General features: G+C 38.4%; 1 protein-coding gene across 2 annotated transcripts; it reads right to left on the minus strand.

The window, feature by feature from the left end:
- Positions 1-18,669: 18,669 nt before the first annotated feature.
- KCNG3 (potassium voltage-gated channel modifier subfamily G member 3) lies at positions 18,670-60,352 on the minus strand. 2 transcript variants are annotated; one of them, XM_069071786.1, is made up of 2 exons: positions 59,493-60,352; positions 18,670-19,936 (listed from the first exon to the last, which is right to left on the minus strand). In XM_069071786.1, the coding sequence occupies exons 1-2, from the start codon at positions 60,128-60,130 to the stop codon at positions 19,291-19,293; spliced, it is 1,284 nt and encodes a 427-aa protein (XP_068927887.1). In that variant the 5' UTR covers positions 60,131-60,352; the 3' UTR covers positions 18,670-19,290. The 2 variants fall into 2 exon arrangements, with proteins under 2 accessions (XP_068927887.1, XP_068927886.1); XM_069071785.1 differs by having other exon boundaries at positions 59,460-60,352.
- Positions 60,353-144,179: the final 83,827 nt, after the last annotated feature.

A 144,179-nucleotide genomic window follows, 5' to 3' on the forward strand; every position in this document is an offset into this window, starting at 1 on the left:
TGCTACATGAGTCATAAGAGGACAAAGATGAGACAGCGAGGTTGAATAAATGCACCACTTGGGGCGGCTAGGTGGCACAGTGAATAGAGCATCGGCCCTGGATTCAGGAGGACCTGAGTTCAAATACAGCCTCAGACACCTGACACACTTACTAGCTGTGTGACTTTGGGCAAGTCACTTAACCCCAATAACTCCAAAAAAACAAAACAAAACAAAAGAATAAACGTACCACATGCTACTGTAAAAATGAAACAAAGACAACATTCTAGTGGTGGTAGGGGATAGTTACTTTCATATAAAAAGGATAACTTTTTTCACCTCAAAGCTAGCAATGATTTGGTGTCAGCTGTGTCAGAACTAGTGGGGGAAACAAAAAACAGAGAATACTCCACTCTTCCCTCAAGCGGCTTACAATCTAGTTGGGAAGACAAGACTTAAAAATAAGAAGTAACTAAAGAACAATTTGATATGTATGAGGTCATATGATTTCCAGAGTATGCCCCGATAAATTCAGAAAAGGGCAAAATTAATAAAAGCTAATGTTGTCAGGGAAGGCTTCATGAAAAAAAGGAGAAAAGAAAAACACAAAAACAAAAAAAAGTGTCAAATTATTTTTAAAATAATGAGTCAAATAAAAAGGAGATGGATACTTGAAATGAATCCTAAAAAACTGATTAGGCAGATAGAAGGGAAGTGGGTGTTCTTGGGAGAGAAACTACACAAGAACTATAGAGTCTGAAAGCAGATTGAAGCAAACTACTTGTTCTCCCTCTGTTTTGTTTTATTTCGTTCTTTCTTTCTCATTGTTCGCTCCATTGGTTATAACTCTTCTTTGCAAATTGACTAATGTTTAATGTGAAGGTATTTGTAGAACCTATATCAGATTGCATGCCACCATGGGGGCAGGGGAGGAGAGGGAAGGGGAGAAAATTTGGAACTCAAGGGATTGTGGAATTGAATGTTGTAAACTAAAAGTAAATAAATTAATTAAAAAAAAAGAAACTACATGAACAAAAAAGTCACGTCTTGTCTCTGTTCCTATTTTTTATTGTTATGGTTTTCACCCAAATGTTTCTGTTCTGTTAGTTCAGAATATGTAGCAGAGTAAAATATTTCACAACTGCTTCGTTTCATTTGTAATTTTGTCAAATTTGTGTTGAAAAATTGTTGTGCTGGAAGCTAGGGTATTATCACTGGCAGCCAGCCAGCAGTGGCCAGGGCTGGACAGTCAGAAGACCTGATTTCCAATTCCGCTTTACATTCTCAGTAACTGCATAAGCCTGGACTGCCAGTCTCTGTTTCTTCATATGTAAAATGGGGATAATAGTATCTACCTCCTATAATTTTGAGAATAAAGTGAGATAATCATGTAAAGTGCTTTACGAACCTTGAAGTGCTACATGAATGTTAGCTATTGTTGTGATCATTATTATTATAGTTCAGTTTTAGACATCTTTTTTTCTTTAAAGGAGATAACCTGTGGTCAAAAATTCAATTTTGAGAAGCAAAACTTGCCACTGATAACTCATTGTTTTGATTAACAACATGCAAACATTATCTGACTCAATGCTTATTTTATTTATAATTGTCTCATATTCTTATGATTCCTCAGTGTTTTGATCTCAAATGCTGGAATTAGGTTTGAAATGCTAATCATGAAACTGAAACTTACATCTTTATTACTACTGTTTTCTGGACCCATTACTAAGAAAATGGCAATAAGGTAAGAAGAATTATGTATCAGGAGCAGAATGTCAGTTTGGTACTCCAGTAAAGCCTATGCCTTGGATGAGCACAGCTCTTTGTGCTGAAATACTTGGGCAAAGGCCCCAAAACCCAGGGACAGCTGGGTGATGCAGTAGATAGAGTCCCAGAGTGCAAATCTGAATTCAGACATTTACTAGCTGTGTGACCCTGGGCAAGTCACTTCAGTTTCCTCATCTGTAAAGTGGGCTGGAGAAGGAAATGGCAAACCACTCCAACATCTTTGCCAAGAAAACCCTAAATAGGGTGGTGAAGAGCCAGAACTAAACAACAAATCCAAAAACTACTTCCTGTTAGGGCCTCTGGCCCAGTAATCCCATTAAGAGAGGGAGGTGGGGTGGGCATTGTTGGCTCAACTAATACAATCTCAATCATTGGTTCTTTCAGATAAGATAAGTCCCATATTGATGCCGTGGAGCAATTCAATTCAATGAAACCATGCATGTATTAAGTGCCTACTAAGTTCTAGAGTCTAGACTCTGGGAATACAAACCAGTCTCTGCCCTTCAGGAGCTTATGTCCCAAATATGCATGTAAATATAAAGTGTTTAAGGATAGCTAAATACCACAGAGGATAGATCGACTAGCCTACAGTCAGCAAGACTCATCTTTAGGAGTTCAAATCTGGCCTCAGACACTTACTGTATGTCACTTAACCCTGCTTGCCTCAGTTTCCTCTTCTGAAAAATGAGCTGGAGAGGAAATGGCAAACCACTCCAGTCTCTTTGCCAAAACCCCAAATGGGGTCATGAAGAATCTGATTGAACAACAACAAAGTATTTACAAAGTGAATACAGAGCAATTTGGGGTAAGAGTCTCCCTAAGAACTGGAGAAATCGGGATAGGTCTCGTGAGTTGGGGGCAGGTGGGGGCAGGGGGTGACGCTTGAGAGAGTTAGGGATTCCAAGAGGTAGAGGTGAGGAGGGAGTTGAGGACAGAGTACACAAAAGCATGGAGGTTGAAGGTGGCATGTATAAACAAGCCAGTTTGACTAGAATATGGTGTCTGTATTGGGAAGTAAAGTGAAATTAACTTAGAAAGATAGGTCAGAACCACTGTGAAGGACTTGAAGTGCCAAACACAGGACTTGATATTTTATCCCAGGGATAACAGGGAGCTACAAAAGTTTCTTAAACAAAGAGTAGTATTGTCAGACCTAATCTTTAGGATTATAAATTTAGCGACTGTGTTGAACGGATTAGGCAAGATCAATTAGGGGGCTATTACAATAGTTCATATGAGAGGTTAAGGGAGTTAAGGTTAGGAAATTTCAACAACACTTTTTCACACCTCCTAAAGGAGTAGAGACAAAAAGTTTTCTTTATACTTTCTTTTCACTAGACCCATCAAAACCTAAAAGGATTTACCTTTACAGGGTACAATGGAGTATCTCTCATTTTCACAGGCTTTATAATTTGGGAACAGATCACTCAGAAAGTGAGCACTCAAAGTTTCACAATCTTTACAAGCTGAGAATGCAATCACTCCAAGTGTGAAAGGAGGTAAAACATTAACATCTCAGGGTCTCTGTTAACTAGAGAGTTCAATTGATCAAGGATTCAATGATCAATTCCATGCTACAAATAAAACTAAATTCATTTTAATGGTCACTCTTCTTTTTTTTTAATTCGATTTTACTTTATGTTCAGGTCAGAATTCTCTCTCTGCCACTTCCTCTCCTACCAGTCACCCCAAGAAAAACAAAATCTCTTAACAATCATGTATAGTCAAGCAAAACAATTCCCATATCAGCCATACCCCCAAATAAATGAACAAATGAATAAAAATAAATTAAATAAGAATTAATAGATTTGGGGCAGCTAGGTGGCACAATGAATAGAGCACCAGCCTTGGAGTCAGAAGGACCTGCATTCAAATCTGGACTGTGACACTTAACACTTACTAGCCATGTGACCTTAGGCAAGTCACTTAACCCCAATTGCCCTGCATTTCCCCCTCCAAAAAGAAAAAAAAAAGAATAGATTTGACAGAGAGACAGATGTCTCAATCTGCACTCTAAATCTATAACCTCTATACTTCATCATGAAACCTCCGAAATTGTGGGTGGTCACTGTATTTAGCTATAATTCATGAACTTAGCAAATAAAATGAATATCCACCGGGTGGGAATCCATCCTGATTTCACTAGAACACTTACTTAAAATATACTACCCAGAACATTTTCTTACTCCCTCCACAGATCTATGTATGCGTGTGGTTAAAAGAATTATACATCCATATGTCTATACGTGTATATAGCTATTTAAAAGAAGGGGAAATAAATCATGTGAAAAGTGAAGCAGAGACGGGCTGAATAGCTGATTCAAGGGTATCCAAACAATCAGCTGCATGCCCTCACAACTAGAATGCAAGTTTTGTGCTTTTGCCAGAATTCAGCTCATTTAGTCTTAGGTTTCCTATCACAGAAACAGGAAGAGAGAGAGAAACCATGAATAAGTTATGAACTAAGTCAACATAAAAGATAACATACAAAATACCAACAAAATAGTTTGTTCTAGAAGCCAAAATTTATTATTTACATATTCAGTTCCCAAAGCTACACAGAATATTTTATGTCTGCAAACAATATATAAAATCAACATTCTATAAAAAACTATAAACTATTTAGTAAAGAACTAAAAATTTTGAAAAGCTGCAACCACCACCATTATTGTTTTTTTAGAGCTGATTAAATATTGAATGCACATTTATGTACTTATGGAAATCTAACAAATGCACAGAAGTCACGAGGAATGAAGAAAATGGAGATCTTCAGCACCATCATGCACCTTAGTGATTGTGCCCTGAACTGATTAGCAAAATCTTAATAAAATGAGCTGGTTTTAAGAAGATAAAATCGGAGCCCATTTTAACAGTCCTACATATTTATGAAACAATAAAATGTTCCTCCTGAAGTCTAAGCTACACTACAATCATTACAACTCAGGTTTTTTCTTTTCAATTTGTTCCTGTTATATTTGGTCCTTGGAAAATGATCTGTGTATATCTGTAATGTACACTGTGACCATTAAGATAATTAGCAGAGGCTTTATGTACATTGGAGAAAAAAAATCAAACTTACAACACATGCATTTTTAAGAAATGAAGATACTCTCATTGATTATGTAACCAATGGAAATAATGGATAAAACCTTCACATTCAATTTGTTTGAATCTAATTCTCTTTAACAACCAAAGCTAAAGAAAAATATACATCCCTCCTCCAGCAAACCTGAGAACATTAAAAATAATCTTCAGTGACTCTTCAGAACATTAACAAGGAACAAGCTTTTATTCTTTTTTTCTCACCTCTGCACATCTCATCAGCTTTGTCTCCAAGTCACCTCCAATTAGGGTACAGCAAGATTGGCATGTTTATAGGGCAGACATTTTCTCATTTAAGGCAAATATCTGTGTTGCATGTACACAAAAAGCTTAAACTACTGAGAAACTACCAGCAAGAACCTGTATAAAACTGAAAACCAAACTAAAGTATAACTTTAATAAAATATTTCATCAGAACTGTGATGTTAGCTAGATATTATCAATATGTTTTATGCATAAATGAATATTTATAGAACTTTTCTCAAAATATCTATATCAGAAATATTCTAGATTTTGTAATTTAGAAAATAATGTTAGAAAATTAAACATCCTAAAATTACAATAAGGCTCTCTGTTGTAAGGCTCCCCTTGATATAAGGCTACTTCTACTTGGTTTCTGAAAATAGCAAACATATGTGCTAAACATAAAACGGATGCACTCACATAAATTAAAGAAAAAAGGAGATGAGTTTAATTATCAAAATTAAATTTATGTTCAAAGCAAATTAAGACTATGTCACATATGAGTTTCTCAATGTTATATTTTATGATAACAAAATAAAATGATAGCAATGTAAAAATTTTTGGATATGCAAGGGAGAAGTAACCCTCATTGTACCATAAATGTACCTTTACATAACCTGGCATCCATTTGCTTTTTTTCTAAATCTACATTCTTAAATCTTTATAAAACTAAATACTTTTTTAGTGGGGTCAAAAGCATTCTAAATTCTTCTTTGGAGAGAGTCAATATATAGCTAGACTGACAAAATTAAAGATCAATAACCACCCAAACCCTCAGGAAATCTGATGTATTTGTTATTAAACTTCAGTTTGGGACACAATTCCTAAATATAGCTTGCTCAAATTATTTTCCTGATTTCAACTTCTACTCCTTTTCATGTTTTTTAAGCAAATAAACAATATAAATGTTGACACAATTACAAATTCCAATTCTGCAGAAAACTCTGAGGACAATAAATCCTACTCATTTTCACAAAATCTTTCCCTTAAAATGAAAATAAATTACACCAATTACATTTAAATACAACCTGCAGACTAAAGGCATGGTATTCCTTTAAAATGTTTGACAGTGAACTCACTTGTTTTTGCTAACACAATATCAAAATAATCATCAAGGGAGATGCAGCTAGTTATTTTCATCTACTAATTCAATTCTTTAAAAATTGGGATAGGGATTATGATTAGTTCTATAATTTCAGCAGTAGAGGAACTCCCAAGAGAGGGAAATCCCTTTAGCAATACAGATACTTTCTCAGCAACTTACAGTCTTAGGAAGTTGCATGAGCACTGAGGCTTGCCCAGAATCCCACAACAGGCAGGATGTGAACCAGTTTTGCCTGGCTTCAAGACTGACTCTCTATCCTCTACATTATTCTGCTTTTCAGTCAACTTGGAAAAGTTAAATAAATGGAAAACGACAAGAGATTTTCTTTTAAAACTACTACATAAAATAAAAACTAAAAGATACTGAATTATAAAGTATTATTAGGGTGATTGTGGTGGGGGTGGGGGATGGGGGGGAGCCAAGGGGTCAGGGAGTCCAGGAACACCAATAACTAGAGCCTGGGAAGCAGTCTGGAGTGAATTCACAGACTCAAGCATTCTCTAAGTCAAGGTGGCAAAGATTTATTGTTCTACTATACAGCAGACAAGAGTTCTTAGGGAATCTGCAATCTTAGAGGGGGTATATTATAGTTTATATAGGGTAACTATAGTAAAACCTGTGCTAAATATGCTAACTAGGTGAATCAGGGCAGGATTAGGGAGTGGTTAAGGAGTGGTCAGTTCTTAAAGGAACATGCACTTTTAATATCTACTACACAGGAGTATTGCCCAGAATTCACCAGGAAATAGTCCAAGGCTTCGCTGCATGGAGGTGTGCTGTTAGGCTTGAAATGTCACTAAGTCAGCTAGCAGTGAGGGCTAACCAAGCTGCCATCCATCAATGCTGTGTTTGACAAGACCGATGCTAGGACTATATGTATATCCCAAACTAATGAGGGATTCAGGCTGTATCTAATGAGCTAGGGAGTATACATATGACTGAATCTAGGATATATATATGATGGGCAGGACCCAGCACACAGCTGCTTCAGCCAGTACACAGCTGGGTCAAACTACTAAATTCTGTAGGTGCAGCTGGCCACTGTAAGAGGAAGAGAGATAAGTGTTTTGCTATGGCATGCTGCCCTTGAGCTAGAGAAAAAGTGCCTGAGACAGTATTTTGAGGCTAAGGAGAAATGTGATTTTGGAAATGGATGTGATTTTACAAACTGGGGTTCAAGCACAGGCACCCAAGCACCCATCAATTGAATATAAAGATTTCAGATCTGATCAGTTATAAAAATCCCCAATTCAATAAACTTAGCGACAATGCTTATATACAACATAAATAGTAAAAAACATAGACAAATCCTTTCTTAATGTTGCTGCAGGAAAACTTAAGAAGATGTAGGTTCCCTCTATATATGTGGCGCTTGCCAAAGAGATATTTGGGCTGCCAATCTATAAAGTGAAAAATCAGAAATTAGATCACTCCCCCACTTAGGGTACTCTTGGGAGCCTTGAAAACCATAGGCAAAGCTACTCCCCAAGCAGATCCCTCCAGATGTAACAGCCAAGAAAACCACCCCTTAGATCACAGTATAAGTGGGATACGGTGTCAACAAGAGTTATATGGAAAGTGCTACAAGAAATCTCTAAGGCTGAATTCACTTCAAATGGGTATAAGTCTACATTTGCCCATTAGTCACCCAGCTGGTAAAGGGAGGTCTGCTTTTGCCTTCTCTCTGGGTCCAAATGTCACTTAAGCAGTCATTTCACATGAATGATGTAGGGATCTCCTTACTACAGCCACAAGCTAATATCTCCTAGGCGTACAATGACTTGCTCTGACTGTCTGACTAACTGAAGTAGCAACTTAGCTTTTAGTATCAACAATTTAACATGACCAAGAAAAACACTCCTTGGAGGTACTAAATTGCACCAACACCACCAAGCCAGTCATTTCTTTTTCCAAAGAATTCTTATGTTCTCCCCAGAAAGACTATGATTTCCACATCTGGAATGCTTTTTCAAAAAATTCTTATAAAAGACCTAAACAAATGTTATAATACTGGGAAAACATATTTCTATATTACTTATTAAATTTAAATGCTGGAGTAATTTTTGGTCAAATATCCAAAGTACTAATAATTCATTTATTCATTCACTCACCTCATTAAGTGACCATTGTTCAATACCTAATAATTTGGGACCCATGTATTCACAAAAACATCAATCATTGTCATTAGTTGGCATAACATACTGCTTACATTGAGTTCACAGTCCCAATACTGCACAACTCCCCGTGGAAACTTTTTTCTCATTCTATTTAGTAAATGGGTGACATTATGAATGTGGTGTCAGAACCTGCAGAGCATAACCCCATTAATTTTGATCTCACATTTGCATTGTTGAAGATTATTCACATTTAGCTGGCACATTCATTTATTGGATTTATTTTAAATGTACCCATTAAACAAAGGCCTCTAGGGCACATGTGCAAAAATACAAGAATTCAGTCAAATACCACACTAATGATATTGCTCATTAAAAAATGCCACAGGAAGGCTCTCTCCATTAGAATTTATCAGGTTTGAAAAACACGTCTCATAGGTATTCTTCTAAACTCTAGATTCAGTTTAGTTTCTATTTCCTAGAGAAATTTTGATAAGATTGTGTTCACTGGAGTTCACTAAATTTAAAATTGCAGTGGTAGTAAAACGAAAACAAAAGCAAACTTGTGTTTTGAGGTGTCCATGCTCTGGGAACAAATTGGATTTTGAATTATTTAAGAACTTTTGAGGAGATAGAAATAAGAACTGAGATACAGTCTGAGATAGTTTCATTGATGGAGAGAACTTGGTGATGACGGTCCCTCTACCAAAGGTAAACCAAATCAGTTTGCTTTCTTAAGACTGATCTGTTTTGGAAACATTTGTCTCATTGGTGTCTTTTTCTCCCTTCCTCCAACCCAATTCTTATGTTGTATTTTGATATTATATAAGGATAAAGTACTTATTCACTGCTACAAAACTAAATCTTCCTGAAAAAGGAATGAGTCACTGAACTTATTCATTGTTGTGCAGATGAGACTGCCAAATAATAATGGAAAAAACACCTTGAGGGAGCTCAGCCAATCCATCCCCTCACCTTTGGACCCATAAACCAAAATTAAAGTTATCTCAGGGTGATTTTTAAAAAGAAAATCATAGTAAAAATATACCTTGAAAACATCAGAGATCACATCAATTGTGGAACTACCATTAAGCCTCAGTGATTTTTTCTTTTTTGGTTATCTCCCCGATACTCTATATATTCAATTTAACAAAATTCCCACTCTGGGCAGGTGAAGAGAACATACATCATTCAATATACCAACAATCTTCCCCTCATTCCTTCCCTCCCTTCTCTACATGGATAGACAAAGAACTAGCCTTGTTTTTCTCTGCCTAAGTCTGATCGTGTCTGTGGTATTGTGTCTAGTTCAAGTTATAGAGGACTTTAGAATTCAGCTAGCTAGCAGTGCCTCTGTGAAGAGTGGGCTCTAGCTTCTCCAAGAGCAAGTCTGGAGAAGAGAAGGCTGGGCAATTGGGAAGGTGGGGGAAGAACGAAGGGAAAGATGATAACTTATCTTCAAACAGTGGCAGGCTTATTTTACCTGGCCCCAGGGAGAACCTAGAGTTAGCATCAGTGGGTCAAGGCTACCCATGGGAAGATTTCACCTTCACATAAGAAAAAACTTCCTCAATAAGTGAAATGGGCAGAAGTAAGAGGCAACAATCATGGTTATGAGTTTTTCAAATGAAGGTTGGATGACTAGCAGTCATCAGGCATATTGAACAGAGAGATTCTTAATCACAAACTGAACAGGATGACCTCTGCTAAGGTCCCTTCCAACACAAAAATATTGACCAAGAGGCAGCTAGGTGGCTCAGTGGATAGAACACTTGTCCTGGAGTCAGGATTCAAATCTGACCTGACACTTAGAAACTGTGTGACTCTGAGCAAGTCACTTAACCTTCATTGCCTCCCCTCCTCAAAAAAGTAATTATTTGTCTTTCAGAAAAAGAAACAAACTGTAGGACTACTTGAAATAATGAGGCCCTGGTGCATTTGATGCATTATTCAATATGAAATCTAAATTTATATAAAATTTTTATGACTACATCTATTGCATATAAAATTCCTTTCTCCTAAAGATAATACAGTTAGTTATATAGTGTGGCACACATAGGCACAGAATGTTCTATCTAGGTATTTACTATTAAAGGGAATTACTTTTAAAAGGGAGACAAATGCAAATTATTCTTTTTATTTCAATAACAGAAACCTTAAAATGTGAGGAAATTTGTTCTATTATTTTGAAAATGTACTTTATAAAAGCCTGTAAATTTTAGGAATTTCTATATAAATTACAAAAAGTCATATAGTATCTTTCAAAATGCTATGGAAAAGTACCACATTTTCTACTTTTCTTGGTAATGTTAGGATGAATAAGATATATCTTATTCAACTGAGCCTCCTTTATGACCACATTATGTGGAAGTGCTTCTTCATCAGTGGAGAAATATTCTGGCAGGGTGTTTGGTTCCTCTTTCCCAGAGAAACTCCTATTTCAGCAAGTACCAAGTCTGGCCATGCAAGAGAGAAGTTGTAAACCCTATTCCAGAAGCCTTCAGGGTTCTCCAGCTACAAGCAACCTACAGGTTAGCAAGAAAAGTAGCTTTTATGGGGGGAATGGGTTGGCTGAAAAACACTAGATGGCCATTCATTAATCCTACAGGGAAGTCCCTGGCTCTTCCCTTAACACAGCAGAACTTGTCAACTATGCTTGCCAAGATTCTGGCTTGCCCGTCCTGATGCAATCCAGGAGGAAGTCATTGGAACCTACAGGGCCTAGCGACAGCAACAATTCAGACACAATGCTGTGAAGAACTCACTGGCTGGCAGAATCAAAGTAGCAAAGCCATCAGCCAAAGGAGGGAATGCCAGCTTGAACAGTGACCAGCAACTCAAATATCTACCCCACAACAAGACAGAGAGAGAAGTCCCAGCCCTCTTGACAAAGACCAATAGCCTTCAAGTAGCATAGGAATTCTAAGTCTTTGTCACCTAGCCACAGACTTAGATCCAGAGCCTTAACAGAGATAGGTGAGCAGCCTTTCAAGAAGGACAGGAGGTCTAGCTCCCTGCAGGGCCGTCGTGGAGGACCCCAAAGACTTAGCTAGGTCTAGGTTCTTTAAGAGGAAGGCTACAACACTTTGGGTATACTCTGTAGTAAATTGACCAAAAGTATTTCTGGACTGGGCACCCAGATCCTCAAGGAGTTAATCCACTAAGCTTTGGAGCTCCTTCCCTGGGCCATTGGTGAATCGCTATGTGAGCACAGTTCTGTTGAGAAAAGTGATTATGCCATTCAGAGTTGTCATTTCCTGGGTATCAAGGCTCAGGTTCACCCTGAATGATGTGCTCAATAGACACGTGCCTCACCCTGAGATGTATCATTGTTTTAATCCTTGGAAGACTACTGAGTAAATGATGAATCAAATTTAACTTTTTTTGAATGAATCTATTCAAAAATCTTCATTTTCTTTGGAGAAAAGAAGAACAGGGTTTGCTGAAGTCCCTTCCTCAGAGGCAACTAGGTGGCCCAATAGGTAAAGCTGGACTTGTCAGGAAGACCTGAGTTCAAAACCATCCTCAGACTATTTGACTTACTGACTTATTTGGCCCTTGGCAAGTCATTTAAGCTCTGTCTGCCTTGGTTTCCTAAACTGTAAAATGGGGATCAGAAGTGCACTATCTTCCACTAAGATTGTTGTGAGAATCAAGTACTTAGCACAGTGCCTGGCATGTGTTGCTGTTGTTGTCCACTCTTGTCAGTAGTGTCTGACTCTTTGTGATGTCACTTGGGGTTTTCTTGACAAAGATGCTGGAGTGCTTTGCCATTTCCCTCCCCAGCTCATTTTATAGATGAGGAAACCAAGACAAAGAGGGTTAAGTGACTTGCTCAGGGTCACATGGTTAGTAAGTATCTAAGGTCAGATTTGAACTCACGAAGATGAATCATCCACACTCCATGTGGAGTGTGTCTATCTATTGTGTCGCCTAGCTTCCTGTCTGGCACATAATAGTTGCTTAATAAATGTTTGTTTCCTTCTTTTCTTTCAACTCTGAGACTCTGTGAGCACATACTTTGAGTTTCTAGATCTAGGTAAATAACTCAGGCTTTTTATAGAGTAATGGAATAAAACATTTAGTATTCATACAACAGAAGCATCTTTCTCTCCCTCCTGCTCTGCTCTGCTCCCGAGGGTCACTTTTCCTCATACAGGAAGCACTGATTCATGGTCACATTTCTCTCTCTCTCTCTCTCTCTCTCTCTCTCTCTCTCTCTCTCTCTCTTTCATACTCTGTGAGAGAGAAAATCAAACTGACTCTCAAACTTCCTTCCATACTCCCAATGCTGGTCTCTACAACCATGTCTGTTTGATTACCATTGTCATAAAGAATGAAAAATTATGGATAGCTTTACCCTGGCACAACCACTTAGAGTTCAACTAGTTCAACCGAGGCACCAATCACTACAACCTAATACCATTGGAGTACCAAATGATGTATGAAAAGCCCATCTAACAGGATGGGTGTTTGACCTCGCTTGAGTGGCTAACAGACACTTCTCTGTGTCAGCTAATAGTGAATTAATGAGATTTCTCACCTCTGATATGACTTAGGTGACTATGTTTTAAATATGGTCTAGTGTAAACTGGGGGAAGTGGGGGTGAGGCTAGAATAAAGGTGGGAGGGATCCTGGAAATGATGAATGACAATGAAGATGATTGGGGGAAAATAAAAGTTTAGAAGGGGGAAGATAAACAAGTTGAAAAAAGATAAAAGACAATTGAGAAGATCAAAGGGAACAAGATAAAAGGAAAAAAGGAGTGAAAGATGGAAGGATAAATGAATCTGTTCTATTTGGCTTTGCAAATATTTTGTAAATTTGGCTTCTGTTTAATTGCAATTCAATTGCTGGCAAAGAATTAGAGCTGACTGACAGATGTGGCTGAATATCCTACAAATGCTCCCTAAAACTTCCAACTGTTACAAGGCATTTATTACATGTAGCTAAAAGCCCATATGCACTTCTGAATTGGAAAACTTCTTAACAGGGAGAAAAATGGAAGAAGAAAATATTGCTGCATAGGTTAAAATCAAATGTCCTTAAAATGAACATGATTGTAGAAGGTTAAATTCTGAGGCCTTAAACTAGGGGTGGGGAACCTGTGACCTTAAGGTCACATGTGGCCTTAAGGCCACAGGCTCCCCAACCCTGCTTAAACTCTAAAGAAAATACTTCACAAAAGGTCCCCTTTCCATTCTGTTTTTAGAAAATTAAAAATTAGGGCTACTTCAAGGATTCTTGGGCAAAATCCAAAGTCCATAGTAAATGTAAAGTTTGTGGAGTCTAAGAAGTTCTCCAATAACTTACACATGATTAGGATTAATTGACCATATGTGCTTGTATGACTCTGCTATAAGATTTGGACATCTAAACTTTCCTCAGAATGGACCTCTGCTTACCTCAGAATGTAAATGGCAACATGTCAATTAAAGATCTGAATCCTAAAGCTGAATAAGTGTCTTCCCCAACCCCTCAATCCTAAAGCCTTCCCTCTGTTAGTTATTTACTCTTTATCCTGTATATAAATCAGCTTTGTATATATTTCTTTTTATGTTGTCTTCTCCATTAGATTGTAAGCTCCTTGAGGGCAGGAACTGTCTTTTACCTCTCTTTGTATCACTAGGGCTTAGCACATACTAGGCACTTAAATGTTTATTGATTGGTTCATAGGGAACTCTTTCTCTCTTGCTGTGTTTAATGAAAGCAGACCTGGTCTTCTTTGATTCTCTTCCTGCTGAGTCACTCTGTCTCTGAAGCTTATTTATTCCATAGTGTGCAGTGTTCCATGAGATCCTTCATTTCTCCCTTTTATTATCTCCTTCCCTCCTTCAGCACCTTGGGGGATGGAAGTGCACAAAGATGTCCCTGATGTTTCCATTTGTTTTACCTTTCTCAACATCATGGAAATAGTGCCCTAGTTTTGTTTGTTTGAGGGGTTTTCTTTTATCTCTTTTCTATTTTTGGCTCCTGGGCTCCAGCAGACCAGTGGCAGGCAATCTTGGCAGGATACCTGTGTAACAAGCTTAGAATGCTATTCTTGCTACTAAGAAAAGTAAAATATTTCTACCTTTGTCAAAGCAGAGGAGTTTTATGGATGTAGACAAGAAGCCGTTAGAGCTTTTAGCAGAGTATAGTATGGTTATAGTAGCATAATCAGGATCCTTTCAATTGAGGTTTTATAAAATTTTCACATCTACTTTTAAAATATTTCCTGGTACTGGCTAAGAAACAGAGTAGCAGATGAGTGGAATAGATTAGGTACACAATACACCGTAGTAAATGGCCATAGTAATCTAGTTTTTGATAAACCCAAAGATCCAAGCTTTTAGTTGACAAAAAAAAAATGCTGAGAAAACTGGAAAACAGTTTAGTAGAAATGAGGAACAGACCAGCATCTCATACCATATACCAAAATAAGGTCAAAATGGGTACATGATTTAGACATAAAGGATGATATCATAAGCAAATTATGGGAGCATGGAATAGTTTACTTGTCAGATTTATGGATAAGGGAAGAATTTATGACCAAACAAGGGACAGAGGGCATTACTGGATATAAAATGTGTAATTTTGATTACATTAAATTTAAAAGTTTTTGCACAAACAAAACCAGTGCAGCTAAGATTACAAGGAAAACAGAAAACTGGGAGGGAAATTTTTATAGCGAGTTTCTCTGGTAAAGGCCTCCTTTCTCAAAAATATTGAAAAATGAGTCAAATTTATAAGAATATGTCATTCCCTAATTGATAAATGGTTAAAGAATATAAACAGGCAGTTTTCAGATGAAGAAATTAAAACTACGTATAATCATATGAAAAATGTTCTAAATCACTATTGATTAGAGAAAGAAAATTAAAACATTTCTGGGGTACCATTTTACACCTATCAGATTGACTAATATGATAGAAAAGAAAAATGACAAATGTTGTAAGGGATGTGGAAAAATTGGGATACTAATCCACTGTTATTTGTGGAATTGTGAATTGATCCAACCATTCTGAAGAGCAATTTGGAATTATTTCCAAAAGGCTATAAAATAATGAATATCCTTTGACCCAGCATTAGCCTTACTAGGTTTGTATCCCAAAGACAAAAAAAAAAATGGAAAAGGACCTATATGTACAAAAATATTTTTGGCACCTTTTTGTGGTGGCAAAGAATTAGAAATGGAGGGGATGTTCATCAATCGTGGAGTGACTGAATAAGTTATGGTATATGATTATGATGAAATACTATTGCACTATAAGAAATAATTAGGGGGATGGTTTCAGAAAAACTGGAAAGACTTATATGAACTGATGCAAAGTGAAGTGAACAGAATCAGGAGAACATTGTACATAGTAACAGCAATATCGTACAATGATCAACTGAAAATCTATTCTCAGCAATACAATGATCTAAGACAATTTTGAAGGACTCATGATGAAAAATTCTATCCATCTCCAGAGAAAGAACTGAAAGAATCTGAATGGAGATTGAAGTATATCTTTTCTTAAACTTTCTTTATTTTTCTTGTTTTTTTTTAGTCTGTGTTTTCTTTTATAACATGACTAAGATAGAAATATGTTTTGCATGACTGCACATGTATAACATATCAAATTGCATGCTGTCTCAGGGAGGAAGCAGGGGAGGGAGAGAACTTGTAACTCAACATTTAAAAAAATTAATACTAAATTGTTTGTACATGTAATTAGAAAAAAAATATTGGAAAAGACATTTCCTAGAAATTTATTCCTATTTTTGCAGATGGGTAAACAGTGACCCAAGTCTGTGAATGGTCGAAGATAATTAGATCCCAGGTTCCCTGATGCACAGACACAACACAAGAACCCTTCCACTGGACCATACTGCCTTAATTTAGGATAGCACCTGACTCATCAGTATCTCTACAGATGCTACAAAGACATTTCCATCATTAAAAAAAGAGTGAGTAGATCAACTAAGAAATATGCCGTTAAACCTTAATTAGCTGAATGGAAGAGAACTTCATTTAGTAAAAGTATCTCTTTGTGAGAAGGTAACTAATCAGCATCTGTACTGAAAGAATGCAGCGTTCATGTGAGCAGACTTTTGGGCACCCGAACGTTCTGAAAGCACATGAACAAATTCACATCTTGGTTCTCATTAACTGCCACATGAATTTTCCAGTGCACTTTAATCTAAACTGGTATCTTGACAGATGTTAAGTTTGTCTTCACCAAAGGGATGAAAGAGAGATTTGTTTGTTATTTAAGGACAGCATTTGCTGTTCTGACTATGCACTTATATGTTAGTGTGTTAGTCTGCTTACACAGCTCTTTTGATCAGTCAATTGTGCATAATTATGTGTAAGATAATAAAGGAAAAGCAGTGGAAACATGGAAAGAACACTGTCTCCAGAGTCACAAAACCAAGGCTCAAATCCTATCCCAGCTACTACCTGGACAACCTTGGCCATGTAACTTAACCTTCCTAGTCCTCAGTTTTCTCACCAGTAAAAGGGAGGGACTAGCTGACTTTTAAGGTTACTTCTATCTTTAGATCTTTGATCCTGTGAGCCAAGATGTGGAAGATATTGTGTCCTTGCCCCCAAGAAGCTTACAATCCACCTAGGGAGATAACATACATACATGAAAAGCTTCTAGCGCCAATTAAATTTAGCATGATCAGATTTTTTCCCCATTTGATGTGAGTTTGCTCTAATTAGTTTAGTTCCCATCAATCTACATGTAAATTCCTAAAGTCTTCATTCCAAGTAGAGAAGACAAAATTGATTCTTGCACCTTACCCCAAGTATCGTCAAATTAAAAGTAGCCGAAACAAATCAGAATATTTAATTGGAGGTAGAAGTGTGACATACCAGTGAAAATTCTAGGAAGATTGGATTGATAACTACAGGGTTAAAAAAAAAACATCACATTGGCCCCTGTAGGGCTATTCTCAGGACTTTTCTCTAGATTCAAAGATAGCTTTAGGGATAAGCTACAATTATGGGCAGTGAGAGCAAATCAGGAACCATCCCTTGACCCTGCACAGTACTAGTAACCTTTCATTACTGTGCCCTTCTACCAAACCCTCATCAACAAGTCATTACTCTGAATCAGATATTTTGCCCACTTTAAAAAATATTTGATATTGGGGCGGCTAGGTGGCTCAGTGAATAGAGAGCACCAGCCCTAGAGTCAGGAGGACCTGAGTTCAAATTCGGCCTCATACACTTAACACAGAAAACTAGCCTTGTGACCTTGGGCAAGTCACTTAACCCCAATTGCCCTCCAAAAAGCAAAAAAAAAAATTAATATTACTTATCACACATTTAAATTAATGGTGTCTTCATGAGTTTAACTATTAGTGATTTGTAGTCCAAGTTTCTTGATGGGAGTGATGATTATGAAAACAAACTAGTGATTTAGAGCTGTATTATTATATTTAGGCACAGAAACTTATCACTAACTTAGCAATGTTCAGTTTTACTTTCTTAGGTCTAAAAACGAGTGAAGCCAATGAGTATATTTATCAGTATCTTCCACCAGACAGAAGTCACCTTGTTTATGCCTATCTATACAATTTAATATACCATATAAAAAGAACAGAATCATATTTTTCAGCTGCCTAATTGAATCAGTCTTATTTCATAAGCAGTTCAATTGATTACACAGAAATCAATCAGTAAGACAACTGAATAAAAAGTTCTGATTAGAAAACTGTTAAATTTTGGCAGCACGGAAACATCATCTTAGTTAACTAGCCTGCAGGGCTACTTACTAATGTTACTTCTTCTGAAATGACATTCAGTATAGAGTTTGAAAAGTTATTTTCTAAAACAGCACAATAGGGGTGTGGGTGTGTGCGCTTGTGCCCGTGTGTATTTAGCTAGAGCTGAATACCCACTAATAATACCCCACTGCTCTTTCACTACTGATCAAACTCTCTATTAAATTTGCGATATTGGAACCAAAGCCTTATTCAGACATCTAAAACCTTAGCATGATGCTTGAAGATTTCCAAAGTGCTCTCCTCACAACAACTCGGTAAGATAGACAGTACATGTATAATTCTCTCCATTTTAATGATTTGGAAACTGAAGCTTTGAGAGGCCAGGTGATCCAGCTATGGTCATCCAACTAATAAGTGCCTAAGGCAGGACAAGAACCCAGGTCTCCTGACTCCAGCTTAGCACTCTTTTCACTGGGCTATAATATCTACTGGGGCAAAAACCCTTTGATACCATCAACTTGGGAGGATGCGATCAAATGAAAGTGGACAGATATATCAGAAAACAATTAAAAGAAAAATCCATCTGGATGATAAAGGAATATAATGTTCAAAATTCAATAAAGCTATAATATACAGTGAGCATTATAATAATAAGAACAAAATGTAGCTAGTAAATTGAGACAGATGCTGAAGAGTCAAAAATGATCTGTTTGCTTATAGCCTCATTCAACAGCTTAAAATTTTTAGCCAGATCTCTTTAGTATGCATTGAGCCATTCTTGCATGCGGTATATATTTCTGGGATACTCCTGACAATGATGTAAAAAAAACTGTACACCATCAGGAAATAGAAATGCTTTTTTCCACTAACCAGAATACTATAAATTCCAAACTTTTTTTTCTGAGTACAAGCATTGAAATACATTTGGAAAATAGGACCTTTAAATATTTAAATAATATGTGCTTTTTGAAATCTGTAGTTATTCAAGGCAAAGAGGATAAAGTCTAAATAATGTCCTGAAATCTTCCTCTCATCATTCTAAAAGTCACTATGACTTTTCTTCCTTAAGTTCCATCCTATTTCTTTCTTAATAAATGAAATATTCTCCTCCTCAGCTGGGCAGGATTACAATTACCCGACAAAGCTGATGACAGTCTTCGAGAGATCACCCAGCAAGAGGCTCTTGTCGAGGCCTTGATGGTTTCTTCGATCAGCGGCCGTGTAGCAAGCAGCGGCAGAAGGAGAGCAGCAACATGTCAATTCAGGAATTCGGTGGAGAGGCTCCTACTATATCTAGCAGATCTAAACTTGAGCTCATGGTAGCATTGCACAAAGCTATGGTAGATAAAAGTTATGGGTAATGCCAATAGAACAATTCCACTCACTACACAAACTCCTCCAAGGATTCTTCCAGGCACTGTGATAGGATACATATCGCCATAGCCAACCGTAGTCATAGAGATAATCACCCACCAGCAGGCAGCGGGGATGCTGGCATAATCTTTGTTGGATGTTTCCAGGTCCAGCCCATGTTCAAGAAGCTGAGAAAGTGCACTAAAGATTGCCATGGCAACACAAATAAAGACAAGTAACATAACCATTTCTCTATAACAACGTTTGAGAGTCAAACCAAGTGTTTGAAGGCCAATGAAATGACGGGCAAGCTTAATTACCCAAAAAATCCTCATCATTCTAAGTACCCTCAAGGTGACTCCGGCTCTCTGAAGTTGAGAGTTCTCTCCTGTAAAGACTGTCATTAACACTGAGATGTAATAGGGAGTGATTGCCAGTAAATCAATGATGTTCAGGGGTCTCTTGACAAACTCACACTTGTTTTTGGAGACGATGAACCTTACAATGCACTCTGCAGTGAACCACCCTATACAGATGGCTTCAATTATCCTGTCAAGAGAACAAAAAAAAAAAGAATTGATCATTTTATTTTTAAGTATTTTAACAGCACTCAGATTTTTTTCAGATAGTATGACATTGACATTAATTTCATCTACTTTTCCAGAAAACACGAAGAACAGAGACAACCCTAACCTTATCAGATCCACCATGATTTAATAACTGACAAAACAAAGAGTACAAATGTGAATTCATTAAATGTGACTAAGGCCTTATTTATTTACAAATTTTAATGTTTCCACTAAGGTTAATTAGATGCTAGTACATAATTTCTGAAAAGCAAGATTTTATTTAACAATATGTAATTAACTTGGAGTTATCAACAATATATAGACAATATAATACATAAGGCTCTATTTTTGCATGCAGCTAGAGTCTAAGTTTTTATAAAGCTATATTTTAACTAAACTACAACTTATTATAAAACAAATTAAATTTTTTTCAAATTGAAATCACTGATTTTTTCTATTCTTTATTCCTCATCCAATGACATATGGGGTTATATTTAGAGAGGCACAAATCCCAGTAATAAAGAATTGATAGTCCCTCTGTGTTCTGACCTGGTCAGACCACATTTGTGCTTAGGTCTGAGTGCTACAGAATAACAATGAAATTGAACGTTGGAGAGGGTCCAGAGGGCAGCAAAAAGGAGAGTGAAGGGGGTGGCTAAGTGGCGCAGTGAATAGAGTACCAGCCCTGAAGTCAGCGGGACCTGGGCTCGGATCCGGCCTCAGACACTTAACACAAAAAATAGCCATGTGACCTTGGGCAAGTCACTTAACCCCAACTGCCCTCCAAAAGCACACACAAAAAAAAAGAGTGAAGAGCTTCACATCATATGATGATTAGTTGAAGGAACTAAGAATGTTTAGTCTATAGAAGAGAAAACTAAGGAGGACATCATAGCTGAGGACATCAAGTATCTGAAGGGCTATCATTCTTTTTTTTTTTTTTTGCCCCAGAGGACAGAAGCAGACATAATGGGTAGAAGCTGCAAAGGGACAAATTTAGTCTTGGTAGCAGGAAAAACTCCCCCAAATTAGACCTATCCAAATGTGGTACAGGCTGCCTTTAGGAGGCAGAGGCTCTGCCTCATTGGAGGTCTTTATGCAGAAGCTGGATGACCAATTTGTCAGGAATGTTATACTGAGGATTCCTTTTTGGGTACAACATGGCCACTGATATCCCTTCTGCTTCTAAAAACTCTAGGATTCTCTGATCTACTAATCCCCATTGACTAAGATTCCTTCTATCAGAAATACAATGATAAAGAGATTTAAAACCAAAGAAAAGTGAAATGATAAAAGTCACCAGAAATCTCAACCAAAAAATAGTATTAAAAATCATTATCTTATGGCTGTTTTTTGGTTTGGTTTGGTTTTTTTAAGTCTGGGTTGGTAAACCCAGCTAGTTAAAGCATACATTTTTGTTGTTCAGTTGTTTTCAGTCATGTCCAACTCTTCATGACCCCATTCTGGGGTTTTCTTGGCAAAGATATTGGAGTGGTTTGCAATTTCCTTCTCCAGTTTACTTTACAGATAAGAAAGCTGAGGCAAACAGAGTTAAGTGACCTGCCCAGGGTCACAGAGCTAATAAGTATCTGAGAGCAGATTTGAACTCACAAAGATAAGTCTTCCTGATTCTAGATCCGGCACTCTATCTACTGTGCCACTTATTTGCCTAAAAGCATGGGTTAAACCATGCATAATAAGCTAGTTACCTCTTAACAATGGATTCCTCACACTAGCCAATCATCCCACAAACACATGCCATTTGTCATAAGCATAACACATCCTTCTGACTTGGAAAAAAAAGCCCTTGTATCCCATGTCTTTACAATGGTGGCTTCATGGTATGGTCTCTGCCTGTGGAAGCAGCCATTAAAGAGCTCTGTTTTGGGGTGACCCTGAAAGATAACCTAAGTGGTATATATGATCTAGTTTCAATTTTCAAGCCATGCATCCAAACCAGGTGGGCTCCTCTGATAAGCCCCTTGCCCATCCCATAATGCTATCTCTGCCCCCTGAAAGGGTGAAGGAATCCTTCTGTCACAACTAAGCCCTTCAGATTCATCAGATCCTCTTCTCTCCAACTCCAAGGACCTTCCCAAGGAGAAACTTGCAACACTGGAAAGCTACTATAAAAATATTCAAGGATGTGAGAAAGCAAGATGGCTCCTCCTTCACATCCTGACCAATGAGGGCCAGGGAGTCAGAATCAGTATCTGAGGCCCTCACCTACTTTCGCAGGCCACTGACTGTGGAGAAGACACCTCTTACTACCAAAGAATTTAAAGCCTAGGCAACCTCAGCCAGAAGAAAAACTGTCCTGCCACTCACAACTTCTCCACTGTATAGCCTGCATCACCCCATCACCTTGCAGATTAGTAGCAAAGAAAATCTAAAGGGGGCAGCAGCAGTGGAGAAATTGGGGAAGGCACCAACTATGCTTGTTCACCTGCCAGATTCCACCCTCACTACAGAGACTATGAATAAAAATGTGACCATTTGGGGCTCTGTGCCCTGTAAGGCTCCTATAATGAGAAATTCATGAAACCTGAAGAATAGCAAGCTGTCTTCTTCCTAACATAAGGTTCTAACAAAAATAACACTGAGTCATTGTTTCTCCATGGTGAATGTAATGGGGCGGGGGGTGGGGGGTGTTAGGGGAAGGAGGTGCCACTAAGTCAGGAATCACTGAATTCCACATCAAGTGCTTCTAAATACACAGTTTTGGGCCAGTTCTTTCTCCCCATTCCTGTGTACCTAGTACAGGGCTGGGCACGTGTGGTGGTGTTCAACAACATGGTTTGGTTGGATTTGCATATCTCACAACATAAAATACCATACTGCTTCAACAGCTAAAAAATAGTGTGGCGGATAGGGCACTGAACCTGGGGGGCAGAAGCCTGGGTTCTAGTGCTCATTCTCACTGACTCTGTAAACTTGGGCACATTATTTCCTCTCTAAGGAAGTAAAAGGAGGGACGTTGAACAGATGATCACTAAAGTCTCTTTCAGCTCAAAGATTCTATGAAATGAATTAATTCAACAGGGATGTTTATGAAAGAACAAGTGCCAGGACATTTTTTGCTTAATTATTTCTACCAGCAGCCAAAATGGTGATCAGAGTAGAAAGACTGTGAAAGAGGGAAATGCAGACGACGCAAAATTGCTAAATGAGGGGATCACACAGGGGGAGATAATGTTAAGAAGAAGTCCTTTAGGTGCTTGTGATAATAATGTCCAAGGCAGTGATAACCTTATCTAGAATTGCATGCTATAGGAGATCCTATTAGAGTAAAATAGTAGAGTATTACTTTTACCTAGAAATGTGCTAAGTCGAATAAGATTAACTCTGAATTAAGCATCTTATTAAACCTCCAAGCATTATACAGGGTGTCCCAAAATTTTACTACAGTTTTAAGATATTAAAGCTTAAAATTATAGGAAAGGGGTGGCTAGGTGGCACAGTGAGTAGAGCACCAGCCCTGGAGTCAGGAGGACCAAAGTTCAAATCCAGCCTCAGACACTTAACACAAAAACTAGCCGTGTGACCTTGGACAAGTCACTTAACCCCAACTGCCCTCCAAAAAAAGCAAAAAAAAAAACACCCTATAGTAAGACTTTTAGGACACTATGTGTAATATAGAATCCATCACAAAGCTTTGCCAGTAAGTTTCAAACATCATTAAACCTGCAAGAATTACATCTGACTAGAATATCTGGTACTGGACCCACCCACAGTATTCAACAACACTCAACCTTTCTTGATAGCCCATGACTTTTAGTATTCTTCCCTCTACCTAAAAGATCCAAATACTTTATCCACCTGCGTAAAATATACCCATGATTGGTCCTTAAATAAAATAGAAAAAGAAATTTAAAAAGAGATGTTGGACAAATATATTTTGTTTTTGTTGGTTTGGGGTTTTGTTTTTTCATATTTTTCTTAACAACCTGAGGCACATTGAGAACTTATTACTTTCATGGCTTACAGAAAATTTCAATTATACTCGCTTCAAAAACAGAAAATTAAAAAAGTATAGCTATTGATTCTTTTTGCTTCAATTTCCTAGAGAAGAGTCAGCAATGTAAAACAATTTGTCACAACAAGGATGTCTAAAGATCTACCCAGAAATTAATTGATGATCTTACCAAACAGAGACGTGGAGTTCAAGGTTAGCGACCTTCTTACAAGAGTACGTGTGAAAGGAAAGGGTGTTAAGTAAGACGTGTCCCGTAGCAAGAGCAAGGGAGAACAGATGGGCAGCTAAAGCATTACACTGGAATTCATGAAATATTAAAAGACCCAGAGGAAACTCTCCAATGTGTTGAGTAGATCTGTGAAGGGCTTATAGAAGGAGATGAACAAGAATCGCTTGTGACAAGAAGGCATGGAAGATGCACAGGTAGAGGCAGAACTTAAGTCTGATGAGGTGATGAATTCATCAAAGTATTTAATATTTGAAAATATTAATGTTTTATTTAATAGCAATATTAACTGTGATAATATTCACTGCACATCTTGTAATCTCCCAGTCCCAAAAGTGCCTAATAGTAAGCACTTAATAAATGCTTGTTGACATGACATATAATCAGGCACTTCCATATTTGCTTCATCATTATAAAGGCCCCACCTATTATACACAACTCTTCATTTCCTCTCCTCAAGTGAAAGGTCAAGGAAGCTTCATAGCATGGGGAAGAAGAGCAGATGGAGTTTCCCTCTGCCCTCTAGGACTGGCCCAGGCCTTCATCAGGGTGGTTACTCCCTGTCCTCACTCCCCGCTCAGAGGGCTGCAGAGACTCTGAAACCAGCAGAGAATCTAAGATGGGGTGAGAGGGCATGATGGAAGAAAGATGTGCAGCACCAAAAAAATGGTTGAAAATCATGCCACCTGGCAATGTAGAACCTTTAAAATTGGCAGGAACCTGAAAACAATTTTGCTGTAACTACATGTCACATCACTGAGAACTTGATTAAAATCCAAAATTATCATGAAGGACCAAGATTTGAAATCCCAGCTCTTCTACTTACAACCTATGTAAAGTTTAGGAAGTTGCACCTGTCTCAGCCCCAGTTTCTTCATCTGTAGAATGAAGGTGCTGGATAGAAATATCTTTTCTTCCAGCTCTAAATCCTGTGACAAGTTGAAAAATGGAAAGATTTAAACAGGATAAGGTTTAATATAATGCAACTGAGAAGAGGGAAAATTAAACTGAATAAATATAAAATGACACAGGACTGAAGGGTATCTTGTGGTCAGAGTGGACCACAAAGTAAATGGAAGAACTGGATTCTGCTTCATGCTCTACTGTTTATTACCTTTGTGACATTTAGTAAACCATTTAAACTCCCTGATCCTCTGTTTCTTCATCTGTAAAATGAAATGTATAAATCCTATGGTCCTACATGTATCATATTTACTGCTATAATTAAAAAACAAGTGTAATATTATCTGTGATAAGAAGAGGCAGAATGACATAATGTATAGGGAACCAACCTTGGAGTCAGGTAGATGGTGGTTTAGGTCCCACCTCTGGCACCTACTGACTGGATGACCCTGTGCTAATCATTGAACTTCTCAGAGTTAACAATAATTTAGATGAAATCTGTTTGATTTGGTCTGAGTCTGTGTAAGGAGGATTTCATTTTTCCAGTCCTGTTTGAAGAGAGAATATGAAAGGGCCACAGTTGTAGGCTTTGCTCATCTGTACTTACAAGTGTAAGGGCAACTCTCCAAGCACATAAGTTAGAGAGAAAGTGCAGACCTGCATTAGCATGGGGAGTTTTCTCACCCACAAGTTCCCTATGCCAATGAAATCACAGGTCTGGTCCCCATCCTGTCTCATATCATAGTATGTAAGTAAGGGTGTAGAATGTGGAAACCACAGAATGCCGTTCTCAACATCTGTCAGACTAGTTTGGAAATGCTAAAATAACCTTCAAATATCGATATAACCATTCTTTAAAAACACAAATGAACACTGAGACACTGACAATTTTTAATCTTTGGATGAGTGGACCATATATAAAATAGAATGGAAGGTGCTTAAAGTGAAACAAAAGCACTTTAGACTATATGTTAGAAGGATTATAAGACTTGTGAATCCACTATATCACACTTGATGACAAAAGGGGACAGAATTCCCTCCCATGGTTATTTTATTTTATTTTTTTTAACATTTATGTTGCATTGAATTTTTTGTTGTTGTTGCATTGAATTTTAAAATTTATTTTATTAAGCATTTCCCCACTACATTTTTTTTTTTTAGATTTTCCTTGTTTTCTTTTTGGAGGGGAGGAAAGGTCGGGCAATTGGGGTTAAGTGACTTGCCCAAGGTCACACAGCTAGTTTTTTGTTAAGTATCTGAGGCAGGATTTGAACTCAGGTCCTCCTGACTCCAGGGCTGATGCTCTATTCACTGCACCTAGCCGCCCCTCCCATGGTTATTTTAAATAAACAAACAGATCTGCCTTTCCAGCGGGTAGTTTAAATACTGTTTTTCTTAGAGGCAGGGAAATGGATTGAATGGACAATTAAGGTCATTTTTGGTCCTATGAGTCTATGAATCCATGAAATATAAATCATTTAGTCTATCACTTAGATTATCTTTAAAATGCAGTACACATTTAAGATTCAAATTTACAGCATTTGGCAGAGGCCCTCAGAGTTTTGTGTTCCTTTGAAACACGCAGAAATGTACAAATGATATGCAGTTATAAATAATCAAGATATTTAGCAAGATATTTACATTTCCTTTCCAAAACAAAAGTCACATTTTCTTCATTTTGGATTATCTCACATCAGTTGAGCTCCCACTCGTCTCAACACAAAAGGACACTAGCTAGGCACACATCTGAGTGCAGGGGGGTAAAGGAGGACCCTATCACTCCAATTTTTTTTTCCTCTCCTCTCAAGCAATGTTTAGCTAGAAGAGTACAGTCAGTAGCCAGCATGAACTGGACAGGACAGTGAGCACTGTAAAAGCAGGGAAAGCGAAATCCTCCTTACTCCCAACTTTCAGCCTCTAACTACACAGGCATTCGCAAACAGATTTCTATCTCATCCTGACCATAAAGTAATGACCTGGTTTCTATAAACCACACAAAGTAATTAGTCTTCTCTTGGAAGGCCTATGCCCCTACAGGATTCTATTTCCCTATCTAGGGAAAGAATCTATCAGACGACTCTTTAATACATATGATAAAACGGTTTCTTCTAAAAAAAAAAGCTGTATGTTTACTTTTCAATTCTCTTATCTTTCACAAAATAAATTTAGGAAAATGACTGAGATAGCTTCCTTTATCAGAACAAAGTAAAATTATATTTACTTATTTGTCAAGAGAAACAGAAAAACAGCATTTATTAAGTTCTTACCAAGTGCCAGGTTCTGTGCCAAGTTCTAGAAATAATAAATTCAAGCAAACAAGACTCACTACCCTCAAGGAGATGGTGATTCATAGTGTCAAATTGCAGAATGGGGAGACAATGAAATACCCTAAATCCTGGGACTGAGAGCAATTTGTAGGTACCTAGCCTAGTTTCTCAACTGAGAGCAAGGGGGTTGATTTCCAGTCAATACCAGGTCCTAATTCCCTTAGGGCAAGGTCCCACATGTCTGGGAAGCTCTGAAGTGATCATCAGCTTCTTTCATTCTAAATGAGAAAGTCTATTTTCTTTACTCCCTGACTGCCTCTCCCCCCAACCCCCCATTCAACACCAAGTCAGGCACTTGCTGAAAACTAAGCAAACTGTCATCTTTGGTAAACTTTGTAACATGTTCCCTATTTTTTGAATCTGCACAACTTTGTATTTCAGTATGGTTGTGATTTTCACCTTGTGAGACTGCACAAGATCCTCACACACACACACACACACACACACACACACATTTTGAGACCTTTTCCTGTATGGCACTGGGGAAGCAAGTGACAAGGACAATGGTTATGTCTCCTGAGAAATCTTGGGGGCTGATTGTTCTGGACTGGGGACATTGACAACGCATTCAAAATGTACCACTATTTGCCAATGACAGCAATTTTTGCCTAAGTGTTTGGAGGGGGTGAGTGTAATGCCCAGCTTACTCAGCTGATGCAACCTCTCCATTTGGAAGCTAGTAAGAAGCTTGTCAAAAAGAGGCGAAAATAGCCGTCCTTAAAGAGCCTATCCTAGCATAGGAGACATGTAACTAAATAGATACAAATAAGATACATATGGAGTAGCTAGAAAGTAACCTTTCCAGAAGAAGGCTTCCAAATCTAGTAAGAGAGTGTGCACCCAAAGTGGCCTCTAGAAAGTAAATGGATGAATGAAGCAATTATTAAAAGCTTACAGTCTGCACAGCACTATGATAAGCCCTGGGGATATTAATAGAAAAGATAGACAGTCTCACATTCTAATGGGGAAGACAACACATGGAAGGCTTCATTTTCAAGTCAGATGGAAAGGATCTCATAATTCTTAGGGCACAGTAACAATGCAGATGGTAATGTCCCTCCTTTATTGTTATTTTCACTGAAAAATCCTTCGGTTTCTGATGTTGAACCATTTCATAATTCCAAAAGCTTTGGTGGTAAGAATTTTCTTGGTGGCATTTGAGCTGAGTCTCAAAGGAAATAAGAAATTCTAAGAAATGAAGAACAGGGAGAACCTTCCAAGCACAGGGGCCAGCCAGCACAAAGGCATCTCTACATTTTCTTAGCACTCTGCATCCAGAGCTATCTCCTGATAGCTGTCCTGATCTATATCTGGTCACCGGATCCAGATGGCTCTGAAGGAGAAAGTGAGGCTGGTTACTTTGCACAGCCCTCCCTCCCTTAAATCCAATTCACTTGCAAGTCATGGTATCATCTTCCTGATGTCATGGTCCTCTTTGAGAGCGAAGGACAACAGCAGCAATTTATTGCACTGCTCTCTGCTGCCTATCTATCTAAGCACTTTTTCTCAGTGTCCTTTGTGGATCCTTCCCCCATGACATGCCCTCTAATGCAGGTGCTCTCCTGTCCTGGGCCCCTCTTCCTTTTTGCCTCTGACTTGGTGATCTCTTCAGTTCCTATGAGTTGAATTACCATTTCCATGCAGATAATCCCCAAATCAATCTATCCAGGCCTAATCTCTTCAGTAATGCATCTCCAACTGCTTCTTTGACATCTCAAATTGACTTTATCATATCAAACTCAAATGTCTAAAACAGAACCCAATATCCTTACTCCTAAATCCTAACTCATCCCAAACTTTCCTATTACTGTTGAGAGGACCACCATCTTTTCAGTCATCCGGGCTCAGAATCTGAGTGCCATCACTCCCATTCAAGTTAATCAGGTGTCTACCATGAGCCAGGCACTCTCCCATCATTATCAACAAATCCTGTCATTTCTACTTTCTCATCTCTCACATTTGTTCCCTTCTCTTGAATCATAAATTCCCCTTTTTTTAGGCCCTCATCATCTCTTACCTGCATTGATGAAATAGCCTTTTAAAAAATTATTGATGCATTTTATTTTCACTTCACATAAATTCCCCCACTCCCCTTCATAAAAAACCACCTCAAATAATAAAGACTTTTTTGAAAGAAAGAAGAGAGAAGAGGAAGAAAAAAATCAACAAAACTCATCAATACAATGAAAAACTGTCAACATACACAATACTCTACACTGGATGGATCTCCACCAATGCAAAGGAGTGAGGGGGAGGTGTCTTCCCATATTTTTTCTTTGGGGATAAGCTTGTTCTTTGCAATTTTGAGGCATTCATTTTCTGTTGATCTCTTACTCTTCCTTGCATTTATATGGTTGCAGTTATTGTGTATATAGTTTTTTTGGTACTGCTTCCCTAACTTTGTATCAGTTCATGTAAGTCTTTCCATGATTCTACGGCTTCATCATTTTTGTTGTTTCTTACAGTGTGGTAATATTTCCATCACCTTCATAAACCACAACTGTTTTAGCCATTCTCTAATCAATGGGCATCTCCTGTGTTACTTGTTCTTTGTACTGCTGCTATGCATATGTTGGTGCATTTGTAGGCTTTCTCTTTATCAGTGACCTCCTTGGGTTACATTCCTAGCAGTGGAATCTCTAAGTCAAAGGGCATGGGTACTTTTATTTGTATAATTTCAAAATGCTTTCTAGAACAGTTATATTAATTCACAACTCCACTAACAATGCATTAGTGTGCTCATCTTTCTACAACCCCTCCAACAGTGACAACTCTGGTCTTTTGTCATCTTTGTAAATTTACTGGGTGTTAGGTCAAACTTCAGGATTATTTTGATTTTGTTTCTCTTATTTTTAGTGACTTCAAACACTCTTTCACATGGTCCTACTTTAGTTCATCCTCCACTCAACTAACAAGAACAAGTCTGACCATGTCACATTCTCCCCCAATCCCCAGCTCCAGTGGCTCCCTATCACTTCCAGGATCAAATATAAAATCCTATGAATTTCTTCATGATGTAATCCCTTCCTGTCTTTCCAGCCTTCTTACACTTTGTTTCCTTTCCTTTGTTCTATGATCCAATCACACAAGCCTACTTGTAGTTAATTCCTCAAACTGGACAATTCATCTATCTCTGTGCCTTTGCCCTGGCTGTTCCCCATGTCTGGGAAGCCCTGTCCCTTAACCTTCACTTTTTAGTTTCCCTGGATTCATTCAGATGTGACTCAAACCCCAATTTCTAGAAGGTGGAACATGAAACTCCTCCCAAAACTTTACTTTATTGAGGGCAGGATTTGGACTTCCAGCTCACTCCACCTTCCATCTGCGGTTCTGCTTGATTTCAACTCCAACTCCCCCTGTCCAGCCCGCCCCCCCAAACCTACCATTAGACTGTAAGCTCCTTGAGGGCAAGGACTGTGTCTATTATTTGTGTCTCTAGTTCTTGGTACAGTGACTGGCACAAAGTAAGTGCTTAATAAATGCTTACTGTTTAGGATTTAAGCCTTTTCCAGTCCTGCGCCCCACCCCACCCCCAGGCTGATAACACCTGTCCCTTTCAGATGGCCTACATTTTTTCTATAGGCTTCTTTTATGTACCTAGTTACTTACAACTTATCTTCTCCATTAGGATAGAAGCTCCTTGAGAGGAGGGACTGCTTTTATGCTTTTCTTTATAGTATTCTTTGCACCATATTTGGCACATGGTACCTGATGCTTTTTTATTAACCACAATAATTTAAATAAAAATAACACAAAATGCCTAATAATAATAGCTAACATTTATACAGCACTGTATAATTTTAAATGCATTAAATGCATTAAAGTTATTACCTCATTTGATCTTCACAATGACCCTGGGAAGTAGGTGCAAAAAAAATTCAAATGTCAACCAGTCATTGTCATGGCCAATCTTGGCCCCACAGAAGCACGAAAGCAACTGCTCTATGAAGGGAGGATGGCTGTCATATGGCACATACACTGTTGAGCATAACCAAGTGATACAGGGGCTAAAGTCATTTGGCAGAAGGCAGTATACCCAGAAATGACTTTGATATAACAACAGAAAGCATTAATAAAACTTGTAAAAAAAATAGCAGAGAATGTATGTAAGCATTGGGATCCTGCTCAAATAAGATATTTCTCAGAAATATTATTATTTATTACTATATAATATATAAACCATGGCAAAGTCACACAACAAGGATGCTTAACTATTCAATTGCTGTGATTTGAAAGAAAAATGTTGAGACCCTAATAATAACACCACAGGCTCTGAAGTTGTAAAGTTAGAGCTGTGAGGAACCTTAAACATCATCTAATGCAATGAACTCTTTTTAAAGATGATTAGATGGAAGTTCAAAGGCTCTGAGGAATTATTTGATAAATACAAACCATGGTTTTTTTAAGTGTCCTTTCTTTTCTTTCTCTGCCTATCCTCTCTGATGATTAGAGAAAATGGAAAATTTCAAAATCTTTACTCTGAGATTTCAATTACAGCCTAGCTCGACTCTGCTTGATAAATGTTTAGAAAAAAGAAACATCTCTGTATAAAGAACAGTAACCAATGGTGTACGATACCTTGAAGAACACATTAATGCCTAGGAATAAAGTCCTTCATTAGTTCCATAGGCCAAACAGTGAGGGAGTCAAATTCATCACCCAAATAAATATCAGTCCCATGAATTTTCCTGCATTTTCAGCAGCCACAAGGAGTTATGCATGAAGCACACCAAGGTGATCACTATATAGGCATAATGGAGAACAAAGTAATTACTCAGTGAATTTGATCAATATAGACAATTAATATGTATTATTCCCTTTATTTCTTCAATAACAAATTTATGGGCCTGAATTATTTAAAGAATTGCATTAACTCTCCTCTTGATTTTATATATATAGATATAATAAGAGACCAAGGCTATACACAATAACTCACTACATAATAAATGCAATTTATTTAGTCCTAACCTCTCCAGATTACTATAGATCAAATTCCCTATAAAACTGTGTTTCCTACTTTCCTTCGGCTATTGTGAAAAATCAATTAGGAGCCCAAGATTTTCTATCCTGCACATCAAGAATAGTGTCTAACCAGCTAACCAGAAAATATGAGGGAATTTTTGTTATTTAGAGACCAAGAAGTATACATTCTGAAAGAAAGCTCTGAGAATGACTAGGCTTACACCTGGACAGAACCAAGCCAACGAAGCCCTTTGGTGCCTATGGTTCATCAAAGCAAATCTCTCCAGTGTCAAAAACACCAAGGAAACAGAAATAAGGCCGTCTTAGCTCATTACTGAAATAGGAACCACTTTTAAGTCAGAAAATCCTTGGCCCCATGTCTATATGTCAACTTCAATTATTAGAATACTTCCAAAAACCCGACTGTTTGACCCTAAGAAAAAAACAATCATAACTTAAGTCCATTTTTCATGACAACAAGGTAAATATCTGCAGAACTAAAAATCTAAGTCTAGATTATTGTAAATAAATCTCTAAGAATTACTGTACATTTTCTCTCATAAAGAAAAATTTAACTATTTCTAATAGCTAGTATTTACATGGTACTTTGAGGCTTCAAGGAATAATCTCATTTGATTCTCACAATAACCCTGGGAGGTAGGTGTTATTCTCATTCCCATTTTGCAAATGAAGAAACTGAGAGACAGCGTTTAAGTGACTTACCCAGCGTTACACAGATAGCAAGTGTCTGAGTCCAGATACGAACTTAGATTTAAACAACCACTACCTGTTAGTAAGGAGAAGTCCCAAGTTTTAGAAATTTCAGTTGTAATTGAATTATAACTGTAATTGTAAATAACATAAATAATATTTATGCAGATGGTTTCAACATTTTAAAACAGGAAATAAATCACCCCACAATAGAAAATTTCCTTAGATTGTGTTATTATCCTGCTAAAATGTGAATATAGAAGAAAAGTTTAAAAGTGAAATTATAATATTTCTTAAATTATCAAAGACATGCTTAATCTTCTTTAAAGAGAGTCTTATTAGGTTTTTCAACACAGAGGAGCAAAGTATTGCTTTTAGCTTCTTTGTCAAAAGGCTTATCAGGTACTTAGATATTGAAGAAATTTGGAGCTAAAAAAATACCTTAAAACAGTATAATGGAAAGATTATGAATTTAGAATAAGGAAGATCTGGATTCCAATACTGCTTCATCCACTTATCAGCTATATGATTTTGGGGAAATTACTCAATATTTCTGAGTGTCAGTTTCTTCATCTGTAAAATGGAGATGATAATATTTGTATTACCTACCCTGAGGGTAGCTATTAGAATAACATGAGATAATGTAGGTAAAGCACTTGGAAAAAGAGGATACAGGATTGACCCATGGACTTTTGTTGTTGTTGTTTTTGCTTTTGGGAGGGCAGTTGGGGGTTAAGTGACTTGCCCAAGGTCACACAGCTAGTTTTTGTGTTAAGTGTCTGAGGCCACATTTGAACTTGGGTCCTCCTGACTCCACGGCCGGTGCTCTATTCACTGTGCCACCTAGCCGCCCTTGGACTAACCCATTGTCACAAAGCTAACTGGTGGCAGAAGAGAGACAAAAACACATTACTTAATTTCTACTCCAGTATTCTTTCCATCACATTTTGTGCATTAAAACATTTCTCCAAAAGGTATGTTTTTATTCAAAACACACTACCATATGCATAATTCTCTGTAATTACATTAATGACCTCAGATATATACCAATGCAAAGAGTACATTAATAAAGGGTACACAGAGACATAAATACCCTGTCACCAGTACCAGTGAGATGGAACTCATTACTTTACTATAGTAATAGAAGGTTAAACCTTGTCCAAAAGAGGAGCTTGTATTCTAACGACATCACATAAAAGGAAGCTGAAAAGGGGAGGGAGAAGGATCCCTGAGTGGGGACAAAGTTGTAGTGGAAGAGGTGGAAGAGTTGGAGAAGTGAGCTTTGGTGGCCTGAGCACTTCATGAAATGGTGGTCCCAAGCTCCTTGAGAGATGTCTACATTCAGAGAAAGAACTGGAAAGGAATCTGAAAAGTTTGAATGCAGACTGAAGCAAATTACCTGCTCTCTCTCTTTTTCTTGTTTGCTTTTGTTTCCTCTTTCCCATTATTCATTCTATCTGTTACAATCCTTCTTTATAACCTGACTAATGTCTAATGTGGAAGTGTTTGCAGATCCTGTACTTGATTGCATGGTAGGGGGGAGGGAAAGGAGTAGGAGAAAATTTGGAACTCAAGGGACTGTGGAACTGAATCTTGTAAACTAATAATAAACAAATTAATAAAGACAAAAAAAGGGCAACAGAACACACACACACACGCAAATAAATAGAATACAAGCTCCCTGAGGGTAAGGACTATATTTTTTTAATTTGTATTCAGTTTTTAGCACAGCGTTCTGCATAGAACTCTACCTATCCATCTTGGCTCCCGAAGCAAACACTTCAGCCAGTTGATCTAAGTACATTGCTAGGATGGGAATGGGAATATAGGAAATCCTCTAAAATTTACAAAGTCCTCCTTCAGTTAAGGCAAAGGAAGAAACTGAGACTGAGAATGAAGCCTAGAACTCTGTCTGTTTCTCCACTTCTTTCCCCCTTGATTGATTTTGATACCTTACTCACAATAGTTTTATTTCCTCACTGCCCCCTTCACATTCAAGGTATGTCCACATGTCTGATAAATGCAAAAAAAAAAAAGTTTGAGTAAATTCTGACATCTTTGTTTGTATAATTAATGCTAATATATACAGTGATGTAGGAATTTGTTTTGAGCCTTTAAAATTACAGGAGATATTTACTTTCTTTCAGTGAGAGCTAAAGTTCCTAGAATAGGGTAGACATGGATTCTATTTGGATTTCCCATAAGCAAGAGCATTTTATCCATATACCCTGACCAAATGCAAGTTTTCCATAAATAAGAAAATATAAAAGTGTAAGGGTCAGGTATTGATGGAGTAAATTAATCAAGTTGACTCACTCAATTTAAAGTAAGTAATAAGATGTCTATTCCTTAACGAGGTAGCAATAAGTCTCAGCTAACCAATCAATCAAAGACTTGAAAGTCTGTATGAAAACTTTATTGTGTGAAAAGATTTTTCTACGTGACAAGTCCTGAAAAAATGAACTAGAATTAAATTGACAGGAAGACCATTCAGATGGGCTGAGGAAACTTCGGCATGCCCTGCTGGTCTTCCATAAAATAGGAAACCAGTACAAAATGAGGTGATAGGGATTTGAAGTCCAGAGATTGTGAGGGTCTGGTAGTGAGAGGGGAGGAGTGAGGACATTCAGAACTTGGCCAGAAAGAACCAGTAGTAGCCCAAGGGCAACCATCAAAAGCAGAAAGAAAAAAACAGGACTAATCTGTGGCAGAAAAGGGAGACAGTGAGGACTATCCACCCTTACGGGCATCTCAGAGGGGAAAACTCAGACTGACACCACCAGTTGTATTATCCTCCTTAGGGTCTGAGGCAAATTCTCTGAAATGTCTGCTCATTCCCCAACTTCCCCTCCCAATGCCTCTCTATAAACAAACATGGCAATACTGTATCTCTACCCAAGCATTTCCATTAACCTGAATTTTGCCTCAACCATGGAGAAGACAGGATTAAACAGAGACAGAAACTGATTCCAGCTTTGTTGATATGGTCTGGAAGATGCTGTGTTTCACTCATTCTCTCATGTCTCAGGTGCTTAATTTAAATATCTTTGTGCCAATTCACTAATTTCCTCCCCCTGCCCATACTGGCAAAAAAAATCTTATTTTAATTTTTTGTCTCTTTCATATTTTGTTTTGTCTCCAATGGGATTTTCCCCAGAGACACTACAGACCTAAACTGAGGATCTTTTGGTACAGGAACCATTCTCTGCCACTCAATCCCCCACCCTCAAGAAAATAATCATGGGAAGCTTGAATTTGCCCAATGTCAGATACATGAGTGAGTAACAGAATCAGGAAAGGGAAGCAGACTCATAAACAGTCTTGGAGGAATAGCTCTCAGATTTGTGCAAGGTCCATAGGCCACACAGGCTCAAGTTACAAGGCAAGCATGGGTAAGATAACTCAACGTATCAGTACGGTGGGGATGAGATTCCAAGGGAAGCATGTATCACACTTTTTCAATTCCACTATTCAGCACAGAGGTGAAAAGCTTTATAACTTTGTGGTATGAGAAGATTCTTTGTTATAGAGAAGAGGAGAAGAAGAAGAGAAAGCCACCCGAGGAAGCCAACATGGTCTGAATGCAGCAGATACGTAGGAGTATGGATGATACATAAGGCTGTGCTGCACTTAGCCCTCACTGGCCTTGAGGCACATCTGCCTGGTGACAGCCACCCAAGTAGAGACAACCACTAACTGATGGAGATAAGGAGTGCCTTGGCAAAGGATTTAACTTTCCCTGGCCTAGTATCATCTTCTCATATGTGGGCCACCGACACAAAGAGATTGAGCCACGCTGCAAATATGGAATCAAAGGCAGAAGTCTACAGAGGTTCAGATGAGATATGGAAGAGTAGATAAAATTAGTCTCCTAGGAAAAGTCAGGAGAAAGAGAGTAGAAAGCATAATGGCCTGATACAAGAACACTATCATTGAGACACAGTTAGGGAAACAGACCTATTTTTTTGCTATTATTGTGGCCTAGAAGGGAATACAATTGATGCCTTAACCCAAGAGAAAAATCCAGATCTGGTCGGGGAAGGACTGACTTCTAAGTACTGGAAAAAGAAGGCAGGACCAGCGGAGGAAGTCACCTCATACCCCAAGAGTAGTAAAAATCACCCCATCACCAATTTCTTATGAGGCTATTCCATTTGAACTCTTAGGACCCTTTACAGAAATCAAAATGAAAACTGAGGATATGGACTGCACTTCTTTTCTGGACAGTGGACCCCAAGGGTCTACTAAATGCCAACTATAATATAAGAAAAATTTGAGGAAAGTACCTTTATAGTCTATTAAAGGACCTAGATTTGGAGGACTGTGAGAAAGACTACCCATATTTGGGACATATCAAGATTAGCTTTAAATTTCCCAAGAGGGGCAGCTAAGTGGCGCAGTGAATAGAGCTCTAGCCCCGGAGTCAGGAGGACCTGAGTTCAAATCCAACCTTAGACACTTGACACTTACTAGCTGTGTGACCCTGGGCAAGTCACTTAACCTCAACTGCCTCACACACACACACAAAGTTTCCCAAGAAAGGCAGCTTTCTAGTCTTTCTTGAGGCAGCTAGGTGGCACACTGGGACCAGAGGCAAGAAGACCTGAGTTCAAATCCAGTCCAAAGCTTACTAGCTGCATGACCCTGGACAAATCATTCAATCTCCATCTGCCTCAGTTTACTCAACTATAAAATGTGAATAATAGCAGCACCTATCTCACAGGATTGTTGTGAGGATCAAATGAGATAATATTTGGAAAAGCTTGGCACAGTGCCTGGCACATAGTAGGTGTTATGTAAATACTTATTCCCTTCTCTTCCCATGAAAGTTATTAGTGTTAACAGGAAGGGAAACTCCATGATTTTCGTATATTTAGATCTATCACTTTTTACTCAAGTATCAGTACTCAACGGAACCAATTCTAGACTATTCTGAATACTAGCAAGGGGTTGCAACCAATAAACTACACCAAATATATACATATTTAACAATAAACTCAGTCTATACAGAAGCCTACAGGGAACTAGAAACAAGTAGTAACAATGGACATCATGTGAACAATGAGTCTTCAAATTTAGAAGTGGATCCTAAGCTATTTGACTTTGATGACTCCCAAGTCCCAGAAGACAGAAAGGAGCAGATAAGGCAGAAGCTCAGCAGAAGGATAAGCATGTTCTCCCTTCATTAGTGGGATATGAGAGGTGCCCGAGAGCAACCTACAAAGTCAAACTTATTGTCTCCTGATTGTTGTGAGAGCAATCTAGAAAGATTCTTTTCTCTATAATGTCAAACTTCAGAAAGCATCTGATGAAAATGTTGGTCAATGAGTCTAGCATCTTCATAGAGTTTAATAGCCCTTATATATCACCTACAGTAAGGGTTCAAAAGAAGAATGGAAAGAAAGGAATAGGTGTAGACTACTGACCTTCAAACACAAGAACTTAGGCGGGTTGGTAAACTGTACCAATGAGTTGATATCCCTGAATGTCTGCTAGGCAGCCAGTGGTTCTCATTCTTGGATTTACACAAAGGATACCACCATATTCCTATTGCCAAGGAGGACAAAGAGAAGATTACTTTCACTTGCTTGACAGGATCTTGCCAATTTGAGCATATGCCTCAAGGCATCTCATAAGCACTTTCCAACAACTGGTAGAGAAAACCATTGAAGAAGACATGTATTATCTGGAAAGGCTGGTGTAGCTAGATGACCTCACTATCCTTGGAAAAACAATGGAAGAGCACTAACAGAGACCAATTAAAGCATTGGATCAGATAGGGAAAGTTCTTCTGAAGCTGTCAATTAACATGTGAGAGTTTTGTAGAGCTTCTTTTAAGTTTATGGGTCACATAGGACCTCAACAAAGTGCTTGAGCACTAATCCAGAAAAGATATAGGTACTCTCGAATTGGCCAAATCCACAGAATCTTCAAGATAAAAGGACCTTTCTAGGATGTGGTGGTTATTATCACAAATTTGCTAAGAACTCTGCTGCTATTGCCATACCATTGAATTATCTCATTTATTCATACATGTTTAAAGAAACCCAAAAACAAAAGAACAAGAAATATCATATTTCTCTGAAATTCACAAAGCCATCAGGAGATCAAAGACAGCAGTATTTCTTACATCACAATAGTATTCCATTACATTCATAGAACATAATTTGTGCACAAGACCTTTATCTCTTGGCTGAAAGATACTTACTGAGTTCAGCTTAGAAGAGCCCTAACAAATCAAAGAAAAAGGTGAAGGTGCTGTATGTCCAAACATATATTTGTAGCATCTCTTTTTGGGATGGCAAGGAACTGGAAATCAAGGGGATGTCTACAAGTTCAGGAATGGCTGAACACATTATGGTATATGAATGGAATAGAATACTATTGTGCAGTTCAAAGGACAGTTTCAAAGAAACGTAGGAAGGTTTGTATGAAACTGAGTGAAATGAGCAAAATCAGGAGAACAATTTATGCAATAGCAACATGATAAAAATGAACAATTCTGAAAATCTAAAGTACTCTGATCAACATGACAGTCAACTATGACTTCAAAGGACCAAAGATGAAGAGTATTGCCCACCTTGTGACAGAGAGGATGTGAGCCAAATGTGCAGAATGAGACACATTTTTGGACGTGGCCAGTGCAAGAAGCTGGTTTGCTTGTAACCTTCGTTACAAGGGTTTGACTTTTTTTTTATTCATAGGATGGGGGAAGAAGGGACAGACAGAAAATAGATACTTAGAATTTATCTATTGGAAAATATCTATCAATAAATCAACCTAAAAAAAGAGTGCTTGTAGAAAGAAATGATGACATGATGTCGTGACGCAGGTGTCCTTTCCCTTTTTTGTCACAGGCTCCTTTGGCATTTCATCAATCCTTCTCAGAATAATGTTTTTAAATGTACAAAATAAAATTGTTTTGAAATACAATTACCTATCAATATTTTAAAGTTCATGCCACCCCCACCCAAGGTCAAGAACACTATGTTGTTATGAATATGTCATCAAGACTTCCAGGCAAGTAAATGAGTTCTAAGAGAAACTGGTGTTCAAGGTATACATGTTACCAGAGTAATAGTAGCTGTCCAAGACAAAGTTGTTGAGATACCAAACAACTTACCTGCTTGGAGAACAGCCTTAGAAAGCAGGAGGGTGCCCATAAAGACAATTCATTACAACCACTTATTGTTCATTGCAGAGTTAGATGGACTTTCTGATGAGCAAGCAGAGAGAGAAGTAGTGGATACAACCTCAGTGAACTCTGAGAAAAAGAGACCTTCCACCAATTAAACTGTCTGAATCAGATACTGGCTTTGAAGGACATTGTGGAGGAAATGTTGCATTCCATTAACAATAACTGCCCAGATCTGAGGGGAATCCAATTCATACAGAGGGAGAAGACTGAACCCAGAAGCAATTTCTTTCTTGCTTAGAACTCTAGCTATTAAGACTCGTGAGGTGTAATAGAACCTACAGGGCATAGAAATATTGGCCCTTCAAACAAGTTCAAATTGAGGAAAGCAGCCTATAGTTAGGGGCAGCGAGGTGGCACATCAGAGTACCAGGCTTAGAGTCAGGAAGACCTGAGTTCAAATCTAGCCTCAGACATTAGCTGTGTGACCCTTGGAAAGTCACTTAACTGTTTTTGCCTCAATTTCCTCATCAGTAATATGAGCTGGAGAAGGAAATGGCAAACTACTTCAGTATTTTTTGCCAAGAACTGCCCCCCCAAAAAGGGGGTCACAAAGAGTTGGACATGACTCAAAGAAACTAAACAACAGCAAAGCCTAGAGTTAAGATAATGATAATGACAACCCATGCCATCAACCAGTTCAAGTATAGGACCAAGTTGATTTTCAGATTACAAAAGAGTTCAGGGATGGGAAACCTGTTACCTTGAGGCCACATGAGGCCTTCTAGGTCCTCAACTATGGCCCTTTGACTGAATCCAAACATGATGTTCCATTTATGAGTTGAACCAAAAGAAGTAGTTTCTTGTCCCTTATAGGCAAGGGACAACTATAGGGCTCGTCCATGTAAAGTCTGCCTTGCATGTAATTGCAGGATTATTGATATACATAAGAATTATTGTGTGCTTATGTTTATGTTTTCTTATTTTATGATTGTTTATTTGCTCATACACTTCTGTTATGTTTGTAGTATAGCAACATCTGTCTCAGCTCTTCATGATTTTGCTCATTGTTTATTTGCATATATGCTAATGATTATACTCATATTTGCTTTTTAAAAGCCTATTAATTTTTATAGTTATCTAGCTTTGTTTTTTCTTGTATATTGTCAGTTGCTTGTGTACTATGGATATACATGTAGTCTTAGGACATGCCTATTCTGTCATGAAGGAAATTTATACCTTTTAGCACTGAAGCACCCTCCCAACTAATGCCCTATAAGAGCTATTTCATGCATGGTTAAGGTAATTTGCTTTAAATACTATGGGGATGATTACCTGATAATATCTGGGATAATCCCCTTGTTATTTCAAAATGTTCTTCCTACCACTTGTGCTGCACAATCACAAATGGTAAATATACCCTAGCTGATTTTTGCAAGGGACTTTAAAATTTCTAGACCTAGGGAAGAAGGAAAACCTTTGGTTCTTGGGTTGCTAGAAGCATTGACATAGAAACTTTAGACTGGCCAAATAGGCCAATTCACCAACTTGGTGACTTTTTTTAAAATTAGCTTTAGGAATTTAGGGAAAGAAAATTGGGAAGATCTTCCATCTTACATGCCATGCAAAAGAGAATGTGGGGCAGGGCTGAGCATACACATCTGATCTCTGTATGCCAGCTTGCTTCCTCTTCTTCCTCTGGAACTTTGGTGGGTTTCTCTTGTAACATGGTATTAGCTGAAACTGATGGGACGATCACTTCCCACTCTACTTTCTGCTCAGTTAGGGGGAGAAGACAGAAGGAGAAACAGATCGAGGTTTGTCCTTCTTGGCTGCTAGTCAAAAGCAAATATGCTTACTAAAAATGCTTACTTCTTGACTGTACCTCTTTTTGCACTCTATATATGTCTACTTGTCTGTCAAATACAAAAAAAAATCAGATTGAAACCTATATCCTTGTTTATGTGATTAATGTCAATGTGTATATTACTCTGGGAAGAGGTTTTGATTCTTTAAGGCAGAAATTCTTAACCCAGGGGACATGGAGTATGTGGATACATATTTGGGCGAGGGGCTATGATCTTGGATGAGAAACAGTTACATCTTTATTTTCACTAATTCTAACTGAAACTTATCACTTCCTTATATTAGGAATTTTTCAAAAATAAAAGTCTTATTTTTTCTATTAAACCGATTTTTTTCAACATTCACTTTTATAAGATTTTGAGTTTCAAATTTTTTTTCTTCCTCTGTCCTTCCACCCCCTCCCCTAAGATGGCAAGCAATCTGATACACCCTATATGTGTACAATCATATTCAACGTATTTCCACAGTAGTCATGTTGTGAAGAAGAATCAGAACAAAAAGGAAAAACTATAAGAAAGAATAAAGAGAGGAAATAGCATGCATTGATCAACATTTAGATTCCATAGTTCTTTCTCTGAATGTGGATAGCATTTTCATCATGAGTGTTTTTAAATTGGCTTAAGATTATTGTTTTGCTGAGAAGCGCTAAGTTTGTCAAAATTGTTCATTGCACAATGTTTCTGTTACTATGAACAATGTTCTCCTGGTTCTGCTCACTTCACTAAGTATCAGTTCATGTAAGTCTTTCCAGGTTTTTCTGAAATCTGCCAACTCATCATTTCTTATAGCACAATAGTATTCCTTTACATTCATATATTACAACTTATTCAACCATTCCCCAATTGAGGGGTATTTCCTCAATTTCTAATTATTTGCTACTACAAAAAGAACTACTATAAATATTTGTGTACAGTGGGAATAACTAAATACATTATGTTACATTAATTTAATAGAATGTTAGAATGCTGTAAGAATCAACAGCATAGGATGAATACTGACAATCATTAAATATCATATTTTGGCCAAAGTCTGAATTAATCAAACAAACTGCTTTCCCTTGCTTTGAAAATGCTTTTTCCTGTGTCAGCAACCTCAGGGACCAGATAAGGCTGGAGGAAATTAACCTTATCTTGGGACATATGGGAGGAAAACAGACATCCTGAGATGCAAATAGACTCTGTTCCATTTGTTGTCAATTTGCATTTACAACCAAGAAACTTCTTTTTCACATATAGATGGTGACAAATGGAGATCATAAATTTGTGTGACATGGTCATCCTGAATTGGGATGGTTCTAAAATGTATGTAAGTCTTCTGATTCATCTATTCATCAGTCAGGACTCAGCTCTTGACTTCTTATGCAAGTCTGCTAGCTTTGGGAAATAAAAAATGCTGTAACTATATTACTATTTGTTTGTCTCCTTTAACCAAACTTTTTAAAAGGTCGACAATATATAGAATCATGGAAAGACTTATATGATCTGATGCAAAAGGAAGCAAGCTGTGCAAAGAAAAGAACATCCATGATGCTACAATGAAAATTGAGGGAAAAATCCTATAAAACAATTAAAAACAGAATGTTGCAAAATTACAAAGAGCAAGCTTGATCCCAAAGAAGAGAGATGAGAAGACTCCTTCCCTATTCCTTTGTAGAGTTGAAGCAGGAGGTCTACCACTGTGGAAAATTGACATATTGCCATACTTTTTCACAGTATTAATCAGTTAGGTTGATTTTTCTCTTCTTACTTTTTAAAAAAATTCTTCGTTATAAAGGATGGCTTTCTGTGAAGGTATAGGAAAAAAGATGACAGGAAATTTAGATGAAGTAAAACCAAAAGAGATCATTAAAAAAAATTTTTTTTTGGAGGGGGGAAGGCAGGGCAATTGGGCTTAAGTGACTAAAGGCCACATGGCTAGTAAATGTTAAGTGTCTGAGGCCAGATTTACACTGGTTCTCCTGACTCCAGGGCAGGTGCTTGTAATGGGAACGTAAATTTTAAAGATCTTCCCTGCCCCTAGGCTAAAGTGCACCTGGAGCCTGGGGTGGGAGGCTTGTTTTTCAGTAGATACTTCTTGATTGACCAGTAAGTCAATAAGGTTGGTACATTCTCTGAGCCAGGAGAAGGCTATATAAGCCCTGATGTGTAGCTTTGTTTTGGGGGCTCACTTTGAGAAGTGTTCTATGATTTGATCTGGATTCTGGAAAGGCGTTGTTGAGAGCCCCACCTCGGCTTTGAAAAACCCAGATGTTTAAACCCAGATGTTGATTTGGTATGGATGTAATGGTTGGACAGTTTGGAAATCTGTCTACTTGATCTGTTTCTGTCTTAATAATTCTGTCTGTATACTTTGAAGTTCGGGGTGCTGACCTTTTTCCCCTGAACTAGGTAAATGATACATATTTGACTGATTAAAGTAAGCTTGTTAACCCATTTTGAGTTGCTTTCCTTTATCAAAGCAGATCCAAGAACCTGCGTTGGCAGCGACCCTGGGGATGCTGGGGTGCTTGCCGCTACAGTGCTCTATTCACTGCATCACCTAGCCACCTAAAATTTTCTTAAAAGAGTATAAAAAATGGATCACAGAAATGTCATTGACACCAACCAAAATAATATTTTCCAGAAAAATAACTGCTACAACAAGGAAAACAAAAGAGCCCAGAGAGCCAGCAAGTATTTGACTTACTAGCAAAAAGAAAAGAGATGCCTACCTTACACAACACTAAGTTAGAATATAAAATTGTGAAATCTTACACAGAAGGATGATGAAAGGTTATGACCAGTATCAACTCATGAAGCAGACAGAAACTATAAAGGGTAAAACCAGTCCAAAGAAAGTTTGGCAATGTATTCAACGAAACAAAGTCATCCCAAATACATTTAAAAATGAAAACAGAAAGCTCGCCACAAATAGAAGTAAAATAGAAAAGATTTTAAAAACTCATTACAACAAAATATTTTAGCCTTCAGTGATTATAGAACCACCAGACTTGGTCCCCTAACATTACAGTCCCTGAAATGTGTACAGAAGAAGTAGAAAAGGCATTATAAAAAACAGAAATAGCAAAAAACTGGATTAGATATTAGGTTGAAAAAAAACTGTGCTGAGGTAATACAATTTTTAGGGTATGAAGGGCCATTTTTCAAGGTATTTCAAGGAGAGGAAGGTAGCAACAATGCATAAAAAAAATTGGGACCTTAATGTAATCAAAGTAAGGTGGTTGGAAACACATTAACAACTAACTATATGCTTAAATTCTAATCTATACAAAATCATTAGAATGATTATTTTTACATCAATGAGGGTATTAAGAGGGGACAAAGGCAAAGAATTTGAAATTGAGGGAAAGCCTATTAATTAGGGAATGACTGAACAAGTAGTGGTATATGAATGTAAAGGAATACTATTGTTCTATAAGAAATGATGAGCAAGTGAACTTCAGAAAAACCTGGAAAGATTTAAATGAGCTGATGCAGAATGAGGTGAACAGAACCAAGAGAACATCGTACACAGTAATAGCAACATTGTGCGATGACCAGCTGTGATTGATTTAGTTCTTCTCAGCAATACAATGATCTAAGACAATTCCAAAGGACTCATGAAAAAAAATACTATCCACATTCTGGGGAAAAAACTATGGAATCTGATCAAAGCATACTATTTCCACTTCTTTTTGTTTTTCATGAATTTTCCTTTTTGTTCTGTTTCTTCTTTCACAACATGACTAATGTGAAAATATGTTCAACATGATTGTAAATGTATAACATATATAAGATTGCTTGCTATCTTGGGCAATGGGGTTGGTAAGGAGAAAAATTTGGAACTCAAAATCTTGTAAAAAATGAATGTTGAAAACTATCTTTACGTGTAATTTGAAAAGAAATTATTTACAAAAAAAAGAATGAACAAAAATACTTTCACAAATGATATTAAGTAACATCTTTACCATCTTGAAATTTACTTTAAGATGTGGAGAACAAAAGATACTATTATGCTTCTTTCTTTTAAAAAAAACATTTAACTCAGTAGAACAAAACACTCCTCATAGGCTCTTTTACAATAAGGCTCATCTGTCCACATATCAAGATCATTTAAGATTTCTTGGAGGATGTAAGAGAAATAACCCACTCATTGACCTAATAACAAACATCATGTTTATAAACAAAAAACAAGGAGATATATACTTTTTTTTCTTTTTGGAGGGGGGAAGGCAGGGCAGTTGGGGTTAAGTGACTTGCCCAAGGTCACACGGCTAGTACATGTTAAGTGTCTGAAGCTGGGTTTGAACTCAGGTCCTCCTGCCTCCAGGACTGGGGCTCACTGTGACCCCTAGCCACCCCTAGAAGATACATACTAGTTAACATCATCTGCCAATGTGATGGAGGAAATCCAGTGAAGAGTTCCAAATAGAAGGAATTCTTAGTGGAGAGTGAAGTTCTCCAGATCTTTATTTTGCAGATGACATTGTGTTGATTGTATTGAGTCCCAGGACACTGCAGAGACACTTCTGGAAAAGATCTATTATCACTCAGAGTTTGGCATGTTTGTCTGTGCAGGAAAGAACAAATAGGTGAATGTCTATTGCCCAAGTTTCAATGGATGTCCTGAATGGATACCCTATAGACTTGGTCTAACAGTATGTATATCTGGAACAGACAGTACAGATGAACAGTATGCTAGGGGTGGGTAATTGAAAAGAAGGAGAGCAAACTAAATGACTTCCAGGAAATAGCAAAGCATGTTTTAAAATGAGCTAAGGTTCATCTTTTCAATACAAACATTTTACTAGTATTGCCATAGGGAACCAAGACCAGGAACACCACTGCCCCAAAAGACTAAAGATGAGGGTGATGAAAAGGCAGATGGTGGGTGGGAACAGGTTACAACAAGAGAGACAAAGACCTCTGAAGAACAGGAGTAAAGAATGTCATCAAAGAGCTACATGACAAAGGCTGGGATAGTAACATATTGAGAACTAAAGATGAAGTGGGGGGAGATGGCCAGAGGGTTCCACTGGCAGTCAATCAATAAACATTTATTAAGTGCCTGAGTTCCAGGCATTGTGCTAAGTAAGTACTGGAGTCACAAGTATGAAAAAGAAAAAGTCTTTGCACTCAAGGAGTTTACAATCTTAGCAGAGAAAACAACATTAACAAAAAAAGATGCAAAGTCAGGAAAGGAAATGTAGCTGGTGGAGGAAGGAGGAGGATAAATGTGGGAACAGGATGGAGCATTCTCAAGTAATACAGCCAGGTGGGAAATGAAGAGGGATTTGGCCTGGAGGCTCTGTTTAAATGGAGGTTTAGGGAGGAGCGCTTTGATCCGCCCTCCATTCAGAGGTGCCAGGGCCTGAAGGGACTGGTTGGTTAGGTGTGAGTACCAAGCTTGATTTGATCTTGAAGAATAATTAGGGGGCAGCTAGGTGGGCAGTGAATGGAGCACCAGCCCTGGAGTCAGGAGGTCCTAAGTTCAAATCCGACCTCAGACACTTAATACAAAAACTAGCCGTGTGACCTTGGGCAAGTCACTTAACCCCAATTGCCTTCCAAAAAGCAAAAAAAAAAAAGAATGATTAGGTTCCTGCATAAGTCCAGAGTAGAGCAGCCAGATAAGAAAATCTTCATGACGTCAGAAGAAAATAAGCAAGGATTCCAGGATGTTGGGTGAACTACCTGTGGCAAGCTATTGGGAGGACATGTATAAGGGCTGAATAGGACAGGCAGATATGGATGGGGTCTTGATTGACATCACTGGAGTGAATGAGATTTGAATATTGTAAAGTATGGCATATTCTGGATAGTACAGCAGGTCTGAGTACTACAATGGCTGATGAACTTTGGTAACAGCCTTTTTGTACATTGGAATCTGCTCTACATGGTATACAATCCTAGAGAAGTGAGGGAAATCTAGATTCAAATCTTGTCTCTGACACATAAACTATTGTGGCTACAAGCATCTCTTAACCTCCTAAGCCTCCGTGTCCTTATCTGTAAAATGGGCATGATAATACTTCTGATCGTACTTCTGGTTATAATAATAATTTCTACAATTCTTGGGAGCCTAAAATGTAACAATACATGCAAAATACTTTCTGAACTTTAAAGCCCTATATGAATGTTATTATTATTCAATTCTAAAGCTATACTGAAAAACCCAAATAAGAGGAAACCTAAGTTATCAGTTGACTTACATTGTCGTATATAAAATACCAGAAGGCAATAAGCTTAGCAAACTAAGCAATTCATGGATAAAGTTAAGTAAATTTTTTCTCCTCCAACATATTTTTGGGTCTAAAATATTCAGATAATTGTCTCAATTCCATATTTGCTTTGCCTGTACATTTCAAATGTTAATAAGTTCTGACTGTTCATGAGCTAAGAAATTATTCACATATGCATAACTGCTTCAACCCCTATATTTAGTAAAAAAAAAAAAAGTCAAACCCTCAGATGGAAAAATGAAATAATTTTTTTAATTTTAGGAGTTCAAAATGTATCTTAGAAGGTATAACCAGCCAAGTTATTATCAGCCAAGAGAGAGGCAAAGCTGCAATTTGGAGAAGCAAAAAGGAAAAAAAAAACACTATATGTTTCTAAAGGGCCAACTTGGGTTGTTTTCATAATCAACTATGACTTTTAGCAGTGTAAAAAAAAAAACAACTCTATAGAATACCACCAAAACATCATATCTTACTTAGAAGTGATTTGGAATTTCCATATGTTATAAAAATTATCATTTACATAATATTAAAATATTTAAGAATAGCACTAAAAATGTTTTGCTTTCAGAAAAGAAATGAGCACTTTGGGGTAAGGGAATCGACAAATGAGCAATGTTTACATTAAGTTCTAAAACTGGCAGAAAAAAAATCTTGCCTATTTGTCATTGAGTACCATACTATTGTAGAATTTCACACTGGTTTATATTCTATCACAATCATGGATCAAGCATATGGTTAAATTCTCAAATAATCTGATTTATTTGAATATTTTAAATATGGTCAGTGTACTGGGGGCTGCAGATATTTCTGAATGACCTTAAAAAGTTAGCCCCTGAAACATATTATTAAGAATTAGTATATGGAGAGGATTCTGGGAAGATGGCTGAGTGGGTCAGAAAATTCCAAGCTCTCAAGGTTTCCTCCAGCAAAAGAAATGAAATAACACAAATATAGAGCAGTAAAAAGAAATATGAGCAGGGGCAGACAGGGGTACTCCTGGGACAACAGAGATCTGAAGAAAAGTCCTAGGAAGAAGTTTGGTGCCTGTGAAGAGTAAATACCTCCAGGCTAGGTCTTAGGTCCCCTTAAAACAACAAGCAAATCCTGGTATTACCGTGTTTCCCCGATAATAAGACCTATCCCAAAAATAAGCCCTCCCCTTACTGTGTAAGATTCCTCTAAAATAAGCCCTTCCCCGAAAATAAGCCCTATTGAGATAGTACATTACAGTACCTTCTGTATGCACTGTCCCCCATCTCCCCCCCCCCCCCGTGAAACGCACGCCACGCTCCGAGCTGCATCCAATCAGAGCTGCAGCAGTGAGCGCGTCATCCTGTTCTTCTCCAGTGATTTGCTTGCTGGCGCCATTGAGAGCAGTGCCGCGGAGGAGAGCTGAGGCAGGACAACATAAGCCCTCCCCTGAAAATAAGCCCTCTGGTGTTTTTCTTTCCAAAAAAATTAATAAGACAGTGTCTTATTATCAGGGAAACACGGTAGCAGGGTTGGGAGACTGCTTTGGCCCCAGCAGCAGAAAGTTTTATCCCCTAGACAGGGAGAGTTGTTGGGTATCTGAGTAGGGAAGGTCAAGGGAACCTCTGCTGACAAGGAATGCCAGACCCAGCTGTGCTGCTGAGGTGCAGCAGGGACAAGAAGGAAACAGTACATGCCCGGTGAGTGCAGAAGCAGTACAGAGGGAACACTGCTGGTTGTAAGTATTTACAGGAGGCTGGAGGTCTTGGTTCCAGTTCCAAGCCAGAGGGGAGAAATGGAGGATCTGAGGACAGAGGCACCATCCCCCAGGACTAGAAGTGATTATTAAAATTAAGCTACTACCAAAAAAAAAAAAAATGCACAGACAAAGGAGAAAGAATACACCCAGAGAGAGTTACAATGGGAATAGAGAAGACTGGGTTCTTTAGTGGAGGATATTGAAGCAAAGAGATCTTCTTCTACCCTAAAGAGTAATGTCAAATGGTCACCTTCTCAAAAAGAATTAGTAGAAAAACTTAAAAAAGACTAAAAATCAGAAGAGAGAGACTAAGGAAAAAACTAAAAAAACAAAACAAAACCCACCAATCCAAGAAAAAGAAGATTATGAAAAGAAAGTCAACCAATTAGAAAAGGATATCCAGAATCTTAAGAAGGAAAATGACTCTCTGAAAATAAGAATTAGGCAAGGGGAAGCCAGCAAAGTTATAAGAGATCAAGAAATAATAAAACAAAACATAAAGAATGAAAAAATAGAAGAGAATGTGAAACATTTCATAAGAAAAACGACTGGTCTGGAGAACAGATCAAGAAAAGAAAACATAAGAATATTCAGACTACCTGAAAGCTATGATCAAAAAAAGAATCTTGATACAATAATAAAATAAAAAATTAAAGAAAATTGTCCTGAAGAGTTAGAACAAGAGGGGAAAGGAAAAATAGAAAACAGTAACCTTCACCACCTGAAAGCAATCCTATGAGGAAAACCTATAGGAATATTATAGTTAAATTCTGAAACCCACAGCTCAGGGAGAAAATATTACAAGAAACAAGAAAAAAACAATTTAAATATGGCAGTGCCACAATTAGAATCACATAAGACCTAGAAGCAGCAACACTAAAAGACCACAGGTCTTGGCATGCTATATATCAGAGAGAAAAAGAACTGGGATTCCAGCTGAAAATATCACACCCAGAAAAACTAAGCATAATCCTGAATGAAAAGAAGAATGGACATTTAATGAACTGTCAGACTTTCAGGACTTTAAAAAAACAATGCCTGAACTTAATAGAAGATTTGACATACAAGAGCCAAGAGAAATATAAGGTATATACCAAAGACTAATTACAAGGTAGTCAATGAGGACACACTGTTTACTTTTTGCATATGTAAAATGTAAAATATATATCTGAGATTGTTATTAGTAACTGGGTAGTTCATAAGAAAGACTGGAGTAGACCTGAGTATGATATGACTTTAAAAAGAACTGTTTAGTAAAAGAGTAATTATTTTCTTTTTTTTAAAAGCAATTGGGGTTAAGTAACTTGCTCAAGGTTACATGGCCAGGTGTTTCTGGGCGGGTGCTAAGTGTCTGAGCCCGAATTCGATCCCCAGGTCATGCCGACACTGGAGCCGGTGCTCTTACTCGCTGTGCTACCTGGCCGCCCCAAGAGTAATTATTTTCTACCAATGAGGTGTGAAAGGAAGAACTGACACAGAGGAATTAGATGGAGGAGAAGCGCTGTTAGTTCTGCAAACCTACTTTCATGGGTAATATGTTGAACAATATATACATATGTACATACAGACATATGAGTATAAAATCTTCCAAATTCAGAAAGAAATAAAATGCTAAGGACTTGATAAGGAGTGGGGAGAGGGATCTCTAGAGTGGAGGGTGAGGGAATAGGTAAAAGGAGGGGAATAGAAAGGTGTTTAGATTAACAGGAATGCAAAGACAAGGGAGGGATCCTTGGGAGGATAAGGGAGGGATCTTTAGAGGGGAGGGTGAGGAAATAGGTCAAAGTGGATATAGAAGGGTGTTTAGATTTATGGAAATGAGAGGATAAGGGAGGGATCCTTAAAGGGGGCGTAGGCAAGGTACCAAGTAGAAGTAAAGTACGGAAGTTAGGAGAGATAAGACATATGCACAAACATAAAAACAAAGATCAAAAGCAGAATTTGTTAGGGAAACTTTATGTCTATATATGTACATGTGTGTATGTGTATATATTTATATCTATACATATGTGTGTATATATATATATATATATATATATATATATATCCGCACTTAACTATAGCCTTCTGGGGTGGGGAAGGAAGGAGAAGAAGGAGGAAGAAAGAACAAAGTAGGTGTACTGCATAGAACAAAAGAAAACAAGGAAGCAAAGAAAAGATGGACAGCTCTCAACACAACATGTAGTACTTATTATATAGGTTTTCTTGCAATGTAAATTCATTGCTATATATTTTGAATACTCTCTTACATTTTGCTGTGCACACGACATGCTTTTTCTCTTTTCTTATTTTGTATCTAAGTTTCATGTTTCTTTTTCTTTTTTTATTGTGTATTTAAGCTTCAGTAATAAAATTTTTTTAAAAGAATTAATATCGAACAAATGAGATTACCCAGCTACCAAAGTAATTCACCCTAGGAAATGGTTTGTAAGCATTCCACTAATAAGATTGGGGCCTTTCCTGCATCTTAGGAAAGGCCTTTGGTGTCTCTCTTAAAAAGGAATCAATTTAAACTATAACTAATTCAAAACAGGCTATAATTTTATAAATTATAACCTATCTATCTTTGATACTTCAACAATCTCATTGGCACAGATCATAATCCAGCCACAGCTTCTTATCCTATGAGACTTTTGTCCATATTCTCCCATGATTCCATGCCAAGGAATGGACCCATGATCTATTACGATGAAACATAATACCAGGTGTATTTAGTGAATGCTAAGCAAAACTGAAAACTGAGAGTTGCTTATCAACCCAAGAGATTGATTCTAAAAAATAAAATTTAAAAAGTGATCTAAATTATTCTAGCTGAGGACAAAGTAATTTGGGAGGAAAGGCACTACTAGCTGGGGGACTACTTAATAGGACCATGGATTTAAAGCCAGAAGGAGCCTCAGAGGTCACTGAGTCTAACCTTTATTTCACAGATGAGAAACATAAGACCTAGGGAGGTTAAGTGATTTTTCCATAGTCATGGAGAGAGTAAATGTTTGAAGCAATATTCAAATCTAGGACCTCCTAGCTCTAGGTCCAGCACTCTATCCACTACAACAAGCCATCCCTTAAGGTCACTTTTCTCCCTCTACTCGGATTCTGTATTCACCACGCAAGTATCCATTAATACTTTTATTTTCCAAGTAGACTTTCCTAAGATGAGAATACTGATGCTAACATCCAGTTAATAGAAGTGCTCCCACTGCTTTGGCAATGATATGTCTCATTGTAAATAAACAAATTGTTGTTCTGGTTTATAAAAGCCATGATGTGCAAGTTTCAACGATGTAACTCGTTTACCAAGGACCCAAGTGTTTCTGGGATGAAAAAAAATCAAGTTCTGGAGGACCAGACTGTGGACTTGCAACAACTGCCGTAAGATGAAGATATCACCTAAGTATCTATCTGCCAGCAAACTCTCTGACTCCATGCTTTAAACATGAGTGTGTGTGTGTGTGTGTGTGTTAAAGAATGGACTGAGAGTTTGCTATTTCAGCAAGCAAGGCAGATTAACGTGTGTGCATGCACATATGTATAACACATCATATGTGTGTATGAGACTGTTTTTTCAAATAAAAAGTCAAATGACAGATTCTCAATTTTTAGTACCATCTTTACATAGAAAGTGGTTTACAACTACCTCCTAAATTTAATTTACAAAATGTTATTATGCCTTTGAGTCAAAAACCTATGGACAATATAATCAAAATTTCAAAATGGGAGCTCTAAGGAGCATATTCTTAACATTAAATGAAAACAAGCAAGATTTACTAAGTAGAAAACAACAAATTTAAAGAAGCATATTAAACTAAGTCTATTAGGGGATTCAAATTTGTAGAGAATGGGAGTAGAAGAAGGAAACAAACAAAAGGGAGAAAAAAAATCATTGCTTCCCAGTTCACCTGGCCTGTCCTCCAGAAGTTAGAACTCTGTGCTAGGCAGACACTAAGGACATAAGGGCTGAAATGAAAACAGTGACCCCTCTCAAGGAGCTTCTCTTCTCTCACATATATACAAGATACAAGAGATATACAAAAGAAATCATTTTTGAGGGAAGGTTCTAGGAGCCAGCGCTATTAGGAAGACTCCTATACCCATGAAGTGTTTAAGTGGAGCTTTGAAGGAAACCAGGGATTCTAAGACGTTAGGGTGAGGAGAGGGTGCCTTTCAGGCATGGGGGCCTACAGTACAAGGAGACTGGAGATTGAAGTTTTTCTGTATGAGGAAAAGCAAGAAGACGAGGTTAGATGGATCAAGATTGGCTGGACAGCAGGGTGAGTGAAGGGGAATAATAAGGTTGGAAATGTAAGATGATCCTCATACATTTAGAGTTGACAGAGAAATTAGAGATCGATTTAGTTCAACACCATGATTTTACAGAGGAAGAAACTGAAGTTCAGAGGTAAGTTGTCTAAGGTCATACAACTAGTATGTATCTGAATGGGATTTAGACAAATATCTCCCTGATTCCAAGTCCAGTGCTTTAAGAGTCAGTCAGTAAACACTCATTAAGGGAGCTAGATGGTATAGTGTATAGAGCACTGGGCTCAGTGAGGAAGCCCTGAATTTAAATCCAGCCTTGGACATTTGCTGTGTGACCTTAAAAAAAAAGGTTAAGTGTGCAAGTCACTTAACCTTTGTTTGCCTCAGTTTCCTCAACAGTAAAATGGGAATAAGAGCAACCCCTATCTTCCAGGGTTGTTATAATGATCAAATCAGATTAAATTTAATATTTGTAAAGTGCTTGGCACAAAGTAGCCATGTTTGTTGTTGTTCAGTCATGTCTGACTCTTCATGATCCTGTGGACCATAGCACGCCAATATTGTCCATGGGTTCTTTTGTTGGTTTTTTTTTTTTTTTTGCAAAGATACCAGAGTGGTTTGCCATTTCCTTCCTCATTGGATTAAGGCAAACAGAGGTTAAGTAACTTGCCCAGGGTCACACAGCTATTAAGTGTCTGAGACCAAATTTGAATTCAGGTCTTCCTGACTCCATGCCCATCACCCTATCCACTTAGCCACCTAGATGCTTCAGGTGCTATATAGATGTTTGTTATTATTATTATTATTACTTCCTAGAGTTATTGTGAGATCAAATGAAATAACACTTGTAAAGCTCCTGCCACATTGTAGATGCTTAATAAATACTCGATTGTTTCCTTCCTTCTTTTTCCTTCCTTCTTCTCATCGAGTCACCTTATCAAAGATTTACAGTTAGAATATTGATCCCCAAATCAAAACCTCTCATTTTAGAGTGGGAAAACTGAAACAAAGAATGACAAATAGCAGAATTAGGCTTTGAGTCTAAGTCCTCCACTTGACAACAGTCCTATCAATCCTTCGATCCTCTACCTCTTCAAATCCCTCACTTCCTTCATCCATCAGCCCAGGCATCAATTCCTACCTGAAGCTTTTCCTAGCCTCCTCAGTCACTAGGCTCTTCCTGTTTCAAATAACCTTGGTTTATTTTGTATTTGCTTATAGGTTGCGTGCCTATAACCCACCCCACCCCCTTGCCCCCAGAAAAAAAATATCATTTCCTTACTGGCAGGAGCTGCTTCAGTATTTCTCTTTTTATTTCTAGCATCTCAAATGGTAGCTTGAACATAGTAGGCTCTTACAAAATGATTGTTCCCTCTCCTATACATCCCTTTCCGTTCCATTCTACCGACAGCACCACAGTCCAGACTTGGAAGTGACCCTTGCAGGAAGTTCAGACTTCCAAGTCTGGACTGTGGTGCTGTCAGTAGAATGGAATTCCCTTAGGAGATTGTAAATACCTTAAGGGACTAACTCCCTATATTCTAGCATCTAGCAAAGTGCCCACCACACAATATATTGAAGATAATCAGATAAAGCTACAAGGGAGGTTCGGGTTCATATTATGGAAATTAATTTTGCAGGCCTGAGTAAGTTTTATTTATCTTATTTATTTGAGAGTTTGAATGGCATAGGAGAAGAAATATTAGACCTGGAGTCACATCAAATCTGGATTCACAGCTTGGTTCTAATATTTACTTAATAATGTGACCTTGGACAAGTCCCTTGGCCTCACTGAGGCCCAATTTTTTCATCTAATACTAACACTACTAATGAACCCATTACTTATACTATTTCACGGGAGGTAGTCTGAGGAAAGTATTTTGTAAACCTTAAAGTACTTTACAAATGTGAATTTATTTAATCTGGTTGGCATTAGGGAACTGGAGAGGTTTTGAGCAGGGGAGGGGCAAGATCAAAGCAGTTTAAAGAAGATAAATCTAGCCACTTAGTAGAGATGGCTAAACTTGAGAGATGGAGCCAATATGGGGAAGATAATTACAATAGCTCAGCAGTAAAATAATAGGAGCCCGAATTATGGGGTCAAAAAAGAGGAGCCCCTGAGATAACCCCCCCCCCAAAATCAACAAAAAATTTTAGGTGAAAATATTTTTTAAAAGAACCAGTGAATTTTTTTATGAAGTGAAGAATCCCTCCATAATCCAAGTTACCATTCTAATATATCTATTGAGTCTTTCAGATACAGAGTTTTCTTAAGAGGAGCCCAACTGTACAAATAAAAATCACCCAGGCACTGTGCTAGTCTATCTGGGGAAGTATGATTGGCATAAAAAGACAAAAGGATAAATAAATAGTCAACGTCCTCAAGAAGCTTACATTTTACTAGAAGGGGAAAATATTTACATAGATTGAAAACACCAGTTGAAAGAGGGAGAGATCATTAGAAACTCGGAGCATCAGGACAGGAACAGGATGGCTCCTTTAGAGATGGCATCTGAGCTAAGCCTTGGAGGAAACAAAGACATTGTAGAGAGATGCCATTCCAGGGATGCAGGAGCTTTTGCAAAGCTTCAAAGGTGGGAGATGGTCTGTGTCAGGAGAACGTCAAGTAGTTCAGACTAGCTGGAAGGTAGAATGACTGGAGCTAGCCTGTGAGGGTTTGAAATGCCAAATTGAGGAGTTTGTATTTTATACAGGATGAAAATAAGGAGGCAGATCACAGAATTGGGTCAATTATCAGGGTAAGTCAAGGAAAAGATACTTTTGCCTGAAATATCTGGATAGGTAAAAAACAATTCATCAAAATGTTACCAAAACACACTAACCTTATTCTCAGCCTTTTCTTGCTTTCTCTGTTTTAGTTTCTCTCCTTGACCTTTCTGTTTCCCTATGAGCAATTAACAATATATCATTTATCCCCTACCCTCAAGGCATTCCAACATAGCTCTTCTGACACTACTGAATGAAGTCTATTTTACATTCTAGGTAACTAACTCACTGTCTTCCTGCCAACAACTTTTTTTAGGTTTGGTCATTCTTTATTATATACTGACATTAGCCAGACCTCTCAATATCTGTACCAACAACTGTCTTCATTCTCCACTTCATTTTTGTAGTAGAGAGCAACCAAACACATCCTTGGAATTCTGCTGATACTGTCAAATCATTTCCAGGCCAGTCATTTTCTTATTATGTTTCTTCTTTATTTCTCATATTACCCATTTAAAGAATCAATGTTTGAATATATATAATAATTTTACTGTAGATTAAAATAGCTACTGTAGCAGATAGATATTGGACTCTGCCACCTGTGTCCTCTGGCTCGCAATGATGAGCATTCTTTCGACTTTTTCTACCTTCATACCATCTCCCCTCCATTTTCATCACCCTTTTTGTATGTTATCATCCCCCATCAGACTGTAAGCTTCTTGAGGACAAGAACTGTGCTGTTCGCTTATATGCGTTTGTATTCTCAACACTTAGCAGTGCTCCTGGCTCATAGTAAATAAACATTTAATCAATTTTTAATCTATCTAGATACTTCTTATATGTAAACTGAAAATATAAGATACCCAAAACACTTTAGCTTTTCTAATGATTTTTTCTCACAGTGCGTATCTTATATTTCATCTCAAAATGGAATCCCTTTGACACCAGACAGTTTTATTACTTATAAAGCAGCTTTCCTCCAAAAAAAAAAAATATGGCAAATCAGCACTCCTCTATCAGAGAAAGACTACGTCAATCCATGAACTCTGGGATTAACACTAAAGGGTGATGAGGGAAACCTTGAAACTCTAACAACCTTGATGTTTAAGCATTGTATATTTTTGAGAATTTGATGTATCAGTCCTACCTGTAAAAATAAAGCTATAAAACTAGAATGAGACATTATGGTGAAGTAAGAAAACATGTGAAGGATACCTGGGTTTAAACTCAGCTATCACTTCTGAAACCTAGGACAAGTTACTTCTTTCAAAACCTGTTTCTTCATAATGAGAATCCCAGGTCCCTTCCATCTCTACAGCCTGTGGTCTTAAAGGTCACTTTTGTGCCCCTCTACTTCGAACTATAATTCTAAATAAATAAGTACATACATTTTCTTTTATAGAAGGTACAACTGCACTTTACATTTATTCTTGGCACTAAGGTACAAGTATAAAACATGTGAAATAAATACCCTGCTTTTCTTTGCTCAGGAACTGCCTAAATACAGGATTATGTATCATAAAAAGGGCAAGGTAAGCTTTAGAGAAAATGGAAATGTTGATCTTTTATCACAGTTAATGTCGGTTTTGATAGAATTAAATGTTCTTTGCAGTAGTTTTTTTTTTTCCTTTGTGTAACTGAGACTGAAGGAAGGCCAGTGTCAACCTTCGATGTCCCAGTAAGGACAGTTGCTTTGTTCTCTAAATACTTTGCAGGTGGAGGGGAGAAGGGATTAGGATGATATTTGGGGAACTGACTAGTGCAACAAGACTGCATCAATAAAAACTCTTTAAGGTGGGGGGATAGGATACACATTATTTATGGAGTATTGGTGAATTAGCCTCTTCTATGATATAAAAATTCAATTTCAGCACACAAACCCAAGGCTTAGCATATAGATTGTTCAACAATGCACCACATTTCACCTTAACAAGCCTGCAACCTTTCAAACTGACTAAAATGGGCAAATAATTCAAAGTCCCCTTAGCTCAAGGCTAAGGTGTTAAATCAGGAAGCTAGGAGTTTAGAAGTCTAATTAGCCTGTTGCTTCCCACAAAGAAAAAAGCAAACCTTAATTACAGAAAAAGGTGGATTTCTCTGTTTCCAGTGAAATATTTCTCTGACGAAGAACCTGGAGAATTTCCCCTAATAATTGGTGATTCCTCTCTCCAACTGAAAAAGGAATACTTAATAAAATCTTGTTTACTGTACTCGCCTGCCTTATTCTGTCCTAGCTTGTCCTCAGTTATGGTTCTATTACGCCTAGGCAGGTCCAGAGCTACAGGGACAATGAAAGTGGTGCGAGGGAAGACCCTATTTTCCTTTTAGCTATTAGGTTGGAGCCTCTTTAAGGCAACAACAGAGGCCTGAAGATTGTCAAGTAGACAGAACGGAGAAACTGGACAGACGAACTGGACGGGACTGAACATTGGGGAGGGGGCAAAGAAGCGGTGCGTCCTACCCGGAAGGCTCCCTCCCAGGGCCGGCGGTGTACCTGCTCTGTTCCTCTAAGCTGTGGTTGTCCACAGCCGCGGCCCGCCAGTCTGGCAGGGTGCTGGCACACAGTACCACCATGGATACGATCACGAACACCACCGATACGGTGGCCAAGATTTGCGCGGCCAGCGAGGATGTGGGCTCCTCGAAGGTCCTGCGCATCCGTTCCAGCCAGCGCTTCTTGGCAGCGGCTGGCTCGGACCCCCTGGCAGCCCGCGCCTCCTCGCGGCCAGGCGCACCCAGCTCGTCAGCTGAGTAGAAGGTGTAAGTGTCCGACATGCGGTCGTCCAGGCGCCGCTGGCAGCAGTACTCGAGGTGTGCGCCCTCCAGACCCCAGTAAACCATTTCATTGTAGAAGGAGAGCTCACACATCCGCGGCGCAAAGCGCAGCTTGCCATGGCCGCGCACGTAGAGTAAGATGAAGCCGAAGGCCTCCGAGTGTCTGTCGAAGAAATACTCGTTGCGCTCACGGTCGTAGTCGTCGCACACCTCGAGCACATCCCGCTCGGAGCGGCAACCGTGGAGCCGGCTCACCCGGCTCAGTGGGAAGTCCTTCAACAGTTCCCGGGACAGCGAGTAGCGGGCGCCGCCCACGTTCAGCACCACCGAAGCCATCCCTCCTCGGCCCAAGGTCATGGTTGGCCGCCCCGGGTCTGGCCGGTCAGCTTCGGGCTCTCCTCGTTCCCCACCAACTGCCTTCCCTCAGCACACAACTAACTGCGCGGCTTAACTGCCGGTCAGGGGGTGTATGTGCTGTTGGGGACCCCCAAAGAGACTAACTGAGCCTTCCAGCGGCCGCTGGGCAGGGGTGTGCTTTCCTGGATGTCCCCAAAGGTCGCCCAGGGGCTGCAAGGCGCGTCTGGCCACTCCGTAACCCCCTCCCGGCGCTGCCCACGGCCGCCTGGTCGGGGCACGCACTATGGAATTCCCCAGCAAAGTACCGCCAGGAAGGTGGAGAGAAGGGATGGCGTGAGGTCGGAGCTGCTCTGACCTCACAGGAGTCAGGGGCAGTAGACTGTGAGGTCCTGTCTTCAGCTGTTCCCCCCTCACCCCGAGTATTCTCTGCCTCTCGGGAACCGTATGTCCTCTTCGGAGTTCTTGCGCCCCCCAAGGGGGTGAGCCTGCCGTTAGCCTCGATGCCAGTGATGCCCCGCTCACTGGCAGGAGAATGTTGACTCGGTGGTCAGAGATGCGCCCTCCCGAACCGATGAGCCGTCGGCGCCGTCCCCCACTGCTGCAGCCCCAGAGGGGATGAGGGAGCTCGGACAGAAAAGATGCCGGGTATGGGGGGGGGGGCGCTCTTCGACGCCCCCAGCGCTGCTCCCTCAGACTAAGGTTGCAGCCAACAGCGGTCCTGAGGCAGAGGCAAAGGTACAGAGTCGGCGAGGCGGCTTCCAAGGAGGGAGGACAGAGGAGGCGGGGGCGGGGCCTTTCTCCCGGCCCTCCCTTCTCTCCCCGCCCCAGACCCCTCGCTCCCCCAGCTCGGCTTCCTCGTCTCTTTCCCCAACCTCCCCTTCCCACTCGGCCCCTCCCTCTCCTCTCGGCCCCACCTTACTCTGGCCCCTCCTCGCAAGCCGGGATTCCCCGGGCTCCCTGTTCCCCGCCGTCAGCCCACCCCTCAGTGGCCTGTCCCCGAGTCAGTCCCAGGGGCTCTCACGGACTGGTAGACCCCCTCTGCTGCTGGGTATGAAGACACGGTCTGGGAAACCCTCGGCTGGAGGAGGAGATTGGGGGGCGGGGAAGGGACAATGTGGACTAGCATTGTACCGGGCTGCTGCTGACGGGGAGAGAGAGAAGGGAGAATCCTTCAGTTGGTGCCAGAATTGGGAATGGGAGAAGTGACAGACCCGGGAAATGAGGGCGCGAGAGGTGGATGAAATGAAGAGATGAACCTAGAGCTCCCGAGGATGAGACGGGGCTTCCGACCCTCCGGAGCACTAGGGGCTGTCGGGGGAAACTACCAGTCCCCATGCCCATTTCAGAGCTCCAGCAGCGGGCGCGAGAGCAGAACAACCTGGCTTCGCTGCAGCCACCAAACACTCCCGGTGCCAGGAGTTCCCGGGAAGAGCTGTAGATGCCCAGACCCCGGCACGGGATTGGGGAGTGGGCTTCCCGAGGGAGGTGGCAGACGGCGTTTGAAGCGCCTTTTCCAGAAAATTGTGTTCCTGAACCAAGCTCTGGTTCTGGAACGTCCCCGATTAATTTCTCGGTGACTAAACCCAGTCTTAGCTTTTCCTGCCGACTTTCTTTGGTTCCCTCCCCCGCTCAGAAAAGACCCACGTAATGTGTGCAGTAGAGAGAGAGCACACATCAAAGCATCCATCCGTCAGTGTCGACTGCCCGCGCTGCTTCCCTCAGTTTCCTCCCTTCCCCTAAAGAGAAGCCGCCCCTACCAATTCTCCCGCCTCCACAAGCACACTCCTACGCGGAACCCTAAAAAAAATGGGGCGAGCACATTGGCATTGATCTGCAGTAGGACCTTCTCATTACCAGCTTTTTAGAATGCAATAAAAACCCCAAAGGGTGTGGACTTGGTAGTGGGGAAAGGATGATTTTATTATTTTTTTCTGTAAAGCCAAGCAGGGGCAGCAGCCAAGAGGGCTGCTTCTAAAGTCTGGAGACCTGTCTTCAAATCCCCTGTCCCCAACTAGTTCTATAACCACTGGCTAGTCCCTTAATCTCTCAGCCTCAGTTTACTCATTTACAAAACAGTGTGATTATACTTGGCATGCATAGGGTTTGTTTGTGGTGTGTGTGTGTGTGAGGAAAGTACTCTGCAAACCTAGAAGTAAACTACTTGCATTATTATGCTTCTTCATAATGTCCTGGTTTCCCGAGTATACATTGATGGATTGCAGTTTCTGGTATCCCGAGGCCTAGGAAAGGTGCTTGCCTTTAGAGAGGAGTCCTTAAGAGATTCTACAGAGGATTTTGGCCTGCGCCCAAGGTTGCTGGGTTCCCTTGTCTTGAATTACCTCCCACATTCTTAGCTTTTCACTGTGACACCAGCGGCTAAAAGATCTCCCAGTACTTAAACAGTTTTAGCAACAAAACAGAAAACAGAAGAACAAATAATTTACTGAACTGTGTCTTATGGATTCACAATTTCTTGGGACAGGGTGCTCAAAGCATTTTTCCCACCTACTTAGGATTTGGCATGATTGAAAAATGCCCACTAGAGGTCACAAAAAGTCATTTTACTCTGTTGCTTTGACTTCTCACAGGGGAAAAAAAGAATTGGGGTTCTCTGTACTCAGTAAAATTATTGTGGGTCATTTCTTAAAGATAGAAAGCCCAATTTCTTTTTACTCTTCTCATAAGATTTGGATAATTTACATTTCCAGTACTTAATGGAATTAAAAACGCTGAAGCAGTTTATTTGCTGAATGGTCATCATTACACTAATCAGGAAAAGCTTCCTTAAGGAAGTTTGTTCCAGTACAGGTTTTGGCGATGGACTTAGCTTGGCAGAGAGGAAGAGAGTATTCCCTAAAGCAAAGGCTTCAAGATTGTATGTATGTATCAAGTCCAGTGCCGAGGAAAGTAAGTACATTGACTTGGCTGAAGGTATGGGGAGGGGAAGGATTTCAAGGGCCCAGCTAGCTGTATAATTTAGATCTTACCTAAATGGAAGGTTTTCAAGCAAAGGAATAACATGAAAGCAGTGTTTTAGGAAGATTATTTTAGGAAGATATGATGGACTGGAGACAGGAAAACCATTTACAAGAGAGTAGCAATAATCTAGGTTTAGAGTAGTATCCCTCGGGGTAACTGAGGGGCAGAGCTGAAAAACATTGAAGTCAAAGAATCAGCAGGGTCCAGGCATGGATTAGTTTATGGGGCATAAAGGACAAAGAAAAGTCTAGGGGCATGAGGCTGGAGACCAGAGTACAGTTCACACTCTCAAGAGCCAATTCCATGAGGAGTTGTTGAAAAATACTTTCAAGAAGCATCATAAGCAACAGAATGTGGATCAGCTGGAAAGATTATTATTTGCTCTGGCATTTGCTATTTCTGTTTTCAGTTTCTCTCTGTACAAAATTCTTTTAAAAACCTTTTCAATTGAATCTATTGATGAAATGAAACAGGCTTCAAATTAAATTTGGAGCTTGGAAAACAAATTAATTTGATGACAATACAATTTTGTATCTACTAGGTGTACTTTACATTCAGAATGCATATAGGTCATAAAACACAGTAATATTCCGTCATAGTCAAGTACCACAATTTGTTTAGCTGTTTCCCAAAGGATAAAGATCTACTTTGTTTCTAGGTTGTTGTTTTGTTTTTTTTTTTTAGCAATTGGGGTTAAGTAACTTGCTCAAAGTTACACAGCCAGTTATTTCTGGGTGTGGTGCTAAGTATCTGAGCCCAGATTGGATCCCCAGGTCATCCCAACACTGGGTCCGGTGCTCCTACTCACTGTGCTACCTGGCCGCCCCCCAGGTTTGTTTGTTTTTTTTTTGCTATAACAAAAAGTATTGCAATGATTCTCTTAGAGATATATTGAAACCTTTCTTTCCTTCTGACTTCCTTAGGTATATGCCTAAACTGAAGGAACAATCAGTTAAAGGTCATGGATGTTTTAACACCTTTTTTTTTTTTTAACTCAAATTCAATTGTTTTCCAAAATTGTTGGAACAATTCACAACTCCATCAACAATATATCTGTGTTCTTTTTGAAGTATTATCTCCATCTTTTCCAATTTGTTGGGTGTAAGAAAAAAAACTTCAGAGATGTTTTGATTTGAATTTCTCTTTTTATTATTGTCATTTAGAGAGGTCTTATTGTTAAGTTATCAATCAATCTTTTAAGGACTTTTTCATATTCTTTGACCACTTACACAATGGGAAATGGCACATGGTCTTATATAGTTTTGTTAGTTCTTTCTGGATCTTGGATATCTTATCAATGATGTTTGATGCAAAGATCTTTCAACCAAGTTTCCCTTCTTGCCTAGCTGCATTTATTTTGTTCATGCCAGAGCTTTTTAATTTCATGTAATTCAGATTGTTTTCTATTTTCTGATCTCTTTTATCCTTTGTCAACTAAGAATTTTCCTCCAATCATAGTTGTGAAAGATACTTCTATCCATCTAGTAATTCTTTTAATTTTTTTTGTATGTGATCTTTTATATTTAAATCAAACCTTCATGTTTATTGTGGTATATGCTATAATAACAGCATCTAAACCTATGTTTTTGCCACACTGCTTTTTTTTTTCCCAACTTTTCAGTTTTCCCAGCAGTTCTTATCAAATAGGGAGTCCTTCCCCACAGAGCTTATGTTCTTGTGTTTAATTAAACACTGGATTATTGACTTCAGTTGTTCCTGTTTTGTATTTAGTCTGTCTCATTGTCCTATTTTTCATTTTTAAAGTAGTACCAATAGTTTGTATAATTTAGTGTTAGAGGGGGTGGCTAGGTGTCGAAGTGAGTAGAACGATGACCCTGGAGTCAGAAGGACCTGAGTTCAAATCCAGCCTCAGACACTTAATACACACACAAAAAAACCTAGCAGTGTGACCTTGGGCAAGTTACTTAACCCCAATTGCCCTCCAAAAAGCAAAAAAAAAAAAATTAGTGTTAGGGTTAGAACTCTTGAGTTTTTAATTCCATCATCTTTTCTCATGTCTTCCAGGTTTTTTACAGTTGTGTGTATGTGTGTTTACCTTGTTTTACTGCATGTTTTACTTTTGATTTGTGTTATGGTCTGAAAATTTTTTTATAGTTCTTCCCTTCTGAGAATATTCTCCATAATCTCCATATATATCTTGTATGTATCCAGTTACCAGTATTTATATGTCTTCTCCTCTTTAGAATGAGAGCTCTTTGAGGATAGAAGTGTTTTTGCCTTTGTATCCATAGCTCCTGGCACTGTCACAGTGACATTGGTATATAGTAAACATTTAATAAATATTTGTTGATTTACTAACTTTGGAGAGTTATCGAAATTAATTTTTCCCCTCCTGGTGCCTTCTCCACAGGCTCTTATTGATCAACAGTATTTGTTCATTATGATGTAGCTTTTCATTCTTCCTTTAATCACCTTTGAGACTTTGAGATTGCTCCCTTTCTTTTCTCTCCTTCCCCTTAATTATTTTGGGACATTTTAATCTATTCATGGCAGAAGGTGTCGAGATTGGGTGGGGTAGTTGGTTTAGATTGTGTGGCTCTCCTCCTGAAGAGAAGAGAAAGTGAGGAAGTCTCCTCCCTGAATGTCAGGTAAATTCCTGTGGGAAGTCACAGATAAGAACTATACAAGGTGAAGAGTCAATGATGGATTTCAAGATCTTTACTATTGGAGGGAATACCCACCTTGATAAAATCACACACATTAAAGTAAGAGCTGAGGTGTTGATTGAGGAGCTGGACTTTTTAATCACATCTAATTCCACTCTCTCACTGGAACTCCAGTTCTGCAATTTTCAGACTGGAGCACAAATCCACAGAGGTAAAACATGCAGGAAAACAAGAACAAAGAACAATTCAACTGTAAAAATCCTGGAAAACATTATGAGAAGAGATGACAGAATTAGAGAAATAATCTGAGTCATCAGATTACCTAAAAAAAGAGAATTACCTTTTTCTCCTAGAAAAATCATCAAAGAAATTTCCTAGAAGTAGTAAAATAAAAAGATTAACTATATGCAGATTAATAGAATCTGTTTGGTGCCATTAGGGGGATATTTGCTAAGATACAATTCCCCCAGATACATTTTTGTCAAATTTCAGTTCCATCAGTAGAGGGGATTTTATTAGTTAAGAAAAGCATTATTTATCAAGGAACCCCAATTCAAATCACAAAAGATTATTCACTTAATAGGAGAAAACATATATAATGCATCACCCAAGCCCCAAGCTCTGGCCTTACACAAACTCTCCTCAAAATTACCTTCTTGATCATTTGGACCCCATTGAGACTCCTTTGGGAACTTAAAGATTTAGTTGTTTTATAGGTCTCCAATGAGACGAATTAAAGGATTCCCACTACCTACTCTCAGCTACAGAACAACCTTTGTTTCATTTCTCCAGGACAATACAGGAGCCCATAATAATCAATTTTTTTCTTTCCTCTGGTGAGTCTCACTATGTGTGCAGGGGACCTATACAGTCCTCTTCCAGCCTTATAATACTATCCTAAATATTATAATTCTCTCATTTCCACACCCTGACCACCCCCTGACCACCCCCCATCCACCTAAGGGAAATGAACAAAGAGTTTCTAGAGAATCAACCAGTTATATTCCAATGAATTACATATACTTTCTATTCCAGGGACTTATATGGACCTTCAGCCTTACAGTAATATCATAAGGGTTTGCACTGGTCCCCAGAAGGGAAATGTATTTTGGATTCCCTTAAGACCTGTGCCATCCAAATACTTCAATAGTAGCAAAGGGGAGAGCACATGTATTGCTCCTGGGGACTATCAGTGTCCCTGGCCAACGAGGCCTGTACTCAAACCAGGAACTCTTGATACCCCTCCAAAAGGGGTTCAAGAACTCTTACCACTCCTTCTCAAGCCTGAAGTGCAGTAACTGCCACCATCTGGCCCTAGGATTACCCACTTCATACCTGCCATCCCTTTTCTAAGAGGTCTTGTCTTTGTATCCCCATAACTGCCATCTCCCATACTAAGGCCAGGCAGGGAAGTTCTTTGGGGAGGAATTGTGTCTATGAAGAAAGACAGGGCTCCCTCTCCCAGTGACCCAGATTAATTCTCAGGTCCGTGGTTCCTTCTTACCTTTTTTTTACTTCTCTCCTTCTTCATCTCAGTTTTCTGGCTTCCTTGACTTTTTCCAAAACCAGCTAAAATCTCACTTTTTATAAGAAGCCTTTCCTGGTCCCCTTAATGCTAGTCTTCCCTCTGTGATTATCCCTAACTTGGATATCTTATTTGTATATAATTGCTTGCATATTGTTCCCCATTAGTTTGTGAGTTCCTTGAGAGTGGGGCCTTTTTTTTTTGTATCCCCAGCACTTAGCACAATTCCTAGCACATAGTAGGTGTTTAATGAATACTTGTTGACTTGACTCTCTTTGGACTATTTATCTCTGTTCCCTTTTCTAGGCTCTATTCAAAGGAACCATTTCCATCTATAATAACTTATCCTAATCAGGCATTGCTGTGTGGGTATAGTCTAATCCAAGGGTGAGGAAGCTGTGGCCTTGAGGCCCCATGTAGTCCTCTAGGTCCTCAAGTGGGGCCCTTTGACTGAATCCAAACTTCACAGAACAAATCCCCTTAATAAAAAGATTTGTTCAGTAAAACTTGGACTCAGTCAAAAAAGCCACACCCAAGGACCTGATAGCCTATCTAGAAGACAGAATATTTTACAAATAATCCAGGTTACAAACAATTATTTCATCCTTTTAATTTCTTCTAGTTGCCCAGAGTCAAGAGAAATTGTACTTCACCCTAGATTCTTCTACCCAGCTAAAATAGGAATAATGTTTCAAGACAAAAAATTATTTTCAATTCTCCTCAATATTTCCAATAATTTTTACAGGAAAAAGACAGTTGATTGAAACCTCTGATGTGTAAATTAGTCCAGGAACAAACTTCCAGCAATTTCCTAAGAAGAACCTACAAGGAAGTTTGATATGCAAATCAATAATCAACATTAGGTAATTCCAATTTAAATCTGAATCAATAAAGCTCTAGAGGAGATTCCATGTAAATGTTACACAGCATTAATAAAAGAATAGTAGGGGTTTGAAACCAAAATTTTAATGTAATTCAAAAGATAAGGAGATATGAGAGGGTCCTTTGTAAGTGTCACATGGTAAACAAAAACAATGGAGAATTTTTGAGAGGTCATCAAAAGGTCTGACTCAAAAATCTGGAACTATGCCCAAAGGGCTATAAATAATTTCATACCCTTTGACCCAGCAATACCACTTCCAGGGTTGTATCCCAAAGAGATCATAGAAGTGAGAGGAAGACCCATATGTACAAAAATATTTATAGCAGCTATTTTTGTGATGGCAAAGAATTGGAAATCAAGGGGATAGCCATCAACTGGGGAATGGCTAAACAAGTTGTGGTATATGAATGCAGTGGAATACTGTTGTGCTATAAGAAATGAGGAGCAGATGGACTTCATATTTACCTGGAGAGGCTTATACCAACTGATGCTGAGTGAGAAGAGCAGAACCAGGAGAGATGTCTACACAATTACAGACACAACGTATGTGTGACGACCAGCTTTGATAGACTGGACTCTTCTCAGAAATGCAGGGTTATAAAACAACTCCAAAAGACTCATGATGGAGAGAGATGTCTACATCCAGAGAAAGAACTAGGAAGTACAGAGTTTGAATGCAGATTGAAGCAAATTACCTGCTCTCTTTCTTTTTCTTGTTTGGTTTTGTTTCCTCTTTCCCATTGTTCATTCCATCCATTACAATCCTTCTTTATAGCCTGACTATTGTCTAATGGGGAAGTATTGCAGTTCCTATACTTGATTGCATGCCTCCATGGGGGGGAAAGGGAAAGGGAGGTGGAGAAAATTTGAAACTCAAGGGATTGTGGAACCGAAACTTGTAAACTAAAAGTAAACAAATTAGTAAAGACAAAAAAAATTTTTTTTAAAAAGGTCTGACTCAAAAAGAATCCTAAATTAACCAACCAATTGATCAGCATTTCATAAGCTCCTACTTACACTATGCTAGGCTCTCAGGATGCAAATACAAAGAATGAAACTATCTCAAAGAGACAGAAATTTTGGTATGGCTTCCCCATTGGAACTAGCTAGAACTGGGGGGAATATCCAAATAACAAAAACTTGGGTGTAATTAACAAATGTCTAATGACACCATTATTTTAATTGAAAACTAAAGGTCACAAAAGATCTTAGGGGAAGGGGAGAAGTGATCAATCAGTAAGTATTTTTTTAAAACTATAGAATCTAGGAATTTTAGACCTAGAAGGAGTATTAGAGATCAAATCCAGGCAGTATTTGTTTTGTTTTAAGACAGGGTTAACTTATCTTACCCAGGCTGGGAAGCAACATCCACTGATGGTCTGTATGGAAGCTTTGATCTGCTCCATTTCTGGTTAGGGCCAATATGCCCCTCCCTTTGTCCCATCCTCCTGGGCTCAGGATATTAGGGCTGGGTTTAAGTGAAACTCGAACTCATCTTTAGCCCCACTGTAACTTTGAACTCTTGAGCTCAATTGATCCACCAGCCTCAGCCTTCCCAGTAGCAGGGTCTACAGGTATGAGCCACCATGCCTGACTAACCAAAACTTTTTATAGACCAGGAAACACACACAAAGAGGTTGTGGCTTGTTCAGGGTCACACAGGTATAATAGTAGTATAAAAACCAGGATCAGTATACAGGTTTCTAAATCCCAGCGCCTTCCACTGCACCACACTCTATCCCATACCTTTATTACTACAGAAGCACTCAAGATGGTCTCCCTAACTTCCCCATCCCAACCCATCCCATATACCCTTGATAATTACTTTTTATTAAACATAATTTTCATCAATTGAGTGAGGTAAAAAGTAAATAAAATGCATGCAACAGACTAGTTCATCTCAGCAAAGAAAACCATCTTAATTCTCTCCCAAGCATCCCTATAGGACAGAATCTCACCCTCTCTGCCTCCTACAATACAGGGTAAAAGAAACAGAAACCTTTGTGTAATTTCCATAAGCCCCTCCTACCAAGCATCCACAACAGTCAGCACCCACTGGGGGCTGAAATTATTCACCTTGGCTCAAAAAGCTGTAATAAAAAAGCTACATTACCACCCCCACTGGCTCACCACACAACTTCCTCTTCATTGGCTTAATTGGAAAGGAATTTGTTCACCCCACAGCAACTTCCACTCTGCTATATGAGAGGCTATTAATTTCCCTTCTCTGGCTCTGGGGAAAAATTCATACTAATGGTAGTAACCTTCCCCCTGCTCTACCTCCCTCAGTCTCTCTAAACTTAACCTTCAAAGTCCTCCTACACTGTGTTGTTCATCCTTAGTTTTGGAAGAGAACCAGTGACATCACAGGTGATGTCTTGACTTGCTTGTGAATTGGATTTGTGAGGGAGAGTAATGCAAAATCATCAGTTTCACTCTCTCTTCCTGTGGCAGGACAGAAGTCAAGACTACAGGTGAGAATCGGGAAAGGGCGCGGGGGTGAGTGGATAGAGGCAAGATTATGGGAGGCACATATATACCAGTGACATGACTTTGGAGAAGGCCACAGGGGAGCAAAGTGCAAAAGGGTGACTGGAGCTGGTCTGTATTATATAATTGGGGGTGTGGGGAGAAGGGATGTCTACCTCAAGCTTGTGAATATCCCCCCCCACCACCCCTGACGTGGAATGGGCAGATAAGAACAATTTGTTCCAACAGCCAGGAAGTCAGCTGAAGCAGGTGTTGTAGATTGCTTAGAGCTTAGTCAGGCTTAATCAAGATCACACACAGTGACATCTGTGTCAAATAATATCCCCTGGGAAATCATCTTCAGGCCTCGTGCAATCCTTTGCCCCAAATCCTTCCGGGAGGTGTGTTGCATGGGCAAAAATCCACATGTCCTAAGAAACAGGTCCATTACTTGGATATATCTTGTGTGAAACAAGCAGGTAAAATGATACTTCCCATGATTGTGGAGTTTAATAGAGTAACTACAGACCTTAAGTCACAAGACCTGGATTTTTAGCTGACTGTGGGACCCTGGCAAGTCACTTAATACCTCCGTGTTCTAGGCACCTCTCTAGAACTATAATATGCCTAGAAGGTACAGACCTGCCTCTGTGCAGGGAAATTTTCAATGTCAGTGAAATCATAGGACCATTCACTCTCCATGTCAACTCTTGCCACTTACTGGCTTTGTGACTCTGGACACATCATTTGACCTCTCTCATACTTAGTTTCCTCATCTCTGAAATGGGGTTAGTAATACTTGTGCTACCTCAGAGAGTGGTTGTGAGACTCAAATGAGATAATTTATGTAAAGTTCTTTATAACTATAAATTGCCACATAAATGTGAGCTATTACCTTGATATTTTGATGGATCTACAATTTTATCCACCTACACACACATTCCCTCCCGTGCTTCAGTATTGTTCTCTAATTGTTTCATGTGGGCATTTTTTGTCTGCCTCTGAGTTGGGCACAAATTCTTCTGTGACTCTGCTACCAATACCACATGAGAATAGTGTGAGTGGTGCCCTCTTGAAGGCAAGCCCTAAGGCATTATTCCATACTACCACCACACTACTTGTTCTATTCAGCCTACTTTCTGGAATACTCATTGGTTTTGTTTCTACTTTAAAAGTCCTTTTTAAATCTGGTCTCTAAGATTTTTTCCAGCTGTAAGTCTATGAAATCAGGTTATTTCAGTAGTTTTTTTTTTTTTTTGTGGCTCTGTATTCAATATGAATAAGATAGATTCAGTAGATTTGGTTTGGAGTGGTTATAGCCCACCCTCGCTTTATGATAAATACTAGTCTAGTTTTCATAAGTGGGCAGCTGGGTGGTGCAGTGAATAGAGCACCAGGCCTGGAGTCAGGAAGACCTGAGTTCAACTATGGCTTCAGACACTTAACTAGCTGTGGGATCCTGGGCAAGTCATTTAACACTGTTTGCCTCCTTTCCTCATCTGCAAAATGAGCTGGAGAAGGAAGCGGCAAACCATTTCAGTATTTTTGCCAAGAAGACCCTAGATGGGGTCATGAAAAGTCAGATGCTTCACAAATGAAAGCTTCTAGCTTATTTGAGATACGTGGCCCATTCAACTTTTCCTGTAGAAACTAAACATGGTACTTGCAAAAGGAATATGAGGCAATCCCAAAGTCTTGGCCAACACTTTAATTTGAAGAGTTTCAAATGTCTAAGCCCATGGAAGGAGCAATAGCAGAATGTCTACCATATTGACATCTGGGCTTCTCCTGCTGCCTATGGTCTTTTTAAATAAAATGATCTGGGATATTAATTTCAAGAACAGCAGATCTCTTTTGCTAATGAGGAGAGCCATAATGGGGGAGGTTGTGCTTCCTCCCTCCTTCCGTCTGCCTTCCCAGTGTTATTTCCATTTCTGCTCTTGAAAAGAATTTTCTTTTTCCCCCTCCCAATGGAATTTCTTCCTGGAGTTCCCTACTTTGAGGCAGCCACTGAATGAGGTTTAAAAATCAAGAAACATGTATTTCTACTTTATGTCCCCAAACTTCTCTTATTGAATGAGGATTGTGCATTAATTTTTCCATAGATGTAACTAAGGCAGGGTGACTGAGACTTTGTTCCAAGCACTGACAACCCAAGGTGCATGGCATGCTTCTTTCTCACAGTCAGTCCTCTGCCCAGATGAGAAAAAATAAGGATAGAGAAACTCCATGTCCCCAGTAGAATTGTTCTATGATAAGGAACAGTTGGGAAAATTTGGAATGGAGAGATAAAACTTCTCCAAACCAGTGGCAACTCCAAGAGCAGTCTGGAGATGAGTGGCAGATGAAAGTATAGTTCTCATTCTGCCAAAGGAGAGAAGGTCAGGGTCCCTGACCTGAGGATGGTGGGGGAGTTCAGGGAGAGGAATCAGTTCGATTCAGTGCTTCTCTAAACATAGGCACTCTTACAGAGAAGGCATATTTCAGGGAGGTTAATTCAGGATCCTATCTTTTCAAGGAGGCTGTTCCAGTGTGAGGAGGTACTTCTCCACAATATGCTCAGTCAGAGATGTGGGAAAATGCAGCCCCTAGGAAGCCTTGAGAAAAGCAGTAGATTGGGAAACAGTCCCCTGGGACACAATCCACCAGTTTCCTGCCCCCAAAATGCATTTTCCCCAGGTGCCAAAATTCCTAAATATTCCATGATCCCAGTTCTCTTTCTGTTTCTCTTCCCTATCAGTAAACATCTTCTTTCTATTCTCCTTGCCCTGATCTTCTCCCCTACCCAAGTCCCAAATACCCAACACCTCTTGGCTCTACACCAGTAACTTAGAGAGCTGCCCATGAGCACTTGGGACTAGACACAGATTCACTGTTATTTTTATTTTAGTGCTTGAAATTATCCATGACTCCATCAGGACATGCTATTCTACAATATAGGCACCACCATCCACCCCCACCTCTTTCACCCCTCCATTCATCACCTGGTGGTCAACTTTTTGGTAATAAACTTTTCTATACTTAGCAAGTCTGGTTGTCCAAACAGTAGGTAAAGAGAGTTTATTGCCAGAACTTGTCATTAAAACTGTCTATCTGGCTTTGTAGGATATGAGAGGTTATGCTGGCATAAAAATAAGGAGACTAACTAGCAATTACATAGTGTTTTAAAGTTTTGAAAGTACTTTACATAAATTATCTCATTTTATCCTCACAACCCCGGGAAACAGTTGCTATTAATGTCCCACATTTTACAGATGAGGAAACTGAGACAGAGAAGTGAACTGACTTTCCCACTATCACATAGCTACTAAGTCTCCAAGATAGGATTTAAACTCAGGTCTTCCTGACTAAGTTCAGTGCTCTATCCATTGTACCATCTAGCTGCTCACTTTAGAGAGTTCCCAAAGTTACCCCCAAGTCATGATGAGTCGTTGGCATGGAGCTTGCTGCAAGAGACACTTTCTTCTGTCTCTAGAAGGCTGTGGCCCAGAACTCTCGAATTTGGGGAAGCTAAAGGATCAACACCAAAACTTTCCTTTCTGCTGCCCTTTCCCTAGAAGGCTTGGGTTCTGTAACTCCCACTACTTAGCTACCTAGTTCTCTTCTTCAGGGGTGGGGGGGTGAGGGGAGTGGGGGGGTGGGGGGGTGGTTGAAAGTATGTATACTTCCATTGAGCCTCTGCCACTGCCATGAAGTAAGTAAATTGGGGTGCATAACTGCTCTATAGGGCCCCACAATAGGGCCTCCTCAGCTTCAGACACCGTTACAGATACACATACTCGCCAACAAAACTTAACATATGATTCTCCATTGATTCCTAATCAATGGCACCCTTTCTATCACCCTGTGCAGCATTCCCTGGGAACAAATGTTTAGATTAATACTGAGGTTTAAAATAAATCTCCCTTTTCCACAGAGACATGCCACTTTGCATGACTGGGAGGGGCTGTGCTGAATGGTCCATGTAATCATGGGGTGAGGTTGGAAATGACTTATTCTGGGAGCCCTTGACTCCCTTTCTGGAAAAAAAAATCATTTGAATATTGTAAAGTAGTTTGCATACTGATAAAAAAAAAAGATCTCAGCATGGCCTCCCCTTTATTCCCAGCTACTCTCATCTGTAAGTATGTAGCTTCCTGAATAAAATCAGAATTATTTTTAAGTTCTAAAGAAACCAAATTCATTGAGCAAATTAACTCCAGAGGCAAAGGATAGCCCTAATTATCTCTTAGCTTCTTAATTGAAAAAGTTGTTAGGATCTTATTTTTTCATATAGTATTTTACTTCCCACCAATTACATGTAAAGAAAATTTTAAACATTCATTTAAAAAATGTTTGAATTCCAATTTTTCTCCCTCTCTCCCTCACCTTCCCCCTCCTTGAGACAGTAAGCAATTTGATATAGGTCGTATATGTGCAATCATGTAAAACATTTCCATATCAGTCATGTTGTGAAAGAAGAAACAGACCAAAAGAAAAAGACCATTAAAAAATAAAGAATGTGAAAAATAGTATGCTTCAATCTGCATTCAGACTCTATCAGTTATTTTCCTGGAGGTGGATAGCGTTTTTCATCATGAGTCCTTTTGAATTGTCTTGGATCATTGTGTTACCGAGAATACCTAAGTCATTCATAATTGCTCAGTGTGCAATATTGCTGTTACTTTGCACAATGTTCTCTTGATTCTGTTCACTTTTCATCAGTTTATGTTGTCTTTCCAGGTTTCTCTGAAATCTGCCCTCTCATCGTTTTTTATAGTGCAATAATATTCCATTACATTCATATACCACAATTTGTTCAGTCATCCCCCAAATGATTGGCACCCCCCAATTTCCATTTCTTGGCCATTAGTCTTATTTTAAACAAGTGCCAATTATATTGGTGGTCATCTCATCTGCTTATATCTGTGTGTAAATATCAGGAGATATTTTTGTATGACAGCAAAGTAGCTATGAGGCTTGAGAGCAGAGACTAGGATAGTAGAAGTAAAAGGCATTACTCAGAGAGCTTAATGGCTCCAACAAATGACTGCCCTGGTGATATATATTCTCCCAGCTGAACCAATCAAATTGGGAATTCTAGGAAGTGGCAGAAGTTCTCTCTTGTGAAGTCTGCCTTGGGATCTCAGAGTCTGGTCAGTATAGGACAGGAAAGCTAAGAATCTGACTAGAGATGAGCTGCTAGGTGGTACAGTGAATAGAGCACCAACCCTGGAATCAGGAAGACCTGAGTTCAAATTTGACCTTAGACACTTACTAGCCATGTGACCTTTGGCAAGTCACTTAACCCCAATTACCCTGCCTTCCCTCCTCAAAAAAAAAAAAATCTGATTGGAGAGAAGGACCCTATCTAGTTTTCTCCATTTGTGTATCATATCCCTGTGCACACATTGCTGTACATAAAGAATTCTTTTTTTTTTTATGTCATAGACCCCTTGGGCAATCTTGTGAAGCTTATGGATCCCTTTTTAGAATCATGTTTTTAGGAAGTAAAATGCATAAAATTACAAAGGAAACTAGTCATATCGAACTAAGATTGTCAAAATATTTTATAAAAACATTTTATGGATCCCAAGTTAATAACCCTTGCTCTAGAGAGCCCACTCAACAAAACTCAAAGAAATTTCCAAAGTAAATAAAATTGTTCACTCTGTACCTTTTACTCTATACAGAGAGGCACTATCTTCACTAACATTAATAAACTAAAATTAAGCAGTTAAGGAATTATCATCTTTCTAAGAAGCACAAGATTTTGAGAAAGAACTATCAGTGGTGCCTATCTTGTTGTCCTTTGTACACAATACTTTTTATCGCATTGTTATTATTTCTGCTTTAGAAGAGTTAAAAAATGTATATATTATTTATGTTCCTTTCAAGGAAAAATGGACCTGGTCAGTATTCTACCGAATTATGTTTTTCCTGTAAACAAAACCCTTTGATCTATGCAAAATATCCACTACCCCCAAGGTAGTGGATATCCACTGCCCCCAGGGTCAGTACTCATAAAGCTAGGTTCATTTTTTGGGATATTGTCCTCTAAATCATATAATTTTATTTCATTTTGCCCCCATCTCAAAAGTCCTCTGGGAAATCTCAGATACCACTCATGTCTAAGTTTGCACAGCACCCATGAAAGCATTCAGGTAACAAGGCACAGTGGATGTTGGACAGCATCTATTTAATCTTATAGAAAATTGAAAAACTACATACATAGAAGATTCACAGTATGCCATAAACAATTGATACATTTTCCTGCTGTCTTCAGTCAGTGCCATCTTCCCCAAAGAAGCCTATGTATTCCCTAGAACTCATAGCACCACCCTGTGATTTGAATTCCATTTATATTGGAAAAAAAAACAAAACAAAACTTGGGGTTTCATGAAAAGGCAGGTCCTATAATTCTGGTGAACTCACTTTTATCCCAGATATGCATATAGGCCTACAACATTATGGTACTACCATAAAGGCTTGCACTTCTCACTAGAAAGAACATGAAGTTGGACTTGTTAGAACGGTGATTTTCTCACTGGAATTGCAAAGTCCAAATAACAGAGTTATAACAGAGTTCAGCTTTCCATTTTTTTCCACCAGTTTCACTGCTTTTGCACTTTTTTTGACTTTTCCATCATGCTCCCACCATCCCCTTCAGCTCCCTATTATGTGCTATCTGTTGAGGGCAGGACTGTCTTTCTTTATATTTGTATTTGTATCACCAGAACTTAGCACAGGGCTTGGCACATAGTAGGTTCATAAGTATTTACAGACTGACCAACTGTATTCTTTGTTATGTTCAATAAACTTGCTCTGTTTTATATCATGTTTTTGATGTGTGCTGTTACCAATTAGTTCCTTACTGATACTCCAATTCCAGTGTCTACATTATGTGGTCCTCTTTTCCCTTAAGAGAATGGAATTGCCTAAAAACTCCCATTTATTTTGAAGGAAAACTGGAATCTAGTACCTACTTCTTTTTAAGAGTAGGTCTCTGTCTGGGTAATCATCTCTTTCTCTAGAAGTTTGTAGCCCAGAACTCTCAAACTGGGGGTTACTAGGGAACCAGCACCAAAGTTGGGACTGATCTCTTTCTCCCTAGAAGGCTCAACAAGAGCTCCCACTACTTAACTATATGATTACCTACTTCATGGGCGACTTATTTGAAAGTACCTGAATCTCCAGTGTGCATCTGCCACTGCCGTAAGGATCTGTGTGCAGATACTCATAATTAAGTAAATTGGGGTACAGAACTTTTCACTACTTCATCACTATCGCACCTACTGCTATGTCTTAGACTGAGAAGCTTCCATCCCTGGGGCGAAGGGAGGAAGATGGTCAATTTGGAGGTAATGCTAATTTGTCAGCACCCCTTTGGAACCAAAGTCCACTCTCTAATTCATGGTCTCTGATCTGTGCTCAGATCTCTCTGGATCTCTTTGAAAAGGGAAAATTGGAACAACTTTGTAAAGAAAGTTCACTTCTACAGACCTGGAACAAAGGAGTGGCTCTCGTGGCCAAAAACCTGAGCAAACCAAATCATCGATAAAACTCAGGACATTTTCATAATCCTTTCAGGGAGGTTGTTAATGGCGATGCCCCACACTCTCCCTAAGGAAATCTAACCAGAGCCCCAAACAAATGCTTATCTTCCTGTGGACTCATCAAATTTCAGCCCCTATATGTGAAATGAACTGAACAGTCTTGGCTAGATTTGTAAACATTATAAGCTATTTGATTCAATTCTACTTAAAAAAAACAACGCAGAATTTGAAAATATAATCAACAAAGAAGAAGAAACTTTTTTTGTTGTTATGTTATCCAAGATCCTTGATCTGTCTCGGGTACAAAAAGTCCAGTCAGGCAACAAATATTTATGAAGCACCTACTAATGTGCCAGGTGTTGTGCTAAGCTTTGGAGATACAAAGGAAGACAAAAAGATTAGTCTATCCCCTTTAAGGAGCTCATAATCGTAATGGGGGAGACAGCACAAACAACTATGTATGGGCAAGGACAAATTCAGGATAAACTGGAAATAATGAACAGTGGGAAGGTACCAGCATTAATGGGGATCAGTGAGGCTTCTTTCAGTGAAGCAGGATTTTAACTGGGACCTGAAGGAAACCAGGAGATAGAGATGAAAAGGGAGACAATTCCAGGTCTTTTGCCTCTGGTTCCTTTATAAACATTAAGCTAATGTGATATGAAACAGAACAAGTTAATTGAACATAAAGAATACAATTAGTCTGTAAACACTTATTAAAAACCTACTATGTACCAGGCACTATGCTTAGCACTGGTAATACAAATACAAATAAAAAGATAGTCCTGCCCTCAACAAGCTTATAATCTATTGGGGAGGGGGAAGGGCAGGGAAGATCTCCAGTTGTCCTTTGTTGTATCTTGCCACTGGTCCCAGATAGCTCCAGAGGAGAAAGTGAGGCTGGTGACTTTGCACAGCCCTCCCTCACTAACATCCAATTCACTTGCAAATCATGGCATCGTCTTCCAGATTCGTGATCCTCTTCCAGAATGAAGAACAAACAAACAACAACAATAATCTAATAGGGGAAGACAACACATAATAGGAAGCTGAAGGGGGTGGTTGGAGCACAATGGAAAAGTCAAAAAGAAGTCCAAAAGCAATAAAACTGGTGGAAAATGGAGAGAAGACTGTGCTTTGACCCCTCCTTAAATGCTGCTACTTATACCTTCCACCATTAAAGTTAATACTATCTCAGTCATTCATTTCCTCTTCCTCAGGAAAATGTTATAGCTCTTAAGTAAGTCACGTTTGCCCATGTATGATGCATATGTCCACATGCATTTTCTAAATGGATATATGTAGCTCACAGGTGGCATGAATATATAACTTTGGAATCTGTCCCACTCTTCTCTAAGGGATTTCCATCTTGAGGAAAATGGCAAGGCTGTAGCTGAGAGCTTGTTTCTTCTCTCACTTATCTCCAAAAGAGATATTGGCCTAGAATTATTCACTGATAGGTGGTTCAGTGAAGAGACTGTTGAACTCAGACACACAAACTCCTAAATTCAAATTTAATCTCAGATACTAGCTTGAATGACCCTGGGCAATTCGCTTAACCTCTGTCTGTTAGATATATATAGATCAGTTTCCTCATCTATAAAATGAGTATCATAGCAACACCTACCTCCCTGAGCTGCTGTGAGACTCTATCAAATGAAATAATAATGGTAAACTGCTTAGCACAATGCCTGACAAATAGTAGGTGCTTAGTAAATGTTGATTGATTGATTACTAGTTGTGTGACCCTGGGCAAATCACTTAACTTCTGTTTGCCTCAGTTTCCTCATCTGAAAAATGGGGATAATAATAGCACTCACCTCTCAAAGTTATAGTTATGGTGAGATCAAATGAGATAATACCTATAATGGATTATATAAATATTAGCTGTTATTGTTCTTATTATCAGCCCCCACAAATATCTCTGGTCCAGTCTAGGGGTATGAGTCTGGTTCAGAAACCAAGCCTTTTTTCTCTCACTCACTTAAGGGGAATGCTAGACAGCTTAATCCCTTACCAAATGTTGCTTATACAAAGGAACATCACAAGTAAAAAGTAAACCCATTTATCCAAGCAAAGAGCAAATAGCAATTGGAGAAGTTATGCTGATTAGACTATGCCAAAAAGATATAACAATGAAAGAGCTTGGTTAGAGGCAGCAAGATTAAATCTCAGCTCAAACCAAGAGAAAGGACCCAGTTTTACTCAAGGAAGGTCATCTTTTAGTCTTTAGGAAGGCAAGCTGTCTATACATCTGCAGCTTCTCTCTCAGCTGCCTGCCCATTAGTCTCACAGCCCTGAGGTCCCCCTTTCAAGAAGTTGTGGCACCCACTCCTTTATACAGGTCGTCAGAGTGGACCTCAACTTTCTCTCCACCAGTCCAGAATCACTATTCCTTCTATATTTCAGCAGCAAGCAAAATTCCACCAGATTTGGTTGGAAGCTTAATTATACTCACAAGATGATGTTCAGGGTTAACATTTGAACAGGTTACTTAACACATTTCCAGCTGATATCAGCTGTGTATATGTCCTGACATTTCTCAATTTATGGGCCCTGTCCTAACTAGCATGACAGGATTCTATCCCCTTCTTCCCCTTCTCAGTATACAGGAAGCATTTCCCGTATAAAGCTGACACTTTGATCTGAGTATTTTTGAGGCTAGAGAAAAACCTTACACAGCTCTCAACTTGGCTTTCCAGTTCCAGCCATCCCCCCCTAGTGACTAGGACCAGATCATCAAAAGTCACTCAGAAAATTACCTAAAAAAAACAAAATAAATAATAAACCAACATTAGAACTCGTGTGGGGGAAGAGCAAAGCTTGTAAAGCCACCACAAAGGCAAAGATAGCTTTCCCTAATATATATGCAAAGCACTTCTATTTGCTTTAAAGGGTTATGTAAATGTAAGCTGTTTAAGTATAGGTCTTTGAGAAAGTCACATTCCAATATCTCAGTATGACACGGAGCTCATTCCTAGGTGTGTAAAGGCTATTCCAGAAGAACACAAGTCTCAGTCAGTCCTATAGTTAAAAAGGATTTGCCCGTCTTCTGAGAATCAGCCAACTCTATTTTGGAGAGGCATATCACCAGGTTAGTTACTAGACTGCTCTACCACAGCGATTCTGTGTAAAACAGATAATGAAGCATACCTCCCACTTCTCAGGAAAGAGATGGCAGATGACTCAGGGAGAGTGTTGGACCTGAGGTTAATCAGTTGTTTTTGTTGAACTGTTTTCCTTTGTTACTTGGGAGGGATCTGTTAGGGAGAGTAGTGAATAACCAGAAATAACTGTGATACAAAAACAATGGGCATCATCAAAAGGTTTCTTTTGTTTACTTAGTTTTTAAAGAGAGTTTTTCTGTAATTCTTAGAGCAAGGTTTTATGTCATGGAGCCCTTTGGCCATCTAGTAAAGCCTATGAACCACCAATCAGAATAATGTTTGCTGCGTACATCAACAGTTGAAGGAAATGCTAAATTTCACTTTGAGGCCCTTTGAAATTCATGCACCTCCCTGAAATCTATCCACAGAGCCCTTGGGATTCCATGGTTAGGAACCTTGTCTTAGAGGGATTATTGTGGTCCTCTGTAAAGGACCATTAACAAAATCACAGATTCTTATACTATTGTAATTACTATTTCAAAGCCAGTTCCTGGCAACCAGTTATGTAGCATAATGATCTTTTTTTCTTTGTTTTACAAGTTAGGAAACAAAGGCATGAAATTGAAATGATTTGACCAAGGTCACACAATTATTAAATAGCAAAACTGAGACCTAGACCTTCTGGCTTTAAGACTAATACTCTTTCTATTGTTTTTCTGAGGGCTTTAATGAAGCAGGTCCATTTAGTAGTATGTCTAATCTGAGGCAACTAAGTAGTATAGTGGGTAAAAGCATGGGATCTGGAGCCAGAAAACACGAATTCCAATCCTGCCTCACATAACTGCTGGTTCTGTGACTCTGGACATGTCATTCAACTGCTATTGATCTTAGTTTCCCCATCTGTAAAATGGTAGTAATAATAGCACCTACTTCCCGGGGGTTGTAAAGTCTAAATAAGGTAATATATATAGAGTGCTATGTAAATACTAGCATTACTGTTATTATTTCACAGAAATAGGCACAGAGAAGTTAAGGGGCTTGCCCAAGATCGCAGAGTGGCAAAAACCCAGGTGCTCTGACTAGAAATCCAAGGTTCTTTCCACTGTAGGCTTATCTCAGGATAAGGCCAGAAACTCAGCTATTTTTCTTTGATTTTCCAAAGAATGATAGATTTGATGGGTAGCGCTATTTTGGGGGTATAAATAACTTTTTTCCCTATGCCCCAATTCCAGGAACAGTTGCTAACAGAGCTCAGCAGTTGAACAGCACCAAGATCAATCCCCTAAGGATTCTCCTCCTGTCTCGATGGAGCTTTACCCTCTGTCTAACATTTGCTGAGAGTTCCGTTCGTACAGATGTGATTTTTCCTTTCCAGAGAAAAGTAATCACAAACAGAAATCTTCAGAGCAAAGGACATGAGGAAAGCTTTTTATACCCTCTTCACTTGCTGCTATTGTGATGGATGAAAAGGCAAGAACAATTAGAGCAAATGTCACTGTAAATCTCTGTAGAAAAAAAAATAGCTTCCCAAGTTTCCTTTTAAGTGGCCAAGGCATTCTCTCTGTGTGGTGTGTATTTACCGTGGACACTGACATGGGATTAGATTTAAAACATAAGCCACTCAACTATCTAGTTCCAGACACACTCTTTGAGTAGGTAGTAATAATAACTAACATTATACAGCACCCAATATTCAGCAGAAACTGTGCTAAGTACTTTACAGATATAATCTCTTTTGATCCTCATGACAACCCTGGGAGGTAGGTGCTGTTATCTCCATTTTACAGATGAGGACACTGAGGCAGGCATAAATTAAGTGATTTACCCCCAAAGTCACACAAGTAGTAATTAATCAAGCATATATTAAGCGCCGACTGTATGCCAGGCACCGTGTTAAGTGCTGGGGACACAAAAAGAGGCCAAAGACAGTTCTTGCCCTCAAGGAGCAGCTGGTCTAGTGGTGGAGAAAACAAACAAACGAATGTACATAAAGCAGAGCTTTATACAAAATAAGTAGGAAAAATTAACAGAGGACTAGAATTCAGAGGGGATGGAGAAGTCTTCCACTAAAAGAAGGAATTTAAATTGGGACCTAAAAGAAACCAGGGAGATCAGTAGAAGAGGGAAGAACACTCCAGGAATGGGGGAAAGTCAGAGAAAATACCTATAACTGAGAAATGGAGTGTCTGGTTTATGCAACAGCCAGGAGAGCACTGTCACAGGATCAAAGAGTACCTGTCAGGAAATAAGGTGTAAGAAGACTGGAAAGAGGATGGGGCTTTATGAAGGGCTTTGAATGCCAGGCATAGCATTTTATATTTGATCCTGGAGGTAAGAGGTAGCCACTTGAGTTTATTGAGAGGTTGACGTGGTCAGACCTGGACATTAGGAAAATCACATTAGTGAATGAATGGAGGATGGACTGAGTGGGAAGAAACTCGAGACAGATCTGCAATAGTCCAAGAATGAAGTGGTGATGGCCTGCACTAGAGGAGGGTGTTGCCCTCTATAGTAATAGCTAAGGTACAAGTGGGAAGAAGGGTTTAGGGGAAAAGATCACAAGTTTGGCTTTGGATGTGTTGAGTTTAAGATGTCTACTAGGCATCCAATTTAGAATGTCTAGAAAACAATCACAGATGTGAGATTGGAGGTCAGCAGGGAGTTTGAGGACAGGATAGGCAGATTTGAGAATCATCAGCATAGAGATGGTAATTAAATCCATGGGAGCTAATGAGATTCCCAAATGAAGCAATATACAGAGGGAAAGAGAAGAAGGCCTAAGACAGAACCCTGAGGGACACCTACAATTAGAAGGTGCAATCTGGAGGAGGATTCAGCAGAAGAGATAGAGAAGGAGCAGTCAGATAGGTAGGACAAGAACCAGGAGAGAGTGATGCCCTAAAAACCTAGAGAAAAGAGAATACCAAGTTGAAGAGAGGGGTCACCAGTATTAAAGGCTGCAAACAGGTCAAGGGGAATGAGAATAGAGAAAAGGTCACTGGATAAATATTAGCAACTTTGGAGAGAGCAGCGGAATGATAAATGTTGGAAGCCAGATTGTAAAAGGTTAATAAGAGAGTGGGAGGACAGAAAGTAGAGACACCTATTATAGATGGCCTTTTCCAGTTTAGCTACAAAGGACAGAAGAGATATAGGATGTTAGTTATCAGGGATAGAAGGATCAGGTGAGGGTTTTTCAGGATGAGGGAGACAGGGACACACTTGTAGACAGTAGGTAATGAACCAGTAGATATTAAGAGATTGAAAATGAGTGAAAGAGTGGGGATGATAGAGTAGGTAATCTGTTGGAGGAGACAGGAGGGAATGTGATCACATGAATAGGTAGAGATATTGTCCTTGGTAAGGAGTAAGACTACTTCATCATGTGAGACAGGGGTGAAGGAGGAGGTAATGTCAAAAGTATCTGTGTGATAGGAGATGAGGAAGAGGGGAAAAGAAGGAGTTTTACATCAGCGGCCTCAATATTTTCTGCAAAATATGAGGCAAAGTTCTTCCCTAAGGGGTCTGGAGAAAGCAAGGGAGGTTTGAGGAGGGATGAAAAGTTTTGGAAGAGCCATTGTGGAGAGCGGGATAGTGAGTTGACAAGGAAATTTTAGAAGGATTTCTTAGCAGCAGGGAGGGCCCAGTGGAGGTTATGTGACTTAAATTTATAGTAGACCCAGTTAGAATGGTTGTATGATTTTCTCTTTCTTCATTTAGGGGCATGTAAGTGGAGCAAAGAGGGTGAATGGTGGGAGTGATACAAGGTTGAGGCTTGACTGAGTGTAACTGGTGATAGGATAAGGGAATCAGGAATTCAAAGGAGGAGGTCAGTGTAGAGTTGAATTGGTTCACCAAGGAATCAAGATGGAGAAAAGGAGAGAAAGTAGTTATTACAGGGGAGATGACTTGGAGGAGAATTGAGTGGTCATGGAACTAGAAGCCATAATGAGTGATAATAGTAGTAAGAAGTAGTATGGAAAGCAAAGGGAGAGGTGAAGAACCAACAGATAACGGTCAGACAAGGAGATTTCAGAATTCTTGAACATAGCAAGTGTCTGGGTCATATTTGAACTCAGATCTTCCTGATTCCATGTCCAGTACTCTATACACTGTACCTCCAACTGTGAGTAGGGATAGTGAGGCAGATAATTGTGACAGTTTTGGTTAAGTAATTCAGTTTCTAGTCCACTATGGTTTCAACTCGGTATCCAGATAAGCAGGAAATGGTATTTATTTGTGTGTAGTCAGTCCAAATCAACCAGTATTCTGTGCCCTGGACTTCCAGGACTCTTCTCACTACAACTCCCATTTTAATGATTATATCCACATAATGAAACCCCTCAGGTTTAAAAAACAAAGCTAATAGACTTTGGTTACCTCTTTGCTTGTACTCTACTCTATTTCATAGATACCAAGGTTTAGAGTTAAAAGAAACCTTAGAAATAATATCAATAATAATTGATTATTGCCCTTTTTAGTTTGCAGAGCACTTTATAGATATGGCAATGATAGTGGGTGGTGGGTGCCAGGCGTACATATGGTGTGATGCCAGGGCTTCTACTTTCTGAGTGCAGTGAGCTAGTATTTATTTAATTAGCCCATGGGGAAAGTATAGTTTGGCCACCAGTTGGCACCACTCTCTGAGCAGCTAGCCACTTAGTCCAAACAAATGCAATGTTTTCCCCAATGAGTGCAGATTCCTTTACTCTTCACTAGATGGCATACGGACTATAGCTGAGTAACCTACTCTAACCTCCCACTGGCTAGGTCTCCTCTCAAACCATCTAGGAGCTGCAGCTGGTCCCAGGTTCTACATAGATTTAGGTACCTCACTTGAAAGATGCTAAAAAAAATTCAGTAAAACAGGGAATACTAATCAATGCCCTGTGTCCCCAGTTGCTGCACTTGGAAACTTTGCTTCTGATCTACATCTCCTTTCACAGAATTTGTAATTTCCTGTTTTTAATTGCCATGTGATGCATTAAAACACCATAGAGTGAAAAATGATGCAGAGCAATACAAAACTGCAAGAAAAAATATAATTGCAACATGCAGGATCAACCACAGCTTGGATTATTGACTCCCTTTCCCCTCTGTACCTCTTCCCAGGAAGTAGGAGGAAGGAAATGAAAAAGTCAAGATTCAAAGATTTGGCAGGTTTCTGGTACTTGAGATGTGGCCCGGAAAGTGCTCTGAGGGGGAGAAGAGGAGCACTTTCTAAAAATGGTACAATGGCTAGCTTCACCATGACTGTAGTGAGCATTTCTCTCAAGTCTTCAACCTGTTCCAGCCTGTTCATAACTCCATTCCAACTATTCTTGTTACTCTTGGGTCTGCAGTTCTGCAAGCAAAATTCACGCCCCATGATTCTCCCAGCTCACTCTTTACTCGGTCTGATCAGTTTCAGGGGCATCAAGGAAGGAACACTCCCATACTCCAACCACATGACCCTAAATAAAACATTGATGGGCATTTTTTTTCCTGCCTGAATCCCTGAAAATAGAAAGGCAGGAAAGCTCTTCAAGAGCAAAGAAAACATAAACCTGAAGATTCTGGGAAATGTATACTCACACACATTTCTACCTTCTTGTGACTCCTTTATCCATTATTCCCAGTGTCTTTCAAGAAATGTTGGAAAAGTCTTGTTACACACATCTTATTCCTCTTAACAAGGATGTTGGTTGCTATTGACCCTATTTTTCAGTTATGCAAACTGAGACTCTGAGTTCAATAACTGCTCACTATCACACAGTTGCTAAATCTCAGAGGCAGTATTTGAATCTAGGTCTTCCTGGACCAAGTCCAGCATTCTAGCCACTTTGTCAACCTGTCTATAGAAGAGCTAATGTAGATCAGTCAACTAGTTGTACAACCCCACAGTGCCACCTTGTGGTTAGATTCCATGGTCCCATCACTAGTGAGTGGTAGAGCCAAGGGAAGGGTATAACCATTTATATGGTGCCTCCTCTGTGCCAGACCAGGCAGCTAGGTGGTTCAGTGGATAGAGTACAGGACCTAGAGTCAGGAAGACATATTCCTGTATTCAGATTCCACCTCAGACACTTATAGCTATGTGATGTAAGTCACTTAACCTTGTTTGCCTCAGTTTCCTAATCTGTAAAAATGATGGAGAAGGACATGGCAAACCACTTTGGTGTCTTTGCCAAGAAAACCCTAATGGGGTAAAGAAGACTCAGACACGACTGAACAACTATGTGCCGGTCATTATGCTAAATGCCTTTTACAAATATTATCTCCTTTGATTATTTTATCTCATTTTAGCCAAGATATGAACATATGAGCCTCCACCTTCTGATTTCAAGTCCAAGACTCTTTCCACTAAAATACCCAAGTAAGCTTATGATCTCTTTGATGTGGATATTCCATCCAATGGTACAAATCACAACCCATCCATACTTGTGCCTCCTGTGTCATTCTTGTCCACGTCCTTCCTTCTGTAAGATTAGCAATGGAGCCCACCAAAAACACTATGGACCTTTCTTACTTTCTCCAAGTATTACAAGGCTATTAATGGAGCATACTAGCTATCTCTCAGTTGTCCCTTACTTTAATCATATGGGTCGTCCATCTTTTTTTTTCCTATCATATATTTCCCAGATAGCATCCTTTACTCCATTTCTTCTTCATAGTTTTTTTATTTATGTGCTGCAGCCTGCCCACATACCAACCGTGTACCTCCCTAATGTTTTCTGAGTTATAATCATTTTTAATTTTTCAATGAATCAGAACCCAGAATCCAGCCCACTCTCCTCCTGCTGCTTAATTATGAAACCGATTTCTTTTCCACTTATAGCTTGTCCAATATTTGTAAATACTAATATTGAGAGAAATGCTAATAATTGTGATATTTGTCGTAAGAGCTTTCTTTTCCTTTTGTTTGCTCAATGGGAGGTGGAGGGGAAGAGAGGAGGACCAAACAGAAGAAAGAGAAAATATATGTCTGTTTAAAATAATTAAAATTTCAAAACAAAAGGTCTCGGAAAAATATATGATTGTATACATATGTGTATTTACTGATAAAGTCCATAAGACCGTGCATACCCTTTGATCTAGTGATACTGCTACTAGGTTTGTATCTCAAAGAGATCATAAAAAAGGGAAAAGAACCCACATGTACAAAAATATTTTAGCAGCTCTTTTTGTGGTAGTGAAGATTTGGAAACTGAGGGGATGCCCATCAATTGGGGAAGGGCTGAACAAGTTGTGGTATATGAATGTAATGGAATACTATTGTGCTATAAGAAATGATGAACAGGCAGATTTCAGAAAAACCTCAAAAGACTTACATAAACTGAAGTTGAGTGAAGTGAGCAGAACCAGGAGAACATTGCACACAGTAACAACATTGTGTGATGATCAACTGTGATAGACTTAGCTCTTCTCAGCAATAATCCAAGCAAAAATCCAGGACAATTGTAAGAAAATGCTATCCACATGCATAGAAAGAACTATGTAGTCTGAATGTAGATCAAAGCATACTATTTTCACTTTTTTTGTTTTCTGTTTTTCCTTTTTCATGGTTTTTCCCTTTTGTTCTGATTCTTTCACAACACGACTAATGTGGAAATATGTTCAGCATGATTTGCATGTATAGCCTATGTCAGATTGCTTGCTATCCTGGGGAGAGGGGAGAGAAGGAAGGGAGAACAAATTTGAAACTCAGAGTCTTACAAAAAGTTAATGTTGAAAACTATGTTCACATGTAATTGGAAAAAATAAAATATTACTAAGTGAAAAAATTAAAAAAATAAATCCATAAATTATCCAACTAACTTTTTGTAATAATCTGAATAAAAAGTGTGACTCTTTTTGAGTGGGCAAATTTCTAGGATGTTCTGCAATTCAACCAATATGATGTTATCTGCAAAAAGGAGAATTAGGAGGAACTCACTGTCCACAAGTGAATTCCTCTTCAACTTGAACTCTGCACTGGACCTCTCCTTTCTGACAGCGGTGAACTTGTTTGACAAGTTTCTGTTTTGTGCCTCATATGATATTAATGATCCGATAGAGAGTCATTGAACAAGATTATCTGCGCTAAGTATTTCAAAGAATCTTGAGTGACTTTGATATACGAATGGGAGATACTTAGTTGGAAGAGAGTCTTCAAGGAAACATTTTGCTTTACCAACTCAAATGCTCTTTAAAAGTGATCAAAAAACAATAAACACAGTAGGAGTTTGTACTCCCTACATATTTTAGTCATTTGTGTTGCAGTAAAGATGTGATCTATTGTGGAATACTGTTAGTGACAGCCTGACTGGACTAATGTCTTCAATGTGAATACTCAATCTGTGCTTAGATTATTTTCATAAATGTTTTATATGAACAAGAAAGCAGGCATGGTCAGTAGTTGGTAGGTCACCTTTTTTCAGGATTATTGAAGTCTGAGATTTTTTTCTACCTTTGTTATCTTTCCTGCATCCAGATACCTTATGAATCACTCAATTCTCTCACAATGTATCACTTCCAGAATGGATATCATCTATGCACACTTAGTCTAATCCAATTATTTCCTCCCCTCTCCTATCTTTAGTGTTATTATACCTCTTGTACAAAGGCTTCTGGGACTGTGATATTATAGTCTGGGGGGGAGGTACTCTGCTCTATTTTTATTGGTCTATTTTAATTTTTATTATAAAAATTCCCAGTTGCCATGTAGTTTTATACAAAACTACAGAGCAGAAGCCTATTTGCATTGGTAGAGAGTTTCTCACCAAGAACTCCCCATATTAATGAAATCACAGGTCTAGTAAGGAAAAAAAAATATTTTTAATAGAATTTCTCTATCTTTCATTACTCTGTATTAAGTATTGACACATAAATTGAAGCTATTTTAATTTATTTTTACAAATATTTATTATATGCCTATGCACACATAAGGAAATTTGCCCAGGTCAGCAATGCAGACCCTTGGGGACACAGAAAACTCATGCAAATAGTTAAGTAGAAAATCAAGTTTCAGACAACTATACCTAATTACACTATAAAACAGTCATTGTAAAAACTATCTTAAATTGGATTTAAAAGGTGGCTAGGTGGCACAGTGAATAGAGCACTGGCCCTGGAATCAGGAGGACCCGAATTCAAATCCAGCCTCAGACACTTAACACAAAATTAGCTGTATGATCTTGGGCAAGTCACTTAACCCCAATTGCCCTACCTTTCCCCCTCCAAAAAGCAAGGAAAAAAAGGATTTAAAAGTATAAGCTAGAGAACCTAGATTAATTGAGCTGAATGGATAATTCATAACTACAACCAAAAACATAATTTAATATTTACTAAATTTTAGGGAATTCATGGAAAAATACTAGGAAAATTAGATTGTAGTATAACACAGAAGGGGAATTACTTTCATATTTCACACTTTGTACTGCAATCAGTTACAAATGGAGGAATGATCTAAAAGAAAACCCATAAAATCAAAAGAAAAAATCATATTTTCTGCATATTATAGAAAGTAAGAAAATTTTCATCCATTGAACAAATCAAAGAAACTGTAGGTAATCAAATCAATCCATGATAGATTTGATTAAGAATAAAGAGTTTTAAAACAACAAAAGGTAATGAATCCAAAATGAAAAGGAAAGGACCAGACTGGGAAGAAAATTTGCAGTAAATATAGAAAGATACTCAACTACTCAAATGGCTTTGTGATCTTGAATTGGATGTACTCTTCAATGATTTCACTCACAACTCAACACATATTTGCCTGTACTGTGTGACACTTGCCCATCTCCTTCCAGAGATTTGCAAAATAAGGTCTACCAAATGTTCTAGAATCATTGCTTTCTCCAGACACTGCAAAGTTACTAGTGACCTACCTTATCTATCATTCTTCATTTTTGTCACATCTTCTTTTTGTCTTACATATTTCCTAGAAGCTATCTTTTATTCTTGCTGTTTTCTTTGAAGTTCCTCCTTGGTTTTAAGATGTAGCTCGCTCATACCCATCATATACTTTTTATAACCCTCTTTGCAATAGTCTTTTTGTCTTGCAGTCATGTAAGAACAACATAATATTGGTGTTTAAATGATGTATCTTTATTTTTAGGACAAGTTTTAAGTCTTTAAAGGAGTTTTGCAATTTCCTGAAGGGGATATAACCTATTATCTTCCTCCTGTTTAATTCTAGACCCATATCATTGTCCATTTTTATTGTCTGTCCAGATACAGTAATTAATGCACAAACTTTAAAACGCCCATCCAAGATTCCACCAGAATCTTGGTGATAGACATTCTTCATATACTTAGCTCATCATATGTAATTGGTCAGGCCAAACTCTTAAATGGTTACAGATGTCTTCCTGGAAGTCTCTGCAATATTTTGGAGCTTTGTGTATCCAGCATGATGTCATCAGCAAACCAGGGAATTAAGAGGAAATCACTATCCTTGAGGAATTCCTCTTCAACTTGTTCTCTGTTTGGTCTCCCCAACAGCAGTGGTGAATACTTTTGGTGATCATACCCTTCCCTCTTTTTTATCTTGCCTCATGTTCATGATCAAAAGGTTGTTGAATGAGATTATCTTTTTTTGTTTTATTTGTCAAGTAATCTTGAATAATTTTGATGTATATAGAGAGGAGATACCCTGTTTGGAGAGAATCTTTTTTTTTTTCTTTAAGCAATTGGAGTTAAGTAACTTGCTCAAGGTTACATGGCCAGGTGTTTCTGGGTGGGTGCCAAGTGTCCAAGCCTGGATTCGATCCCCAGGTCATCCTGACACAGGGCCGGTGCTCTCACTCACTGTGCTACCTGGCCGCCCCAGGAGAGAATCTTTAAGGAGGTCAAAGACCCAAATCAAAAATTTTAAAAACCAACAAACCAATAAGCACAGTAAGATTTTGTAATGTCAGCATCTTTTTGTCAATTGTATGATAGTAAATGTACAGTCAATTATGGAATATGACTTGTGAAAGCCTACCTGTTCCCTACTTGTTCTTATTGAGGATGTCTTTTACACATGTGGAGCTGATTTTCATTTAAAAAATTGCATATAGACGAGAAAATAAACACCTAGGTCATGAACATACAGAAAATCAAGTTGCTGATGTTCTCTTAGACACTGTTAATTTAATATTTTAAAAGTCTGAGGCTTCTTCCCTCCCCTGACTTGTCCTTGGTGTCCTACCCTCCATCAGAGTCCTTATATATCAATCCCTCAATGCTCTCATAGTTGTATTGCCTCCAGGAAGGATTTTTTCCCATTGTACACTTGGCCTAATACAGTTGCATTCCTCATCTTTATTCTCTTGAGTGCCATTTCTATCTCATCTGTAAGCACATATGGAACTGGGATACCCAAGTATAGGGGGTCTGCTGTTCATGATGATGAAAAACGTTTGTTAAATCTTGGCAGATTTTTAGTTCATTTTTCTTAATTTTACTGCCCTTTAGTGTTCATCTTTACATTCTCTTGGGATGACTTTGTTTAGTTGAATCTCTCACCAATCTTCCTTTAATCTGGCTTTTCCCCTCTATTGCTTCTCTCTGGTTTAGAGGGTAAAGCTGCTCATAATCATCTATTATCATTCTCTGTAAGCTTTTACTAAGGAGTTTATATTCTGGATCGATGATTCTAACCTTGAAGCTTACAGACTCCCAAAGGGTCCATGGATAAATTTTCAGGGATTTGTGAACTAGGATAAGGCAAAAAAAGTCACATCTTTATTTTTCACTAACCTCTAACTGAAATTCAGCATTCCCTTCAGTTACAAATATAAACAATAAACATTATTCTGAGAAGGCATCCTTAGGCTTCACCAGTCAGCCAAACACACAAAAAGGTTAAGAACATTTTCTCTAGATCAATGTTGTTTTTTGGCCTTTTTTAGGTGGTTGTAGAGCTCAGTAAAGAGACTCAGCAGTATTCTGGGGCTTCATGCAATCAGCATTATGACATCTGGAAAGAGGAACATTTAAAGCACCTGACTGTCTATAGGAAATCTCTCTTCAACCTGAACGTGATGTTGGCATTCCTTCATGAAAACAGTGAATGCATTTAGTGGGCACATCTCTCCCTGTTTTGTGTCTCATTTGATATTAATGATCAGAGGTTCCTTGCTTGAAGAAAGCTATTTCTGTTTTGTCTTCTGAAGAATCTTAAATAATTTTGATGTGAACTTGGGAGATACTGTTGGAAGAAATACAAGCAAAATCTGCTTATTTATATATTTCTCTTATTCTTTTAATTAACAAGCATTTAAAAAACTAACTTGATCCTCCCATCTCCTTCCCACCCTAATAACAGCTACATAGTATGGCAAAACAAATGTCCATATAAGCTATTTCTTAAAATGCGTGTTCCTTAGGGGTCGGCCAGGTGGCTCAGCGAATAAGAGCGTGGACTCCAGTGTTGGGATGACCTGGAGATTGAATCCCGAGCTCACATACTTAGCACCACACCCAGAAATAACTGGCCATGTAACCTTGAGCAAGTTACTTAACCCTGATTGCTTAAAATATATATATATATAAATAAAATAAATAAATAAATAAAGTGTGTGTTCCTTCTTCATTATAAGGTCATCAGTTTTCTAATCAGGAGGTGTGCCATTGATTTCATCTTCATTCTTCTGGACTCATGGTTTATCATTATATTGATCAAGTGCAATGAAATGACAAATGTTCTAAAGTCTTTCAAAGTTGTTTTTCTCTCTAATGTTGTTATTGTGCAGATTGTTCTGGTTCTGCTCACTTTGTATCAGTTCATAGAAGTGTTCCAGTGTCTTCAGCAGTTGTCCATTTTTATCATTTTTGTGGCACAGTAATATTCTGTTACATTCATACACAACAATTTGCTTAGCCATTCTCCCATAGCAGGACTCTAGTTTCCAATTTTGGACCATCATAAAATAGTTACTATAAAAATTTGTGTGTACTTGCATGTGTGTGTATATTTTTTCCTCTAATTTCTTTGGGATATAGGCCTTGTAGTGATATAACTGGGTCATATTATATATACAATTTGGCAACTATCTGGACACAGTTCCAAATTGTTCTCCAGAATTAAAATCTGCTTTTTTATCTCAAAGAGCCAGTGATCTAGTTCATCCATTCAAAAAACTTATGTACAAGATATTATTATATGCTAAATGCTTATTTTAAACATTTTTTATTGCAAGTTAAAAAATCAACCTGGAACATTCCAATATACAAAGTAGAATAAAAAAGAGAATTGTACATGAAACTCTTAAGTTCTCTGATATATTTTTAAAATGTATATTGGGGCGGCCAGGTGGCTCGGCGAGTAAGAGCACTGGCTCCAGTGTCAGGATGACCTGGGGATCGAATCCGGGCTCAGATACTTAGCACCACACCCAGAAATAACTGGCCATGTAACCTTGAGCAAGTTACTTAACCATGATTGCTTTAAAAAAAAAACAAAAAAAAGTATATTAAATGTTACAAAGTAATAACAAAATTGTCATTTGGGCAACCTTCTGAATTTCTTTTTGTTCATTGCTTTGCATTTTTTGTTTTGTTGATGTTTTTTTCTTTTTTTCCCTTTTTTTGGATAGTTTGTCACTTTCCCAGAACTGATTTGAGCCCCAATACAAGCCCTCCCTTGCAAAACACAAGTACCATCAAGCAAAATAAATCAAAACACTGGCCATAGCTGACAAGGTATGTCTCTTTCTGTACCTCCAGTCCATTATCTCTGCCTAAAGGTGAGGGGCATGCATAGTCTTCTAAAGTCACAATTGGTCATTGATTTGACTAGAATTCTGAAGTCTTTCAAAGTTGCTTTCCTTTACATTATTACATTGTGGTTATCATGCAAATTGTTCTCTTAGTTCTGTTTGTTTTACTCTATATATGTTTGTATATATCTTTTGAAGTTTCTCTGAATTTGTCATGTTTTTTTTTATTATTATTCCATAATAACCCATTAATGTACCACAATTGTGATAGCCAATCCACAACTGATAGAAACACATTTTATTTCCACAAAAGCTGTTTCTATAATTATTTTACTTCATACGGGTTCTTCCCAAATTCGAGAAATGTAATACAGATAACAAGAACTCATTGGCATTTTGGGATTTATAATCCAGAAGGGCAATCATTACCTCTCAACTCTGGAAGGAATGTGGTAACTATTGTGATCTTTGAACCAGAAAGCAGACTTGAGTCACACCCAGGAATTCTTAAAGGGACATACACAATCTGCAAAAGACAGATGGAGAGGTAGCTTCAAGACTTTGGTAGTAGGAGCAGCAATGGGGAAACAGCCGTGCCTAGGACTTAATGAGCTGAGCCAGAAAGAATCAAAGATGCAGGGGCAATAACCAAAAGGAGAAACAGAAAGAAGAGTGGAACTGTGCCAAAAGAAAGGAGAGGTCAAGGTAGACCATCAGTTTCCTGCAAGCTTCTCAGAATAGAGAACTCAGACTGAAGCTATTGGTTATATTCACCTCCTCCACAACTGCAGGTAGTTCCCCCCAAAAGTTCTGCTCATTTCCCAGCTCTTCTTCCACGTGTCAATACAGTAACTTTGGAAGATGCTTGCTACTTTTACCTAAACAGTATAGCCATCCACATTTTTTTTTACCTTAGAGGTAAAGAGGACTTTAATTTAGAACAGAGAACTAAACCTCCGTCTTATGTTAGAAATGTTCCAAAGTAAGGGGTCTATACTGTTGTAATTGTTTTTAGTAATCTAAAATAGTAACCCTCTATCAACCAGAGAAAGGAACCATAACATGGACTTGAGGATGATTCTATTGCCCCTAGGCCGAAAAAGTAGCAAATTTTTGTAACAGGATGTGGCTGAATAAGTCTTCAGAAAGAAAAGGGGTAAGGAGGAGAGGATAGTGACTGGAGAAAAGATCATATTTCTAAACCACTCCTCAGGGAAGAGAAAGGAAAAAATCTGCTAAGGATTCAGTTCCTTATACAATCCAGCAGGGACAGAACCGAGAGTGTTAAGTACTGGTTGGTCAACCCACTCCACATTCAATAGTTAGACTTGGTGTTACACCTCTTTGAGGTTTATGCCTACTGGTTTTTTCTGTAGGTCAAAGAGTGTCATGTTACAATTGAGTGACTTTTAGCATATAACTGAAAATTGTTTTCCACAATCATTTGACCAATTTACAGCTCTAACAACAATGAGTTAGTGTTCTGTCCCTCCCATAGGCTGTCAACAGTTTCCACTTTATTGTCAATCGGGGGGGGGGGGGGTGAGTTGAAATCTCAGAGTTGTTTTAGTTTGCATTTCTATTATTATAGTGATTTGTAGCATTCTTTCATATAGTTGTTTCATATGATTTTTTCTTTTGAAAAGTGGTTGTTTCTACCCTTGAATTATTTCTCTATTGGGAAACCCCTCCTATTCTTCTACAGGTTTTTTCCAGTCTGAAGCTTAAAACTTCATTAAGATTTTTGGGTTAAGCCCTTTATTTGTGTGTCCCCCTCCTCATTTTTAAAATGATGTAACCTAGCAATATTTAGGTCATGGGCACTTTTGTACCTTAATATAACATATGATGACCTCTGAAGACCCTTCCAGCTCTAAACTGATTCTCATTTACTCTTATGTAGGTCTAAACTGAATTTATTCCAAACTGCTTTCCATGTTTCTTAACATTTTATGTTGGATAGGAAGCCTTTACCCTACTAATTATTTTCCTTGCTTTTATAAAACACTTTGCTTCTATGTTTGATTACTTCTACATCTTATTTGCCTCATCTGTTCCATTGATCAGTTTCTCTATTTTTAAAAAGTATGTACCAAACGTTTTATAGTATATTTAAAGATCTGATAATGGTAGGTTCCTTTCTTTCCTTCCCTCCAATCATTATTACCCTTGCACTTTTTGATATTTTGTTCCTCCATATAAATTTAAAGTTACTCATTGGCAGTTCAATTATTATAGCACTAGATCTGTAATCAATTTAAATAGTATTGCGATTTTTATATTACTGCCATAAAATGAGATAATACATGCAAAATATTTTTTCTAACCTTGAAGCTTTATAAAAGTACTAGCTAGTATTATTATTAGTCATTTTATTTATTATATTGGAATGGTTAAACCATGAATAATATTTCTCAAATTATTTTTTATTTCTTTTATTTTGGTAAACAGTATTTTAGAGTTTTAGTTATAGAAATCCAGAGTATGCCTCAGTAGTCTACCTCCCAATAATTTATACATTTTGTAGTTATTTTGAATGAATATTATTTCTTTTTGATCTTACTCAGTTTTGTTAGTAACACATAATAATATACAGATTTTTGGTAGGTTTATTTTAATTATTGCTACTTTACTGAAGTTAATGTTTTGGTTAATTTTTCATTGAAACATTAGCATTGAAACTAAAACAAGAATTATCTTGTTTTAGTCTATACTGAATTTCTTTTTTTCTTATTGCTATTGTTAACAGTTCTAGATTTATATCAATTAATAGTAGTATTATAAAAAATTTATAGTAATTCTTTTGTAGTGGCAAAGAACTATACACTAAATAGGTGACTATCAATTGGAGAATGGCTGAACATAGTATAGCACATGAATTTAATGTGATATTACTATGCCATATAAAATGACAAAAGGGACACTTTGAGACAAACCTAGGAAGATTTGTTTGAACTGATGGAAAATGAAATAAGCAGAGCCTGGACTTTTCTACTTAGATGACAAGGAAATTACACCTAAGATTAAAATCTTAGTCCCATAAACTAATGCCTGTTAGGGAAAATCTAGCCTAGTCTGTATGGGGTAGATGTAGTTCTTACTACAAGAACCCATCTTGCATTCCTAATATAAATGCAATCTGGTCATAGTGAATAATCTTTCAAATACATTATAATACATCTTCTTTGCTAATATTTTGTTAACTATTTTTATATCAATAATCATCAGAGATATAGGCTTATATGTTTTCTCTGCATTATTCCTCCCTACTTTTATTGTCTGAATCATAGCTACCTCATAAGTTTGGTAAAGTGCCTTCTATTATTTTTTTTGTGTGGAAATAATATAGGTAATAATGGAATAAGCTGTTCTCTAGATGTTTGATAGAACTCACTTTTAAGTCTATATAGGTCTAGAGATATTTTTGCTTTAAAAATTAATTAATGACTTGTTCATCTTCTCTTTCTGAGATTGCATTAAGTTCTCCATTTCTTGACCTTATAATATGGATATTTCTATTTTTGTAATTTTTCATCTACTGCATTAAAATTTTTGTTTTGTTGGCACTTTAGTTCAATAAACTGTTTCCTTACAATTTACTGTTTTTCCTCTTTATCTCTTGTGAATTTTTCCTTCTTTTTCATTTTAGTGTTTTCATTTTCCTCTCTTTAAAAAAAAATTAAACTAGCTGATGGTTTGTCAGTGTTATTAGTCTTTCAAAATATGAGCTTCTTGCTTTATTTTTTTATTTCATTTTAATTATTTTTGCCTTTTGGAGGGCAATTGGGGTTAAGTAACTTTCCCAAGGATACACAGATAGTTTTGGTTTTTTTTCTGTGTGGGTGTTAAGTGTCTGAGGCTGGAACCGACTTGGGTCCTCCTGACTCCAGGGCCAGCACTTTACTCACTGTGCCACCTAGCTGCCCCCTTCTTGCTTTATTTATGAAGGAAAAAAATTGTTAAGTGATTGTTATTTGTCAAACATTTCACTAAGCACTGGGAATATAAACAGAAAAGCAAGACAGTCCCTACTGTCAAGTAGCTCCTATTCTAGTGGGGGAAACAACATGTAGACAACATATAAGGGAGATTTCATCAGTAAGTCAAACAGAAAGGCCCAGTGGCCCCAAGGGTACAGCAGAAAAAAAAGATATTAATGCATTTTTAAGAATATAATTTTCTGGGGCAGTTAGGTGGCACAGTGAATAGAGCACCAGCCCTGGAGTCAGGAGGACCTGAGTTTAAATCTGACTTCAGACACTTAACATTTATTAACTATGTGACCTTGGGTAAGTCATTTAACCCCAATTACCCTGCCTTCCCTCCTCCAAAAAGAAAAAAAAAGTATATAATTTTCATCCATGAAATACATATATATATGTATATATATATGAAACATATCTATCTACACATACTCCATACAATGTATATAGACACATCCAGACTACTCATTGGAAGGACAAATGGTGAAGCTGAAGTTTGAATACTCTGGCCACATAATGAGAAGACAGAATTCATTGGAAAAGACCCTGTTATTGGGATAGATTGAAGACAAAAGGAGAAGGGGATGGCAAAGAATGAAATGGATAGTGTCATGAAAACAATGAACATGAGCTTGTATAGATAGACTGGGAGATAGTGGAGTACAGAAGGACCTGACATGCTATGGTCCATGGGGTCACAAAAAACAAAACACAGCTGAATGAATGAAGAACAATATACACATACATACACGTGTGTGTATGTGGGGGGCAATGTGTTAATGATTTGAACCATTTTACAGTGTCAAAGACCTTAGTAGTGAGAATTTCCTTGCCTAGGACTTTTCTATCTGTAGCTGTCACAGAGGTGAGGGATACATCACTGTCAGAGACTACTAATTATCAGATCATATCTCCACTAGTGTTGTTGTTGTTTTCAATTTTATCTTAATATTTTTTAGGTTTTTAATTTCCATATGTGTATTTACTTAGTGTTTTGATTTGTTGCTTTTCTGACTTTTTAAGCTATATGTTCTTGAGATATGTCTCTGTCTCTGATGAAAGACCTAAAGACATAAGTTTCCCACTAATAATACTTTGACTGGATACTAAAATTTTTTGGTGTATTCTTTCATCGTTATTATTTTCTTTGGTTAAAATAATTTACTGTTTCTTTGATCTACTCATTCTTTTTAATTATATGATTTCATATAATTTAAAACTGAATTTTTCCCCAAACTCCCCTTATTCCTCATAATTTCTTTGCTTTATAATAAGAAAGTGTATGTTTAATATTTCTACTTTTCTGCATTTGTTTATGAATTTTTTAGGTTGTAGTAAATGGCCAACCTTCATAAATGTCTCCTGAAAAACTGAGAAATATGTGTACTTCTTATGATTTCTATTCAGTAATCACTGGCTATCTAGTTTAGCTTTTCTAAAATTTGAAATTTCACATCTTTAACTTCTTTCTTATTTTTGCAAGATTTGTTTTGGTCAAAACACAATTAAGTTCCTAAAATTTTTTATTTTGCTGTCTGTTTCTCCCTTGATTTAGGTCAATTTTCTTCTAAGTACTTCCATGGCTTGCCATTTGGTGCTTTTATATTTAGTAGTGATATTGCTTCTTTATCCATAGTGTCTTTAAGTATGTTGTGTCCTTGTTTACCTCTTTTAACAATGCCAATTTTTACCATTGATTTGTCTGCACTTACAATTAACAGCCCTGCTTTAAAAAAAAAAACAACAACTTATCCAAGAGCATAATCTATTCAGCTCCAACCCTTCGTTTTATTTTCATTTTTATTTTATTTTGCTTTTTGGAAGGCAATTGGAGTTAAGTGACTTGCCCAAGGTCATACAGCCAGTAAGTGTTAAGTGTCTGAGGTCAAATTTGAACTCAAGTCCTCCTGACTCCAGGGCTGGTGCTCTATTCACTGTGCCACTTAGCCGCCCAACCCTTTATTTTAACTCTATGTGAATATTTATATTTTAAATATTTTCCTTGTAAACAACATATTATTGGGTTCTGCTAATCTAATACATTCTGTTGTCTTATTGGCTGAGTTTATCTCATTTGCCTTGACAGTTTATTTGTGGTTTTCTTTCCTTCATATCTTATTATAATGTTTGCTTTCTTTGCACCGCCACCCTCATATGCTTCCCTCTGTACAAAGACAAAGAAGATGGTGGGAAAGGAATTGGATTAGCACAAATAATCTCTTATTGGAGTTGTCAAATCTTACTCTTCTGCTCTTGCTCTCTTTATCCAACCTAAACCGAGATTACTTGAGTCTTATCCTTAGGTGTACTGGTAAATATTTAACATTTGACTTTGAGGGAAAAAATGAATGCTAGATAGACTTTTAAGTTTAATCTGCATTATTAACATTCTCCTCATCACTTTCTTAAGTCTAGACAATCAACAACTAAATGAGGCCCTGATTTGTAGCATTTGCTGATTTCTGAGGCATAAATACTTACACAGAAACTTTAAAAATGCACTTTCACCAGAAGCTAGACTAGTTAGCTCTAGCATACTTATGGTTTATCCTTTTTCCTTCTCATTTTACCCCTAATCAGTCCTCTCTAAAATTTGTTGTGTTACTCATTTTTCCCTTCCCGATTTTTCCTTGTCTTTAACTCCTCCCTCCTCTTTCTCCCTGTCTCTACCTAATTCCATGTTTGCTTTATTGTATTTCTAAACTATATACTTTGTATGTGTGTGTGTGTGTGTTTTAAACTGTTCTTTGCCAGATTCAAGTAACATTGAGTTTTATGAAATTCTAAGTTTCCCATCACTACCTTCATGCTTCTATATATCCCTCTGGTGAAGCTCTCCAGTTATGATAAATAATAACGTTCCTCCCTCTTCTTAATTTTGTCTCCAGTATCTTCTTTTTTCCTCTCTTTTCTTGTATAACAAAACAAAACAGAACAAAATAACATTCAGTCTTATGGTTTGTTTCTCTTTGTTCCCTCTCCGACCTTTGGAGACAATGGGATTCTGATGAATATTAGCACTCAATTATCATGTAGCCATTTCAAGTTACTCAGCTGTAATCACCTTTCTAGCTTTCTCTTTTTTCCCATGTTTGCATTTCAAAGATTCTACCCTGCTCTGGTTATCTCAACTAGAATGGAAATAATCCATCCTATTAATGTGCTACCCCACTTAATATGCTCCTTTGCCAAGTAAGTTGGGATACATATATATTTTACAAATCACTTTCTTTTGTATTTTTATATAATATATTATTTTTATTTTTTGCTTTTTTTTGGCAGAGGGAGGGGAGGGGAATTGGGGTTAAGTGACTTGCCCAATGTCACAAGACTAGATTTTTTTGTGTTAAGTGTCTAAGGTCACATTTGAACTCAGGTCCTCCTGACTCCAGGTCCTGTGCTCTACTCACTGCGCCACCTAGCCGCCCCCGATATACTATATTCTAAGATTCCATTTCCTTTATTCAATTGCTGCATGATTTTGGGTGATCTTGACCTTAGTTTCTTGGCTCGATCTCTGTCTTTCTGGCTAAGTTTGGAGTATGTTTTATTTAACCTGAAAACTTTGGAATGTGGCTATCCCATTTTTTACTGTGCCAGTTTGGGATTTCTTTCATGTGGTCATCTAGGGATTCTTTCGAATTTTCTTTGCTCATCAATTCTTATAGTACTGTTATTAAAAAAAAAAAAAAGATTCCTAAAATATGGTCTCAAGGTTTTTTTATTTGATCATGGTTTCCGGAGAGTCCAGTGATTCTTAAATTATCTCTCTTTAGTCTATTTTCCAGGTCAATTATTTTTGATAGTAGATATTCATATTCCCACTTTTTTATTCTTTTGACTTTCTAATAGTTTTTATTATATATTGTATCATTGAAATTTTGAATTTTGCTTACTCCATTCTTTTTAGAGAATACACAACTAAATGGATAAGATTATCCAAGTTTCTGTTCTAATCTTTTTGTACTTCTTCCAAATCATCTAATTCCTTTCTATGTTTCTTGTTTTAATTTTGTCTTTATTGCTTCCATCCATTTGGAGTATTTGTGGCCCATGTATTCTCCTTCCCCAACCCACACATTCTACTAATAATTATTTCTGAATTATTGTCTTCTTCTGGGATTTTATCTTGGTATTAATTTATCCCATGGTGTTTTTTTTTTTCATTTTTTTTTTAAAGCAATTGGGATTAAGTAACTTGCTCAAGGTTACATGGCCAAGTGTTTCTGGGTGGATGCTAAGTGTCTGAGCCTGGATTCAATCCCCAAGTCATCCCTACACTGGAGCTGGTGCTCTTACTCGCTGTGCTACCTGGCCACCCTGGTTTTTTTTTTTCCATTTTATTAGGAGCTGGGTTTTTTTATTTCATTTTTGATTTCTATTCATAAGTTTTTAGCCTTTTTTGCTATGATTGCCAGGTAAAAGTCTCTTCTTATTCTCTTCAAGTTTCCCTTGGCTCTATAATAAGGTTATTATTATTCCAATTTCTCTCTTTACTATACAGGGAGAGGTTGCAGGAAGCTACCAAGACTCTAAATCCTTATCCCATAATAGAGCAGCCAACAAATCTTGTTGAAATCTAAGTTGAAATCTTGGTTGTCTTTGAATTTACTATTGAAGTTTGGGGGCTTAGGGTTACTTGAGACCCTTAAATACCAACATGCCAGGTCCTGCCAAATGAATTTGATTCTTCTCTCAGCCAAAGTAAAACAAAGTTTATTAAAGATTTGCCATAATGGGTAGACTCTTGAGGAGCCTAAGTATTTGTGATGTTTGTATTGGACAAGCAGGCCAAAACAATCTGACACAGACTTGAGTCTGAGCTAGATTGAATCTCAGCCCTTCATGGATCTTACATACAAAAATACTGTGGTAGGAATAGACTAGGGGTGGTCTAGAAGAGGGCCTTGGGGAGGGTCTTGAGGAGGATTCTAAGGAGGATCTTAATGGCATTGAGGGCAGACTCCAGGAATGGGATTAAGGGTGGGAAATAGCTCAAGGTTACCTGGAGATGACAGACAAATGGAGGGCTAGGCTAGGTTAAAGGTAACAGAGTTTTGGGCCTAGGATAATGAAAGACTTATGGCCTCAGGCAAATGCCTCATCAAGTGGGAAGATTCAAGGGGGTTCCCAGAGCCTAAACCCCATCACTACTACCACAATTCCTGGATTGGAACTGTGTGCCAGCATCAGGCTCTGACCGCTCCTACAATCTGGAATGAAGTAGCTAGCCCTACACACTGCTCCACTCCGCTATACAGATGTCATTGTAATAAGTCCTGCCTCCATTATAGTCCAGATGCTCCTACTCTGCCTGAGTTCTAGGTAAGGTGCTTTGGGACTGGACCTATCTCCTATACTCTAGTCCAGGAGTGGGGAACCTGTGTCATGACATTTGGATTCAGTCAAAGGGCCACACTTAAGGACCTAGAGAACCACATGTGACCTCGAGGCCACAGGTTCCCTACCCCTGCAAGTCCCTGGCTAAGATATTTCCGTGGACATCTTTTGTTTCTATATCTTCTGATGTTTATACCTTCATTTTTGAAGAGGACTAATGATAACACAGTTTGATTTTTTAACTTGCATGTAAAGTGGATTTAAGGGAAGCAGAATTTCAAGAAGTAGTCAGCTTCTGGGGTGGCTAGGTGGTGCAGTGAATAGGGCACTGGCCCTGGAGTCAGGAGGACCTGAGTTCAAATCTGGCCTCAGACACTTAACACAAAAAATAGCCATGTGACCTTGGGCAAGTCACTTAACACCAGTTGCCCTCCAAAAAGCAAAAAAAAGAAGTACTCAGCCTCACTCTCTCTTCCAGAGTCATCAAAGTCCAGTGGCAAGACAAAAGTCAGGATGACTGGTGATGGACAGGGATACAGTGGATGACCTTTGACATCTGACCAAGTTCTAAGTGCTTCAGCTGCTTTCATGGCTGTTGAAACAAATTGTTCTCATCCATCCACTTTGCTGGGGGAAGTTTTCACATGTTTGGGGTAGACATCCCTTTAATTCGTGGGTTTGAGGATGGTCAGTTATCCTCAATGCTGTTTAGCCCATCTGCCAAGATGGTTTTACCAGGTTGTGACCACTGCACATGCTTTAGCTTCTTGTCCAGGTGAGAGTTAGATGACAGGTAGACAACAAAGGGGGATGAACAGGCCTGAAAAGAGCTTGACAAGTCCTCACACCTCTCTGAACACCCTACACAGTCCTCTAGTCTTCTATTAGCACTAGAGAAGAAGTATTACCACATGCTTGAAGGCAAAGAAGAGATATTATTCATCTTGCTCTAGGACTTGAGTTCTTTTCATAATCCAGTCCTACTCTTGACTGCAGTTCCCCACCAGACTTGTCTGTGTCCTGGCTCAACTCCATCTCCCCCACCCTGCCAGTTTGGAAGTATAATGATCTTTTAGTCTCACATGCCGCTCTTTTAGATGTAACATGTTCTGAAGCTTCAGCAACTTCCTTTATTTTTCCTTTTTATACCACTTTAAGTTGCAGAGAATCAGCTCTCCAGTCTATTCTAGAGCTTTGAAGGGGAAGATCAAGCAGCATTGAACATTAAGTACTGTGCAGGCATGGGCTGTGAGAGAGAGAGGGGCAGAATTCTATGCTGAGCCTCGGGAGTCTAGAAGACCTGAATTCCAATTTGCCTCACTACAAGCAGCTCTCAAACTGTGTGAATCTTAATTTCCTAATCTTTATAAGGAGGATGATATGTAGTGTGGCTCAAATAAGACAATGCATGCAAAGTGCTTTGCCGATTTTTCAGTACCACAGCTGTGATTTCCTTGCCTAGCAATGCCAGTTTGATTGGAAAGTTGCTAAAAGCTGACCTTGAACTGTGGTGTCTCCCCAGCTTTCTCATTTCCCATCATAACTGCAAAGGTTTGGTTAGCTGTCTCATAGGAAACAGGAGGCACCAGACACACTCACTGCATGTGGTAAAAATAGCATCAGGGAAAGATTGGTGACCTCAAAGTGAATTTGTGACTTAAAATACTTATGATGGGAATTCTGGTTAATGAAATCTGCTAAGCTGGTATACTTGCACTTCCTTTTAAAGATGTATGGAACAACATATCTTAAGGGATATATTATATGTACTGTTTATTATATTACATATTATATCATGTGTGTTGTTTTATTATAAAGGATTTGACTGTTAGGTGGTATAATAGATGGAGTAGACAGTGGAGTCATGAAACATGAATGTGAATTCTGCCTTAGACATTTATTAACTAAATGATCCTGGGCAAATCACTTAACCTTTTTTTACCTCAGTTTCCTCATTTGAATGATGGGGATAAATAGCACCATCTATCTCATAAAGTTAGACAAAGAAAGTGCTTTTCAAACTTTAAAGTACTATATTGATGGTAGTTTTATTAGCTATATAATATTGTAGTTACTATTTTGCGAAGGAGGTATAATTATACATATTAGGTTTGGCTCCCATTAGAGCCAGTGAGGAGAACTGAGGCCAGGAATTTGTTCTTGGGCTAGTTTAGGGTTAGTAATAGTGTGAAGGAGGGAAAAGAGGTCCAAACCTTTGTGTTTTAACAAAAGAACGTTAACTTCAGCTAATACCAATGATAATGGAGTAGCTCTAGGATTGCCAAGCACTTAAATTGGATAATGGAAAGCTGGAAAGCACCTTCTCCTTTCCATTGTTACATGTTAATGAAGTGGCTTCACTCAAACAAAAGACTGGAGCAGAACAGTGGAAGGAAATTAGCAAAAAGTGTTTAGAGGGAGAGGTCTCTGAAAATCTGGGAAGTCTTTTCCAAGATTAATCTCTGCTCAAATCTTGGACCTTCTATCCTCCCCTTTTTTTATTAAGTAAAATAAGCATCAATGTTTCTCCCAAACCCTCTCATTCATGAAAGCCATATCCACATTCTTGCTGTCTCCTTCCTGAAACCTTTCCCTAACCTTCCTGATTTTAGCCCCAGTGCTCAATATACTGTATCACCTAGCAGCTCTAATCTTACATCACCCAGAACTTAACAGTGCCTGACACACAGTAGGTGCTTAACAAATGTTTATTGATTGATTGACAGATTGCCTGGTTGGGTCTCTAAATTACTTTGTATTCATATCATGTTATTGGTCCTAAAGAGAATTTATCTTCTCACATAAAAGCATGCATTCTCTAAACCTTCTTCTTCCTGTTGAAAATGTCATCATCCTTCCTGTCATCCAAGTTCATAACCTAAGCATCATCCTCACTTCTTTTCTCTCCCTCACTCCCCCACCCCCTATCTATGCAGTCGAAAATCTTGCCAATTCTTCTTCCTCTTTTCTCTTCACTCCAAGGCATCACCCTAGTTCAGATCCTGATCACCTTTTATGTAGATCACTATAAAAGCCTCCTATATGGTCCCTTCTACTCTTTCCTCTTCAATCCAAAAGAAACTTCTTATGGGTGGCTAGGTGGTGCAGTAAACAGAGCACTGGCCCTGGAGTCAGGAGGACCTCAGTTCAAATCTGACCTCAGATACTTCACACAAAAACCTGGTCGTATGACCTTGGGCAAGTCACTTAACCCCAATTGCCCTACTTTCCCCCCTGCAAAAAAACAAAAAACCCAGTAACTTCTTAAAGCATAGGTTTTTTTTTTACCTCTATATTTATGATTTTCTGGTCCTCTCACCAGAGCCTAGTATAATCAATGCCTTTTTCTTTATTAGTGGACTTGTTGAGGTCTAGGGGTGTTGGGAACCCTGAAATTCCAAGGCAAATAACAGGTCCTGCTTCAAATGAATTCAACCCAAGCCTTTTTTCTTTCTTTTTTTCCATATAAAGCAAGATATTTATTGAAGATGTTTTTGCAGAAATAAAATAGATGCTTATCAATTGAGTAAAAGCTGAACATATTGTGCTACATGAATGTTACTGTGCTGTTAGATAGTATAACTACAATGACTATAGAGAAGCATGAGAAGAGTTATGTGAAGTGATGCAAAATTAAATTAGTAGAAGTAGGAAAACAATATATTCAATGACTATATTGATATAAATGGACAGAATAACAACAATGCCAAAAAATGAAAACTGAATGCTGCAAAATTATATTGTCCCAGTTTGTTCTCAAAAAAGAGATATAAGAAGAGGTCTGCCCATTACTTCTTTAAAGTAGTAGAAGACTGTGTCTGTGAAATTTTGCATATAAAATCACCATTTATATATATATATGTGTGTGTGTGTGTGTTAGTTTTGCTGTACTTTTTATTCTTCCTCTTTTTAAATTCTTTATTAAATAAAATGATTTTCTTGGAAGGGTAGAAAGGGAAGGTTACAGTTAGAAATGTTTTTGTAAAATCAAAATATCAATAAACTTATTTTCTAATAAGCCTTGCTCTTGCCTTTGAAGCATGATGATTCCTACTTCATGCTAATGTGAAATGGAAATTATGGGTCATTTATTGAAACATGTATCACTTACACTCCCATCAATTTATTTCAAAGGGTATTTCTCATTGCGAGTGGTGGGGAGGAAAAAAAAAGAAAAAATTACATGATAACTTTATTATATATTTACAAGGAATAGCAAGTTGTACATAATAGATTTGCATTTTTCTGTGCAATCATCTTTTTTATTATACTATGCTATGGAAGTACTTGCTTTATTCTATAAATTAAAAATTTAAAAATCCATTTTATTGACTAAAACAAACCATTTAAGGAAAACAAAAAAAAAGAAAAGGGCTTGTTTTAATTAATGAGCCATTATCTGAGTAAAGCTCTAGACCTATCAACTGTTCAGTGAAATTAAGAAAACCTTTGACTAAAAAAATTTTCTATTTGGAAAATCTAGGTTTCAAGAATTCTGTAAGAGTTTGCTGTTCTAACAGTGTCCCAAGCCTTTTTTTAGTCAGAGACAAGGTTTATTAAAACTTTGGTTGGGGCAGGCAGGACTTTTTTTTTGGACGGGGGGATGGCAGGGCAATTGGAGTTAAATGACTTATCCAAGGTCACACAGCTAGTAAAAGTCAAGTATCTGAGGTTGAATTTGAACTGAGGTCCTCCTGATTCCAGGAACAGTGTTCTATTCACTGTGCCACCTGAATCCACTCTATTGGCCAAATTCTTAAGAAATCTGAGCACTTTAATGGAAGCAAGATGGACCTTTTATACAGTAAAATTGTGGGAAGATCTGGATGTGATATAGGAGTGACCAAGTAGTCTGGGGTGACTGGGAGGTAACAGAAAGGGTCTAAATGGAATTAAGGAGTGGTGGTGTAGGATAGGGACAGATGCAGACAATGAGGGTCTCAATGAAAGGGTAATTGATTAACTGAGAAGGGCCAGATACCCTGTGTGAATGCCAGGGACCTGGGATATGTGGGAAAATCCAGGGCCTTTTAGGGATCCATCATTAGCACCTCATCAGATCCAATAAATGTCTGTTGAAAGAATAGTATAGAGGAAGCAACACTTTTAGAGTTTGAATCCCAACTCAATACCTATAATTCACGTGACTTCAGGTAAGTCACTTCAATTTTCTGGGTCTTAGTTTACTTATCTCTAAAATGAGGAATCAGACTAGATCTAAGTCCCCCTTCAAGCTCTAAATGGTCTAAATGTTGAATGGAGGTAGCTTTTGATCTGGACCTTGACATATGAGTAGGATTATCATTATGACCAAAGGTAAGTGCTGTGGTTCTAGATAGAAGAGCATTATAAAAGCATATTTAAAAGGACTGAGTTATTTCTTCCCCTGGTTAAGGAAGACTTCTTTGTAGAGGATGCTTTAACTCTGTCTCTCCATATACTCCCAACCTTGATCACTTCCTCACTTAAGGAAGGGTTTAGATACCCCAGAGAGAATTCACAAAAGAAAAATTGTCTGGTTCCTACATATGACAGATGCTCCCTGACAGGCTAGACAGGTGGCTGAGACTCATTGGGTCTCAGAGAAAGACAGATGCATGTAGATGTATATCAAGACTGACATTTTTGAAAGATGAGGCCATTGAAGATGTCTCCCTATAGAGCAAGGATTCTTAACCTAAGGTCCATGAATTTGTTTTTGTTTTTGGCGATATTTTGATAACTTATTTAAATAAAATTGGTTTCCTTTGCCATCAAGGTTGCAACTCAGAGGTTTATCAGACTGTCATTAGGGTCCATCACACAAAAAAGGTAAGAACCCTTGCTATAGAGGGTATAAACATCTTTACTGATACCATATTAAGAACCACTTTGGTGATTTTTCCTTGAGAGGAGTAAAGAAGTACCCTTACCCTCGGTACTTGGTCCATTACTACCACATTGCTTGCTTGTGACTGATGAATTGTGATGTTTGGGTAGTACACAGTTGAGTCATGCTTGGTGATGGGGTACAAGCACAGGCTGACACCTTTTCCCTTTATCCCAAAAGAATTTGAGTGTCATTTGTTCATAGGCCCTGGGAAACCCCCTCCTTGAATTCTTCTGAGTTTTCTTACTTAATCTGGCTTTTTCATGCCCAAATCCATTACCCTTAACCTAGCCTAGTCCTTCATTGTCTTTTACCTCAAGATTACTTCCTGATGGGGCGGCCAGGTAGCACAGCAAGTAACAGCACCAGCTCCATTGTTGAGAAGACCTGGAGATCAAATCCCGGGCTCAGACACTTAGCACCCACCCAGAAACACCTGGCTGTGTAACCTTGAGCAAGTTACTTAACCCCTATTGCTTAGGGGTGGCCAGGTGGCTCATCGAGTAAGAGCACCGGCTCCAGTGTCGGGATGACCTGGATCAAATCCAGGCTCAGATACTCAGCACCACACCCAGAAATAACTGGCCGTGTAACCTTGAGCAAGTTACTTAACCCCAATTGCTAAAAAAAAAAAAAAAAAGATTACTTCCTGATGCTTTTCACCCTCGATCCTGACAAAATCCCATTCTCTTGGTCCTGGGAATCTGACCTCTAGTCACCCCAGTCTCATCAAAATATTCCTTGGACCCCTCCTCCCATCACCCCAGACTACTAGACCATCTATAAAGCCAATCACAAGCAGGTCTCCTGAGGCCTGCTGTTGTGACTAACTTTAAGGCCAATCATCCTTAAGGGGTAGCAGGAAGTTCAAATACCACCCACCCCTCGGTCACATTTAAGTCCCAATCTCATCAGTCATTATAGAGTAAAGTTCTCTTTCATCTTGACTTGAGGCTGGCTTCCAAACCCCATGGCTCTTCCTCCACTGGCTGACTATTCCCAACTCTTGCCTGGATTCACTTGACTCTTGCCTGGATTCACACATAGGTAGCTCTCTGCTCCAGTTCTATATCTCAGCTTATGGGGACAGTTACACTCCAAGATTTTTGAAGTTTCTGTTTCTAGGAAAACAAAGCTTAACAGAGCTACAACAATTATTCACACACATTTCTGGCACTATCATCTCAATTTACTTTCTGTCTGACAAAGTAACACAAATCAACAGATAAGGCCTCTGTCTGAGAAATCAAACACAAATCAATAGTAAAATCCCAGGACTTCTGTAACAACAGTAAAGTCCTCTTTCTTTTTTTTTTAACAAGAAAATTTTATTTAAATCTTGTTTTAATATTACCAATGGATTCCTCCTTTTCCCCTTATAATGAATTTTTTTTCATTTGTTTTTAAAACTTTGATTTCCAGATTCTTTCCCTTCTTCCCTCCTCACCCACCCCCACTGAGAAGATAAGCAATTCAATATAGGTTATACATGTGTAGTTACGCAAAATGTTTCCATAGTAGATATATTGTGAAAGAGTAACTATATTTCTCTCTATCCTATCCTGTCCCCCACTTATTCTATTTTCTACTTTGACCCTGTCCCTTTTCAAAAGTGTGTGCTTCTAACTACCCTCTCCCCTCATATGCCCTCTCTTTTATCATGCCTCCTCTTACCCCCTTCTACCCTACTTTCCTGTAGGGTAAAATACACAATTGAGTGTGTTATGTTATTCCCTCCTTAAGCCAAATTCAGTGAGAGTAAGATTGGCCCATTCCCTTTCACCTTCCTGTTCTTCCCCTCCATTGTAATAGTTTTCTTTTGCCTCTTTTATATGAGATAATTTACCCTATTCTATATCTCCCCATCTCCATTATATTCCTCTCTCACCTCTTAATTTAATTTTTTAGATATCATCCCTTCTTATTCAACTGATCCTGTGCCCTCTGTCTACGTATATATATATTCACACACACACACACACACACACACACACATATATATATATATATATATATATAAATACACACTCACATACGTATTTATACAAACATGCACCATCCTTTACATACATATACATATATATTCCCTTCAACTATCTTCATACTGAGAAAAGTCTCATGAGTTACAATTATTGTTTTTCCATGTAGGAATGTAAATACTTCAACTTCAATAAGTTCCTTATGATGTCTTTTTCCTGTTTACCTTGTCATGTTTCTCTTGCTTCTTATATTTGAAAGTCAGATTTTCTGTTCAGCTTTGGTTTTTTCATCAAGAATGATTGAAAATCCTCTATTTCATTGAATGACCATATTTTCCCCTGTAGCATTATACTCAGTTTTACTGGGTAGGTGATTCTTGGTTTTAATCCTAGCTCCTTTGACCTCCAGAATATCATATTCCAAAACCTTTGATCCCTTAATGTAGAAGCTGCTAGATCTTGGTTAACCTGATTGTGTTTCCATAATACTCAAATATTTCTTCCTGGCTTCTTGTAATAGTTTCTCCTTGACTTGGGAACTCTGGAATTTGGCTATAATATTCCTAGCAGTTTTCTTTTTGGGATCTTTTTTAAGAGGCAATAGGTGAATTACCTCAATTTCTATTTTGCCTTCTGGTTCTAGAATATCAGGGAAATTTTCCTTGAGAATTTCTTGAAGGATGATTTCTAGGTTCTTTTTTTGATCATGGCTTTCAGGTAGTCCAATAATTTTTGAATTCTCTCTCCTGGATCTATTTTCCAGGTCAGTGGTTTTTCCAATGAGATATTTCACATTTCCTTCTATTTTTTCATTTGTTTGGATCTGTTTTTATAGTATCTTGATTTCTCATGAAGCCATGAGTTTCCATTTGCTCCAATCTAATTTTAAAGGAATTATTCTCTTTAGCGAGTTTTTGACATTCCTTTTCCATCTGGGCAATTTGGCTTCTTAAGGCATTCTTCTCATTGGCTTTTTGGGCCTCTTTTGCCATTTGATTTAGACTATTTTTTAAAGTGTTGTTTTCTTCACTATATTTTTGAGTCTCATTTAGTAGGCTATTGATTCGTTTTTCATGATTTTCTTGCATCATTCTCATTTCTCTTCCCAATTTTTCCTCCACTTATCTTACTTGATTTTCAAAATCTTTTTGAGCCCCTCTATGGCCTGTAACCAATTCATATTTTTCTTGGAAGCTTTTGATGCAGGAGTTTTGCCTTTGTTGACTTCTTCTGGTTCCATGTTTTGATCCTTTTTGTCCCCAAAAAAGGATTCTATGGTCTGATTGTGCTTCCTCTGCTTGCTCATCTTGCCAGCCAATTACTTGACTTTTGAGCTCTTCTTCCATAGTGGAGAGCTTTGTCCCAAATCACTGGGGTTTTCACAAATGTTGTGAGAGGTCTGAGGCACCCTCTCTACAGACACCCCAAGCTCTGGCACACTGGCCACATACCCCAGGACCAGCACCCAAGACTGTGACCCAGATCCAAGTAGGTCAAAACAAGAGTGATTACTCTCTGAACGGTTACTTGGTCCCACTACAATATGCAGGCCAGGAGCTCTGGAGGCAGCCACGCGGCAGCAAGTAGAGTCCTCTTTCAAGAGACAGAATGTTTCTGTCTGACAAAGTAGCATCAACATAGAGAGAAAAACTGAGTGCCAACATCACAAACATTCTCTCTCTTAGCTCTCAGAAAGTAACACAAATCAACAGAGTAACTAAATTGCAAGCATTCTCCCTCTCAGTTCTGCTTGGTCTCAGCTCTTCTTGAGCTTTTCTTTGCTCTGCTTGTTCCTGTTCCACTCTTTCAGCAAGATCCTCCCACTGTGGGCCCTGCCGTGATGATGTTAGGCCTATTAAGGGCAAGGGAGGTCTTCAAATTCCTTTAGGCCTATTAAGAGCAGGGAAGGTCTCCAAACTCCCTTAGGTCTATTAAGGGCAACACAAAGACTTTTGATATATTCAGTGACGAGGCTCAAAAGTGCTTGAATGGCTGAAACAAGGAGCAAAGTAGTATTTTGCTTGTCATTACACCACTCCTAGATCCCTCCCATAGCCTTTCTATATATAAGATCCATCTTGCCTCCATGAAGGTGCTAAGATTCAATCTAGTTCATCTAGCTAAGATTCAGTCTAGCCTGTTTGTCAATACAAGCATCACAAATGCTTAGACTCCTTAAGATTCTCCCTACTGTGGTGAATCTTTAATAAACTTTGTTTTACTTTGCTGAGAGAAGACCTGAGTTGAACTGATTCGGCAGGACCTGGTATGTCAGTATTTTAGGGTGTTAAGCATCCCTAAATCAGAACCTCAACCGTTGGTACATATATAAGCTACACTTTTTGAGTTGGACTTTAAAAGGGAGGAGAAACAGCCCTGGAGGACCGAGAAAAAAGAGCTGAGGGCTTAAAAAAAAATCTTTCATGTAGAAATTTCAACAGAAATATTGTAATATTCTCAAGAGAGACTCTTGTGGGGGCAAAGGAAACCAAAATCTAACATTCCTAGGGGATACCCACCTTGAAGGAGAAACCAAAATTGAATGCAGGCTTTTAAAACCCTGCTTTGGTTATAATTCAGAGGAAAAAACAGATACACTGGTAGAGACATACAGAAATGAGGTTCTCTACAGAACTGTATATTTGTGTCACCACTTTATACCATCTTCCTCCCCAACATAAACACAAACACACACATACACACAAGAGTGAAAAACCATAATTTGATAAAAAAAAAAAAACTTGGTAAATCTAACCGGCTTATCTGGTCCCACCTCTGTTAAGAGTTTGAAACAGTGGCCACATACCCCAGGACCAGCACCCAATCATTCACAATAGATCAAATAACATTAGGATTGGAGAGGCAATTTGAAATACAGCAAAAATTGAGAAAAAAGAAACATTCTTTACCACCACTGCTAACATTTATTTATCCATTTTTATTAATAAATTTTGTTTAGACACAGCATACAAGAACATAATATGCTCACGATGGAGTCCTCTCCAATGTATGGTTCCTAATAATAGAGAAAACAGAATAAAAGGGTGATTGTTTCTGATAGTATATGCAGCTTAAAGGACAGGTGTATGCTTTATGATAACAAGTGTATGTTAGTATACACATCTTAACATGTTTGAAGAGGAGGGACAACACACCCCAAATCTTCACAAATGAAATATCAGAAGCTGGTTGATCTTTACTTTAAAAAATATGCTTACTTTGTCTATTTTAGTTGAGTATAATGAATCAGGAAGAAAATGGGATGCAATGGGTGAGCCCTGGCCTTTGCTGATTCTTCCTGGGGGCTAGAATACAGGTATATAAAAAAATAAACCAAAGATCTTTGTGGCCCTCTCCCCTGGGAAGGAACAGTTTCTGCCTGGATCTATTCATAGCAGCTGGTCTTGGTCATGCTTTCTAAGCAAACCAAGTAAACCATTTCTTCCTTTTGGGCTGGCTCACTTCTAGCAACAACCCCAGTGCCATGCCACCTGTAATGTGCAGATTCTAAAAGTTATGGTAGGGGAATGGAGAGGAGAGGGTTAAACTAACTTTCACCTCTATTGTCTCAGTTTTTATTGTTTGTGCCAGCTGTTCTTATCTTTCATCTCTGCAGCTTTCACCATTCTATTAATGTGGCTTTGGGTGACCTAAATTGGGTTTTATGAAAATGGATAGAGCCTGGGGCTTAAAAATTTTGAGTTCACCCCTAAATTAGCAGCCTTATGGCTTACCTCTCAGACTGTTCATTTCTCCAAGATTCGACCCTTCCTACATCCACCCAGCAGTCATAGATTTATCTTTGGAAGACACCTTAAAGATTATCACCTACTCGTCAAATTTTATAAATTGGGAAATTGAAAGTCTTAGATGTTAAGTGGCTTGTCCAAAGTTAGGTGGTGATTGAGAAAATGAGAATTTGAACTCAGGTCCTCTGACTTCAAATCCATCACTGTACCATACTGACTCCTGAAATGTTGGTTTAGCACAGAATGTAAAGATGTTCTAGTTTCTCTAAAGGGTACAATCATCCTTACCAACTGGTGGATGTGAATATACTTTGGGGAAAAAAAATGGCAGACTAGTAGATTACATAGGATTTCTAGAAGTCTGAAGCCATAGTGATCTTTAGCAAAGGAACAAAGGAAGCACCTGAAAGGTAAAGGATGATTTGAAACCATTTAGATTATAAACTCTTGCAGGCAGAGATTTGTCTTTTACTTTTTTTTTTTTGTCTCCCTAATGCTTAGCACTGTGCCTGTTATATAGTTGGAACCTTATAAATGTTTATTCATTGATTAATTAAAGCTCAGGGTGGGAACTTTGGGGCCAGATGTGAAAATGCTTTCTTTATCAAGATGAGGGACTAGGCAGGACACAGAGTGGTCAAGGAGATTACAGAATGGAAGTTCCCCTAGCCTCACTAAATCAACAATCTAGGTCACCTTTTCAGAATTTAAGTATTAAAGTCTAGAAAGCAGGTTTTGGGAGGGATTAGGGAATCCATTATACTATGAAGTCTCCACTCAAATCTTCTAAGTTTAAAAGTATGAATATCTAGTTTTTTAGTTCAGGTTCTCACAGACTGTACTAAGAATCTCTTAAAGCAAAGTGGGTTTTTTAACCTGGCATCTTTGAAGTTGTTTTTAAAATATTTTGATACAAATATGTCAATATAAGTATTTCCTTTGTAATCCTTTGGATTTTATTTTAATCATTTTGAAACATAATTCCGAGAAGGGAGTCCCAATAGATTTTACTGAATTGCCAAAGGGTTCCATTAAGAATCCCTATTTTAAGGGGTCTCCTGGACACTGTACTCTGGCTCTCCAATCTATTGTTCACACTAACACCAATACAATTTTACTTAGGCACACCTCTGACCATGTCAGATAAGGCTCTCAACCTGACCATAACTCCCTACTCCAATCTCCAGTCTCCATTCCTACCTGACAAAAATCTTGCTGTTTGGGACTTGATCATTTGTAGTCTATTAGTCCAGAGAAACTACTTACAAGTTAGGGCTCACAGCCATTTTCCTGATTCCTAAACTACATGTTCATTAATTTAGTCAACAAACATTTATTACGTACTTACTCCTCAAAATAAATGAAGTTCGGGATTAAGTAGTTACCTCATATCAGCTTTGTAGTAAGCACAAAGAAAGACAAAAAACACTGTCTCTGCCTCAAGAAGTTCCCTGGGATCTCAATGGGAAGACCATTGGCAAACAACTGTGTACATACAAGATAAATATAGAGTACAATGGGGGTGGGGAATAGAGGGAAGTGATGGGACCCAAAGGGCCTCCTATAGAAGGAAGGATTTGAGTTGAGTCTTGAAAAAGAAAACCAGGGGCTGCAGAACCCAAAAAATGACACAGAGAAGCTAACCTCCTGATGAGGACAGCCCGGCAGGCCTGCAGGAATCCAGCACAGCACTCTGGGAGCTAATCCCAGCCCCACGACAAGGCTTTAGCCCCAGGGTGGGCCTGACCAGCAGGAGGGACTCCAGAACAGCAGCAGCGGTGGCAGTTTCCAGATTTATCAACACATAGATGCGAAGGACACGGTGAGAGGCCAGTGCAGTCTGGACTTTGGGACCAGTAAGTGGGAGTGCATGGCTTTTGCCCCCGGGGAGAGAAGCCCCTGAGACCCTGGCACAGCCTGCCAGCACCATGAGGTGGCTTTAGCTCCTGGCCTGCAGAGTGTAGGGGGACCAAGCACCAGTCTGAGGGGTAATCGCTCTTGCTTTAACCTGCTTGCATCTGGATTGCAGTCTAGGGTAGAGGTCCTGGGGTGTGTGTCCAGCTTGCCAGAGCATGTGGAGACCTCAGAGAGGGCACCCATCTAATACCTCCGGCAGCTGAGAGAACCCCAGCGTTTGGGACAAAAGCTCCCCTGTCTGGTGGCAGAGTCCTACTGTGGCAAAAAGCCCAAAAATCAAGTAATTGACTGGAAAAATGAGCAGGCAAAAGAAACAAAGCAGACAGAAGATTCCAACATTACACTCCTATTTTGGGGACAAGAAGGAGCAAGGCATGGAACAGGAGGAAAACAGTGAAGTCAGAACTCCTGCACCAAAAGCTTCAAAGGAAAATACAAGCTGGTTACAGGCCATAGAGGACCTTAAGAAGCAGATAAGAGAAGTGGAGGAAAAACTGGGAAGAGAAATGAGAATACAAGAAAATTATGAAATGAGAGTCAACAGCCTGACTGAGGAAAATATACCTTAAAAAACACACTGACTCAAATGGCAAAGGAGGCTCAAAAAGGCAATGAGGAGAAGAATGCCTTAAAAAGCCGAATTTTCCAGGAAAAAGAATCTCAAAAGCTCAATGAGGAGAATCATTGCTTCAGAATTAGATTGGAGCAAATGGAAGCTAATGACTTTATGAGAAATCAAGATGCTGTGAAACAGATCCAAACAAATGAAAGAATAGAAGGCAATGTGAAATATCTCATGGGAAAAACCACTGACCTGGAAAATAGATCCAGGAGAGATAACTTAAAAATTATTGGACTACCTGAAAGCCATGACCAAAGTAAGAACCTAGAAAGCATCCTCCAGGAAGTTCTCAAAGAAAACTACCCTGATGTTTTAGTACCAGAAGGCAAAATAGAGGTTGAAAGAATCCACCGATCACCTCCTGAAAAAGATCCCAAAAAGAAAACTCCTAGGAATATTATAGCCAGGTTCTGGAATTCCCAGATTATGGAGAGAATATTACAAGCAGCCAGGCAGAAACAATTTGAATATTGTGGAAACACAATCAGGATAACCCAGGATCTGGCAGCTTCTACACTGAGGGATCGAAGGGCTTGGAATGTGATATTCCAGAGGTCAAGGGAGCTGGGATTAAAACCAAGAGTCACCTACCCAGCAAAACTGAGTATCATGTTTCAGGGGAAAATATGGTAATTCATGGAATAGAGGACTTTCAAGCATTCTTGCTGAAAAAACCATAGTTGAACAGAAAATCTGACATTCAGATACAAGAAGCAAGAGAAGCATGAGAAGGTAAACAGGGAAAAGAAATCATAAGAAACTTATCAAAGTTGAACTATTAACATTCCTACATGGAAAAACAATAATTGTAACTTTTGAAACTTTTCTCAGTAGTTGAAGGGATTAGAAATATATATATATATATATATATATATGTATATATATGTGTGTGTGTGTATATGTCTATATATGAGGGTATATGGGCATATGAATACATATATGAATGTGTGTATATATGTTTACAGGTATACATAGATAGATGGCACAGGACCAATTTAACAGGAAGGGATGATACTTAAAAGGTGAAATTAAGAGGTGAGAGGAATATAATGAGAGGAGACGGGGAGAGACAGATTGGGGTAAACTATCTCATACAGAAGAGGCAAGGGAAAATGGCTACAACAGAGGGGAAGGGAATGGGTCAATCTTATTCCCATTGAATCTGGCTTGAGGAGGGAGTGAAATACACACCAAATAGGGTATCTCACCCTCCAGGAGAATAGGGGGGGGATGGGGATGATAGGGGGGATGATGGAAGGGAGGGCAGGCGGGGGGGAGGGAAGTTGGAAGCACCCACTTTTGAAAAGGGACAGGATCAAAGTAGAGAATAGAACAAGTGGGAGGTGGGATAGGAGGGAGAGGAATATAGTCAGTCTTTTACAATATATCTACTATGTTATTGTTTTGCATAGCCACACATGTACAACCCATACTGAACTGCTTATCTTCCCAGTAAGGGTGGGTGACAAGGAAGGAAGGGAATGAATCTGGAATTGAAAGTTTTAAAATCAAATATTCTAATATATATATACTATTATTAATATCATCTTACATGTAATTGGGAAATAAGATATACAGGCACTGAGGCATAGAGATCCACTGGAAAAGTCGAAAGGGGTATGGGAGAAAATATGGGAGAGAGCAGATTGGAGGAGGGGATATCCTGTGGGACTGCTATTTTGGGGCAATGGGTAGGGGAAAAAGAGGGGGAAAACTTTGTAACTCAAAATCTGGCAGAAACGAATGATGTAAATCAGAAGTTAATAAAGCATTAAAAAAAGAAAACCAGGGAAACTAAAAGGCAGTGGTCAGGAGGGAAAGAATTCAGGGCAGGGAAGATAGCCATTTTCTACAAGGAACATTTAGAAGGCAGGTATTGCTGATTAAAAATGTCTATTTATGGAGTAAAGTATAATAAGACTGGAAAGATTGGAAAGGCACAATTGTGAAAACTGTAAGTATTGGAGCATGAAGATCCTTTTGGCATCTGAGTATAGAATAGACCACAGTAGTATGGTGGGAGAAAGATGAAATGACTGAGGAAACAGAGGTTTGATCTTTCAGGCATATTAATTTATTAAGCAATGTACGTCAATTGCTCAACAGACCAGGTCCAGACCTCCTTAGCTTAGGCCTAGACCCCAATTACAGGGGGAAATAGACTTTTATACATTAAAAATAATTAACCGTAAAAGACCATTTATTTAAAAGGAAACAACACATTAGGCAATCTGCTGTCTAATTGGGGGAAATATTAGGGACTTTTCAAGTTGGGAAGAGGAGAGTGTATAGGCACAATTTCCCGAATTCAGAAAAAGAGGTTCCCCACACTTCCCCAGGTGTTTATAAACAATCAAAGGAACATGAAAACAATAATTGATTGATCAGTATGGGAAAAGTTCTCAGATAAGACATATGGGTGGCTTGAAACGTATAATTGTGAGAAAATTCCTTTCATCAATCTTTGGATGTGACCCCATTTCTGGTCAGCATGACCTAGGTCCTTGTTAACAGTCTCTAAGGAGCAGGTAGTGGTGGTCCAGTTTTCCAGCCATATAGGGTTAGGTTCTGATAGAGCCACAAGTGTGAGAGACACTGTGGCAGTCACAAGATGTCGGAGGGGGTGCACGTGACCTCTGAGTGGCAGGAGCTTGGAGATGTGGAGGCCGACTCTGCTGGGCCGAAAGGGCTGACATGGCATTGAGCGCAGGGCCGTGGGAGCCGACTTTGCCAGGTTGGGAAAGGCCGACGTGGCATTGAACGTGCCTTATCAACACGGACTCCTCTTAACACATACTCCTTTGCCCTGCACTCGGGAGAGTGCACGATTGGCTCCCACGTGGCATGTGACAGTAAGAATGATAAGGATATTAGGGAAAAAACAAGGGTAGGCTCCCTCTCTCTCTCTTCCTCCCTCTCTCCCCCTCTCCCTCTTTTTCTCTCTTTCTCTCTTTCTTTCTCCCTCTCTCTCTCTCTGTCCCACGGTTCCATTCTGCTGTGTTCTGATGGCCACACTGTTAAGATGTAACTGAATAAAGAGCAGCCTCGCTTGGCAACCTCCGTGTCCTTGGGTGTTCTGTGGGGGTGAGTTCTTCTTGGAGACAAGAAGCCGGAGATGTCCGAAGACCGGGTATAAGGTAAGACAAGGCCGGAGCTGGGAAGGAGAGCCCAGCAAGGTTCAAACAACACAACAATTTTTTCTCCCAATTCCCACAATTGAATAAAGTTGTCTCAGAATTTGGACCAGATCCATAATTCAATAAAAAGGAAACTGAGCTAGCCCCAGAATTGTCACAAGATGGAGTCAGCATGGTTCACTCAGTTCCCACAATCAATCACTTGCTGTCCTAATCCCCTCAATTTCCTCAGTAGGGAGATCATCAGAGACCAACCAGAAGGCTACTGCAATAGTTCCGTTATGGAAATGGCGAGCGCCAGCATTAAGCATTAAACCAGACATATCCCTATGTGTTTATTTTCATTAATGGCTATTTTCATATCCACAAATCCTAGGTCTTGAAGTAAAGGACCTTATCCCCTAGGGTTAAAGAACATTATTCCCCTAAGCTTACACTTGATATATCTTAGATTCTGGCCTTAAATGATATTTACTTTTGTATTGAATCATCCACAGCACTGAACTGCTTTCTGATTGTTTTATGGGCTGAGAGAGATAAAGTCCTATCTTCCCCACTAGATTGCTAGGAAGGGACCCTGATTCATTTTTCACCTCCTATCTTCCCATGTCGCACAAGCTACATTAATGAAGAAGTAAACCTGTGCTGTCCTGTTACACTGAATTACACTAGGGGTCTGTGTGTGTGTGTGTGTGTGTGTGTGTGTATGTGTGTGTGTGTGTTTGCTCGAACTCATGAGCCTGAGTGCTCAATCACCCATGACAAAGACACCTTCCTATCAGCATAGTTGACAGGCACAAACTGAAAGTCCTCAGCTCTAGAAACCTGTGTACAAGTAGACAGGATTTATGTTGCAAGAACCATCAAAGAAATTCTGAGGAGATTCAACCCTTTATTTCTCCCATACATGAGACATAAGAAAAACAGGAGGAAGCCTGTGCATTAAAAAACAAAACAAAAACTTTTCCAGGTAAGAAAGGCTGGATTACCACTTGTCATTTAGGTTGTTCAGGTATAGATTGGGCTGGATGACCTGTGGGCTCCCCACCAACTCTGAGATTCCATTATTCTGTGATAAACTAGACTGTCTCTTCCCTCCTCCTTGCTCATCTCTACCTATTGAATTGTACCTGTCCTTTGATTTTAACCTGAGGAAACTAGATGGATCAGTGGAAAAGTGCTGAGGTTTAACACAAGATCTGAGTTTAAATCTATCCTTAGACAATTTTCTTCATCTTCAACTGTATGACTCTAGGTAAGTCACTTAACCTCTCAACCTCAGTTCCTTAATGTGAAAAATGGAGATAATAAAAGCACATACCTTAGAGGGTTGTTATGAGATAATATTTAAGTGCTTTGGAAACCTTAAAGTGTTATGTCAGATGTCTACACATCCTTCAAATAACACCTATTCTATAAAGCATTCCCCAATCCTCCTAATTAGAAATAATTTCTTTCTCTAGGTTAATAATAGTTAGCACAGGTTTAAGGTTTGGAAAGCACTATACAAATATTATCTCATTATAATTTCACAACAACCTCACTTCTAAGTTAAGTGCTGTATCATCCCTAGTCCCTATTTTACATATGAGTAGACTGAGACAGAAGGTATTAAATCATTGTCCAGAGCAATAGTTAAATGCATTCAGATGCAGGATTTGAACTCAGGTTTTCTTGATTCCAGACCCACCACTCTACCAACACCCAGCTCCTCTTTATAGAGCTCTTTATAGCTCCTCCACCTCCAGCTACCTCTGGAGCTCCTTACTCAACCAGGCTGGGTTTAGGATGTTTAGGGTAATCAAGTATGTAAATCTTGGCTTTGGTCTCTACTGATGCAAGTGTATTCATAGACCGAGCAAGAGCTCCATAGCAAAGTATTTAATTAAGAGAAATTAGTTCATCTGCATAGAGATGATAATTGAACCTAGGTGATCATTAAGTGAGCTAGTATACTGAAGAGGAGGAGAGAGCCAAGGTAGAGCCTTGAGGCAACATCCATAATTAGTAGGTGTGACAGGATTTTATAAAATCCAGCAAAGGAAACTAAGGAGGTGGTCAGGCAGGTAGGAGACGAGCTAGGAGAGAGCCATGCCATGAAAATCTAAAAAGAAAAGAGAATCAGGAGGATAAATTACTAACAAGTATATCCTATTCTCTAGGTCAGGCATGGGGATTTTAAAAAAAACAAGCATCTTCAATAACATTGTTGTCCCTAAAAATATTATTGTTGGTTGGTTAATATTTTACTATTTACTAAATATTTAAATATTTTGGTGAAAGACTAAAGGATTTTTGTACCACCAAGAAAAGAATTTTAAAAAGAAAGATTAATTTTGGCAGATAGGAGCACTTTGACATGGTGTGGTCCTATTTAGTAGTCAGGACAGGTGGGCATGTGGTTGTCACTCAAATGCTTAGTCCCACCTGTCCCACACTGGCATTTCTGCCAAGCTCCCCTGCCTCACTCAGGCCCTTGGAGCAGATTACTGCCTCTCACTTTGTTCTCAAGTTAGTCTCAGGGTTAGGTCTGTGCTATCCAAGTTTCATGACTCAGACCCTTCTCCTACTTAGGAAGGCTCTTTTGCTTGCCCTATATCCCTTGTGTTTCATTCAGGAGTACTTCGGAGACAGAACACATCAAACTCTTTGTCTCCCTGCCTTGTCTCAACCCTATTCTAATCCATCCTCCACACAGCTACCCAAGTATGGTTCCTAAAGTACACATCTATCTGATCACATAATCTGAATCAATTGCAGTGGATCCCTAGTAAAGCTAGGTTCAGATATAAATGCCACTGTTTGGCTTCTAGAACCCATCACAACCAGAACCTTTCCTACCTCTCCTGGCTTCTGATAGATGCACCCTAAGGTCTACCCATATCTATTTGTACATGACATTAACTCACTTCTGTGTCTTTGCATTAGTCGTTCTGTTGAGGTTTGGGGTTTTAGGGGTGCTTGAGACCCCAAAATAACATGCCAGGTCCTGCCAAATCAATTCAGCTCAAGCCTTCTCTCAGTCAAAGTAAAACATAAACAAAGTTTATTAAAGATTTGCCATAATGGGTAGACTCTTAAGGAGCCCAAGCATTTGTGACACTTGTATTGGACAAGCAGGACAGAATAATCTGACACAAATGGAGGTAAGACGGATCTAATATACCGAAAGACTGGGAAGGATCTAGGGGTAGTCTAGAAGAGGGCCTTGGGGAGGGTATTGAGGAGGAGTCTAAGGAGGATCTTGATGGCACTGAGATCAGACTCCAGGAATGGGATTAAGGGTAGGAAACAGGCTACTGGAGAAGAAAATGGAGGGCTAGGCTAGTTCAAGGGTACCGTGTTTCCCCGATAATAAGACACTGTCTTATTAATTTTTTGGACAGAAAAACACCAGAGGGCTTATTTTCAGGGGAGGGCTTATTTTAATGAACATTGACAGCAATTTTAATAAACAGGTAAATGTGAACAAAAAAATGTACCTTTATTCAATAATGAATTCAATAAAGAACAGGATGACGTGCTCACTGCTGCAGCTCTGATTGGATGCAGCTCGGGGAGCGTGGCATGCGTTTCATGGGGGGGGAGGGGGACGGTGCATACAGAGGGTACCATAATGTAGCGTGTAGTGCACCTTCACTACAGTAGCAATCTCAATAGGGCTTATTTTCGGGGGAGGGCTTATTTTAGAGGAATCTTACACAGTAAGGGGAGGGCTTATTTTCGGGATAGGTCTTATTATTGGGAAACAGGTAATAGATTTGGGTATGGTTATTTTGATAGGATCAAGAGTGGGAAGTAGCTGGACAATGGAGGAGGGCTAGGCTAGGTTAAGAGTAATAGAGATTTGGACCTAGTGATAATGAAAGGCTTAGGGCCTCAGGCAAATGCCTCATCAAGAGGGAAGACTCAATCAGAGTTTAAGGGGTTTTTTAGAGCCTGTACTCAATCACTTCAGGGTGCCTAAAATGTTCTCCCTTGGTAACTCCACCTCTTAAAATGCCTGGGTTTTTTTTAAGAACCAGTACAAATGTCATCATCTGAAGAAAGTCTTTCCTGGTTCCCCTTAACCTTTCCCACCACCATCCTTATGCTAGCTCCTAGCTGTTTCTGAGTCAAGGTTACTTTGTATCTGCTTTATATGTAACAATAGACCAGTATTGTTGGGAGAGTGTGGCAGCAAGCACCCCATCATCCCCAGGGTGGCTGCCAACACAGGTTCTTAGATCTGCTTTTCTAAAAGAAAGCAACTCAAAATGGGTTAACAAGCTTGCTTTAATCAATCAAACATATCATTTACCTAGTTCTGGGGAAAAAGTCAGCACCCTGAACTTCAGAGTAGACAGACAGGTTACAAGCAGAAATTACAAAAAGACAGAGAAACAAACAGATCAAGCAGACAGGCCTCCACCTGTCCAACCATTACATCCGTACCTAATCACAGTTACCAGAGAGGGAAGCATCAACATCTGGGTTTTCAAAGCTGGGGGGCTATCAACGGACTGCCCATAGTCTCTTCTGGTCAAATCACACAACACTTCTCAAAGTGAGCCCCAAATCAAAGTCTTACTTCAGGGTTTATATAGCCTTCTCCTGGCTCAGAGAGTGTAACAATCCTCTTGACCCACTGCCCAATCACAAAGTATCTCCCGAAAAACAAGCCTCAAGCCACAGGCTCCACTTGCACTTAAAACTATCAAAGGGCCTAGGGGCAGGGAAGATCTTAAAAATTTACATTCTTGTAACAGAGATGGAGTTAGCGACTCCCTCAATCATTGAGGGGCCCCACATTTGGGCATGTGAGGAGACAAGTTTCCATCCTGGGGGAGCCCTGATTCTAAAGAAAAGACTAAGGCTTCCTCAGTATCTTCGGCTCTTTTTTTCCTCAGTCCAGCACCTTCAGGAAAATCACTAAAGAATGTTTAGGTTTAATGTCCACCAATAGGGGAATGGCTTAACAAGTTGTGGTATATGATTGTGATAGAATACTACTGGGCTATAAGAAATGACAAGCAGGATGGTTTCAGCAAAACATGGGGAGACTTCTATGAACTGATGCAAAGTGAAGTGAGCAGAACTAGGAAAACATTGTACACAGAAACTGTAATATTAGGGTTAGGGTTGCTCTGGAGACCCCAAAATACCAATATGCCAGGTCTTGCCCAATGAATTTGACTGGAGTCTTCTCAGCCAAAGAAAAGTAAAATTTATTAAAAGTTCGTTTGCATTAAGACACAGAGTAAGTCTGTACTAGGTCACTCTATGGCACTCTCACTATTCTATGGGGCTCTCACAAACGTGAAGACAAGACAGGGTGTTATATACGGTTGTGGGAGAAATCTAGGGGTAGTCTAGAGGAGGAGTTTAGGGATGGTCTTCAGAAGGAGTTAAAGAGGTCAATGAGTGATTAAGTTTGGGGAGGGTCTTCAAGAGGAGTTATGAGGTCAATGAGGATTAAGGGTGGGAGGTAGCTGGAGGCTACAGACGGTGGGCTAGGCCAGTTCAAGGGTGTATTGATATTTTGATAGGTTCAAGGGTGGGAAGTTGATGAACAATGGAGGGCTAGGCTAGTAACTGGGATACTATAGCAGTTAGTAACTAGGCTAGAGGTCTGGGCCCAGCCACAATGTAAGGCTTATTACTTCATGCAAATTCCTCATCAAATGAGACAATTTAATCAAGAGTCCAAGGGAGGTTCCCAGAGCCTGTACCTCATCTTGACCAATATAACAATCCAAGACAATCCATGTTGAAAAATGCTATATATCTCCAAGGAGTGAACTGATGAACTTTTTTCATTTTATTTATTTTGTGTGTGTATGTGTGTATTTCCCTGTGCAACGTGGCTAATATGAAAATATGTTTTACATTATTTCACTTGTATACTGGTAATTTGGTTTTCTCCTTTTTTAAAAAATTATTTTTTTAAAACCATTATCTCAATGGGTGAGGTAGAGGTTGGAGGGAGAGAGAGAATTTGGAACTCAAAACTTTTAAAAATGAATGCTAAAATTTTTTAAAAACACAATTGGGGAATAGTGAGTGAAATAAAATTATATATTAAAAAAATTTTAAACATTTTTATTTAAAGTTTTAAGTTCCAAATTCTATTCCTCCTTCCCTCCTCCCCCCTCCCTGAAATGGTAAGCAATCAGATATAGGTTATACATGTGCAATTACGTAAAACATTTCCATATTAGTCATAAAAGTATAGGCTTTTCATCTTCACTTTGGCTCTAAATTGTCCTGGCAGTTCAACCAAAGTTCATATCTTCTGACAAGCCTGGTCAGAGCTTGGACTCATTCTTCTATTGGCGGTCATCTTCTCTGCCAAGAAATATTGCAATGATTGCAGAGAGCACCTGCAGTGAAGTAGGAACAGACCCAGGAGCTAGTGATCTTTAGAACTTACAAGGTTGTTTCCCAGACTGGGCAGGGATTATCTTTTTCCTTTTTGTATCCACAGTACCTAGCAGATAGCAGGCACTTAATAAATGTTGTTGTTCTTCAGTCGTTTCAGTAGTGCCAACTCTTTGTGGCCCCATTTTGGGGTTTTATTGACAAAGATACAGGAGTGGTTGGCCATTTCCTTCTCCAGATCATTTTGCAGATGAGGGTACTGAGGCAGACAGGATGAAGTGACTTGCTCAGGGTCACACAGCTAGTAAGTGTGTGATCAGATTTTAAAGTCCCAAAGCCGAGTCTTTCAGACTCTAGGCCTGGCACTCTATCCATTTAGTCACCTAGCTACCCTCAATAGATGTTTACTGAATTAAATTGAACTGGTCCATGCCCTTATCATCTCGGGCCTGAACTACTGAAATTGCCTCCTGGTGGGTATTCCCCCTTCAGATCTTTGCCCTCAGTTCATCCTCCTCTCAAAGGCCAAAGCCATTTCCTGAAGTCTAGGTCTGGCTGTCACCCCTCCCTCCCTTGCAATAAATTCCCTATTATCTCCACAATTAAATCCAAAACCCACTGTTTGGCTTTTAGAGTACTAAGCACAGTACCTGGTACATAGTAATATATGCTTAATGAGTGCTTTTTGACTTTTACTAAAGCCCTTTAGAACCTAGCCTTTTCCTATCTTTCTGGACTCCTTTCTATGTATGCTATCCAGTTAATGCCTGCCTGCCTGCTGTGTCTCACATGTGACCATCTCTCTCCCAATTCCTTCAGGCATTTTCTCTGGCTGTCCCTTATGCCTGGAATGCATTCTTTCCTTACTTTTGCTTCCAAGTTTTCTTCTAGACTCAGTTCATTTCCCACTTTCTGCAAAAAGCCTTTCCCAGGCCTGGTCCACTCCCACGTTAGTGCCTTCCTTTTGAGAATACTACTCCATTGTATATATATCTTGCATAAACCTAGTTGTTTGCATGTTGTCTCCTCCATTAACTGCTTTTAGAGTCCATGCCATATCTTTCCTTCCTCCATACAACCAAGCATAACATTTAGCACATAGAGGGTGTTCCATAAATGTTTTGAATTTCATAAAGTATTCCCTAAGGCCCCATTTAACCACCTACAAACTCAGTGCAGAATTTGGCCTATTCCTGGGGGCTTGGGACCCCTTTGTTCAGTTCTTCTTTCTGGATGTTATTCTAGGACAGCCCTTGGTTGGGGCCTTACTGACTCTCACAACTAAACACCCCATCGCCCTGATGGTTGAAGACGGAGTCTAATTGTACAAGCTCTATATTTGATCAAGCCAATAGTGCAGATTCTATGCCTACTGAAATGGGCTCAGTATCCAGGTCTCAGGTTTCTACAAGCATAACTCTCATTTCTATAACAACTGATTTCTGAGCCAGTCCCCAGTGTTCTGACTTCCATTTCCATTTTCCCCTTATTCCCAAGTGTGGGCATGTGCCTTCCTTATTCACAACCCAACAACCTCATGAATTTAGGAACTTTTGACCACAGCAACAGCACAGATCATGTCCAAAAACTCACAATTCCCCTAAGTATAACATGTCCAAAAACTCACATTCCCCAAAGTATAACTTGAAAACAGGGACATACAGAATAAAAATATACAGTGATTACTTTGGGGAAATTTTAGCTCAGAAATATGCAAATCATTATTCATCAGCATGGGGAAATTAGCTCAGCCAGATAACTGCTTTACATGGGGAAATCAGCTGCAAAAACTCCAAATACTAACTCCCATGACAGTCACAAATAAAGCATACATACAGACAAAAAAGCAGTGGATGAGATTTTTGGGATGGCACAGAGGTTCATAAAGGGGAGAAGATATGGAAACCCACAGAAAAAATGTGAAGACAGAAGTTGAGGCTGAAGTTTGCAGGGAAAGTACTTGTAGGAAAAGATGTGAGAGCCATTCCCTATGGAAGCAACATGGTACATTGGAAAATGTGCTAGAATTGGATTCAGGAGAGAAATAAGTTCAAATCCTACTTCTGAACTTACTAATGTAAGAAGGGATATTATGGTATTTTGTTTTGCTCCCACAAAAGTTATTGGGAGATAGTCAATAGCTATGGGGAAGCTTGCTTATCTTATTTTACTAAGATAATGGCCATCCTGGTGCCAGGGGGAACTAGAAAGATGGGGGCTTGACAAACAGCCTAGACCCTAGAGGTCACACCCAGTCACAAGTATCCTCACTACCATGCCTACATAATGTTCGTAAATAGGGAATGTAGAGAAATAAAATGAGGAATTTGAACTAACCTTAACTATAACAGGAAAGAACAGAACTGTATAACCTCACTCTTGCTTCTCTATCAGTGTAAGTACCACACCCACTTCCTTTTCCTTTGCCCACTCTTGTTTCGGAGTTCTTTCAGTGAGAATGGGTCTATCAAGTGGATTTTCCTGAGGGCACTTGATCTGGGAAGCAGTAAACAGCAGAAGCTCCTTTGGGCTAACTCCCTGACTTTGCCAGAGAAGTCCTGTGATTCCCCACAAATGTGTCTTACACTAGCAACCAAAGGAAAGTTGATTAAGCTTTCAAAGCCTCAATTTTCTCATTTGTAAAATGGGCATAATAATCAGCAAGTTAACAAGTATTTAAGTGCTTACTCTATGCCAGGAACTGTCCTAAGTTTTGGGAATACAAATACAATCAGAAAGAAAATTCCTGCCTTCAAGGAATTTAGGGGCAGGGAGGGGAGGAAGGAAGATAACCTGTGAAATGGAGCTGAAAGGGGTAAGGTAGAAGATATGGAAGTAACTATCATGGAATTTTGTTAAGAAAGACTAGGAGAGTCAAGGGTGGAGAGTTTGGAGAGAAATGAAGATATGGCTGTCCTTGGCCTCCTTTTAAAAAGGAGGTTCTAGGAGGAGCCAACCAATAAGATAGAGAGACTAAAGGAGTTCAGGGTATTTCCAACATGTGAAGTTCAGGTTGTGTTCCAGACTAAAGAATCATAGCCATAAAAACCAATAAAATAAATAAATCTTTGGTTAATTTGATTTTTTAAAAAAGTAGAAAACCAAATTACCAGTATTAAAAATGAAAAGAATGAATTCATCATCAATGAAGAGGAAATTAAAACAATTATTAGGAGCTATTTTGCCCAAGTGTATGCCAATAAATCTGACAAACTAAGTGAAATGGATGGATATTTACAAAAATATAAATTGCCCAAATTAATAGAAGAGGAAATAAAATACTAAAATAACCCTATTTCAGAAAAAGAACTTGAATATACCATCAATGAACTCTCCAAGAAAAAATTTCCAGGGTCAGATGGATTCATAAGTGAATTGTACTAAACATTTAAAGAACAATTAATTCCAATACAACATAAACTATTTGGAAAAATAAGTGAAAGAGTCCTGCCAAATTCTTTTTATGATACAAATATGGTGCTGATACCTAAACTGGGAAGAGCCAAAACAGAGAAAGAAACTTATAGATCAATTTCCCTAATGAATATAGATGCAAAATTTTAAATTAAATATTAGCCAAGAGATTACAACAACTTATAATGAGGATAATACACTATGATCAGGTGGGATTTATACTAGGAATGCAGGGCTAGTTCAATATTAGGAAACTTTCAGCATAATTGACCACATCAATAACAAAATTAACATAAATCATGATTATCTCCATAGATACAGACAAAGTTTTTGACAAAATAAAACACCCATTCCTATTAAAAACACTAGACAGCATAGGAATAAATGGAGTTTTCCTTAAAATGATAAGTAGCATCTATCTAAAACCATCTGCAAGCATTATATGTAATCAGGATAAGCTGGAAGCATTTCCAATAAGATCAAGGTGAAACAAGGATATCCATTATCACCACTGTTGTTCAATATAGTACTAGAAATGTTAGCCTTAGCAATAAGAGAAGAAAAATAAATGGAAGGAATTGGAATAGGTAATGAAGAAACAAAGCTATTGCTCTTTGCAGATGATATGATGGTATATTCAGAGAATCCTAGAAAGTCAACTAAAACTACTTGAAATAATTAACAACTTTAGCAAAGTTGCAGGATATAAGATAAACCCATATAAATCATTGGCATTTCTATATGTTACTAACAAAGCCCAGGAGCTTTGTTACTAACAAATCCCAGACAGAAGGGAAATTCCATTTAGCTATAGACAAGATAAAATATTTGGGAGTCTACCTGCCAAGATACACCCAGGAATTATATGAATACAATTACAAAATACTTTTTACACAAATAAAGTCAGATCTAAATAATTGGGAAAATATCAATTGTTCATGTGTAGGCCAAGCTAATATAATGAAAATGACAATTCTATCTAAATTAAATTACTTATTCATTGCCATACCAATGAAGCTACCAAAAAAGTATTTTATAGAGTTAGAAAAAAAACCCAATAACAAAATTCATCTGGAAGAACCAAAGGTCCAGAATATCAAGGGAATGAAAAGAAATGCAAAGGAAGGTGACCTAGCCCTAGCAGATCTAAAACTGTATTATAAAGTAGCAATAAAAAAAAAAAATACTTGGTACTAGCTAAGAAATAGAGTGGTGGATCAGTGGAATAGGTTAGGTACACAAGACACATATAGTCAATGCTTATAGTAATCTACTGTTTGATAAACCAAAGACCCCAGCTTCTGGGATAAGAACTTACTATTTGACAAAAACTGCTGAGAAAACTGGAGAATAGTATGGCAGAAACTAGGCATAGACCAACATCTTATGCCATGTACTAAGATAAGGTCAAAATGGGTATGTGATTTAACCATAAAGGTTAATACCATAAGCAAATTAGGAGAGCAAGGAACAGTTTATCTGTCAGATCTATGGAAAATGGAAGAATTTATGATGAAACAAGAGATAGAAAACATTATGAAGTGCAAAATGGATAACTTTGATTACATTAAATTAAAAAAGGTCTAGCATAAAGCCAATACAACCAAGATTAGAAGAGAAACAGAGAGCTGGGAAAAAAATTTTACAGTCAGTATCTCCAGTAAAGGCCTCATTTCTAAAATATATAGAGAACTGAGTCAAATTTATAAGAATACAAGTCATTCTCCAGTTGATAAATGGTCAAAGGATATAAACAGACAGTTTTCAGATAAAGAAATTAAAGCTATCTATAGTCATATAAAAAAAATGCTCTAAATCACCATTGATTTAAGAAATAAAATAACTCTGAGGTACCACATCATACCTATCAGATAGTCTAACATGACAAAACCCAGAAAATGATAAATGTTGAAGAAGTCGGAAAATTGGAACACTAATGTATTGCTGGTGGAGTTGTGAATTGATCCAACCATTCCGGAGAACAATTTGGAACTATGTTCAAAGGGCTATAAAACTGTGCATACCTTTTGATCAAGCAATACCACCAGTAGGTCTGTATCCCAAAGATATAATAAAAAAAGGGAAAAGAACCCACATGGTACAAAAATATTTATAGCAGCTCTTTTTGTCATGGCAAAGAATTGGAAATTGAGGAGATGCCTGTCAATAGTGGAATGAATAAACAAGTTGTGGTATATGAATGTAATAGAAAACTATTGTGCTATAAGAAATGGTAAGCAGGTAGATTTCAGAAAAACCTGGAAAGACTTATATGAACTGATGTTGAGTGAAATGAGCAGAACTAGGAGAACATTACACACAGTAGCAGCAACACTGTGTGATAATTAATTTTAATAGACTGGGCTCTTTGCCATTCCAAAAGACTTATGATGGAAAATACTATCCATGTCCAGAGAAAGAACTATGGAGTCTGAAAGCAGATTGAAGCATATTATTTTCTCCTTTTATTTTTTTCTTTCCCATGGTTTTTTCACCTTTTGTTCTGATTCTTTTTTCACATTGTGACTAATGTGGAAATATATTTAATATGATTGTACATGTATAACCTATATCAGATTACATGCTGTCTTGGGGAGAGGGGCGGAATTTGGAACTCAAAAACTTAGGAAAGTGAGCATTGAAAAGGTAAAAAAAAAAAAGAATCATAGCCATCTCTTCATTTCTCACCAGATCTAAATCCATATGACTCCATCATGCCCCAAAAAACTTCATCCTAGAAGATATTTTCCGCCGAGGAATTCACATCTTGGAAATATTCTCAGTTCCTGATTGGATGGCTCCTCTATATAAGGACACCCAAGCCAGCTAACTCTTCATTTCTCACTGGGCTGCAATATGGACATGTCCCTCCATTAAGCCCTTTCCCACAAGTGGGTACCTTCCTTTCTCTCCCATCCTCCTTTCAGTTTTCTTTTACTTTTTGTATTTCCCCATTAGAATATAAGCTCCTGGGGGTGGCTAGGTGGCACAGTGAATAGAGCACGGGCCCTGGATTCAGGAGGATCTGAGTTCAAATCCGGCCTCAGACACTTAATACAAAAATTAGCAGTGTGACCTTGGGCAAGTCACTTAACCCCAACTGCCCTCCAAAAAGCAAAAAAAAAAAGAAAAGAAAAGAATATAAGCTCTGGGAAGGTAGATCTAGTTTTCTTTTTGTTTGTATTTGTACACACAGCACTTAGCTCAGTACTGGTTACATAGCAGGTGCTTAATAAATATTTGTTGATTTAGCTTGAGTTGACTAATAACACCCATAGAGTTGTTTTTAGGATCAAATGAGAAAGTATTGCATAGAGCATTCTCCAAGATCCTTATGAATAGCAGTAGTCCAAAATCTTCCATTGGCTATGTAATCCCAATCTTTCTTGGAACTAAATTTCCTAATCTACCCAATGATTTGGTTTAGGTGAGCACTACAATCTCTTTCAAGTCTAAAAAACTATGACTTCCTAAGATTAAGATAGAGCCTTAAGGATACCCACTTGGAGTTCTTTTGGACTATTTCTTAACAGGTTATGCTAAAACTCCTGGTTAGGGGAGAGAAAGATAGAATCACTGAGTCCCTCAAGGCTACAGAGACGTAAGAAGTGACCTCCTAGAAATAGAATGATCCTACCTCTACCCTCTAGTTTTAAGCTCTCTTCCGAAGGGCATTATCTGTAGATATTACTGGTAGTCCTGGCTTTTCACTGGGGTCCAAAGCATAATGCCTAGGGTTCCTTTTGCCTTTCTAACCTGCCTTCTGCCTTTGCTCCTGGCACTGCAATCATTTCCATATCTCTGTCACTTATAAAACCCATATTCACAATTCTCTTGCAACTAATTGTGTGAATAAATTGCTAAGCACCTGCCCCTGTTTTTCTTTTCCTTTATCTCTAGCAGCAAGTTATCTGTAATTCAAGGACTAAGCTTTGCTGTGCAGGGGCATGAAGATACCTGGATCTCGCCTGTTAACGGACTCTGCATAGTGTTTGCATAGTATTGCTGCATATGATCTCACTTAATCCTTTTCAAAAGCCTAGATAGGACTTTGTTTCAGAATTGCCAGATAATACCAACCCTCATACTGTAGATTTAGTCCTTTGCATTTTATGCTGCTTTCTGCTAAGCAAGGGGGTTGAATGGTTGAGTCTGGGGTCAATCTGGTGGGGGCTGCTCCGCCTCAGAGGGTAAAATAAGCAGAATTCCAGGCACTGCTTTCACTTGACTGATAACTTCTCCAATCTTTTCTCCTGCTCTTAGATAGCCTCCTGGGATTAATTAAATAGCCAGAGGAGCCCTTTAGAGCCATTAGTATGGTGTGCCTACTATGAGTTCCTTTGTAAGCATTCTGTAAACATCCTTCTGCAGGGCTGTAGTATACAATAGGCACAATGAACACTGTGCCCGTGGCCCATGAAAAACATTTCAAATAGATTTTAAAAATTTATACGATAAAGCTAAACACAGATCTCTTCTTGAATAAACATTTAGGTAGCCTGGATGCAACTCAGCTCTGGAGTCACACAGACTTCTAGGTTGAACTTGGGGTATTCGAATGATAAATGCCCCTTGTTTGTTTCTAACTCCCCATCCTAGCTTAACCAGGAACTTCCCAAGTAATAGCTAACATTTATATAGTGATTACCATGTGCCAGGCTCTGTGCTAACATGTCACAACTATTATATTGTTTTATCTTCACAACAATCTTGGGAAATAGGTGCTATTATTACCCCCATTTTACAGTTGATAAAACTGAGGTAAACAGAGGTTAAGTGACTTGCCCAGAGTGACACTGCAAGTAAGTGTCTGAGGCTGGATTTAAACTCAGGTCTTCCTAAATCCAGGCTCAGTGCTCTATCCACTGCCCATCTAGTTGCCTATTCAAGGTAACTTTGTACCTAGTAGACCTGAGGAAGATTGTGCATTTTCAAAGTAAAACATTCAATCCATACTAAAGTAATGGTAAAGGAACAGGATCATAGACTTAAGAGTCAAAAGGGACTTTATAGGTCACCTAGTCCAGGGTTTCTCAAACTTTTTCTACTTTGTGACCCCTTTTCATCTGAGAAATTTTTACATGATCCTGGGCATATAGATATGTAAAATAGGTATATAAATGAAACATTTATGGATAAATCATAAAGAATTTGATTTTAAAACAATTTTATATATATATATATAATTTTACCATTTATTAAAGATGAAAGCAAATTTGCATATTAATGAAATGGATATGCTTGTTTACTTTTTTTTTTTAACAATTGGGGTTAAAACTTGCCCAAGGTTACAAGGCCAGTTTTTTTTGTGTGTGTGTGTGTTAAGTATCTGAGGTCAGAACCAATCCTGGGTCCTCCCAACTCCTAGGCCGGCGTGCTCTTACTCACTGCACCACCTAGCCACCCCAGCTTGTTTACTTTTACATAAAGAATTAAATCTTGGCAGAATATTTGATACTGAAGGATGCAGAACATCTTCAATGTTTTTCAGAGTTTGATTGATATGGCAGAAGTATATTTAGGGCCGTTTCAGAAATTGTTAGAAATTGTGTCCTAATCCCAAGCCAAAATTCCTTTAACAATTTCGTATGTACAGTAAAAACACTGCAATTCATAACATACAATAGAACCAAGATGTCTCTGGAAGTGTTCATTGGTACTGCTTGTAGTGATGGGATGTGCAGTGCAAAGTGCACATGTGGTATGCTCAGAACCAAGGTTTCAGTGAAGTTGCACAATGCAACATGGGCAAGCACCAGCAAAAAACACCTCAGATTCACCACACATTTGATTCTGAAATTAATTTTTGGTTGTTGTGTGTTCAGAAACCTTTTACTGTTGCCAAATTTTTCAAGGCTACCACATTCAGTTACATGACCCTGTATGGGGTTGAGACTCACAGTTTAAGAAGTGCTGATTCTAGTCCAACCTCATTTTTTTTGGTGGAAACTGAAGGCTGGAAAGATCAAATTTCTAGCCCTAGCTCACACAAGTCCAGAGTCAGGATTTGAACCCAGGGACTCTGACACCCAATATAACACTCTTTCCATTGTACTGAAAGAACTTTCCATACATCCACTCCAGAATTAGCTCTGAGAAAATAATGGCAAATAAAAGTCTTTATCAAGGGATGCCCATCTGTTGGGAAGGGCTAAACAAGTTGTGGTATATGATTGTGATGGAATACTATACTGCTATGAGAAATGAAAAGCAGGATGTTTTCAGAAAAACCTGGAAAGACTTACATGAATTGATGTAAAGTGAAATGAGTAGAACCAGGAGAACATTGTACAGCAACATTGCAAAGACCATCAACTATGAAAGACTTAGCTATTCTCAGTAATACAAGGATCCAAGATAATTCCAATGGACTTTTAATGAAAAATGCTACCCACCTCCAGAGAAAGAACTGATGGAGTCTAAATGCAGATCAATGCATATTTTTTAAAATTTTCTTTATTAATCTTGGGTTTTTGTGTTTTCTCTTGCAACATGTCTAATAAAGAAATTTACTTTGTATGACCACACATGTATAATCTATATCAAATTGTTTTCCTTCTTGAGCAGGGGAAGGGAAGAGAGAGAATTTAGAAATCAAGATTTAAATTTTTTAATTTAAAATTTTACAAAACAAGTGTTCACAATTTTTGTTTACATATTTACATTGAGAAAACAAAATAAAATAAAAATTGATTGAAAAAATCTGCCTCAAAGTTCATGATCTGTTGTAGGTACATGGAAAATGACTTTAGCTTGACTGTATCAAACTTTCGGGAGATCCATTTTATGCAGCATTTGCTGGTTTTCCTCAGAGCTGTCACAGAAGAGATCCTTTCTCTCTCAGTGACACTCAACTTATTCCCCAAAGGAAGCCTGCAAATGGATTGTGCTGCTCTCTTTCCTGAGCCAGGTATTGCTATAACCATCTTTTCTACTTGCTTCCCATTCTTCCCCCTTACTGCTTCTGAAATAAGCATCCTGCATTGTAGTTACAGAATATCACAGAAAACAAAGTCCTTGGAACTTGAGGATAGTCCTTGAGCCTTTGAACCTCTTGGGACAGTTCTTTCCTTTGGGGATATTCCTATCACATGAATATATATCTATTCATGGAAGGGTCTATTCTTTCCATACACACACACACACACACACAGACATCATGTCCAAATAATTCTTTTAAATAAACAAATTAACATCAATGATGTTTACATCCTTGACAGACAGATATCTTTCCAAAAAGGACAATAATGAGGAAAAATGGAAACAAAATGGGTGTCCAAACATTGTATGCTATAATGGAAAGAGAATTGGATTTAGAGTGGGAAGAGAGGCTTGTGCTTAAATTCCTGCTGTGACTTATTACTTGTGTAATCTTAGGCAAGTCATTGAACCAATTTGGGCCTGAGTAATTTGTAATTTTACTAATTTGTAAACTAGGGGGGTTTGATTAAATTACCTCCAAGATTCTTTTTACCCCTAAGTCTATGAGTTTATACTCATTTCTTTCAAGGGAGGACTTTTATTTTCTTTTTAGATGGGGGGAGATTAGTTGGGAACACTAAGTAGGGATAATGATAAAAAAAAAAAAGGAAGAAAAGAATGTTAATGAAATGTTTAAAATTTACTGAAAACTTAAAAGAGGAAATTTAGAATGTGAAACAGATCAACAGGGCAAAGTTGGAACTAGTGTGATAGATTTCCTACACACGTATTAGAAAAAAGATGCTGAAACTATACATAGTAGATATTAATGTTTTCATGTGCAATATTATTTTTTGCTGTTTTTTATGTATGGACATGTTCATATTTGTCAATGTTTAAATAAATGATAAAAAAAGAAAATATAAAAAAAACAAATCTATAACTCAACATTTAAGAATAGCTAGACAAGGGGTGGCTAAGTGGTGCAGTGAATAGAGCACTGGCCCTAGAGTCAGGAGGACACAAAAACTAGCCATGTGACCTTGGGCAAGTCACTTAACCCCAATTGCCCTCCAAATAGCAAAAAAAAAAAAAAAGAATAGCTAGACAAATTGAAGTATTTTGAAAAAAATACATTTCTTTTGTTGTTTTTTTGTTTTTATATCACCTACAATTCTCCATGTGTTCCTCTCTTCTTCCCTTCCAGAGAGCCTTCTCTTTTTTTTTCAGGGGGGAGGGCAGGGCAATTGGGGTTAAGTGACTTCCCCAAGGATGGCTAGTATGTCTTAAGTGTCTAAGGCTGGATTTGAACTCATGTCCTCCTGACTTCAGGCCCAGTGCTCTATTCACTGCTCACCACCTAGTTGCCCCAAGCCTTCTCTTTTAACAAAAACTAAAAAAATCCAGAGAAAACCAGTTTAGTAAAATAATAACCAGAAATTTGACATTATATGCAGGGTTCCATACTTGCAGTCCTACACCTCTTCAATGAAGGGTGAGCCAGTGCCTTTTCATATTTCCTCCTTGGGACTAAACTTGATATTATTTCCTTTTTTTTTTTTGGAGGGCAATTGGGGTTAAGTGACTTGCCCAGGGTCACATGGCTAGTTTGTGTGTTAAGTGTCTGAGTCCGGATTTGAACTCAGGTCCTCCTGACTCCAGGGCCAGTGCTCCATTCATGACGCCACCTAGCTGCCCCTCCTTTTTTTTTTTAATCATTATAATTTCACAGAGTTCAGTATTTTTTTCCCATTTGCATTATTGTAGTCATTGTATATATTGTTTTCCTTCTGCTAACTTCACTTTGCATCAGTTCAAATACATTTTTCATGCTTCTCTGTGCTTATCATATTCATCATTTCTTATATCATAGCACAATTTCATTACACTCATGCACCATAACTTTTTTAGCTGTTCTCCAACTTGACGGACATTTACTTTTCCTTCCCCAGTTCTTTGCTACCAGAAAAGGACACCTATAAATATTTTGTTGTATATAGGGACTTTCTGTCTTTGATTTCTTGGGGCAAATATTTGCCAGTAGAATTTGGGGTCACAGGGTATGAACATTTTAGTCATTTTCTTTGAAAAATTCCAAATTCTTTTCCAGAATGGAAATTCTGGAATTCCAGAATGACTGGACCAATTCACAGCACCACTAATAATGTATTAATGTGTCCATCTTTCCACAACCTCTCTGACATTGACTCTGCCCCTTTTTTGTATTCTTTGCTAGTATTTTGGGTATGAGTTCAAATCTCAGAGTTGTCTCAATTTGCATTTCTTAGTACTATACCTACTGAAGACTCAGAAAAGAAAGTTCTTGACTTCGAAGTACTTTGTCAAACAGTTCAAAATCAGAGAGATAAGATTTTATCAATGGCTACAACATTAAAGAAGATGCCTTACTCTCTATTTTGCCACTGTATTCTAGGGACCATGGGACCTGTACATCTAACTTATAGCTGAAACCTCCTTGTAGGGAGCCAAAAACACTTGATTCAGGACTCAGATAAGTTCTTGATAGCTGGCTCCAAAGGAAGTCATTTATGATGAGGCTTTTGAAGCTGCCTCCTGGATTCTCCTTTGTGATGCGCCTGCAGAAGTTACCTGAGTGCTGAGATCAAAGGCTCTGCCCTGCACTAGGATTTTAGCCAAAAGGGTAAATCCCTATTAGATTAGATAAATTTTGTTACATCCAGGATATTGATAAATTACCTAAATCTGTACTAATAGTGATAAGAAAAGTTACACTTTCTTTTGTCTCATTGCTCTATAAAAACCTTGTCCAAAGAGTCAATAAACTGAGTTCTGTCTTGAACTACCCACATGGCCTTGTTCATTCTCTATCATGTCTCAGATCATGCTTAGTGCCAGACATTAAGTGGCTCAAAGCACCTCCTTTATGTATTTCTTTCTCCATTATAGTGTCACTTAGCTAATAAGCATGTATTAAGCACCTACTATGTGCTAGGCCTACTTTGCTAATCACTGGGAATACAAAAAAAGGCAAGATATTACATGTGAGCTCCTTGAGAACAGAGATTATTTCTACTTTTCTATTTGCATCCCTAGTGCTTAGCATTGTGTTTTGCACATTTTCATTCATCCATTATTAGTAGTAATTTGGAGTCATCTTTCTTATGGTTGTTATTAGTTTGTAATTCTTTTTAATTAATTTATTTAAAACTTAAAGATATAAAAAGAAAAGAAACATATTATAAACTTAAATACTAAAACCTAAATACAAAATAAGAAAAAAAGCATTGCCATGTGTACAACAGGATATGAGAGAATTCAAAATACACAGCAATAAATGTCCATTTCAAGAAAGTCTATATAAGAAATACTATACAATTGTGTTCAAAGTTGTCCATTTTTTTCCATTTCCTTGGTAAGTTTTCTTTCATTCTTTGCTGTGCACTTTTTACTTTGTTCTTCCCTCCCCCCCTTTTTTTCCTCCTCCCCCAAGAAGGCTACAAATAAGAATGGATATATTTATATATATACATACACATACACACACATATATAAATACACATACACATATATACATACACACATACATATACTTGGGTATCTATAATCTTATACATACATATATACACATACATTCACATGCATCCATGTCAGACCATACTAGACTTGTTTGTCCTCTGTTTCTCAGAGGGTGAATAACATCTTCCTTCATAAGTTCAAGTCTTTCCATATTTTTCTAACTCTAACAACTCATCATTTCTTACACCACAGCAATATTCCAACCTTATACTATCTGGTTATTTTAAATAGTCCAAAACAATATTGATTAATATGGCTGACATTGTGTAGTTTCCCTATTTTTCTCTTTTTATTAAATCTATTTTAACTTTACCTTTGTCTGAGATCATTATTACTACCCCTTGCTTTTTTTCCCTCTTAATAAATTCTACTCCTGATCTTTACTTTATGTTTGTCTGTATCTCTTATTTCCTATCCCTCCTGACTCCTCTACTTTACTTCTACTTGCTGCTACTTTGCCTTTCTGTTACTTAACCTACCCTCCTTCCAAAGATCCCTCCTTTATCTTCTCCTCCCAACCCTTTCCCCTTACCCTTTTATTTTTGTCTAAATTTAGAAGACTTTTATAGGCTCCCAAATATATATGTTATTCTCTCTTTATCCCATTCCTGTTAATCTAAACACACTTTTATACTGCCCCCTCTCTTATCTTATTCCCTCAAACCTCTTTTTAAAAAAATAAATTTAGGGGGCGGCCAGGTGGCGCAGTGAATAAGAGCACCGGCCCCAGAGTCGGGATGACCTGGATCAAATCCGGGCTCAGATACTTAGCACCACACCCAGAAATAACTGACCATGAGCAACTTACTTAACCCCAATTGCTTAACAAAAAAATAAATAAATAAAATAAATTTAGAAGACTTTTATTTTGTTCTCTCTTTAACCCAGATCTGATGTGAGTAAGGTTCCCTCTTAAAAATCCCTCCCTTATCCTTCCCCCAACTCCCTTAGTCTTTTATTTCTTTCTGAATTTGGAGAACTTTTATACACACACACATATGCATGTGTATATGTATGCATATATTGTTCTGTCTTTAACCTGTTCCTGATGAGAATAGGGTTCCAGAACTACCAGCCTTCTTCTCCCATCTAATTCCTCTGTGTCAATTCTTCCTCTCACACCACATTTGTATAAGACTATTACCTTTTTTACCTTTTCCTAAATGGTTTTACTTTTTAGAATCACATCATACTCAGGTCTATCCCAATCTTTCTTTCAAATTGCCCAATTACTAATAACAATCTTAGACATACATTTTATGTTTCTTCAGATAAAAACTAAACAATCTGTCCTTATTGAGTCCCTTTCCTTATTGAGTCTTTGACGTGTGCCTTATGTTTCTCTTGGTGCTTTATGTCAAATTTTCTATTTTCTATTTCTCTTAGGTTTTTTTGCAACAAAATTCTGAAAGTTTTGTAATTCATTGAATGTTCATTTTTTTCCTACTTAGGAGTATGCTTAATTTTGCTGGGTATGATATTTTCAGCCACAACCGCAGTTCTTTTGCTCTTTGATATATAGTGTTCTAAGACCTATGGTCCTTTAGTGTTGCTGCTGCTAGATTTATGTGATTCTAAATGTGGACACCATACTTGAATTGTTTTTTTTCTTATTGCTCATGATGTTTTCTCCTTAAGCTGGAGGATTCAGAATTTAACTATGATATTCCTGTAGGGTTTCCTCATAGGATTGCTTTCAGGTAGATTTTTTCTATTTCTGCTTTCCCTTCTTTCTCTAACACTTCAGGACAATTTTCTTTAATTATTTGTATTATTATATCAAGATTCTTTTTTTAATTGTAGTTTTTGGGTAGTTCAATTATTCTTATGTTTTCTCTTTTGATCTATTTTCCACATAAGTTGTTTTTATTATGAGATGTTTCACATTCTCTTCTATTTTGTCATTCTTTATATTTTGTTTGGTCTCTTATAACTTCGCTGTCTTCTCTTTGCCCAATTTTAATTTTCAAGGAGTTGTTTTCTTCCTCAAGATTTTGGATCTCCTATTCCAGTTTGTTGACTTTCTTTTCATAATCTTGTTTTTCCTAGATTGTTCTTATTTAAAACATTTTTTTCTCAGTGTATCTTATTTGATTTTTAAAAATCTTTTAAAAGTTCTTCTGTGAGTTCTTTTTGGGCAGGTGACTATTTGATGTTACTTGTTGGGGTAGAAGAGACTATTTTTGCTTTATTATCCTCCTCTGAAGATGAACCCCTGTCTTCTCCATTCCCATAATAACTTTCTATAGTTGGGTTCTTTCTCCTTTGCCTGCTCATTTTAAAAAAATTTGCAGCAGATTATTATTGTAATCACTTCTAGTCCTAGGGTATGGGGCATGATGCCTCTGGCCTCATGGCCTCCTTCAGTTTTCCCTTCTGGCCTGGAACTGAAGCCAAGAACTCAGCAC

This window comes from Petaurus breviceps, unplaced genomic scaffold, assembly GCF_028583685.1.
Source record: "Petaurus breviceps papuanus isolate PSGF00001 unplaced genomic scaffold, PetGlider_PUasm1.0 90842, whole genome shotgun sequence".
NCBI classification, from domain to species: domain Eukaryota; kingdom Metazoa; phylum Chordata; class Mammalia; order Diprotodontia; family Petauridae; genus Petaurus; species Petaurus breviceps.

Coding starts and splice junctions, on each gene's coding strand:
- KCNG3 (XM_069071785.1), bottom strand. CDS start 60,130: ATGACCTTGGGCCGAGGAGGGATGGCTTCGGTGGTGCTGAACGTGGGC. Junction 19,937..59,459: donor CCTGGGAGGGAGCCTTCCGG/GTAGGACGCACC, acceptor TTCTCTTGACAG/GATAATTGAAGCCATCTGTA.